The sequence below is a fragment of the Trifolium pratense genome, linkage group LG1 (assembly GCF_020283565.1).
Source record: "Trifolium pratense cultivar HEN17-A07 linkage group LG1, ARS_RC_1.1, whole genome shotgun sequence".
NCBI classification, from domain to species: Eukaryota; Viridiplantae; Streptophyta; class Magnoliopsida; order Fabales; family Fabaceae; genus Trifolium; species Trifolium pratense.
In genome coordinates this window covers 51,751,853-51,877,623 of record NC_060059.1, presented here as the reverse complement: position 1 = coordinate 51,877,623, position 125,771 = coordinate 51,751,853, and the positions used below count along the sequence as shown (strand labels likewise).

Sequence of the window (125,771 nt, the reverse complement as noted above, 5' to 3'; positions counted from 1 at the left end):
TCCAGATCTTAGTGGATCACACTTTTAACTAGACAACATCTGTCCACAGTATCTATGTTACGAAGATGGGACAAGTGATGACATATATAAATACTCCTTCCGGTCATTTTTATAGAGATAGTGAACTTTTTAGATTCATTCAATAATTAATGTATCTGGGTTAAAATATAGACCAAACACATCAAATTTGCAATGAATCTAAAAAGTGGATTGTCTCTTATAAAAAAGACTTGATGAAATAGTATATAACTCTACCAAAAAAAATAGTATATATGTGGGGTTCATGATATGGACCTCCTACGACATTAATTTGGAGATACTACTAGGTGGTATTCTCTTTAATTAATAGGGGCTAGGATTCCGTTCTACTATAATTTTATATTTTAAACTAATAAAATAACTTTTCATCTTTGAAAAGAAATGTGAGAGTAGAAAACGATTCTTTATCAATGTAAAGCTTTGACAATAATCCATCAATTGGTACAATAGGGGTAAGCTCAATGGAAGTGACGTACTTCAATTTTTTTTTTAAACAGTTACTATTAAATAATTATTAATATTATTTTAATTAACAATAATAAATTTTTTATTATTTTAAATTAAAAAAATTATTAATTAAAATGACACTAATGATATTTTAAAACTGTCTATTAGATAATTTGACCTAAATATTTTGAATTTTGATAATATGGAAAATGATAAACAGTGCCCCGAACACTGATTAAGCATATAAAAATAGAAATTCTGCATCGAAATGTGTACATTCAATATCTCAAAAGTATTTAATATGGAAAAGAAAGCTTACCCCTAATTATTTAATAATTGATATTTTTCATGCGTAAAAAAAATATCTTATATTTTTCATTGAATATTAACCCGTGCATTTGCACGGTTAAATTATACTAGTTAGTTATAAGTGTGTGAGAACATAGCTTGAGAATAGAGTAGACGGATTCAAATTTGATTTCTCTTTAGCTTATATACTAATATTTTTGTCTCCAACTTGATTAATAGAAGTTCCAAACTTATCTCACAAAATGAAGAAAGAAGAACATAGATAGAAAGAAAGATGCATGCTTATCTCCTAACAAGATATAGATGATCCCATAAACTCGTTATTTATTATACTAATAATTAATAACAGGGAAAACAAGATAAATTCAAGACAACTTCATCTTAAGCAAAAGAAGATACGCTTGTCTCCGAATTTTTTTCAAGGATAAAATGAGATTTTTATGAGTATAAAATCAACATGGACCGGAAGAGAAGCTATGAAAGACAATACTTGCGGCATGCCAATTTGTCCAAATACCTCAGGTGGCCTTCTTGCCGTATGTAAATTTTCAAATTGTAATATTAACTTATTACATGTATCAAAATTTTCACTACTGTTAGACTAATCTCTGTTGGGGTACCTTGAGACACACAAAGTTATTCCCTCCCAACTAAATATTTTCTTAAGATTCTATTGTTGGCGCAGCAAAAGCACAAGACTTGGTTCACCAAGCACAATCTGCAGGCTTAGCAGGCTCAGCAGGCACAGGCAAGCACAATGCAGGCAAGCTCATAGGCGTGGAAGGCTTGAGCTTGAGCACACACACAGTTTTGCAAAAACTGTGTTAATCAAGATGAAGTTGTTCTTGATGAGTTTTGGTGAAAGGAGATTATGAAAACTTAGGGAAAATTAGAAATTTTATTCATCCTTAATGGGCCAAAGAAAAGTATTTACAAATGAATACACACTAGTGTATTTATAGGGTTAGCTTGTACAACAAGTAAGCTTAACCACTAGGCCTAACTAACTACTAACTAACATAGTTAGTTTCTAACAAACTAACTAACTCAAGTTAGTTGTAACTAACTCTTATTCAACTACTAACTAACTAATTCAAGATGAATTACATTTTTAACACTCCTCCTTAATTCATACTTGAATTACAAGCAACCAAGCCTAAACTTCTCCTCAAAAACTCAAACCTGTCAAGTTTTACTGCTTTAGTAAAACCATCTGCAAGTTGTACCTCAGTTGGACAGTATTGCACCTCAATCATACCATTTGTCACTTGTTCTCTGATGAAGTGAAATCTTGTAGCAATGTGTTTGCTCCTGCCATGTGAGATTGGATTTTTAGCAAGACTTATAGCAGACTTGTTATCAATCCTAAGGATTAAAGGCTTCACTGGTTCACATTTGATCTATTTCATCACTGAGTTCAACCAAATTGCTTGACATGCTGCAAATGTGCCTGCTATATACTCAGCTTCACATGATGAGAGTGCAGTCACAACTTGTTTCTTTGTACACCAAGATATTGCAGCATTGTTGAACTTGAAAACATACCCTGATGTGCTCCTCCTATCAGTTATGTCTCCACACCAATCACTATCAGAATACCCTATCAAAGTACTCCCTGCACTGTTTGTACCAATAGGGAATAGCAAACCAAGTTCCAAAGTACCTTTAAGGTATCTGAGGATTCTCTTAGCAGCTATCATGTGAGGCTTCCTTGGATCATGCATAAACCTACTGATAACACTTACAACATAGCATATATCAGGCCTACTGTTACACACATACCTCAATGAGCCAACTATTTGCCTAAACACAGTTGGATCAACCTTCTCTTCATCTGAGCACTCATCAAATTTTGTATTTGTCTCTGATGGATTTGACAATGAATTGCAGCTTTCCATTTCAATTTTTTCAAGTAATTCACCAATGTACTTCTGCTGGTGCATTACTATACCATCTTCTCTTCTTATAAATTTCATTCCCAGAAAGAATGAAAGTTCACCAAGATCAGACATTTCAAATTCACTTTTGAGCTTATCTTTCACTTTTGCAATTTCTGCATTTTTACTTCCAGTTATGAGCAAATCATCAACATACAAGCAGATTATGACAATATCTTCATCTTTAGGGCAATGTACATATACACCAAACTCAGCTGCACATTTTTTGAACCCTATCTGAATCAGAAAGTCATCAATCCTCTTGTTCCATGCTCGAGGAGCCTGTTTTAAGCCATATAGTGCCTTATACAGCTTGTACACCATTGCTTCTTTCCCTTTTACTTCAAAACCTGAAGGCTGTGACACATATACCTCTAGATGGTACAGGCTCCATTTGTTCTTACAAGCCAATGCTACAACCAACCTTACAGTTTCAATTCTAGCAACTGGTGCAAACACCTCATTGTAGTCAATTCCATGCTTCTGTAAGAACCCTCTGGAAACTAACCTTGCTTTATGCTTTGAAATTGTGCCATCAGGGTTCAATTTCACTTTGAACACCCATTTCACATCAATTCTCTTTTTCTTGTCTGGCAAGGCAACTAGCTTCCAAGTCTGATTTTTCTCAATTGACTTAAGCTATTCTTCCATAGCCTTCTTCCACACATTGTTTTTCAAAGCATCTCTGTAATTCAATGGTTCAGAATCAGCTAGTAATGCAAAGTGAATGAGATCACCCTCATCATTCACTGCATTGTCTTGAGTAACTTCACAGTCATTCAATCTAGCTGGTACACGTTTGGTTCTCTGAGTTCTTACAATCATATGAATTCTATCATCATCATCACTTGAGAGATTCATATTACCATCACTTTCTGTACCTTGATTCCGAGTAATGTCAGTAGCTGGTTCACTTTCTTCACCTTCATCAGATTCATCACTTGAACTTGGATAGATGAATGTTGATTGTAATTCACTGCTATACACTGGTTCTTTCTCCCATTTCCATTTCTCTTCTTCATTCACAATTACATCTCTGCTGATGTGAACTTTCTGAGTAACTGGATTGTATAGCTTGTAGACACCAGTTGGATGATACCCTATAAGTATCATTATTTCACTTTTATCTTCAAGTTTGGTTCTTCTAGCATCTGGCACATGCTTATAACATAGTGAGCCAAATATCTTGAGATGTTTCACACTTGGTTTCCTCCCACACCAAGCTTCCTCTGGCACAACTTTCAGTCTCTTTGTTGGACATTTATTCAAGATGTAAGCTGCTGTGAGCACAGCCTCACCCCAGAACTTGTGTGGCAAATTCTTATGCTTAATCATGCTTCTTGCCATATCTAACAATGTTCTGTTCCTTCTTTCTGCTAGTCCATTGTGCTGTGGTGTATATGGAGCAGTAACTTCATGTGTGATGCCTTGATTAGTACAGAAGTTCTCAAATTCTCTTGAGGTATACTCTCCACCACCATCAGTTCTCAAGATCTTAATTTATTTTTCACTTTCCTTTTCAATTAAGACTTTAAACTTCTTAAACACTTCTAAAGCTTCACTCTTTAACTTCAAAGTGTATAACCAGATCATTCTACTTTATTCATCATCAAATGTAATGAAATACTTGCTTCCCCCTAATGAAGCAACTTCAAATGGACCACATATGTCACTTTGCAATTCCTCAATTTTCATAGTAGCTGTATCTTTCACATACTCTATAGCTATTACTACATTATCAAAGTTTGGAGTTAAGGATCTGAGCACTTTCTCTACTACCATTTCATCAGTGACAGTCTCTCCACAATTTTGCATTTGATGTACAAGTGCAAGTAGTTTTGAGAAGAAATCATATACTTTTTGATCCTCTTCCATCACCATAGACTCGTATTGCCTTCTAAACACCTGCAATTTCACCTTCTTAACCTTGGTACCACCATCATGGTAACCCTCAAGTATATCCCAAGCTTCTTTGGACTTAGTAGATTTTGAAATCTTTTCAAAATGTTGTGCATCACAATTCTGCTGGATATAGAACAAAGCCTTACAGTCTTTCTTCTTATTTTCTTTGTATGTGTTTCTCTGATCATTAGTTGGATTTGCTCCCAACTCATCGTATCCATTTAGAACCACCTCAAGACACTCTTGAGCTCCAAATAACGATTTCATCACTGCACTCCATCTGTCCCAATTCTTCCCATCAAGAATCAGAATGTTCGTACCAAAACCTTGAGTATTCATCTTGAATCTTCAAGACATCAATCTACACAGCTCACTTAGTGTTTCTCCAATTGATTCCTTCACAATTCACTCTTGTTTCCTGTGATTGAACCAGGCTCTTGATGCCAATTGTTGGCGCAGCAGAAGCACAAGACTTGGTTCACCAAGCACAAGCTGCAGGCTTAGCAGGCTTGGATAGCAGGCACAGGCAAGCACAATGCAGGCAAGCTCATAGGCGTGGAAGGCTTGAGCTTGAGCACACACACAGTTTTGCAAAAACTGTGTTAATCAAGATGAAGCTGTTCTTGATGAGTTTTGGTGAAAGGAGATTATGAAAACTTAGGGAAAATTAGAAATTTTATTCATCCTTAATGGGCCAAAGAAAAGTATTTACAAATGAATACACACTAGTGTATTTATAGGGTTAGCTTGTACAACAAGTAAGCTTAACCACTAGGCCTAACTAACTACTAACTAACATAGTTAGTTTCTAACAAACTAACTAACTCAAGTTAGTTGTAACTAACTCTTATTCAACTACTAACTAACTAATTCAAGATGAATTACATTTTTAACATCTATAACCTCGTATATCTAAATTTTATAATTTTTTATATGCGCACTTGTTAATATAAAAAATATTTAACAATAATATTTGTGATATGTAATGTCCGTGAAGGTGTATCTAAGTGATTAAGAATTGAGACGTTGAAGGAGTTTAAAAGGAGGTTCATAATTCGATTCTTGACTACTAACATATTCCCCTTCCCTCTTGAGAATGTACTAACAAATGTTACTCTCAGAATAAATTGGAGGCCTTATGGACCTACTATACTTTGATTATATTATCAACCTATACCTTAACTCTCTCTATAGTCAGTTATTTATCCCATTTCCCTTTTCATGCTGTTTCCTTTATTTCTTTCTTCATTTAGCTACTTAGTGGCTAATTAAATATTAACTATGTATGGTCACTTCATTTATAAAATGTAATTATTAGATAAGAAAAGTTTTTATATGATCAGCAAAAAGAATGTAAAACAATATAGGATGATGAAAAAGGTGGCAAATAATGTATTGTGCCGCAAAGGAGTTTTTTGCAAGTGAAAATTGACTTGGGCTCGCATTAAATTGAAAAAAAATTGGTCTCAAAAGTAACTCTAGACGGCTTAAGAAAATGAATCTCAAAGTAGAATCTTCATATAATTGAATTTCAATGGCTCTTAGAGGCAACTTATTAATGGGTTCTTTTATGCAAAATATATATATATATATATTTTAAGACATAAATGGCCGGCTACAAAAACAACCCAAACTTGAAGCGTGAAGGCATTTAGACTTGCATATAGTGTGATTATATTTTAGTTGTTGCATATAGTGTTATTACCATATACCAAAGGGCTAAGGATTGACTTGTGTGATTTATCCTAGCTAGATCTTTTGTTTAATTTTTACTTCCTCCATATCTTGTTTATAATTTTTTTTTGTTGATTTTTTCACCACCACCAGTATCCGACGCATTAGACCACCTAATCTAGTTCGGGGTTAGTTTTGACATCAAGTGGTTCTAGCCCCCTCCTGATCCCAAAGGGGATCTCCGCCATACAGTGTCTCAAATTTGTTTTTAAGACTTAATATATAGTCTAAAAACAGACTAATTTGAGAGATATCAATTTCACCGTCTACTAACAGATAACTCATTTAAAGTCAAAGTTTTACTTTGTATGAAGTATCTCAACATCAAAAGTGACACCAGGAGAATTCGAAACTGAAACCTTATGAAGAGTACACTTTGAGGTCTCAAATTTTCACCACCAAATTAGCCGGTGAGTTTTTTTTTTTTTTTGTTAAAATAAAAGAGGGTCTAATCCTCATGTGGATTTTTTTTCACCACCCATATCAACCCACCGATGAAATATTAGTTCTTTTTCTCTCTAATAATATATAAATTCACCTGATTACTTTGCTAACTATAATTTATAATAATTGTGTTTTAATAAATGAAATTCATTTTATTATTAATATCAACTCAACTTGATTATTTTTTTTAAATAGCGTACAACTCAAATAAAACACTTATAATAAAATACAGTAATATAATTTAAAATGCAACATGACTAGTTAATACTTATTACAAATATTTTGCCTTTTGGAAATTAATTAATTAATATAATTAACATTCTCCGTATGTAATGCAACTATGTCAATGTCGGGGTTTAAGTGCTAGTAACTAGTAATTGTGAAAACATGCATATGCATGAGTAATTAATTGATAACTTAAAAAGGTTAAACAGTAATTAGTTGTACTTTGATGAATGTTTGTTGTCTATATTTTGGTTGTCAAAATTGGAATAATTTTAATATATAGTACTAGTAATATATTGTAAAGTTTTAATAAAAACATGAAGGAAACTAAACATGATCGACAAGAAAGTCCACTAAACAAAGCTTCTTTTTGCTAGGAGTCACTAGTTAATTAGTTATTGCTAGTTAAACATCATTAATTTTTTTTCTTCGGTAGACTAGTGGCTAGAAATTTCATCTTTAAATGTGAATAAGTGGAATGCCTAAAATTCAAACTTCAACTGCTACAGAATATATGTGATATCTCTACCAACTGAGCTAAGCTCACGGAAACAAACAACATTATATCTAATGCAAAACTAAGCTAATGACAATGCATATAAAATTCAATTTTATAAAATAATTTATAATTTCTCCGTTTTACATATATAAATTGACTACATTTCTTTTTACTCTTTTCTGCTTGTTTTCATAAATTCTCTTCAATGACTTACACAAACACTTTACATATAGATTATGTGGAGTGTTCTCCTATATTTCTTGTTGAAATAATTTACATAGTACTTTTATTCAAATAAAAAACTTATACATAGTATTTATAATAGTATTGATTAATTAACATATTATATTATTTGTTCAAAAGTCACCTAAATTGGTTAAATCGTATGTAATTTATCAAGAGATGTGAACGGTTTAACTTTAAGTAATGAAATCAACTGTTCCATAATCACTTTGAAAGAAACTTGAGAATCTTGAATTACCAAAATCTTGAATACAATAATGAGATTATTCCTAATGCTAATGCTACACACCTCTCCTATAAGTTGATGGGGCAGAAAAATCAAGCACTCAGGACCACTTTCTTAAATCTTGAAAACTTACCACACGAAGAACACACTTCCACTTGCACTAGTGAGAATATTTAACAATTAAAATATAACAATAAAATCACCACTGATAGCTCGATAAATATTAAAATATTGATATATGCTTCGAATTAAAATCGCTTGTATTATGTTTAGGTTGAAATCCGACTATTTTTATGTTTCTATCAATTGAGCTAAATGATCAGAATGACATTTATGTTTCTTTTTTATTCCTCTAAATAAAAAGTTATAATATTTTAGTAAAAACAGAGTTAATTTGGAGAGCGAGCGTTAATTTGTAAAAAGAGAAAAATTGTTATTAAAGTGTTTTATTAAAGAAATATAAAAATGTTACCAAAAATATACAGACAAAAAATAAAAGAAATATATATATATATAGACATCATTTTGACACACAACTTGAGATTTAAAAGTTAATTTCTACTTTTATTGTGTCAAAAAAAAAAAGTTTCTGCTTTTACATTTATGAAAGCTTGAATTTGAGGTGAAATTAATAGTAATACAAATGGACAGAAACCATTATAATATTTGTTTATATAATCTCTTTCCCAGTATATTTTTACCCTCATTCTTGGTTTGAACATGGAGAAGAATTGGATCAAATTGAAAGAAAGGGGCAACAACAACAACAATAACAAAAAAAAACAAAATATTTACTTGTAGTAACTATTTTTTATTTCTCTTTCAACTAATCATTTTCTTTTATCCAAATAATTTACTTTAATTATCCATCTATCCATAAATACACTAAAGTCATGAAAGTCACAAAATTCAAAAACACCTCTATTGAGTAATGCCCGAGTCGCAGCATCAAGGTCTGAGCCGAATTGAGCAAAGTCGCCGGCCAATATGAGTGAGGACTTGCTCAGCTTTTATTTCTTCTTTTTAATATGTATAAAATTAAGTGAAATATTAATACATTATTAAAAAAAGAAAGTGACAAATTTTCAATTAGTTAGTTTTTTAGATGAAAAAATTTGAATTACTTAAATGTTAGAGTGGAATAGGGTAATGAGTGAGAGAGAATTTATAATTAAATAAAGGGTTATGCTAACCGGTGCCCCCGGGGCACTGGTTAAGGAAACCAAAAAAGGAAATTTTTAAATTGAAAATAATACTTTTTAGACTTTCGAGGCGTTGACTGCACAAAGTTCAATGTCATATTACTATATTTGTTTCCTTAAACAGTGCCCCGGGGGCACTGTTTAGCATTTTCCTTAAATAAAATAAATATAAATAAAGAATAGAGAAGAACATAATAATAGTACTTGGTATGAAGGGATTTGGCTTCTACTACTTCCATTACACTTGTAAGCTTTCTACTTCCTTCACATTCCTTCTCTTTCTCTTTCTCTTTCTTTCTTTTTGTGATATGTGTACTTTCTTGTTATTGCTTCATTTAGTACCGACATGACTCCAATCTATTTGGGTTTATATGTTTCTTTGTAGAAACCTATGATATGCTACACATTCTTCTCCTTTTCATTTTACCAATCATTTTGATATGTTAGTTTTTTTCTCTCATTTTCATTACTTCTTCTTCTTCTTCTTCTTCTTCTTCTTCTTCTTGGAACTAATAAAGGGTCTTGTCAATTCTATCATTCATTCATGAGCTTGACTTCACTACTCTTTTTGTTTATCTTGGAGTATAAATCTATTTTTGGTATCACGGTGAATATGTCAGAATTACGATGATTCACGTGATTTTACAGAAGTTACAGATCGTGTACGTAGCTTTTGAAATATCATGGTATATCATTGTGATTCTGACACATCCACCGTAATACCAAACATACACTAAATATTTTTACTTTTCTCATTTTACTTGTCTCTTTAGCTTCATTTTCATGTCTTCTATACTAAAATAAGTAATGGATGTTGAAGTTTTAGTTTTGATGCTTGTTTTCACTTTAGCTCTTTTTTCTTGATGTTGATATTGAAGAATGAATAAAAACTAAGGTGGTAGAACAATAGATATAGATATCAGTTATAAATGGGTAGAGAACAAGAACAAGTTTTTTTTAATGCATTTAAACAACTAAATTTGGACAACTTCTGCGACAACTTTTTATGTGGACACAATTTCAATATGTGGTTAGTTATATTCGGTAAATAGTTAATTGATATATCATGTGTCAAAACTCATTAATTAATTAATTAATTAATCATGACTTTCGACGTGATTAACCACAATTTTTTCAATCGTTCAATTACATGTAAATTTGAAGGAGCCACAATTTTTGATATATCTATATTTATTAACCATCTACTAAACTTAATTAACCCTTTAGTCCTCTTTGTTGGAAAGTTTGTTGTTTATAACTTTGAACTTAGTGTTATTTATTAACTTGTGTTGGTAACAAGTTTTTCTATCTTTTTTGCTTGAAGGAAGTAGTTAAATTTGGATAATTTTGGAAGCTAGAGATAGATATGGCTATGCAACCTGTTTACCTTAGAGAACATGAAGGTGTTGGACAATATTCTTCTGTGAATTCAGCTCCATGGTGGAGTAATGCCTTTGGATCACAATCTGTTTATGGAGGAGAGTCTTGTGGTCAAATGAAACCATTTTCATTGGAACTTTCCAACTACATAGATCAACTTGCTCCTACTAAGCACTTGGCAAGAGGTGTTGAACAATTGTTTGATAAAGGACATCATACAACTAATCAATTTACCATCTTTCCAGGTACTTACTAAGCTCAATATAATTTTTTATAGATGTCTATTTCTTTTCTTTTTTTTTTCACCACCAGTATCCGGCCCACTAGACCGCCTAATTTGATTTGTGGGTCAGTTAGGACATCAAATGGTTTCATCCCCTTCCCGATCACAGTTGCGGGGGATTGAACCGTGATCTTCCCTACCAAGTCTAGCATGATGGAAGTCTATGTTAGTTGCATAATTTAATACTCTTGTATTTGGTTTTGCATTGAAAAAATTTATTTTGAATGGATTGATTTTGTTAAGTAGATTTTGGAAATTAATGAGTTAAATGTAAAGTTATTTAAGTTTGGATATGTTCGTGTAAAATTTAGCTGAACAAAAAAATAAATTTAAGACTAAATATCATCTGTAGAAGCAAAAACTCCAAATTTTAGCTTCAAATCGGGATCAATTATGAGTCAAAATTATTTTTGAAGTCATAATCTATTCTACTTGAACACATTCATATATGTCAAAATCAATTCCTTTTTAAAATCCAAACATGTCAAAATCAATTCTACATCTCTAGAACCAATTTTGTCACATTCAAAGTGGAAATCAATCATACACTATTGAGTGGTTGAAATTATTGTGACAATTATGTAACTGATTGATATTAGAAATACTAGTCTTCATCCAATGTTTTGCCTTTAAAATTTGGGAGATCAATATCATGGAGCTGGTATACATTAAAGAAACATGTCATTGATATTATTTGCATGTCCTTGAATAATCGAAATTCTATATAAGTAAACAATCATTTTGGTCTTTGATTGTGTCAAACGCTAGTCGTTGAATGTATCAGAATTACAAAAAATCTTCAAATGTGTCTTTTCTTAATGAGTTTGTCCTCGAATATGTCTTTCATTGGTTAGTTTGGTCCTTGAATGTGTCTTCTGTTTGTCACACTCGGTGATATTTTTCGTAATTTCAATACATTCAAAGTCCTTGAAATTTTGCTACATTAGACATTTGAACTTTCCTATGTCTGACCATTCAGAAATTTCTCCTTTAGATGACTGTAAGATGTCTCTTGATGCACAAACTCATCAGGCAACCTTATCACTGCAATCATCATTTTCTGCTGAGCCGCATAATCGTTTCGAGCTAGGGTTTAACCAACCTATGGTAAGACTTCTCGCAAAACTATCCCTTCGATTTTTCGTATATTATTTGTGCTGAACATAAACTGATTATGTTTATTATCCTTTCCTTGCTATAGATATGTGCTAAATATCCATATATGGATCAGTTTTATGGGCTGTTCTCGACTTACGGACCTCAAATTTCGGTTTGTCTATACCTCAACTATATATTCTCTTAATCTTTATAAATCATATGAAATGTCTATAAATACTTGAATGGGAATTTGTTTTATTTGTGCACAGTGTATTTGCTTACATGAGAAAGCCAGAAATCTGTTTACAACTATATCTTGTTAGTATTCTTCTAAATCTTTCAAATGTAACCAAGTTGATTATGAAATTTGATGTTAATGAGTTTTAGGCTTTATGAATTAATTTCAAGACAAACAATGAAAGGATAAAATGAGAATAAAATTGAAACACAATAAACTTATAGCCTTAAAGTTTTTGGATATAATCAAGTTCTGCTTTTAGTTATATTTATTTATCTTTTGCAAATCTTTCACCAATATGTATCCGTATTCAATAAATTAGGGACGTATCATGCTTCCGCTTAGCATGACATCTGATGATGGACCGACTTATGTGAATGCTAAGCAGTACCATGGAATCATCAGGCGCCGGCAATCTCGTGCCAAAGCTGTGCTTCAGAATAAACTGATAAAGCGAAACAAGGTATGTGATTAAATGTTTTACATCCTTTGAAATAGTATTTTTTTCGTTTAAGCATTTTTATGATACCTATATTAAGGTTTTTGTATTTGTCTTTCAGCCATATATGCACGAATCTCGTCATCTACATGCAATGCGGAGGCCAAGAGGATGCGGTGGTCGCTTCTTGAACACAAAAATTTCTACTGATGGAAATGGAAAAACCGGGAGTGAGATGAAGAAAAAAACCGGGGGCGGCCTACAACTGCAGTCCAGTGCTTCACAGAGTTCTGAAGTCCTGCAATCTGAGGTTGGAACTTTGAATTCGTTGAAAGAGACAAATGGAGGCAGTCCAAATGTCTCGGGTTCGGAGGTGACTAGTATGTATTCACAGGGAGGTCTTGATAGCTTTGCTGTCAATCATATCAGATCTTCTGTCCACTCATTGGGAGACATGGTCGATACTGGACACGGTATCGTCATGCCAACAAAATGGTTTGCAACAGCTGTCACTGGCAGACAGCTGTTGCAACCTTAAAATTTAATACGGAAAGGAAACAAGTGGATTTGATGCAATGTGAAATTTTTTGCACCAAATCCATTCTTTCCGAGACTAGATGAAGAAGCTATGTCGCAGTTTCTTATGTTTACTGCGACAAATCTAGTTCCGGAAGACTACTTCTCCATCTGGTGCTCAGGCAACTCATTCTTGGCTTGTGTTTTGGCAACTCATCCTTGGCTTATCATATCATATATTTAGTAGTATTTTCTGTCTTTCTGCACAGACTCGCCGCGGCATTGCTAGACATGCTAATGGCTTGGTATCATGATGCAGTTAACTATGATGTGTCTGTTTGTGTTACAATAAGAACATGCATTCTAGGTTACATGTATGTGTGTGTGTTTAATCTTTGTCTACTAGTTGTGGTGTTTTGTAATGGATTTCTGACTTTATGGATCAATTAATGTATTGTACGTTGTAACTCTACTAAGAAATGTCTATTTTATTTCTCTCCGGCTGAGCTGATTTAGGTTTTTTACATGGAACATGTGCTCAACAATTTCCAAATACAAAACTAGGTGAACTTCTTAATAAACTATGAAGCACATACACAGACACGGACATTGGACACGACACGAACACTGACACGTCGATACCGACGATAATTTGGAGAAAAAAAAAACATAATTCATTTTAATCATAAGTAGGCATGACAATGGGACGGGGCGGGGACGAGTTTGGCCCTCCCCAAACTCATAAAGTTTGGGTTTCCCTAAACCCATCCCAAATTCGAGCGAGGATAAAAAATATAACCCCAAAGTCTAAACCCGTACCCAATGGGAATCAGGTATCCCCAACGGGTTTCGGTATCTCCGTTACGCTTATTTCCACACGAATTTAGATTGTATTTTAGTATTTTTTATTAAAAAAAAAGTTAATTGTCCAAAATTATTTTTAAATAAAGAAAAGAAATAGTAAAAATGGTCTGTTTAATACTCAAATTAAAAATAAAAAATAAACATATGAATATAATTTAAGAGATTGTTTAAACATTTCTAATTTAAAATAGGTGAAATCTAATTGTCAGTTTAAGCAAGACAGGATCGGGGTGGGTGATTATATTTTCAATATATTAATTTCTCTCATAAATAAAGGTATCTATTATTTATATATTTAGGAGTTTCTCTCTTATGGTCTTATTCCTATGTGGCACCATTTCCTTGATCCATGTCTTACGTGGCATTCTAATATTTCTCCAATTCCTATGTGGCTAACTATGAAGGCCTTTGCAATTTCTCTAATACATGATGATATCATTTTACTTAGAATCTTTGGCTAATTTGGAAATTCAATCATTTTTCAATTATTGTTTATAAATCGAATTTAATGCACCTATTAAAAATAATTTTAAAAGGAAATATTTTACTTGGTTGAGACTTTGGTGGTTTCTTTTATGAAAGGAAGATTGCCAACTGCATATAATAATTAGGTATAATTGTCAGCTGGATATAATAATTTTTATGGTCTTCAAATTCAATTAAAAAAATATTAAATCTTTATGGTCTCCAAATTATTCTCTCACAAAATTTTTTTCTAAATGGTCGTGTATCAAAATACTAAGGTCACATATATATATATATATATATATATATATATATATATATATATATATTTGTATTACGGTAAAAAAAAATATATTATATATTTTCATAATTTTATAATTATATAGAGTCACATAATATAATTAATATTTTATTATTATTTAAAAAAATTGGAATATGTGTGTTGTATTCATGTGCATTAATTTATTTAATTTATTTATAATATAATGGAATATGTCTTATTTACTAATTTACTAATTACTAATTTACTAATATATTTTTAAAATTAAAAATGGAATCAATATATTTGACTTTAATGAATTTAATTTCATATTAAAGACAAAATTACTCATTTGTCCATTTTTTTTTACTATATATATAACATTTGTCTGAACTCTAAAACTCACAATTTTTCAATCTTCATTATCTCTTATTCATCTCTCTCGATAATCACTATTTTTTCTGTATATTGTCACCTTTTTAAATTTCTTTATTTTTTCTTCTTTGTTCGATATTTCTTATATTTTTAATATATTGTTTGTTTTACCTTTTAGATTATTTTCTTTTGGTCATCTTTTTATTTATTAATCCTATTTATTTTCGTGACAGGGAAATAATTGAGAGGCGAGACGAAATGCATCACATTCTCACAAAATGGATTGAATTGAGAGCTCAGAGTCTGTTTTAACAACTGTAGTTTTATTTTTTTATAAAATCTTGCTTATAGCACTTTATCAATATCAATGATGTCTTGGATACAAGTTGGAATATCAATGATGTATTTACTTGATGAATCTATTAACAAATTAATCAAATGATGTATTTTTTCAATAGTATTAAGTTCATCATTATTGTATATTTTTCTATTGCAATTTTTATTTTATACTTCTTTTTTTAAAAAAAGAGGAGATCTTTATTTTTGTGAATCTATCTATTATTTATATGTTTAAGAGTTTTTTCTCAAGGAAACAAATCTGCGTGTCACTTTCTTATGATTTTAATTTTTATTAATCCAATGTGGCATCCTCTCATTCATCATAATCTATGTGCCAACAATTGAGAACATCTTTTCTATATGGCAGTTTAGAGAGCATCTTCAATAGAATTTATGTGCGGTACTCATATAAGGAATATTTTTTCTTTAGTGTTTTTCTGAATCAAAATTTAATGCTAATTTACAAATAATCATTCAAAATGAAACAATCGAATACGTTTTAATTTTTTTTAACAACATTACCAATTCTCTTTACAATCATTATGAATTCTTATTATTTATTTTTTTAGAAAAAAAACTCATTTCATATTATTAAGCACACTTGAAAGACACAAAATAAAATAAAAAAAATAACAACCGTCAATATAAACTTCAAATATATATTTTTTAGAGAAATAATGTTAACATATGATTATTATTAATACATGCATACAGGTTGCTTTCACCGTAAAATAAATAAACATTAAAAAAAAATTCAATTCCACAAATCAATCAAATGATTTCAACTAAATCAAATCAAGTAGTAATTCAAAATCATTAATACACAATCTCTCAATTAATGTGAATTCAAAATTTCAAATCATTTGTTACCAAAAAATAAATTCAAATCATTCCCCATTATCTATTATCTATATTATTATTATTATTATTATATTATTTGGGAGGGTTTGATAGAAGGATTCATGGCGTTCCCAAATGCATTTTTCTCCCATATTTTTTGCCATAAATGAATTAAATGCTTTATATGATTTTTCATTTTTTTTTTGCATTATTACAAAAGGAATTGTTTTTGAAGTGCTATATATAGCAAGCAATTATATAGTCATTATTTTTGTTGACCGAAAATCATAAATTTACTCTAATAATTATTTTTGTACCAATTTCGTCAAAAAAATATTATTTTTGTACCAAAGCAATTGTTTTTAATTTTTTTTTTTTTATGAAAGGAAGATTGCCAACTGCATATACTAATTAGGTATAATTGTCAGCTGGATATAATAATTTTTATGGTCTTCAAATTCAATTAAAAATATATTTATGACAAACAATTCTACTGTTCATTACTTTTAAATAAATAATATTAAAATCGGCCCATTTTGCTTCTCAAATGTGAAATTTTTTCACACGGGGACATGAGATAAAATACTCCTGAAGAAAACAAATGTCTAAAGGAGAGAGAGATGACGATTAAGAACAAGTATATTAACCGTTAGATTAGTTTTTGCATAATGACCTTTTTTTTATGAAAATAAAAGAACAAATATATGAACATGTGAGTTTGGAACGATGAGTGGAGTATCACTCTTCATTATGTCATTTCTCCTTAAAATCTCCAAAATTTGGATCTTTTATCATATTTAAATAAACTATTACATTAAATATAAAATTAATTTTACAAATAATTAAAAGAATCACAATATTAAAATTTTAATAATCCATATTTTTCATGTGTGAAAAAAAATGATCTATATTTTTCATAGAACATTAACCCGGGCGATAGCACGTGTAAGTTATACTAGTACAAGTAAAACAATAAGATTTCTTAATTGTTATGCTAAAGTTAAAAAAGACAAGAGAATAAAATCGGAGGGAGCAATATTATTCTACAATAATAAAATAAACATGTAACAAGATATATATAAGTGTTTGTTAATTTTTTAAAAAAAAAAAACTTAATTAGTTAAATGGTCCCTTAAAGAAATTTTAGGTTTCATAATGGTCTCTTAAAGAAAAAAAAAGTCTGAATTGGTCCCTTATTGATATCACGTTTGCCACATTGGTCCCTTCCGTTAATTTATTAACACCAAATATATTAGGTGAACCAACTTTACATGTGGTCCACCATAGATCTTAATAAATCATTTAATCTTAACCTTTGATTCTTTTGTCAAAATAGTAACCATTGGATTTTGTATGTCTACCACATCTAGCAATACACCATCAACAACTATTTTTTCTCTCCATTTCTTCATCTTCTTCAATGGACTCACCATGAACACACCAAGCTTTAATGGAGCTTTCACAAAAAAACTCAAATCGGCTTCAAAAATCACAAAAGAATACACAAATTTGCTTGATTTTTAGCACTGGTCATGAATCTATGCTTAGATTTCACAGTGGATGCTTATATTTTGAAAATCGAAACAACAACTTAAGAACATAAAAATGACCAAAACATGATTCAAGCAAACCCACGCAAAATTAACGATTGGAAAAGCTTCAGAACATGATATTGAACATAAATCAACCAATACTTACTTGGTTTAAGCTTTAGAAGAAAATTGAAGAGACAAATTGAAGAAGAAGGTGATGTTGAAAAATTGAGGAAAAAGATGAATTTTTGGGTTTGTTTAAAGGTTGATTGAAGATTTGAGTATATTTTTTATGATGTTTATGAAAAAGATGAAGAAAAATGGAGGAAGAAGATGAAGAAGAGAGGAGGAAGAAGATGAACAGTGTTTTTTTCCACCATTTAACGCTTTTTGTCAAAAACTAACTGAAAGGATCAAAATGACTAACGGAGATGTCTTTAAGGGACCAATCCGGACTTTTTTTTTTTAAGGGACCATTGTGAAACCTAAAATGTCTTTAAGGGACCATTTAACTAATTAAGCCAAAATAAAATTATATTTCTTGCCCATATTTGGCACGAATGTCCAAACTAATTTTTATTATTATAAAATTAATTAAAAATGACAAAACATAAAAAGTTATTTATTGACATACGTGAAAAGTCAACTAAAAAATTATCCAAAAACTTCTATATATAAAAAAAATGGAAAATATAAATGGCTAATTACTGTGTTTGAATTTTGGGAGTTAGCATATATCCATGGCTGCTGGTACTACCATTGCTTCCTTCTCCATGTACACAAAATTCGTTAACTTTTCCTTTTCTTCTTCTTCTTCTTCCATTCCACTCAACTTCCCACACACAAAAACCATTTCCCCAAAACCCCTCAACCTAAAACCCCAATTATTCAACAACCCTTTTCCTTTCTCACTCTACTCTCTTCATTGTCTTCCTCCAATTACCTTCCATGATTTCCTACTCACTCATAAAATAATAGAAGAATCTGAAGACGATGATGATGAAGAAGAAGAAGAAGAAGAAGAAGAAGAAGAAGAAGAAGACGACGAAGACGAAGAGCAACCTAGGAGACTCTTTGTTGGAAACTTGCCATTTTCATTGTCTTCTTTCCAATTGGCTGAACTCTTTGGAGAAGCTGGGACTGTTGTGTCTGTGGAGGTTTGGAAATTTCTTTGTTTTTTTCTCCCTTTTCAATTTTTATGATTTTTTTTTTGGTTAGGAAATAACCAAAGTAGTTATTGAAATTCTAGAGATGTATCAATTTAGTTCCTCAAATGGCGCATAACTCAGTTGGTAGGGACATCGTGTTATATACACAGGAGCTGGGGTCCAAACCCCGGACACTCCACTTATCCGCCTTTTAAGGGGGATTTCTAGCCCCTAGACTAGGAGATAAAAAAAAATTAGTTCCTCAAATTATGGATATTCCAAAATGGTCCCTGAAATTTCAAAATTTTAATCAAATTTATCACTCTATTGGTATTTGCTTGCAGGACTAGAATGACATTAAATTGTAATATTGCGATCGCGTAGTCATGTACTCGGTTGGTAGCTACTAAGGACATTAATGTGTGACTCTAGCCACTAGTACTAGAAAAAAAAATTGTAATATTGTATATGAATTTGAAACTAAGTGAATAATGTTAAGATTTCATTTGATGACAGTCCGGGTTCCGGACATAAGGACAGACTTGATTTAATTTTGCAATTCCAACGATCATTTTGATACAACCCTACAATTTCAAGTACCAACTTTGAGTATTGACTCTTGATAAATTTAAGATCTTTTTATGATGTTGTGGTGATCTTGTTTTGAATTGTGTTTTTTGCCTTTTTTGTTTGAATTTGAGTTGTGCAGGTTGTGTATGATGACATGACGAATAGAAGCAGAGGATTTGCATTTGTTACAATGGGGAGTGCGGAGGATGCTGAAGAAGCAATTCAAATGTTTGATGGCACTGTAAGTCTCAATTGCTTATTGGCCTGTTTGAATTGGCTTATTTGAGTTTATATACCAGCATAAGTTTTGTGAGACTGTTTGGGAGAACTTTTGCAAACAGCTTATGACAATTTTTATAAGTTCTCCAATATAGCTTATGAAAATAGCTCATAACATGTATAAAAATAGGTCCTGTAAGCTTATACATAAGAGTTTATGATGATAAGCGCTTGTGCTATAAGCTGCAAATAAGTTGTTTATCCAAATCCAAACATGTTAATTTTCATAATATGTATGATTCATTGGATAAAAACTGAAGAATACATATTTGAAAGGAGGGTTCATTTTCATTTTATAACCATCAACTAATATAATATATTGTACATAGTGAACACTGAACATAGAGCTGGATGCCATCTGAACAACAATCTGCACAATTACTTGAACTTGGTTTATAAATATTTGGTGATCAGGTTTTAATTAGTATTGTCTTATAATAACGCATATGAAGGTAATCTATTAATCTATTCTGTTATAGTTGAAGATGGAGGTGGACATAGAGACCAGAATGATAAGGACATGTTTGAATTGGCTTATTTAATCTTGACATAATTACTTGTGAGACTGTTTGAGAGAGCTTATTAATACAATTTATGACATGTCCACATGATAGGTTATGAGAATTGCTTATAGCTTATCGAAAAGCAGTTTGACTTTATTGCAAAAACACATATGATAAGCACTATGCTATATGTGCTTAATTAAGTTGTTTATCCAAAAAGGGTGATTAATCAAGGCTTAGTTGTAAATTAGTTAGAGCTAATTTCTTGTCATTATCTATATTTTTTATAGAAGAAATATCTTATCCAACTGGCTTTTTTATCCAAATTGTCAATTGCAATTCTATGGTTTACTGCACTGAACAAATAAGCATAGTTCAATTCTAAATTCTAATGGTAATGGATATGATGGTGAACAGGAAGTTGGAGGTAGGGCTATTAAGGTAAACTTCCCAAAAGTGCCCAAAGCAAGTGAAAGGGTACAAACGGGCTCAATCTATAGAGGTTATGTAGACAGCCCACACAAAATCTATGCTGGAAACCTTGGTTGGGATATGACTTCCCAGGATCTTAGAGAAGCCTTTGCTGAGCAGCCAGGCTTATTGAGTGCCAAGGTCATTTATGAAAGGAACAGTGGAAAGTCTCGCGGATTTGGATTTGTCTCTTTCGAAACTTCTGAAGATGTAGAGGGTGCTTTGAGTAATATGAACGGTGTGGTATGAACAATTTTTGCTGATTATTTGTTTTATAACTTTTGTTCATCTTTGGATATCTCAATCTAACTTTTGTTCATCTTGTGTTTTTCAGGAGGTTCATGGCCGGCCTTTACGACTGAATTTGGTTGTAGATAGTAAGAAGCCTTCATCTCCTCCGGCAATTGATCAAAATAAAGGAAATAATGTTGATAGCTTGGAAATGTTGTTTGGAATAAGTAAATGAGGTATATATATTATCTCCCCACCCCATCCTGAATAGGCTTCAATTTTCGTCCAAAGTGGTCTATAGTTGGCTGCACTGTAAAGCCAACTATAGACGATTCAATTTGGATTGTGCATCAAATATATGTAGATAGTCCTTTTGAAAACTAATAAATGCAGTAATCATATTTATTTATTTGGCTCTTCAAAGATATATGTGATGTACATTAGTCTTTGATTAAGCATCCACATCGATTTTTTTTCTTCAATAGTTTTGATGTCATCATAGTTCTTCAAAAACCAAATTGATGTCGCCCTATGTTGTTAATAGCACGCACTACTACGACATGGGGCTGCGAAGTGCTATTTAGAGAAGCGGTCATAGCGGTCGCGAAAAGTGGTTGAGTAGCGGCACGATAGCATTTTCATGCCAGCTATGTGCCCGCTATCGTGTTTTTGGGGGGAAATTTTCAGAAAACCTTAATTTTTTAAATTGTTTTAATTTGTTGAGGGTATTTTGCTATTTTTGCATCCTTTTGGTTGACCTAATATCTCTTAACCCACGTGTTTAGACAAATTTTTGGCCGCTTTTTTTTCTTACTTCTCTTTGAGTTTCCCATCGCTTCTTTGTTCCTTCGTCTTTGAGTGTTCTTTCTTCTTCTCTTTGAGTTCACCATTCTTCTCTATTCCCTGTTTTGTTTTCTCCTTCCTAATTTGTTCATGTGTTCTGTGTTCCTTCTCCTTCCTGTTTTAGTACATTTAGAACTTGATGGAATGTTATTTTGATTACAAATACATTTAGAACTTATTTTGCTGGTTGCTGTTCCAATTTCTGTCATTTCTACCCTGCCATATACCCCAAATCATCATCATCACCCGACTGAAAACGACCCATAAACCCAGTGCCCTAAGGTTTTGGGTGAAAGTGTGGTGTCAAAGTCACTTGTGTGGTTGCTCAATACTGAATGTGTCGATCCAATCCAGTGAGACTCCCATTGAACGGTCCAACACTTAGCACTCCATAGACCACCCCATTCTCCATCCATATGGTATTTTTCCACTCCAACCATAGATTGCATGACCATGTTGTAACCTGTTCGAACCGAGTACACGCCACTCTTCTAATGTTTCCATATCAGCTTGTCCTCATTGAGTGATGGAAGCAAGGGAGTATTAATAATTTCACAAAAACTGTGAAATTGATTATTCAGATATCTCCAAAAAGTTATCTCTGATCTCTCTCTCTACAAATCTTAAGCGCCGCCCTCACCGTCCATATCCAAACACCCATATTCTCCACCACTTATGAAACATGCATTGAGCTTAACAACACTTTTTCCTCTCTAAGTCTCAAATGGACTTTGTGTTGTGATTATCCTTGAACAAAAATTGTGCACTATGTGAAATATATGTATGTAAATGAGTCGGTAAAAGCCAACACTTAAATTAAGAGAAATCTCACACGATGGTTGAACCTTATGAGAAATAAATGTGTGATTCTATCAATATAAGCTTGTTCATGTGATCTAACTCATAAGTCTAGTAAAACAAAAGTGGAGGGGGGGTTGCTTGGCATCATAAGATGGGTAATAAAACTTGGTTTATGGTTAAGCTTATGAAAAGCTCAACAAAGAGTGAATGTTAATGGGAATTAAAAAGTCCGTGAAGTGGTTGTCGGAGGTGAGAAATAAAGAAATGTTAAGCCCTCTAACTTGGAATGTACATGAGAACTTCTAGTGCCTAAATTCTCATTCTTGCTTATAATCCGTGAAGTGTAGCCTAAGTAATTTTAACTTATCCTAATTCTTTCTATTTTATCTTAATTTCTTGGGGGAAAAGAAATAGTTCAAGCATGAGGGAGTTTGATAACACTAAAATATATCTATTATTTAGTAGTATTTTGCTTAAATTAATTATGTTTTTTAATAAGTTTATTATGCCTATTTACTTGTTTTAGTTGTTTTACAATTATAAGACTTAAAGTTTGCATAATGATGAAACTAGTGCATTTGATGCATTTTAAGGTGCCTTATTGATGAAGACTCCAATTATGATGGTTGAAACCTTTCCTTTATGAAGAGAAACTATGCATGAGCAGTTTAGTGTTGTGTTCTAGCATAGTTTCTTTATTTTGCTTCGAGTTGTAGCTGCTCATGGCCAAATGTGAGTAGTTCACCTCTATCTTAGAGTCATTGAGAGTAATCTATAGCATGGTCCCTTGATCATGACTTTTGTTGATTATGATTTCTAACAATGTGCATCGTAGTCAACATGAGTAAGATTTTATCTTAGGGCAAAAAGGCGAATGGCCGAAATGAAAAGTTGATGTATGTTTGGACCGTAGGCTATGACTAGGCATAATTTGTCAATTGTACGTCTAGGGGGTTCGAGAAATTCCAATGTGCTTAAGCAGAGCGTTCCATTAATCACCTCTAATCGAGGGTCTTTGTATCATGATTTTTCCATATCTTATATCATGTTTATGCAAATGATATTTCTATTGGTTACTCATTTTTGTATCTCTAGTTAATAGCTACCAACTGATCAACTATCCTCACAACACAAGGACAAATAATTATTAATAGTTATGTTACCATAATCATTTTAAGTTTTTAATTTTTCAAAGAATTAATAATTATGAGTAGATAAAGAATATCTCTGCATATATAGTTAGGAAACAATTGCACACGCCAACAAAACCATTTATTGTCTATATATTTAATTTAGAAAAAGAAACCATAGGGTCACTATTGTGATTTACAAAAGCAAATCAGACATACATTATTGCAGGACTAATTCAAATTATGCCTGGATCAATTCTAAATGCTCTTCCACAATCACAATAACACATAGGAAAGACAACATGCTGAAAACACAGGTTATGAAAGCACATAGTACCTATGCTGAAAACACAGACAACTATGCTCTTTCAAATAGAAAACACACACACAAACATATATCTCAAGCATCATCATGTCCTAAAATCGCTAAAAGCATTTTCTCATAGTCACCAGTGGTGTCCTTGACAATGGCTTGATCAAGAGGGACACTGTTCCTCCTTTGATACTCATCGGCTATTATTTTCAAATCAATCTCAGCTCTTGTTGCCACCACTCTTGTAAGAGCTCCTTCATCAGTTCCTCTCTTGTTGATAGCCAAACGGATTATTTTCGCAAAGTACTTCTCGGGACGAATCAAGCACTTGACAGTCGATCTTAGTAAAGCCAGGAACTCATCTTTTGGATCAGCTTTCAGGTCCTACAATATTTAACTCACCAGTTAATACAGTTACTTTAATCACTAATCTGTTTCCTTAAACATAAAAAGTGGGAGAACTGCTAGTCTGCTAACCTTGTTTATATCTTGTCCGAATGCATCCTTGTAGTGATTGAGAGTAGCGTTAATTTGTGCTTTGCTCCTTGTGGCTAAAATCCTGATGAGATCGTCGTCATTGTAAGCCTTGTTTGAAATCTTCTCGTGCAGTATTTTTGCCTCAGCTTTTGCTAGAGTCAAGTTCACTTCATCTCCCTCATATCGGTAAGAACTAACCAGAAGTAATAGGAGCTAGACAAACAAAAGAAAAGGTAATTTTGACTTTTTGAATGACAAATTTTAAACACACATATTAACTCAATTTATTCATTAACTAAATACAAAATAAAATACTAGTTCAAGATTTGATATATGCAACAATAGTCATGAATGTTTGTTTCACCTTATTATTCTAAGAAATTAGTACCTTACGGAAGTCTCCGGTTGTGTGATGAGCAACATCTTCCTCGAGAGACTTCTTATAAAGAGCATGATATGCCTTCTTTGCAGAAAACAATTGATCAGAAGATCTAGTAGAAGCTATTTCCACCAGAACCTGATTGCTTGATGTCCATTTTTTAGTTGCTTCGTTTGCCAAAAAAGCATCACGTTCAGCGGATTCAAGTGTCCAAAGATGAACCAGTCTCTGATGAGGAGAAAAATTGAAGTGAATATCAATTTCATACAACCAAAAAAGATACACATATTATTCCTGTTATAGGACAGTTTTATTGTAAGTTTTCATTAGAGATTTGGTTTTTCTTGCAATGGCAACTCCATAAGTAACATATCTCAGCCATTCAATCAAGATCAGATAACTCATATTTCGAATTGTATTTTAACTTCAATTTGATGAAATCAAGATACAAGTCATTTGATCTTTATCCAACAGTGACAACAGGGTTTTGCCACTGCCGAGAATTAGGATCTAACCATTGAATTATCTCATCTCCCTTAACGTAGAAAAAAATATACTATACAAGAAGAAAAACTCTATCCATTGACTGACCTCAAAATCACTGGTAAGCTCTTTTTCCAAGGCCTTAAGGAGATCTTCTCCATAAGTCTGAGAATACGTTTCTCTGATAACCTTCCTTTGATCAGCATTCCGATGACCCAAGATCGATATAATCAGTCCTTCATTAGTTCCCCAACCTACAATCAAAAATCAAAATTGAAAGTCAAATCACATCGAACCAAAAAAACATGTTATTGAACAAAACATCACACTCATCCTCAAACAAAAACATGAAAAACAGTACATCAACATGACGATTTTCAAAATTAACAAGGAAACATTGTATTGACAACAATCGCATAGGACAGTTATTCACAAATAGGTTTTCAAATCCCACATGTAATCTGAATCGGTGATCTATATAGATCTCTTTTTGGTGTGATCTATATGGATCATAGAGACTATTCAAAATTGATTGTGGAATGTGTAATCTGAATCGTGCATGTGAATTTAATGATTAAGATTATTTACTATGATGCAGCATGATAGAGAATCCAATGAATGGATCCGAATGGTTGCAAACATACACACACACAGATCGAAACACGAAATGACTTAGAAATGAAGTAAAAGAAAAATATGATAGCAGATAAAATGGTTAAGATTATTTGTTAGAAGAGGATGTATTATTGTGATGAATAACCTGAAAAGGCTTTGCGGAGCTGTTCACAGTCATCGGAGACGGGTGGAAGAGGATGAGGGACAGTCAGAGTCGACATTGTTATTATTATTGTTGTTATTCTCACTCACTCTCTTTGCTCTGTTTTATGATGTGAAAACCAAATCGGACAGCACAGCTAATAATCATTCACATGCCACGTTTTATGCAATGCAATAATGCATATACTCATTTTGTTGAGTCGCCACGTCACAATTTTATTTTATGTTATCCTGATTTCCCGGCCATTAAATTAAATAAAGGAAGCTTTGTGTAAAAATTAAAATAAAAATTTTGTCTTGTCCTGCATTATCCTCTTATGTTATGTTTTGTCTGGTCCTTACTTTCAATTTTTTTTTTGTTTACAATGAGTTGAGGATCGAAGTCATGATCTATAGGATATTATCCAAATCACTCATCATTAGATTAAACCTAATGGTTTTTCTTACTTTCACTTTTAGCAAACAGTTTTCTATGTAAGGATTAAAAGGAACATATGGTGCCAAGAAAAGTGTCGGCTAATTTCTCTCTCTGTGTTGCTCTTTCTTCATCCTCTTCCTCTTACTTCCTCTTTTTTTTCTACATTTTCTTTCTTTCTCTCATTTTGCATTAATTTTTTATTGATTTGATAGCAAACATATCTAAATTGAGTTCACTGAAACAACATAAATTGGGAAACAGGTTTCCTACTGTTACAGCAGGGTGTTGTAACTGCTCCGGGCCGTCTGATCTCTGATCGATGACTGAGATTATTTTGCTTTATAAATCTGTATTTTAAATCTGAACTGTCGGATCTCAAATCAACGATCATGATTGATTATCGTGTGAAACTGCGTCATTGTTTGACAGCAGCAAATCCAAGTCCCATAAAATGAGTTTACGTATGCAACACTCAATTAATTCAATACGTGAACTTTAACGGTGTATTTGGATTGACGATGTTTTGACTATTTCGAGGTAAAGTAATGTTTTGAGGAAATTCAAACTCTTTTGTCTAGATTTCCTTATTTGGATGATTAATTTGAATTTTTTTCAAAATAATGGAAACTTACCGGTGCAAGTGGCTGGTGCGATCAACCTTAAAACAAGATGGATGTAGTATAACACAAGAATCAAAATGCATGCAATCACTTAAAAACACATTACTTACTTAAAAACTCATTATATGGTTAGAAGTTAGAACACCTCAACCAAAAGATTTTTAGCTCATGACTTGTATTCTAATGGATGCCCCTCCCTGCACTTGCACTGAAAAAACATAGGATGCCCCTCCCTGCACTTGCACTGAAAAAACATAGGATGCCCCTGCACAAACAGCTGCACTTAATCCTTCAGTGGGGCACACACTCACACAAAAGAGTTTCAATAACTTTGGATGTTTTGAGATTTCAAAGGCACAACGACAAACAAAATGCATCATATTTTGAAAAATCCTATTTGAAGAAGACGTTAGCTGATCTGTTCTTCTTAATTATGAGAATCTTGTTAATGTTTTTTTTTTTTTGTTATTGCATGAGGACAAGCAACAATTTAAGTTTGGGGGTGTGATAACTCTATTTTATATAGAGTTATCTATAAAACTATGCTTAGATAATTGCTTGAAACCAAATGCAAAGTGAGTTAACAAGTAAGGTTAAAGTATGTATTTTTTGTCTAGGACTTAACACTTTGTCTCTATATTGGTATGTTTGATGTGTTTGTTCAGTGCATGTGCAGTTCATGCTCCGGCATCAGGTAAATCAGCAAGAAAAATTGTATTCAATGCACCAGCACTCGACGTGCCTGCACCAAGAACAACAAAATGCACATGCATCAGCTGAGGACAGACTCAAAATAACGGTGCTGCTACCGCAATTGCACCATCCTGCAGGTGTGTGCTTACAAGGCCGACACTAGAAGCAGTGAAGCACCTCAATTCCAAATGAGACAAATACAACTCAAGCTGACATCATAGCTAGTCATAGAGAAGGCCAACAACGAATGACCTTTTGATTAAGGTCATTTTATAAAATCTACATGGCATCTTCTTATTGGACAAAGCTTTTTCAATTGAGTGTAATCATCAAATTAGTTTCAACCACTTCTGAAAACTAAGAAACTTACAAGTGAAGATACGAAAAGGAAAATGAAATTGAAGGATTGAGGACGATTTCCAAAGTGAGAAAAAACATCTATTCTTTTAATACTTTTATAGAACAAGTTATTTCAGTTTTGTCTTAGATCCCATGATCCAGGCACAAACAATTAATTACTTTTAACGTATAAGGTAGAATTCATTTAAAGTGCAATGAAAGTTATGTAAAGTTATAATTTTAAGCTGTTATGAAGTATGGATCAAAATAGGGTAAATATTTAGATTTTGGTATTAATGTATGTTGCAGTTTCAACTAGCAGCATAAAAATAACGAGGAAGCCATGCATAATAACATAAAGTGCAGCCACTTATAATACACATAGTTTTTTTTTTTTTTGCAAAAGCAAAAGAGACTTTATTTGACAAGGCATAAGTCATCCTAAACTATGCATTCTACAGATTTATGTTCAACCTGTTACTATCATCAAACAAGCTATTTTTGCATACATATCAACAATCAGTGCCAAAAAGCCAAAGCAATACAAAACCAATACCCCCTAAAAAATGTCAAAGCCCCCTTGAGATTGGTGACACACGCATTGTAATGAAGGAACCAAATAATTATTACATGTAGCGGGATTTATATGTATAAATATGGAACTAGCCTGCGTGATGAAATAAAGGGCCAGGATGATGCAGCAGCCACAGCAGCAGAGGGGCTGCAGCTGAGGATCCAAATCACTTGCAAATTCAAACCTTAATTTCTCTCAAAATTTCAAATTCCAGATGGGTATGAAACAATCCGTTGTCAAAAATTCTGGAAAAGCTGCACAACGTGCAGAAGCATCATCAAGACAAGATGTTTCAACTTTTGAAGAAACTGAAAAAGAAACTTCTCACTTTTGGACCATGAACATGCTATTAGAGTGTGGATACAACTTAGCAAAGGCAAGCCAAGCATTTTTGGCAACTGTTCGTGAACCCAAGGATTTTATATTGAGCCAGTAGTCAGGGAGTTCTATGCTGGTATTCAAGATGCACAAGGAGGTAAATTGTTCCTCACTCTATAGTTAGAAATAGGAAAGTTTTCTTTGATCCCGAGAGGATTAATAGTCGGTACAAGCTAGTATGTGAGAGTGATGAATATGAAAAAGAAGTTGATAGTTTTGGGAAAAAGGTATCGAAGAAAGTGAAAAATAGAATTGCGAGCATCTTTGGCATAAGTTTTCACACATTGAGTTTAAATTGAAGAGTAGATACTTAATTCCAGAACAGGGATAAGTTTTCACAAATCCCAACCCAAAAATCCCCACCACCCCAAAAGTCACCAGAAAAAGAACCCTCCCTAGAAAAACAGATGCACCGGCGTCAAGTGCAGCTACATCCCAAAACAACCATCAATGCAAGTCACTAGTTGCATGAGCTCTGGTTTCACTATGACTCTTTTCTCTTTGAAAGTTGCAGATAAAGCACCGGGGGGAAATTTTTTTTGAAGCATCTCAGTTTCATAAAATTGAGCACCTTGTTTTCTACACATCTCAGTAATGAAACATGGATAGAATAGATATCCAAAATTCTTCCCCAAGCAAGTCATTATTTTCTTATGAATTGGGGATGAATACTGTTTTTCCAAAACTATCAACTTCTTTTTCATATTCATCACTCTCACATACTAGCTTGTACTGACTATTAATCCTCTCAGGATCAAAGAAAACTTTCCTATTTCTAACTATAAAGTGTGGAACAACTTTACCTCCTTGTGCATCTTGAATACCAGCGTAGAACTCCCTGACTACTTGCTCAATATAGAATCCCCTGGGTTGCACGAACAGTTGTCAATTCAGATTCTCCATTTTTGACAAAAATGCTGGGCTTTTCTTGCTAAGTTGTATGTTCATGGTCCAAAAGCGAGAAGTTTCTTCTTCAGTTTCTTCGAAAGTTGAAACATATGCCTTGATGATGCTTCTGCACGTTGTGCAGCTTTTCCAGAATTTTTTACGGCAGTTTGTTTCATAGCAATTTGGGAATGGTTGTTTTTGGGATGCAGCTGCACTTGACGTCGGTGCATCTGTTTCTTGCTGGGGAGGGTTTTCTAATAAGCAAGAAGAAGCCACACCTATTTTTTCATTCGTTGTTGGCCTTCTCTAATACAAGTTTGCATGTGGCCTATGTAGTCTATGACAAGCTAATGTCAGCTTGAGGTGTATTTGTCTCGTTTGGAATTGAGGTGCTTCTAGTGTTGGCCTTGTAAGCACATAGTGCAGCTGCACTGTTATTTTGAGTATGTCCTCAGCTGATGCAGGTGAATTTTGTTGTTCTTGGTGCCGGCACATCAAATGCGGCGCATCAAATTCTTGTGATGGTTGTTTTTCTAGGGAAGCTTTTTTTTCTGGTGACTTTTGGGGTGGTAGAGATTTCTGGGTTGGGATTTATTTTGGTTTCTTTCATAGTGGTGGTTTTATGGCCTGTTTGGAAGCTCTCTTCGTTAATTCCCTCATCAGATTCAGCTTCTTCATCATCCTCTTCTTCATCAAAATGCTTACTCTCTTTCTCTCTATTATTTTCATCATAATTATTGAATTATTGATTGGTTAATGTTGAGAATAATTCAAAGTTAGTTAAAATTTAGTTAGTTTGGTTGTTGCAAAAGTTGTTACTTGCTTTACAAGCAAAACATAATTGGTTAGTGTGTAGGTTAGTTAGTTGAGTTAACTGCTATGTTAATAAGTAACCATAGTTGGTTAATGCTAACTCATTGGTTTTGTGTATAAAAACTAGAGCTGTCAAAAAGGGCCGGGCTATCGGGCCGGCCCATTAGCCCTATCCTTTTACACGGGCCGGGCTTCATAAAAAGGGGGCCGGACCTTATCGGGTCAGGCTTTTCCATGGGCTGTCATGGGCCGGCCCACAGGCTTTTGGGCCGGCCCCTTAAAGAATTAAAAAAAATTTATAATATTTTTATTGTTATATTTTGGTCCTATTTTTATACATAAATTCATATATAATTTTTTAAAAATTATTTTTGTTATTTTATTGTTATTATTTGTGTTTTGTTCCTATCTATAATCTGTTTTATTCCTATTTTTAAGCAAATCATCTTTTTATATTTTTTTAAATTTTTTGTGCAATTACAATGAAGGATATAAAACTTGTAATATGGTTATTTTAAGTCTATCATCTTTTTATTGTATTTATTTTATATTTTTTCTATATTTTTGTTTTTACTTAAATTACAATGGATGAATGAAAGATATAAAACTTGGAATTTTTTTTGTAGTAATAATAATAATATGACAAAAAACTTATTGGATTAGAATGAGATTATTTGTTAGAGATTTGTTTGTTTGATGAGGATAAAGAGGAAGATATTGTTGTTTGAGAGATTATGTGAGAAAATATAGGGATACGAATTACCTTCAAGATTTAGTTGAGAAATATAACATAAATTTAGTAGAATATGTTTTTTTTTTTTAAAAAAATACTATGAAAATTAGTGGGCCGGTCCATCGGGCCATGCAGGCTTTTGCTTATCGGACCGGGCTAAGCGGGTCGGGCCATGAAGTTAACGGGCCGGGCTGGGCCGGCCCCTTTATTTGACCGGGCCCCTGCAGGCCGGGCCAGGCCGGCCCCTTTGACAGCTCTAATAAAAACCATACTACACCATTGTAAAGACTCATTTCCATTGATCATTAATAAAATTACCTCCTTTCTCTCATTCTCTCTCTCAATTTGTTCAATTACATTCATCCATTCATTGTTCTTAGTTCTAACAAACTGGTATCTAGAGCCTCAAGGTTCGTGGCATTAAAGAATTGATCAAGATTCACTGCAACTTGATCAAGTAACTCATGAAGAAGATGACAAGCCAACTAGAAACATTCAGCAACAGTTTTGGTGGGAAATTGCCAATTCTTGATGCAAATAATTGGGATCGATGGAACAAGAAAATGAAAGTGATATTTCGGTTCCAAGAAGTGCAAGATGTGGTTGAAACTACTATCACTAAATTAGCAGCAGATGCAACAGATGCTCAGTGGAATGCACATCGTGCATTGAAGAAGAAAGATTTCAAAGCAATGTTCTTCATTCATCAATGTGTTGATTTGGTGAATTTTCAGAAGATTGAGAATGCAACATTAGCTAAGGAATGTTGGGACATTCTTGATAAGGCATACTTAGGGAATGAGAAGCTGAAGCAGGTTCAATTACAAACATGGAAGAGGAAATTTGAACTGCTGTAGATGGAAAACAATGAAAGCATTGCAGATTACTTCAACAAGATCACAAACATCACAAATCAAATGAGGAGTTGTGGTGATACTTGTGACAATCAAACCATTGTTGGTAAGGTTATGAGAACTTTATCTCCTAAGTTTGATTATATCACTGTTGCAATTATGGAAACCAAAGATTTGTCAACATTGACATTGGATGAATTACAATGTACATTGGAATCTCATGAACAAAGAATCATGGAAAGAGAAAAAGATAGGGCCACTGATCAAGCATTGCAAGCACATGCAGTAAAGAAAGGCAATGGCAAATGGAAGGGGAAAGATAAGTCCAAGAAGTATAATAATTCACAAGATAACTCAAAGAAAAACAATGATCAAGCTGAATCTTCATCCCAAGGCACTGCATCAAATCAAGATAAGAAAGGGAAGTTCAATTTGAAGAGTATATAGTGCTATAACTGCCAGTAGTTTGGTCATTTTGCAAAAGATTGCAAAGGCAAAAAGGTACCAAGATACTTCAACAAGCAAGATTTTGATGCTCACATGGTGCAAGAAGACAGTGAATCAGAAATTGAGCCCAAGTTGCTAATGGCAACAAACACTGATGAAGAAAATCACGATGATGGGTGGTATCTTGACATAGACTGTAGCAACCACATGACTAGTCACAGAGAATGGCTGGTGAATTTCAATGATTCATCAAAAACAAAGATCAGATTTGCAGACAATAAAACTATACCAGCAAAAGGTGTAGGAGATGTGTTAATCAAAGGCAAGAAAGGGAATCAAGCACTCCTAACAGGTGTTCTTTATGTGGCAGCAATGAAGACCAACTTACTAAGCATGGGTTAATTGCTGGAGAAAGGGTTCATTATGCATATGGAGAACAATACTATGGAGGTATTTGATTCTCAAAAGAACACTATTTTGAGAGCTCCATTATCTCATAATAGAACATTTTAAGTTCAAATCTCTGCAAATCAATGTCTGGCTGGCATAAAGATTACAGATGAAGCATGGTTATGGCATATGAGGTATGGTCACTTGAATTTTAAAAGCTTGAGTTATTTGGAAAATAATGAATCAGTGACTAGATTACCTGCAATTAAGATTCCAAAAGATATATGTCAACATTGCTTGTTAGGAAAACAATCTAGAAAGTCATTTGTTAAGGAGATAGCTATGAGAGCTAAACAGATACTTGATGTTGTATACACTGATGTGTGTGGACTATTTGAGACAATGTCCTTAGGAGGAATCAAGTATTTTGTGTCATTCATTGATGAATTCAGTAGAATGATGTGGATTCAGTTAATGAAGAGCAAAGATGAAGTGCTTCAAAACTTTAAGTCATTCAAGTTAGAAGTTGAGAATCAGTCGGGTAAGAAGATTAAGGTGCTAAGGAGTGATGATGGAGGTGAATACACATCACATGCACTCAGTACATTTTGTGAAGTAAATGGCATTAAGCATGAAGTCACAGCACCTTACACACCTCAACACAATGGAATGGCAGAAAGGAGGAACAACTTGTTATGTTTTGAATAGATGTCCAACAAAGCAAATGAATAAGGTACCAGAAGCTATTTGGTCAGGACACACACCATCAGTGAAGCATCTTAGGGTATTTGGATGTCTTTGTCACATACACATATCAGCTCAAAAGAGGGAAAAACTTGATGACAAAAGTGAAATGATGATCATGATAGGATATCACACTGCAGGTGCCTATAAACTCTACAATCCAATCACAAAGAAAGTAACTAGTAGTAGAAATGTCACTTTTGAAGAAGATAAGATATGGGATTGGAATGGCAATACATCACAAGTTAAAAGGTATGTTCCATTTCAGTTACTTGATGAAGAAGAAACTGAAGAAGACACTATGCTAACACCTCCAACAACTGCAAATGAGCCAGTTGTACTAAGAAGATCAGAAAGATGAGGTATTCCAAACAGAAATTTGCAAGGGTATGAAACAATTTCAGATGACATGATCACACCAGATGGTGATATAGTGCATTTTGCATTATAGGTAGACACTGAGCCCTTGACATATCAACAAGCAGCAAAATATGAAGAATGGAGAGGAGCAATGGAGGAAGAAATAACCTCAATTGAAAAGAACAACACATGGAACTTGGTCCATCTGCCTACAAACAAGAGGCCTATAGCAGTCAAATGGATATACAAATTGAAATACCTACCTGATGGCACTATAGCAAAGTACAAAGCACGATTGGTTGCCAAAGGATTTTTACAGAAGCATGGTATTGATTTTACTGAAATCTTTGCACCTGTGGCAAAGATTGAAACTGTGAGACTAGTTGTTGCTATTGCAAATCACTTTGGCTGGGAATTTGTTCAATTGGATGTCAAGTCTGCATTTCTCAATGGCACACTAGAGGAGGAAGTATATATTGAACAACCTCAGGGTTTCATAGTTAAAGGAAAGGAAGATCATGTGTTGAAACTGAACAAAGCACTTATTGGCCTAAAACAAGCACCAAGAGCTTGGAACATGAGAATAGATGAGTTTCTTAGCAAAAATGGATACTCAAAGTGCACTGTTGAACATGGAATCTATGTCAAAGGTACATCACAGAATAGACTTTGTATAGTGTGTCTATATGTTGATGACTTACTGATAACTGGCAGTAGTAAAGATGAAGTTGATAAGCTGACAAGTTTGTTTAGCTCAGAGTTTGACATGACCAATTTAGGAGGTTTGAAATATTATCTTGGGCTGAAATTCATTAAGACAAGTGGTGGTATGCTGATACATCAGAGGAAGTATGCTTGAGATATACTAAAGAGATTCAACATGATGGATTGTAATTCAGCTAACACTCTACTTCAAATTTGAATGCTGATGATGAAGGCAAATCTGTGAATAGTACTCACTATAAGCAGATGGTAGGAAGCCTTAGATATGCTTGCAATTCAAGGCCAGATATATGTCATAGTGTAGGGATTGTTAGCAGATTTTATGCAATCACCTAAACTATCATATATGCAAACAGTGAAGAGAATCCCGAGATAGCTACAGGGCACAATTATCTATGGTGTTTTGTACTCCAAAACAAATGAGAATCAAAAGAAGTTTGTTGGCTATTGTGACTCTGACTGATCAGGTGATAGAGTTGAAAGAAGAAGCACAATGGGATACATCTTCATATTATTCAATTGTCCAATCTCATGGAGTTCAAAAAAGCAAAGTGTAGTTGCCTTATCCACATGTGAAGCAGAATACATTTTTGTCTGCAATGCTGCTTGTCAAGGAATCTGGTTGCTAGCATTACTGCAGTAAATGAAGATTGATATTGAACAAGAAGTAGAGCGAATGGTTGACAACAAATCAGCCATTAATCTGGCGAAAAACCCTGTAGCTCATGGAAGAAGCAAACATATAGAAACAAAGTTTCATTTTTTGAGAGATCAAGTTACAAATGAGAATATCAAAATGACTTACTGCAACACAGAAAATCAAATGGCAGATGTGCTCACTAAGCGATTGAAGATTGATAGATTCAAGGATTTAAGAAGAATGATGAATGTTCAAAGCCTTGAGATTTTGAATTAAAGGGGTGTGTTGAGAATAATTCAAAGTTAGGTAAAATTGAGTTAGTTTGGTTGATGCAAAAGCTGTTACTTGCTTTACAAGCAAAACAGAATTGGTTAGTGTGTAGGTTAGTTAGTTGAGTTAAATGCTATGTTAATAAGTAATCATAGTTGGTTAATGCTAACTCATTGGTTTTGAGTATAAAAATCATACTACACCATTGTAAAGACTCATTTCCATTGATCATTAATAAAATTATCCCCTTTCTCTCATTCTCTCTCTCTCTCTCTCTCTCAATTTGTTCAATTACATTCATCCATTCATTGTTCTTAGTTCTAACAGTTAATATATACTCCCTCCGTCCCAAATTATAAGGAAAAAAAACTCATTTTTTTGTCCCAAATTATAAGGGAAAAAATCATTTTCAAGAATGTTTTTTTCCTTATTTTCATAAATTTAAATGCAAATTGCATTTAATTTCTTCTCTCTCTCATTTTCTCAATAAACAACAACTAATAAAAGTTGTTTTTACATCTTCCTATGCAACTTATTCCAAGGAAAACCCACAAAAACATACTTCAAATTCTCATGTTTTACTTTTTCTTAATAAGTGTGATTTCTTTATTTTCTCTTATAATTTGGGACGGAGGGAGTATATATATATATATATATATATATATATATATATATATATATATATATATATATATATATATATATATATATATATATATATATATAGGGGGCTGCTAACTTAGACCCAGTTGGGTCTGCTAACTTAGACCCAGTTGGGTCTAAGTTAGCAAAGTGCACCTTTTCAGTTGGACCAAAATACTCATTCTTTTTAATTAATTAACCAAATTACCATCAATGGACGCGGATCCAGTGTCGCGCGCGTACCGCAGGACCATGGTTACAGGCCGTTGATTTCCATCAGACAGCCAAGATCTGATCACATCAAGACTGTCTGATCAATCAGACATCCCAGATCATCCGAATCCATCAGATTCCAGCGCGTGCACCACACTGGATTACACCCTGGAGAGAGAAGAATCTACTTTTTTAAAAGCAGGACACGTGTCGCTGTCTGATTGGCTGGGCGTGATTTTTTTCCATTTAATACTTTGAACTCAATTATTTCGTTGTAAATTAATTTTTTATTTTTTTTTTATACCAAAATTCATAATTTTTTTTCTCTACAAATAGAGACTTGGTTCGTTTGATTTGGACACAGAAAAAAAAACCCAATTTTTCACTACCTTAATCTCATTTTTCACTACCTTACATCAACTCACTGAAACCATTCTACCAGGAAAATGGTTTCAGAGTACAAATCTCTGAAACCATTCTACCAGCTAAATGGTTTCAGAAGCAAACACAATTAATAAATTACTCACTGAAACCATTCTACCAGTAAAATAGTTTCAGAGTACAACTATGTGCAACCATTCTACAAGCTAAATGGTTTCAGAAGCAAATAACTAATAATCAACTTACTGAAACCATTCTACCAGCAAAATGGTTTCAGATTACAACTCTCTGAAACCATTGTACCAGATAAATGGTTTCAGAAGTAAACACAATTAATAAATTACTCATTGAAACCATTCTACCAGTAAAATGGTTTCAGAATACAACTATGTGCAACCATTCTACCAGTAAAATGGTTTCAGAAGCAAACATTAGTTTTTAATTACAGTTTTATCTCATTTAATTAACTAAAAATAGTTTCAGGTCTCCAAAAATTTCATAAAATATACCAAAAGTTCCATAATATTATCTACTATTTTCCTGGTATAATGATTTCAGTGAGTTGGTTGAGTGGTGCGTGTTAAATTACAACACACAAATAACGTATTTAGTAGACAAAAAATGAGATTAAGGTAGTGAAAAATTGCATTTTTTTTTCGGTGTCCAAATCAAACGAACCAAGTCTCTATTTGTAGAAAAAAAAATTATGAATTTTGGTATAAAAAAATAAAAATAAAAAATTAATTTACAACGAAATAATTGAGTTCAAAGTATTAAATGAACAAAAATCACGTCCAGCCAACCATTGTGTGACACGTGTCCTACTTTTAAAAAGCAAATTTTTCTCTCTCCAGGGTGTAATCAAGTGTGGCGCACGTGCTGGAATCTGATGGATCAGGATGATCTGGGCTGTCGGATTGATCAGACAGTCTTGATGAGATCAGATCTTGGCTGTCTGATGGAAATCAACGGTCTTTAACCATGGTCCTTCGGTACGCGCGCGACACTGGATCCGCGTCTATTAATGGGTATTTTGGTTAATTAATTAAAAAGAATGGGTATTTTGGTCCAATTGAAAAGGTGCACCTTGCTAACTTAGACCTAACTAGGGTCTAAGTTAGAAAACCCCATATATATATATAGGAGGGTTATATTGACTCCAAGAGTAACTCTTTTGAGTTACTCCACATCCTAACCCTTTATTTTGTTTTAATCTAATGGACCAATATTAATCATCATTAGTAATCATGTGACCTCATGGTTCTTAACTATTCTCACAATATTTATGGATTCCATTTTATTTTATTTATTTCAATTTATAGTTTCCATTTATTACTTTATGTATATTCATTTTTTCCTAAAATATTAATACAAGAATCCAAAATTAATTATTGGTAAAAAAAAACAGAAAGAGAAAAAAAATCCCTCTGCGATTTTTTCTTTTGTATATATTTTTTCTAACAAAAAAAAAGAAGAGCAAATCGGTGCTGTTTTTTTCCACATTTTTTCCTTATTATTTTTTAAAAAAATCGGATATTTTCCTCTTCCAATTTACTTTGATCTTGATCTCTTGCATAAAAAAAAATTACTTTGATCTTACACTATGACGTATGGCAATCATGAATTTCTTTTGGTTTTATTGGTTGATAAATAAGAAGAAATGGTGAATGATTTTATGATAATCAATGAAAAAGAAAATAATGATTTATTTTTTTCGAAAAAAAAAGACTTTTTTTCTTGTTTACGATGACCGGGGATCGAACCCAGGACCTATAACGTACTACCCAAATCCATCATCAATAGACCAAACTTAGTGACTTTAAAAAATAAATAAAAAATACTTTTGATAGAATAAAAAGAAATGTAAATATAGAGAGTAATTAAAGGAATCCATAAATATTCTGAGAATAGTTAAGAAACATGAGGTCACATGAATAGTAATGATGATTAATAATGGTCCATTAAATTAAAACAAAATAAAGGGTTATGATGTGGAGTAACTCAAAAGAGTTACTCTTGGAGTCAATATAACCCTCCTATATATATACTCCCTCCGTCCTAAATTATAAGAGAAAATAAAGAAATCACACTTATTAAGAAAAAGTAAAACATGAGAATTTGAAGTATGTTTTTGTGGGTTTTCCTTTTATTTCAATTTATAGTTTCCATTTATTACTTTATGTATATTCATTTTTTCCTAAAATATTAATACAAGAATCCAAAATTAATTATTGGTAAAAAAAAAAACAGAAAGAGAAAAAAAATCCCTTTGCGATTTTTTCTTTTGTATATATTTTTTCTAACAAAAAAAAAGAAGAGCAAATCGGTGCTGTTTTTTTCCACATTTTTTCCTTATTATTTTTTAAAAAAATCGGATATTTTCCTCTTCCAATTTATATATATATATATATATATATATATATATATATATAATGGTGCGTGAGTTATAGGGTTGCATTAATCTAATTTTTAATTGATGTTATAGCATTGCTTGGTATTGTATAATACAATAACAAAGGAACCTGAGTAAAAATTAAGCAATGCAACTATATTTTTTTATTTATAATAATATAATACAAAAATTCAACTGAAAAATGAATAATAAGGTGCAATTTTTTTTGTACAATGGCATAAACGCGCAAAACAATTGAATTCCTCCCACACATAAACTAGGTAATTCATCCAACCATACATATAAATTTAATTAACATAATAAAAAAAGAATACCACCATGAACATCCAATCCAACTAGCCTTCTCCTCCAATTCACATGCCAAAATGGGATATAATTCTTGACTAAATTTTCCTCAAGGTAGATAAAGACCATGACCAAATTAAGGTTCTAGAAATCACCTAAACAAAATATCTCAACTCTCAATCTTCAAACATGTACCAAACCAACCAATATAATCGATTAAAGTATTTTTTTTTTTATAATGGCATAGTTGTCAAGGCAGCATGAAATTGACTTGACTAATATATAATGTAACCTTTGAACTAGTCATAGCCACCAAGATTATATTATTATAATATCCCATTTGAAAAGTCTCAAATTAATTTTTAAGGACAATAGGCAAAACTATGATCAAGATGATAATGAGAAGAATTATGATGGCAATACAAGTCCATTTTCTTGTACTCATTTGGTGCTTTCTAGCAACATGCAATTGTTGGACCCCACCTCTAACGTACGAATTAGCACGTGCCACATGGCTTTCAATATTATCTAATTGTTCACCTTGAGATTGAACCAAAACAGACATGTCCATAAACACTTGGTGAAGTTCCATTAGATTTCTCTCTATCTCTTTCACTGTGTCATGTCTCTCTTGAATTTCTTGGATTGTGTCCATGATGTTTGCTCTTCCTTGTTGCTGGATTGCTTTTTGTAAAAATGTTTCACTTTCCCCTATTACATTAAAAAATGCATAAAATTTTAATTTTAGTACTCAAAATTTCATACTGAATTTGATTAAGATTGGAAATTTGAAAGACATGAATGAATAAAAGATAAAAAAGACAATAAGTTGCGCCGTAAATTCTTTTTGGATCGCAAAATCAATCCTCCTGAAGATAACAACTTTTTAAGAAAACTTAATCTTCTTTTCTATTTTCATTTTAAAATCCTTCCACCTAAAGGTACTCTTTAAGAATTCATCATTAAAATTTAATAACTTTATGAATAATGAAACAAACAAACAAACAAACAAACAAAAGTTGATTATGGTATGAGCATTTAGAAATTAAAATTATATTGCTACAATAAAGTCATGTGAATTGATGATATATACATACCGGTTGAAATGAGGAGGTCAACGGTTTTGTCATCTGGATTCTCTCCGGTGACAGTATAGTATCTACGTTGTACGGTTTCTCTGTATTCAGAGGAAATTTGTTGTCTAAGATCATTAAAGCTATCCATGGAGTCTTTAAGTTTCTTTCTCAAACCACTCACCACGGAAGTTCTAGTCCGGTCCGAGGACGAACCTGGTCCAGCGCCAGGCAAGCTCCTACTAGCCTCGTTGGACTTGTCAAGTGCCTCGAGCCGGAGTTTAACAAGTTTAGCTTTCTTAAGAGCTAAAGCCACATCAGCATCCATTTTGGAGCGAATATCCTTCACAGATTTTGCGCTGTGAAGGGTCTTGCTCCTCTCATGTGAGGCTCGAAGGTTTTCATAGAGGCGATCCAGTTCCTTCAAATCCTCTTTAACTCCTTCAACTTCTTCAAAGAATTTGTCTAGCTGAACACCGCTTTCTGCGGTGGTCGGTGATGACATTTCAATCACATGGTGATGGTTGTCCGGTGAGACTTGATCCGAGCTGCGGAAACGGGAGAAAGAGCCGGAGAATAAATCATTCATCTTCTTGTTTTGTGCAGGAAAAGATCAGAGCAGAGAAGGGTTTGTTACTTTTTTCTAAAGTTGAATATATCTACCTTGAACTAGATTAGAAAATATGAATGAGTGTGTGTGTATTTATATTTATATGTTATGTAATGTAATGAGGATAATTATGGTTTGGGACTTTATATATAATGATGGTTGTTCTTTGAATGATATTGAGTTTGAAATTTTCTTTGAAAAATAATAATAAAAGGGTGGAAGTGGAAGTAGGGAGACTGGTTCAAATTGCAATAAGGTGCAACATGTGAAGTAAATTTGATTATTATAAAGGAATAGTGAGAAAAATATATTATATATTTGTTTGCAATATTGAATTTTGAGCACAAATGGCAAGTTTATAAGAATATTAATATTATTTTTGGCCTTTTTAAAAAATAAAAAATGTAGTCTAGATTGGTAGTAGCAGACAGGCAAAAGAGAGTAACTGGTCAAAGGAGGTTGGGAGAATAGAGCGTGTACAAATGGCTTCATGAGAAATTTCCTATCAAGAGTGGAAGTTAAAGGGAAGCAGCCTAAAAGGTAATTTCATGGTCAATGGAAAGGGCAATATAGGAATAAATTATTAAATAGAGGTTGGGAAGAAAATTGTTGCTTGCGTGAGAAAATGGTTTTTTTTTTTATCGTTTTGATAACACATGAACACTTTTATATTTTTAAGAAATAAATAAAGAGGATTTTTAGTCTTTAAGCCTCACATCACATGTGGTATGGTGTCTCATGTGGACAATTGACTCGAATATTTTGATTATGTTTGATATATTAACATGGAGTAGATTCTAAGAAATTACCAATATTTGTTGTATTGTTCCTAATTTTTGATTGTATGGAGTAGGTTCTCTAGAAGAACAATTCTAACATTTTATATCATCCAAAATTACATATCTAGAAAAATAAAAAACATAAGTCAGTTTATTAGAAATGCCGGTGGGTAAAAAGTAGCGTTCAAAGTAGGCATGGCAATAAAACTCATACCTGCGGGTACCCGCCCAAACCATACCCGCTTTGACGGGAAAATCCCGAGTTGACTGGGTTTGGGTTTTCCTCGATTTCAAAAGATGGGCTTGGGGCAAGTAATGGGTACATTGATACCCACCCCGAATCCGTCCCCGAACCCGCCCCGCTTATACTGAAAATTAGATTTCATCTCTTTTAAATTAGAAACGTTTAAACAATCTCTTAAATTATATTCATATATTTATTTTTTATTTTTAATTCGAGTATTAAACAAACTATTTTCTCTACTTTTTTTTCTTTATTTAAAAAAAATATTGTTGAGAGAAAATAATTTTGGACATTTAACTTTTTTTTAATAAAAAAATACTAAAATACAATCTAAATTCATGTGGAAAGAAGTGTAATGGGGATACCCGAAACCCGATGGGGATACCCGATCCCCGTTGAGTATGAATTTGGGTTATCATTTTTATCCCCGCTAGAATTTGGGATGGGTTTGGGGAAACCCGAACTTTATGGGTTTGGGTTTGGGGAGGGCAAAATCCGTCCCCGCCCCGCCCCATTGCCATGCCTAGTTCAAAGTCTACAAGTACTAGCTCAACTTGCAAAAATATCGAAATTGTTAGGCTAAACATCATAATCAGGGTTTGAACACCGGCTCCCTCACTTGTGTGTGTGAGTAAGTACTAGCTCAACTTGCAAAAATGTCGAAATTGTTAGGCTGAACATCATGATCAGGGTTCGAACACCGGCTCCCTCACTTGTGCGTGTGAGTTTATAATAGCTTTGTCATTTCGTTAATCTACTAAAAAAAATAGCATTCATTATTCTAATGAAACCTACTGTAGTTAGACTTATCTCTAGAACCAAAAGCCAAAAAATAAGAAAGATTGCAGCCCTCATAGAATAGAATACATCACTAATTTTATTATTGAATTAATAATACAGATATCAATATCCATGTAATACAAGAAGATTGGGTAAAAAAGATGTAATACAAGAAGACATATTAAGAAGTTAAATAATAATTTTAATATAAATACATTATTATCAATCAAAAAAATATAAATATAATACATTCATTTTACTTTTAATATGTGAATTATAACTTCAACCAATACAAGGACAAAGCTTAAATCTATCATTTTGACCATCATAAATCAATAGCAGCGCAGGATTAAACTGAGTCTGCAAATGCTGCAAATTCACAGGGTTTGCTTCAATACCATGAAGATGACCCTTTATATATAAGGCACTATATCATCATTCCCCTTGCTATGTTTTACATATTCTGCACTACTGATAACAATTAACAAACTACATAGATCATAGATGTCCATTGATATCTCTCATGGTATGTTAAGTTTATATGGTGTATCTTGTATATCCAAAAAAACTACTTATAAAATGTTGTAATTTTACCTCATAATTGAAGATACAGTTATGATAGTACAAAATTAACATATTCATCGCTTCGGAATAGTTGCAACATTGCGCTGCCTTAGTATCCTTACAAATTTGTAAAAGCAAAGAAGATGATTTATTAAGAGAATTGTACTAGGAAGTATTTCACAAAAATATCAGTCAGCAAGAAAAGCAACTGATCGAAAACTCAAAATTCAGACCAACATTATACTTACAGAAAAAGAATATGATACTCAAAATAATGATTCCAAAATTCCACCTCGACAGACCAATCAACCATTTCCTTTCCAAATTCAAGACCCACATTCATCATCCAACCTTTCCATGGATTGAAATAATAAAACTATTGGTCAATCCATGTTAGTCACGCCCTTCCCAGATCCTAAAAACATAATGAAACCAATATTTGTAACAGTTTATAGACAGATACTCTTAATCCCTAAGGTTAAGTAGGAGTTGGAGGAGGGGGAGGAGAAGGGTTTGTTTGCGCTGGAGCAGGCTGATTACCCCCACCGCCACCACTATGTTGCCACGGTTTCACAGTGAAGAGAACCACAAACAAGACGATGATCAGAAGTAGTATAATACAATAACAGGTCCATTTCCTTGTGTTTTTCTGGTGCTTCCTTGCAGTCTGTAACTGCTCAGTTCCAGTTTGCACAAACGAGCTCGCCCTTGCCACGTGGCTCTCAATATCATCCAACTGCTCACCTTGAAGTTGTACCAATACTGTCATGTCAAGGAACACTTGGTGCAACGCCAGTAGACTCTTCTCCAACTCTTTGACAGCATCATGCCTCTCTTGAATCTCATTGATTGTGTCAATAATTCTTCCCCTGCCTTGTTCTTGAATGGCTTTCTGAAGAAAGGTCTCACTCTCGCCTGCAAGAAAGTGAAACTCACATCAAATCAGATCAAGAAAATTGTTGAACCTTAACTTGATTAAAACTCAAAATCACTAGGAACGTATACTTCACCAACCGGTCCAACCCAACAAATAACAAGCTATCTTTAAAGGTGATTGACTTAACATACTAAAATTTTGAAAGACCTTGTTTTTAGTGTCAAGTCTACATGTATCATGCCACCTGAGGCTGATCAAGGGTTGTCGGAGGGTAGGAGGAAAAATGATTGTCTAAACTAAGAGTCAATGAGGATTTCATGCATTAATGCAGTCAGGAGTTCGACACTCTTTTAGTGTTAAATCCACATGTCCCACCCAGGCCGCTGGTGGCTGTTTAAGACTAATGGAGGTAGGACAAAACAAATTCTCTGCAAGCAGCATTCACGCAATCAGCAACTCGATACTATCTGATAGATAGGACAACACAGACTTCGAGATAGCTTTTAAATATTTTTAAATTTGACACCATGCTTGAAATCTGAAACCACGTCTAGATCAATCAAACAGTGTTTAAAATCGACCGCGTGAATTCAAGGAATCTCTAATTACATGGAATCCAAATCCACCTAGAAAACTCTCTCCAAGAGATTTATTCTTACAACAACCATACTAATAACCTCACACTAAGGAGAATCATATACAAATTCTCTTCACTTGCCTATCAATACACTAATTCTCCACCAATTCAATCAAGTCCTATACCTCTTCCAATCCAATAATTGATAGCAAATTTGATTCATGATCATCTCCAATAATAAATACACTATAATTTGAAGCACCAATGCGCAACTCCAAAGTGTCTAATCACTGGTCAGGAGGATCGAACTCAGAACTCATGACCATTTGTTAAGTTTTATGAACTCATTATTTTGTATGTCAATTCAATGCTAGATAGATATTAAGGTATTCATATAATAATGATAAACATAATTTAAAATCTGATTACCAATTTTCCACATGAAATTATTATGATAAACATGTTTTAAAATAAATTAAGAGATGTAAACATTATTATTACCAGTGGAAATCAACAGATCAAGCGTCTTATCATCAGGATTCTCGCCGGTAACGGTAAAATAACGGCGTTGAACAGTCTCTCTATACTCCGAAGAAATAAGTTCACGGAGACGGTTAAAAGTCTCCATAGAATCCTTAAGCTTCTTTTTCAAACCGTTGACCACAGAACTTCTCGTCCGGTCCGAAGACGAACCCGGTCCACACCCTGGCAAATTCCGGTTCGCAGCATTAGATCGTTCCAACGCTTCCAATTTCAGTTTCACCATCTTCGCTTTTTTCAAAGCCACCGAAACTTCGTCGTCCATACGAGAACGCAATTCCTTAACTCCCTTAGCATCGTGAACCGTTTTGCTCTGTTCATGACTCTTTTCGAGTCTATGTGAAATTACTTCAAGCTCTTTTAGATCGTCTTTTACACCTTCTACGTCGTCGAAAAATTTGTCCAGGTTTACTCTACCTCCGGTGGCTCCGCCACCGTCTGTCATCTCAATCACATGGTGGCGATCCGGTGAGACTTCTTCGCTATGGAAGCGAGAAAATGAACCGGTGAATAAATTGTTCATTATTATTTTTTCTTGTTTTTTGTGAGATTCAGTTCAGAAGAGAAGACGAAGTAGTAGTGAGAAGAAAGACTACGAAGTCAATGAATTGTTTAAAATGAAACCGTGGGTAATATTAGCGCGTGCGCGTGCGCGTGCGCGTGGCGTGTGTTTGGTTGAAAGAAGAAATTTCGTATGGGAAAGACAGATAAGTTGAAACTGTTAAACGACGGACGGAACCGCGTTTGATGGGAGTGATTAATGGTTTCATTGATTTGTACTAATACTATGAACCATATTTTCTTACTTTTTTGCTTAAACGTAAAGGGAACTTTCCAAACACGGGCTTAGTTAATTAATACGGCTTAGGGAAAAACCACTTTTAAGGTAAGATTAGCATTTCACACGTTTATCTAAATATATGTCTAATTAGGGACCTAATTAAGTGGACCTGGATTCCGTGCAGTCACTTTTTTGGTGCAGTCATGCATTCAAGCCATCTACAGCCGTCTGATCAAGATCAGACGGTTATGATTTAAAAACTTATTTATTGACTGCATTTGTTTAAGCCGTCCGATTACGATCGGACGGCTATAAAACGACTGCATAGAAAAGTGACTGCACCAGATCCAATTCCTAATTAAGTAGGTATCATCTATAGAGGTCGATAGTATGATGTTTTGTTTATGTCTGTTCCGTTGAATAAGTGTAAGATTTGAATTTGTTTAATATTTTTGGATATATTTTTTGAGTGGGTAATTTATGTTTTTTGAGATATCTGCGTATATTTACATGGATAGTAATTTTTGGCTGAAATTATTGCATACGTCACATGATATATTTTGTCTCAAAGACAGTATCCAACCTCATTAGATGAGAAAGGGATGCATGAGGAGTATCCAAATGCTTTGGCAATCGGATTGATCGTGTACATCATAATATGTACTAGACCAGATGTACTATATGGCATGATATGTCATTAGATCACCATCAAGGATATCCATGGATATATTAAAAGGACTAAGGATGGCTTCTTGATTGGATCTGAAAAGGATCATTGTAAATGAGTTACAATGATACTGATTTTCCAAACCGAAGAACAGTATACCCAGATTATAGTTTGGAATAAACTTTATGCTCGAATGTCAACTCTGTAAGCTTACAAGCTTCAGAAAATATATGATTTGAATCATTTGTCTCATAAGATGAGGCAGAAAATTGTTTTCCTTACGTTGCAGATTTCCTTTACCTCATTAAAGATGTTAACGGTTCAATCTTGTAAGCAAGGAAAAACTAGATCTCACCAACGATTCAAATATAAGTTTTGACACTTTATTTCCTTTTGATAGAAGATCAAAAGTGTAAATTGGAAGATGTGTCGGGTACCAACATAGGAAAAAGTTCATTCTCCACTACTCCAATAGATGCTTGATGATCACACTAGTCCAATAGATGTTGAGTTAATATCTGATTGGCTTTAGTGCTAGTGGGAGATTGTTGGAGTAAGCCCTAAAAGCCAATCTATTTTGATAGAATCTTGGCAAAATTACCTCAAGGGTCATTTATCTTATTTATTTGTAACACTTTGGTCCTTTAACTTTTATTTGTAACATATAGGTCATTTATCTTGTATATTTGTAACATTTCGGTCATTTTTTTTCATTTTTTATTAAAAAAATACTGATGTGGCTTGCCACATCAGGTAATTCTTTTTTTTTTTGACAAAAAGATAATTCTATTTTTTTCAAAATCTATTTTTATTAAAAAAATTAAGAAATTAAAAAAAATGAAGATCTTCATCATCTCCATCATGTTCTTTTGAATCTTCATCTCTAATTTCCAAAGCATTTCCTTTCCTCTCCATTTAATATAGATCTATGTGTTATGTTCTTCTAAACTAAAAAATCTCCAAATTATCATTAAACCTATAAATGATTTGTCAACTAATTTGGGATTTTTAAGAAAAAAAAAGTTTGTGTTATGAATAATAATATGTAATGAATGTCCATTATTGTGTAGGTTTTCTTGTCCCCTAAATGTGTCCTATAAATAGGACCCCTTTGTTACAATGTAATACACACCTTGAAGAGAATATACAAACTCTAATCTTTCTCTCTTCTCTCCTTCATCTCTATTCTTCTATATTCATAGTTATGTTTGGATTAGTTTTATAACACATTATCAGCACGATAGTCTCTCCCCTTTCAAGAAAGGTATAGCATCAAAGGGAAGTGACAATTTTATTTTATGTATGATTTTTTTATTCTATTTTTTCAGATCATTTTTTTTTCTTCTCGTTTTTTTTATTGATTCATAAACATTACGAATCCTAAAGATTCATAGTGTGATAAATTTTAAAATATGAATCCTGAAGATTCATGGTGTGATAAATTTTAAAATATGAATCCTGAAAACTAATTTGTACTAGTTATTTTCATCTTCAGATGTATGGACTGCTGGTCCAATAACCTTTTGCTTTGCAAAGCTAGTTTAATATTGAATCAATCGCATCTACCTATTTAGTCAATAATTTCATTTTCTATAATCTTTAATAGACTTTGATCTATGATCCTCATTGTCATTTATCATATATATAGCGCTTTACTATGTGCAAAAAATATTGTCATTTCTTACAAAATAAGTATTTGAAGAATATTTTAGAGTTCGAGTAAATGATGAAGAACTAATTGGTCATGAAGTACCACATTTTAGTTCAATTGGGGACAAATACATTATGGACCTATTATTTGTTGTCAATATATCATCAAGTATATATTTTGTTATTTTAGATATGCAGGTAATTTGTTTAATCCTCGTAAAAGTATAGATCACAAACAAACTATATGTTCACATGATGAAGTACAATTACTCATGGAGATCTATGAAACAAACAACAATAACAATATCATGAAACAAAATGACGAGGAAAGTTGAGCACCATAGAAGATAAATCAAGAATGTGATTTGGTTGAAGTGTGTGATTCATCAGATACAAGAATTTGTGAGTTTTCTTCTAAAGGGTTCTTGCAACGATTCAACATGAAAATAATGTCGCACAAACTACATATTTGGAGAAGATTATATGATAAAGAAGATAAGACGTGTCTTTCTACAAAGTCAGCTTCATGTAAAACTTTTGAGCAACTATGACAACTACATAAGATTATTTGATTTTCTTCGTCTCATATATAATTGTCTTTATGAGGGGGAGACATAAATATATATGTTCTGCACTCTTTTTCCCTTCACCGTGGTTTTGTCCCACTGGGTTTTCCTGGTAAGGTTTTTAACGAGGCAGTTCACATATAAAGGATGATATGTACTCTTTTTCCTTCACTAGGATTTTTTTTTCCTAATGGTTATTTCTCTAGTAAGGTTTTAACGAGGCATATCCTTGATGGACATTCAAGGGGGAGTGTTATGAATAATAATATGTAATGAATGTCCATTATTGTGTAGGTTTTCTTGTCCCCTAAATGTGTCCTATAAATAGGACCCCTTTGTTACAATGTAATACACACCTTGAAGAGAATATACAAACTCTAATCTTTCTCTCTTCTCTCCTTCATCTCTATTCTTCTATATTCATAGTTATGTTTGGATTAGTTTTATAACAGTTTGGAAATTAATTCCATAAATTTTCAAAAGGAAACAGAGCAACCCTTGCTCAATCATCTTGCTTCTACATGTATATCATAGCACTTCCGGATCCAAATGCCCTAAAAAATACTAATGTTTGAAGTCAATTTCCAATCTTAACAATTTTTAGGGTTAATGATATATTTAGGGAAGAATATGAAGATTTGAAGATATGAAGAGATTGATGAAGATGATAAAGATCTTCATCTTTTTCTAAAATTTTTTATTTTTTTAATAAAAATATTTTTAAAAAATAAAATTATCTGATGTGACAAACCACATCAACATTTTTTTAATAAAAAATGAGAAAAATGACTGAAATGTTACAAATATACAAGATAAAGGATTTATTTTTTTTGAAGAAACTAAAATGAGATATATTAACATAAACAGCCTCCCCAGCACAAGACGTACCGAGGAAGACTATACCAGTTTACAAAAAGTCAATAAGATACAAATCAAAATCAAATCATACAAGGCCCAAACACAACAATGGATTAGACCACCAGCTATGGTAGTTTGAAGTTAACGTGATACTCGTCGTCTTCAACCACCGAAATGAGAAAAGCTTGATCTTATCCAACAAAAGATGAGGTGTGCCTGTTGAGCCTTTGAACAAACGATGATTTCTCTCTGTCCATATCACCCAAACACAAGTAAGCCAAATAAGCTGCAAATAAATAAGATAAAGGATTTATATGTTACAAATAAAAGATAAATGACCAAAGTGTTACAAATAAATAAGATAAAGGACTACTAGTGTAATTTTGCTTAGAATGTTCTTTTGTATCATATGACTTTGATTTATATATTTAATATGAATAATGCTAACAACACACTCTTTAACAAACACACTCCAACACAATCTCTTTTATTAGCTGAAATTCACATTGGTCCCATAAAAAAATGTGGACCCATATAACTTTTATGGGACCCATATAAATTTTAATTAATCAATAGAAGAGAGTGTGTTTGTTAAAGAGTGTGTTGCTAGCACTCCTCATTTAATATATATAATAAGACATTTCTTTATTATGTTTGTTTCAAACTAATAAAGTCCCTAGAATAGCTAGTCTAATTAATGGAACATTAAGTGTGACTCAATAGTGAGACTCCATTAAACATAAGAACATTATTCTTAAAGTATCCATAGTCAAGTTTTACTGTGATGTGGGATAACAATAAAACATAGAGATTATTATGTGAGTTGACTGATAACCTTATCTCACGAGTCATGGATATGAGATATCAAGTTTTCACATAGATATAAATATTAGGAGTAATATTTATATTGGATTGACCCGCCATGAGAATACTACATAATATGTTATGAAAAATGTCATAAGTTATTCTCATAGTGATAATGGTGAATACCACCCTTCGACCTGAAACCACTATAGACCTTAGATGTGGAGTAGAGTGCTTAGTTGTCGGTCAAACATTTTTCGTAACAGAATGACTATAAAGTCGGTTGATGGGTACTCCATAAATCATGCTGAGGGACATGAGTGACCTAGATGGAATTTGCCCCTCCTACATAATAGGAGCAATATCTGTAGGCCTTTTGATGGAATTTGACTGATAAAATGCGTGGCCACACCGAACTAAGTCAATATGAGATATTGAGCTTATTCGTTGGTCAATATATTATGGGATCAAGAAATAAGATATTGAACCATACAAGGGTGACACCATCTATGTCTTGTGTTCAATATAGATATAAGGGCAAAGGGATAATTATACACATGATCGTTATCACGGAAAACATTCTCGTCACTTGGGTAGCAGTTGCTAGATACCGCTCACTATTTATAATATTAAATATGTGATTTAATATTATTGTCAACGTTACGAGAACCTATAGGGTCACACACAAAGGATAGATAGATGAGAGAAATAAATAAGTAAGACTTATTTATAAAATAATAAGTAGGACTTATTAGTAATTAAATAATTAAGTATGGCTTATTATTTAATTTATGAAAATAGAGAAATGGGTCTACCGTAAGGTACGGTGCAATGCTTGGCTTGATGATCACACAAGTGGTTCTATAAATAGAACCCTTGTGATGAAGTTTTGTAAGCTTAACCTAATTCACAAAGTGAAACCTAGCCGCCGCTCTCTAAACTCTATTCTCTCTGAATCTCTGGTGGAATTGGCTAGCACCGGTCATTGGAGAAGTTTTGTTCGTGTGGATTGAGTAGATGCATCGCTACTTTGCTTTGCTCGTGATCAGAAACAGTTTCTACCTCAAAGGTTCGGCACTTCAAGAGGTAAACACATGAACTTGTGGTTTTGTGTTCTTTGATTTGTGATTAATGGTTTAATCAAGATCCGTTCATCGGGATTGTTTCGCTAAGAGGATAATTTTTTTTGAAAAGCCCTTCTTAAATCCTAACAAGTACTTAACTTAATATATGTAATTGTCACTTGTTTTCTTATTTTGAGTAATTTGAATGTTAATTTTTATCATTATCGATTATAGTTATTGATCTTACCTGATCAGAGAAGACGACCGCGCCAACGTTGTTTCGTTGATACCCTCGGTGCAACGGAGGGGGGTTATGTACCTGCAGACACTCCGACGCTCAAGTCAGTTAAGTATAGAGTGAAGGTTTTATGTGCTAGAATATACGTACCTTATGGATGGTAGTAAGCTATGTATATATAGACCCCAGCGCTGGGCCAAGGCCGTTGATGACATTAATGGCCATCAAGTGGCTGCCAGAAAACGGTTGGAAAGCCATGATGAGCAGTTAATGCTCATCATTTCGGTGAGCGTCCGTTACATTGCGTTCGAGCATTGTGACCGTTGGTGTGTAAGTGTCCTTTGCGGGTTGTTCCTCAATTGGGTCCGTGCTCGACGATCCAAGGAGTTTCCTCTACGATTGGGCAATTTGGGCTAAAGGCCCAGTCCAGAACAGTTATGTTTATATATTTTGCATTTATATATTTAATTTTTAAATAACGTATTCCGAACATATCGTATCGATAATTTTAAATTTTTTTCCGTATTGCCGCATCGGTGTCATATCGTATAGGCGCAAGTCATTTGAGCTAACACTTGTGTCACAACTCTATTTTATATTCAAAATTAAAAGAAATGAAACAACACCATTTATGAAAATAAACAAATCCCACTAATTGAAGCAACACACATTTGCACTACAGTATTCTCAACACGTTGCAATTCACACTACCGAAGTGCATACTCACTCACTAACACGTTTTGCTATGTTCCACTCTCCTCTACTATAAATGCTTCACTGCCTTTTCCGCCCTAACAACTTTCATTCCCATCATCACACACCCAACTTTCTCCTCTCCATCCCTAAAATCACCGCTTCCCTCATGTCCGACCGCCCTAACTACCAACGCGGAGGTCACAGCGGAACCTCCTCATCTCCCAACCGCGGTGGAGGCCGAGGCCGCGGCCGAGGCCGAGGCGGTGGAGGACGCGGTGAACAAAGATGGTGGGATCCTGTTTGGCGTGCTGAGCGTCTTAGACAACAACAAGCAGAGGTACATTTCAAATAAATTATTTCAAGGTTTTGAATTGCATTGTTGATAATTAGGGTTTAATTTTTGTGAGTTACAGAAGGAGGTGCTTGATGAGAATGAATGGTGGGATAAGTTAGGGAAGATGAAAAGTGGAGAGGAACAGGAGATGGTTATAAAGCGTAACTTCAGTATTGGAGATCAACAAACCCTAGCTGATATGGCTTATCAACATCAACTTTATTTGTATGTTCATTTTCCTAGGAATTCAATTGAAACCATTTTTTAATTCTATATTTCTTTGCATAAAAAAAATTGTATATTTGCAAATTTATGTGTTCATCATGAATTATTTCTTTATGAGAAAATTAACCAATAGTTATTTAATTGAAATCATCATAATCTTAATGATATACTTGCACATGCATAATAAAAAATTCTTCCTTGTTTGAGAAGACTATACAGGAAATAAACTTGGTTTGGGTTTACTACTTAAGAGCTTTAATTAGTATGGCTCGGTTGTTTTTCACTTCTTTTGTGTGCATGTTGTCAATATGATGGCAGTATTAGGTTAGCATCTAGAACGGACATCCAACTGTATTGTCCAGCATAACTTTCTGAGTTCTTGGCAGCAATTGAATTTGTGAAAATAAAAATCATTTTCTGTCATTGCATACAATACACACTCGGCATTTATTGATTCTACTTGCGAATATCTAAAGCTTAATCTGATATATATTTTTTTGATTTTGTCTAAAATCTTTGATTATTCATTGCCTGATTTTTACTTGCGCAAAGAAAGCCATGCATATAATAAGGGGAAGACTCTTGTTGTTAGCAAGGTTCCTTTGCCTGATTACCGTGCAGACCTTGATGAGCGTCATGGATCAACCCAGAAGGAGGTGGAGTATACCTACTCTATTTCAATGTCCGATTACCAATTTGTTGTTGGAAGTTTGCTTATATACTAAGTTCGGTTTTCTGCAGATTAAAATGTCCACAGACATAGAGAGGAAAGTAGGAAATCTTTTAAATAGCTCACAGTCAACGGGGACAGCAGCTGCCAGTTTGCCTTCTGTTTCAACTGATCAGGGACATAAACAATCAGTGACTACTATAAAATCTGATTCTTTACAGAAGACTGATACTTCAAAGGAGAACCTCAGTGTTGCACTCAAGGAAAGACAGAAACTGTTGCAGGTATTGAAGCATTTAGTAGAAAATTTGACCAAAAATCTAGTATCTTTTGTTTGCATATACTGTACCATTTATTTGACTGTTTTATGCTGTGTTTTACACTTACATTTGGATTGGAAATGTGCAGGCAAGTGATAGTTCGAAGGAAATGAAATCATTTAGGGAGAAGCTTCCCGCATTTAAGATGAAGTCTGAGTTTCTGAAAGCTGTTCGAGAAAATCAGGTGTGTCACATAGTTTATTGACTTGAAATTATATCTGTATATCTCCATAGAAATTTAGAAGAGGCCAGACTTTGTTGCTTGATATTTAAGTGGAATACATTGTTAATATGAGCACACGCTGTTTGAATATACTTTGATGCTTTGCTCATGTTCATTCTATGGTTCTAGTTGTAGTTTCCATTTTAGAACAAAGTAAAATTTGGCTGGTATTATTGCAGGTATTGGTAGTTTCGGGAGAGACAGGCTGTGGCAAAACAACACAACTGCCACAATTCATTCTGGAAGAAGAAATATCACATTTGCGTGGGGCTGACTGCAACATAATTTGTACTCAGCCTCGTCGTGTATCGGCAATTTCTGTTGCAGCTCGTATATCTGCTGAAAGGGGTGAAACTCTTGGCAAAACTGTTGGATACCACATCCGTCTTGAAGCAAAACGTTCTGCAGAAACACGCCTTCTTTTCTGCACCACTGGTGTATTACTTCGGCAGCTGGTAATATTAGATATTCCTAAAACTGAATATCCTGTTTTTAAGATTTCAATTCCACAACTTAAGCTTTTGGGAGAGTTAGTGATCAACATGGTATTTGAGGTGGAGCCTCTATAATCAACTATTCATTAAATCTTTTCTTGCCATATCCATTGATATAAATGAAAGTTGAATTTCAGTATAAGGTAGGATAGACACTTGCATTGTCCCATAAGAATCTTGTGTCGGGGTCATTTTAGATATAAAAATAGATCACGAGCTTTTACTTAATAACTTCACATAGCTGATTAACATTTTTTTCCCTGCAGATTGTGGTAGTGGTGCTTGTATAGATACAAATTATAATAGAAAATAAAATTCATACAGTGAGGAGGGGGTGAATTAGTTAAGTATTTAAATGATTAGTGTTACTAAATATCTATTTTAAATTTGAATAGGTCCAAGATCCAGAGTTGACTGGTGTTAGTCATTTGCTGGTGGATGAAATTCATGAAAGAGGTATGAATGAAGACTTCCTAATTATAATTTTACGTGACCTTCTTCCTCGGCGTCCAGATTTGCGCCTCATTCTAATGAGTGCAACAATCAATGCTGATTTGTTCTCCAAATACTTTGCAAATGCCCCAACAATGCACATACCGGTATTGCATTACTTTTAAATTTCATGTTATTGAGTTTTTATTTTATTTTATTTCAATGCACATAGAATTCCTTTATTTTATTTGGACATATGTGCCAGGGATTTACTTTCCCTGTGGCGGAGCACTTCCTAGAAGATGTATTGGAGAAAACTAGATATAGCATCAAGTCAGAGTGTGACAATTTTGAGGGGAATTCAAGGAGAAAAAGGAAACAACAAGATTCTAAGAAGGATCCTGTGACTGAAATGTTTGAGGCATGTGTACTTTATATATCAATCCATGTATTGACAGTCTTCGTGATTTAAAAGATACTTTGAACTATGAACTCTTTTATATTCACCATGCCCCTTGGATGGAATTAGGGCTTAATAAAATTATTTACTCCGCTAATTTTGTTTCTTGGGTCAAGTTGAATGTTGTATTCCATAGCATATGTGATATTTTTTTTGGCGTAAACCAGGCATCCTCTGCGCAACTGCATAACATATGTGATATTTGTCTTATCAATGTCATGCTATATATTTTTTTTTCAACGTTTTGCATTCAGTTAATGGTAGTTGCTTAGTCAATATGCTGTTACTGTTGTGATCAAAAGATTTGTTCTTTTAAAGATCCTTTTCATTGTCATTGAAAGGAAATTAGCAATTATCCTTGAGTCACGCTCTTTTTATTAACATTATTTGAAGGGTAATTTTGATAACAAAAAAGTGATTTTGGTGGAGTGGTGAAATTTTGACTGATGCTCTTTCTGTCACGTGATTTTTGGTGTATGATTTGTTTGTTGTGTTTGTTTGACAGTTCTTTTGGTGAAGTGTGGTTGGTTGGAGATTTATGGAGTTAAATGCCTTCATATAATATGCTTCTCTTTATTTCTAATCAGTATCAGTCTTCTAGTAACATTTAATAACATATTTAATCTTTAAAAAACCAAAACATGATGAAAACTTGTTTAGATTTAATGTTCTAACTTCTAACCTTTGGGGCTAAAAAATTGCTAGTCCTTTTTTTTTTTTTTTTTTTTTTCCAATTTGGATATGCTTTACATTTTATTTCTTGAGAGTTTCTGTTTTTGTGCTCTGCCTACTAATGTTACTAATGAGCTCATCCCATGTCATAATTTGTTATAGAAGTCGCTTGCCATCATTGCTATATATTTAAATATATAATATAATATAATGCTTGAATGAATAATGCTTGCACATCTCCTTCTTCTTGCAGGACCTTGATGTAGATACTCACTACAAAAATTACAGCTTGGGTGTTAGAAAGTCTCTTGAAGCTTGGTCAGGCTCAGAAATTGATTTGGGTCTGGTATGTATGTACACCATTTCCTAATTTTGCACATGCCAGATGAATCTGTATTTTATGAATTAGAGGTACCGGCTGTTGGGCAAGTCTCTTAGCTCTGTGGGTAGTTATCCGGTTAAGGCGCATCAGAAGTTTGATTATTTTGTCTACAGCTAGTGCAGAAGCTTTTGTTGAAACCAAATATTTGTGAGAAATTTAGAGCATTCTGTACTCAAAGCTCATTTTATTTAAATAATGAGTGCATTGAGTATAGGAGTTGTTAACCATGAACTGCTTATAGAACTAATTAATAGATACTGTTAAAGTTATGGGCTTGTTTGGTTGTCGTGATAAAATAAAGATATATAGAATAAGATAGTTGGATAAGAGTAGGAAAGGATGAGTCTCAGTAGATCTTATCCTATCCAAAATTTGATGGGTATCAAATAATCACTACAGTATTATGTTACTCCCTTCATCCCTATGTGTACTCGCTTGACCAAATTACAGGAATTAAGAAAATTGATAGTAGTATTAAATTTATTAACAATTGGCTATGTTTTTCAAAGTTTCTCTTCAAGAGAGAATTAGTTTATGTTCTTATCATAGTATTTATTGTAAGCTGCAGAAAAAGATATAACATATATTCTTCAAATTGTAAGGAAATTAATTTGAAAATGTCAAAGGGTCTTATAGAAAGGCACAAAGAAAAAGCAAAAGAGGATGGTCCTATATTTAGGGGCAAGGAAATTATATATTTGATGTGGATATGCTAATAAAACAGATATTCTTCAAATTCTCTAAACAAACTACAGTAGTTTAATATTATAATTTGTTGTGCTAGATATATGCTAATGAATCTAGATTAGCATTCTAACAGTTCGACTTTCCTCTTTATCAATGAATTGGGCATTCTATGTTCTCGGTTGCAATTGTTATTTCATTTCTTACTATCTTCCTTACACGTGCGGCCCTATGCTTAATAATTGAAGTTTTCTAAGTTTGTTGAATCAGTTTTAAGAGTGACTGTTTCGTTTTGATTACTATGATGTTTCAGGTAGAAGCGACAATTGAATATATATGTCGGAATGAAGGTGGTGGAGCTATTCTTGTATTTCTTAATGGATGGGATGAAATATCTAAGCTACTTGAGAAACTTGAAGGAAATAACTTACTTGGAAACCGTAGCAAGTTCCTAATCCTACCAATACATGGTTCAATGCCTACCATTGACCAATGTGAAATATTTGACCGCCCTCCCCCTAACAAAAGGCAAGCATGTTTCTTTTTCTCATTTTGCTCTATAAGCAGATTTTTGTTGTGATAATATGCTTGGAAATGTTTGTGAGGAATTTGTGTAATCATTGCTTTGGCATATAGGTAAATGTGACTGAGAATGATATATAATAATTTGGAACCTAAACAAACATGCTGGACCTTAAAGGGGAACATGTGAATGTAAACTAGCCAGGCAAATTTACTTGACTATATTGCTTTGATAGTAATAATTTGGAAGAAGGTTGCAATATTTTCAGCTTTACATGACTTGAATTTGTCACCTCTTCATCACACAGTAACAATTCCAAGTTCCAACCATTGCAACAAGGTTCTTGTTCGTTTGACGGGTATATCCCAATATTCTTAGCCTAAACAATTGGGAAACCGGACTTCTAGTTTTAATACATTGTCGATGCAATTGACTAGATGCTTTATGATATACATTAGATGTTTAAGTAAAGATGGTGTTTTGCTTGCATATTTATTTGAGTTCGGTATCAAGTTTAGCATCTCCGTTATTTTGCCATTGCAGGAAAATTGTGCTAGCGACAAATATTGCTGAGAGTAGCATCACCATAGATGATGTTGTGTATGTCATAGACTGTGGTAAAGCAAAGGAAACCAGCTATGATGCTCTAAATAAGCTTGCCTGCTTGTTGCCGTCATGGATTTCAAAGGCTTCAGCACGTCAGGTACTGAAGTCGTGGAACATAACTTTTTAACAGCATAAGGCTTATTGCTCTCATTTAACATGTGACTCTTCGGAGGCTGAGCTTGCAATGTATCTGATTCTTGTAGTTGCTGAATGATTAAATGTTGTCTCTGAGACTTTACTCCCCCTCCCCACCAAATCCTAATATAAAAGGCAAGAACAGAATATGAACATGTTACATGCTATGTTTGCTTTTACTAAACCGGAGTATTTTTCAGAGACGTGGTCGTGCTGGTCGAGTACAACCTGGAGTTTGTTATAGATTGTATCCAAAATTGATTCACGATGCTATGCTGGAGTATCAGTTACCTGAAATTCTCCGAACACCTTTGCAAGAGCTGTGCTTGCACATTAAAAGCTTGCAGCTGGGAACTGTGGCATCATTTTTAGGAAAGGCACTTCAGCCTCCAGATCCTCTTGCTGTTCAAAATGCTATAGAACTTCTAAAGACAATTGGGGCATTAGATGACATGGAGGAGCTTACTCCACTGGGTATATTGTGCTAAACATGCTTGTCTCCTCGAGCTATTTAGTCTTAAGCTGTCCATGTTATCTGAGTTAATTTGTTCTTTACAGGTCGGCATCTTTGTACTGTACCTTTGGACCCAAATATAGGGAAGATGCTTCTCATGGGCTCTATCTTTCAGTGCCTCAGTCCTGCCTTAACTATTGCTGCTGCTCTTGCTTACCGCAACCCATTTGTCCTACCTATAAACAGAAAAGAGGAAGCTGATGCTGCAAAAAGATCTTTTGCTGGTGACTCTTGCAGGTTGGTCATTGATATTGTTCGAGAAAATGTTCCCTTCTGAATTTTCATTCAAATTTTACTGCAATAATCGCGCTTGTGCCTGCATAATGATAAGTATATTTTTTGGTTCAGTGATCATATTGCCCTTCTTAAAGCTTTTGAAGGATGGAAGGAAGCAAAAAGTAAGGGGAGTGAAAAGGAATTCTGTTGGGAAAACTTCCTGTCCCCAGTGACCTTGCGGTTGATCGATAATATGAGAACACAATTTCTCAATTTATTATCTGACATTGGATTTGTTGACAAGTCGAGGGGTGTCCATGTAAGCCCTTGTCCCATTTGTTTTTTCTTTTAAATTTCTAACTGAAGCATTTTTTCCAATCTTCTCTCGCAATTTAGTTTGTCATTCTTGAACGAACTTTGGATAATTTTCTTTCCAATTTACCGATTATATTAGTTTGGGTACTTCGCTCATTTTATGTTTACCTCTGAAAATAGACAACTAAAGCTTATGGCTAAATTCTTAACAAGGGCGTGAATTTTATCAATCTTGATATCAGTATATCTCTGCAGGCTTACAACCAGTACAGTCATGATTTGGAGATGGTTTGTGCAATTCTTTGTGCTGGGCTGTACCCTAATGTTGTGCAGTGCAAAAGAAGAGGAAAACGGACAGCATTCTACACTAAAGAAGTTGGGAAGGTTGACATCCATCCCTCTTCTGTTAATGCTAGGATTCATCTCTTCCCTCTGCCCTACTTGGTATATAGCGAAAAAGTTAAAACAGCCGGTATCTATATTAGAGATTCTACAAACATTTCAGATTATGCGCTACTTCTATTTGGTGGTAATCTCGACCCTAGCAAAAATGGTGAGGGCATTGAGATGCTTGGAGGTTACCTTCATTTCTCTGCTTCCAAGAGTGTCATTGAGTTGATAAAGGTAAAATTTCCCTCAATCATTTACCAACCAAATCTCTGATTCTTTTCCTTTATAACGTGTTTCTGAGCCATGCTTTACACAAAACAATCTTGTGGTAACTCGATATGCAGAAATTACGTGGGGAGCTTGACAAGCTTCTAAACAGAAAAATTGAAGAACCGGGTTTTGACATTTCTGGTGAAGGAAATGGTGTTGTTGCTGCTGCTGTTGAATTGCTTCATAATCAAGTCATGCGATAATTTTCTTCAAAAAAAACGTGACGCGATAATTTCTTTTTTCAGGGCTGACAGTTCTGTGTGCTCCCATTCATTAGCTAGCTATTATCATTAAGTTTTGACGATTTTGATAGTAGATTTTATGTGCAATGTTTATTTTTCTTTAGTTAAAAAGGACATACAATACTCGACAAGGGAAAGAGGAAGGACATAATTTTCTGTTACATATCAGATTCCTCTGACAAAGGAAGCTTATGTTCTATTTGATTGTTCTATTTTACTAGATTATGCTTTTTGATAGACTGCCCCAGATATTTTTATAGTCTTGTAGAAGTTAAATTAAGATGCTCTGATTTTAATTCATATTTAACTTCTTGCGCTCAAGTTACTTAATAGGGTTTCATTTTGCTTTTATATTTTAATTTTTCAGCTCTTTTTTCTTATGAACTTTATTTTATTTATTTATTTCTGTGAAGCATACGTAGTTCTTGTAAAAATATCAGTGAAATATATATTTTTGTAATTTATGTAGCTTGTGTACGACTTGTTGCATGATAAAACCTTTTGGAGCTAAACCTTGCGAGGTTGGAATTGGAGCGTTGGAGGGGACCGACGATGGGAAGAGGGTATCAATATAAGCTTGAGGTGGAGGTAGATGTTAGAGTAATACAGAGGTAGTACAATATAATTATGACGGGATTTAGAGAATCATCACGTTGAGTTTTAAGCAATCACAAGTAATATTAAGTACAACGTCTTAACCACAATAACCTCCCTTAAGGTCTCTTTAAATGATATGCACACCCCCTCTATAGGATGGTTAAAGTGCAATGTAGATGCATCATTTTTTGTCGGTGCAGGTAGGATCGTGATGGGTGTTTGTTTTCGTAATAATTTTGGTGAGTTTATGGCTGGAATTACGCAGTGGCAGCAACTGACTTTATCAATAGAGGAGGATGAAGCATGGACATTATTGCAAGCTATGAATGAAGCTAAGAGTAGAGGCTTTGAAAGCGTCCAATTTGAAAGCGACTCTCAAGTGTTGGTTGATGCTATTCGTACCAAACGACGAGGCAATTCCGAATTTCTTTCAATCGTTAATGAAATTATTCTTGATATGTTATCATGTGTGAACTTTGAAGTTAAGTTTGTTAGGAGACAAGTGAATTCGGTTGCTCACATTTTAGCTAGGGCGGCCAATTCTTGGACTAGTTTCCATAGATTTGAGATTATTCCATCATGTATTGAACTTTTGATAATTAATGAAATGCAGTAAGTTTGTTTGGTTAAAAAAAAAAAATAGAACAATCAAATAATATTATTTTCCAAAATTATAATATATTTCCAAAATTACCCAATATAATTTTGGATTGATCTATAAATTACCCAATATAATTTTGGATTGATCTATGTTCTATTAGGTCGACCTAGAGAACAATCAATCCAAAATTATAATATAGTTTTAAAAAATAGAAGAACAAGACCTTTTCGTAAAAGGTAAAAGAAATTGAGTGAATATTACTCATTTCCTACCTACATATATCAACTATAAAAAGATTGGACCGTCCTAAGTGAATAACTCAAGACTTATTTATATCACATTAAAATTTTAAATGAATACCAGAAAATTTAAATTTTAATCCTTAATTTTTGAAATTTATATAAAAACAGGACATTCTTTATAAAAATGTCAATCCTTTTTCTATCATAGAGCACATCAATAAACCATATTATATTTTAACATAGGAAGTCTTATAATATTAAACCTTAGAATATCATAAGTATCAAACAAGTCATGCATCAAATTTGCAGACACTTATTTCACAATAAGTAGTTATTTAAAGGAAACAAATAAAAGTCACAACTCTCAAACAAACATGTCTAGAAAATAATAGTTGTTTCATGCATAACCAAACAACCCTTCTTTAAGTTTTTATTAGAAGTTTGTAAAGAAGGGAAATGGCATGAATGGAAGCACTTAAGATGGTGGTGGAATTGTTTTCGGCAAAAACATTACTTGTTTTTCCGAGAGATAACTATAACACGAAACCAAAAGCTTCACAAGCCGCGATGAAGGTTGATTCTGAGCACTTGCCAACATGTCCAAAGCTCGGGTTACTGCATGATAGCGTTCTGGTATAACACAAACATAAGCCATACCAACATGATCTGACAGAATTTTCTCAACAATAAATGTTGCAACCTGTAGTGATATACAAATTTTATTAGGTAACTTTTATATTTTCTACACTCATCACAAAACTGTAAATCTGTGTCAAACACGTAAGCCCTATTTATAGCATAGGCGCTTATGAATAAGCTATTTCTATAACACATGATAAAATAAAGTCAAACTTTTTCCATATAATCTATAAATTGTTTACATAAGATTAAGCTATCCTGACGAGCTAATGGAATTAAGTTAAATCAACTTATCTACATGTTATAAGCTGTTTTTATAAATTCTCTCGAAGAGTGTCACAACTCACAAGTATTTATACCAGTTGATAAGTTCAAATAAGACAATCAACGCATACCCTTAGTTCCAAGTATCAACCAATGTATTTGAACACGCAATACAATAACCACAGAATGCAGTTAGAAACTCAAATCATGTGATAGGAATATCGACCGTAGTAAATATGAATGTAGATTCCATGCAGTTGCAGCCGGTCAGACAACATAGATTACAAGAAGATTTTTTATTAAAACTAAAAAGCTGAGTTTGAAATCTACACTGTCTTATCATAACCCAACGACCAGTGATATAGATGACTGCGTGAATGTATGATACTTTCGGTTGCAGGGAATCCAAATTCTATAAAAACCAACCTATTATGCCACTTCAAAATGATTTTGTTGAAACTTTAAAGTGTATTTTTTACTAAAATCGTTATGATGACTCACTGTGATTATGCTATTTTCACCGCGAATCCAAACATTTATATAGGAGATCCATAATCTTGTCCACTAACTACTACTAACTTTTTCCGTCCCATAACAAACTAACCAATAACTACTAACATTTGCCTATATATAAAAATCTTAATAGTAAACAAGCTTAGAATTAATGTAAAGGATTTCAACTTCTTCAACCTAAAGATAACATAAAATTACACGAGACGAGATATATTGGAATAAAGAAGATAGATTTCATATGCAATATTATTAATCAAACATAACCAAAAAAAGTGTGGACCAAAGAAAAAGAAGGAAATAGAAATCATATTGTAGCAAATAAGAATGGAAAAACTTACTGTTTTTGACAGTTCTTTGCCAACTTCAATACTTTGGAGGCACAGCGGCATGACTTCACTTGCCAGAAGGAAACCTATGGCTTCTCTGGTCTTAACCTGCAAATATCATTTCAATTGGTGTATCAAAACGAAGGATGAGGGTGCAGCCTACTTTGTTGTCTGATGTCTAAATGTTCTTCGACTTATAAAAAAATAGGGGAAGATCATGATAAGAAAAACACTTTATGAGTACTATTCTGGCATGCAACAAGAACATCATACAGACAAATTGTTAACAACTTTAAAGAAAATAATTTCACAAAGTGCACACACAAGCATGTCATTTATGTAAGTTTTTTTTTTTTTTTTTTTGAGATATCGTGATTGTGTTCATATATGCGGAAGACTTGATCTTCACAAGAAGTGTTCCCAAATATGTTTGGAGAGTGCAAAAAAAGAAATGATCAAGAATTTCAAGATGATTGATATTGAATTGATGTAATGCTAGGTATTTTCATATATGATTTTTTTTTGTCAGGATAGAAATTTCATCCTTTAAGTGGATAAATGAGATGTCCGGGGTTCGAACCCCGACCCGTACATATAAATGTGATGTCCTTTACCAACTGAGTTAAACTTATGAGGCTTAATGTATGATTTTTTATGGAGATATTTTTGTCACGCTATTTTTTTATTCAAACATATTCTCTTTCAAACACAAATTTCAACATGAAAAATATTTGCATAGTAATCAAGTGTATCAAATACCTTCACTGTTGCAGCAATGACGCCAAGACTAGCAAGTCTCAAATCCTCATACGGTGCCGAATTGTTTGTTGTGCGAAGATAGGGATACAAATATATAGGAATGTTAGCTGCAAATAAGAAAATTTAAATGTGAATTATAAAAGAGACTAATACATTTTTTCTTCAAATGTGGACTTTAATGAGCAAAAACATGTTAATATAATGCCAAAGAATTTACCCTGTATTTATTATCACCAATAAAATAAGAAATTTAGAGTAATTAAGATGGATAAGAAACTTGACATTACCTTTCAGAAATGATATCTTTGTCTCAGGGTGGGATGCCACACACTTTAACAAAAACATGAGAAAGAAATGTTAGAGGTGTTAATCAACAAAGAATATATAATGTTTGTGTGTGAACACTTTTAACAAGCAAAATTTTCATTGCATATGACCATATAGTTACACTCACATAATTTTTTATTATTTATATATATATATATATATATATATATATATATATATATATATAAGAATAATTCTTTAATAAGATAGAAAATCTGTCGGGACAAATTCATCTCACCTGAAGTAGGGCAAGTACATTGCATACTCGAGCTGATTGTTGTGGAGTAAGATCTGGAGTTGAAATTGCAGGATATATTGAAATTATTTCCTTGTAAAATAAAAATAAAAATGTCAATTCATGGTTAATGTAGGACAACTTATAAGCATTTAAGAAAAATCATGAAAAATGGCATTTTTTAAGGTACTTTTAGTCAATTTAGAGTGGACTATAACTATTTAAAACAACTTCTAAATAAAATTGTACCATAACATTTTAATTCTAAGTGACCCTCATCAACATAATACCACTTTTGTGGATTTGAATATGGTGTTGTTCAAGATACAAACTATTTTTAATCACAGTCATTAGTTTGAGATTTGACGGTTCAAATTACACATCAGCTATAACATAGTTCAAGGATCTCAACCATTGATCTAAATCATATGGCTAACCGCATTAATTGTGTGACGCAATTACTACGTCAAATCCAATTCCCACCTTAATTGGAATGGTGAAAATAAAAGAAAAATAACAAAACAGTGGAAGAAATTTACAAGAATGACTAGTGCAAAGAAAGTCAACAAGTAAATAATATATAATTAAAACTATTAGCGTACCTGTAAAAATGTTGCAATAATACCAAAAGAATTCCACAATACTGGCGCGAGTTCTTGAAATAAATCTGTCATCTGAAAAAAAAAAAATCCAAAAAAAAAAAAATAGAAATTCATATGTTAACACTAGTGTACGAGTAATCATTGCCAAGTACTACCAAGATTATAACATAAAATTTCTAAAATCAAAGGAAAACTTTATGCACATTAGTAATCAAAGTTTTCTTAGATATAGATTTGATACAATCAACAACATTGCAATCAATGATATCTATCATTGTATGATTTGTCAAAGTCACATTGTTAATGCATTGATTTATCAAGACTTAGGCTTGCAAACTATATGGATGAAATGAATTATTGATGAAATCTAAAATTATATGATATGTTATCGTAACCCACAAAAATAAAGGGTTTATGAATTTTTATTGAATACCTTTAATTTTAATGGATCTCAAAAACATATCAAATGATGTTAAATTTCCTTAAAAATGAACACGAATGATCTATATGATATAAGTTTTCGATCTAACGGTGAATTTTGGAAAAAAATTATTCTTTTTTATTAAAACCCTAATTAAGTTTTTATTTTTCTCACAATACACAAAAAATTTAGCTTTTTGATTGAACTGATATTCAGATCTCATCCTAATTCTTACGAAATACCAAAAGATAATATTAAAATTGGAACCAAATATTGTTGTATTGAGTCTGATAAAAGGGTTTAAATGGGGCTCGTCTCAGAACATTGATACGGGCTTACATTTAATCAATATAATGTTTGACAACTATTCGAGAAGTTGGATGTGATACGATCTTACTTGTGGGTTTAATGAAAGATGTCAAGCATATAAAAAAACCGAAAGAAGGATTGATACGAACCTTGGAGAGCACAGTAAGAGCATTTTCTCGTAGATCGGGATTGCTCAATTCAATTACAAGACTTTTTGCGTACATCATCCTGGTGGAATCAGTGCTGGAGGAACATACACTGGAATTCGATTCATCTTTCTTCATAGAGGGTGATTGAGGGGGGAGATTCGCCATTGATGGGTGGGATTGATATGATAATTGCTCGAATTTATCTTGGATTTAGGTTTTATTTATCGACGCAATGTTGTAATAATGTAAGTGACAAAATGGTAAGCGAGCAAGTGTGCCAATATGGAATGAAAATCCAACACGTGTTTCGTCTGCCAGTTGGACTACCTAGTCACTATACATTATAATAACAAGAGGACGCCTATGTAGTCTCACGAAAAGAAATTTGAAATTTATGAAACCAACATTGGAAATTGTAGCGACCATGGTTTATTGTTAATTTTTTTAATATTTAGGCTTAAAAGAAAATTGAAATTCAAGAAACTAGCGTTGGAAATTATAGCGACCTTGACATTATTGTTAAATTTTTTATATTTAGGATTAAATTTAATTTTGGTCCTTGACTGCTGATGAATATTTTGCAAGTGCACAAAATTATCGCAAGTAGTAAAAATTATCGATCCTCAGGGATTTCTATAATTCAAACGCAAATTGAATACATACTTAAACACATGGGAATTTGTTTGGTTCAAAGTTGATCATAAACTTTTAAATTGACTTAGGATTAAAATCAATGGAAGAAAAACGATTGATCCTTTTGCTTCATCTAATTACTACTTCTCTTGGTAATTTCATGTATGATTACAAATTACTCAATTTAGTTTCACGATTTGATTAAATCTCAAGTGATTATGTCCAATGTCTTGGTAATATAATCCTCTCCCTTGATCATCGATTCCTAATGTCTTATGTAATCTATGATCAATTGAGGATTACAAACTTTAATCTATTAAATCTCAATTAACAATCCGAAATGTCTTAAGTGAAAGTTAATTGATCAATTATTCCTAGATCGATGATTCACTCCTATCGTCATAGTAAAACAAATCATTGAAATCATCATATAAGTAGCTAATTCATATAAAGCTTTAAGCATAAGGAATAATCAAAGAAAATAACTTCGTAATTCATTGATCATAACATATGATAATCACATGGTTCAAGAGAAATAATAATCAGAATCTCCTAAGGACCAATCATGAGAATTTAGTTACACATAGTATAAAGAGACATGACAATCAAAGGAATGAAAGAAAGCATGATTACAAGATGATCTTGATGTGTTTCCACACTTCAATCCTTGCCTCCAAGCTCCTAGATCTCCAAATTTTCTTCAAAATGATGTTTCCAATGTCAATTTTTCGATCCACAATTTCATATCTACTCTTCCTTTTATAGCTGAGGCCAATAAATGAGATTTTCGCCCCAGGCACAGAAACCTACGCCCAGGCACAAAAACTCACGCCTAGGCGTGAAAACAACAGACTGGCTTGATTTATGATGAAAATTACGCACCAGGCATCAAAATTCCGCCCCAGGCGTGAAATCAGTATTTTTTCTTCTTTTTTTACCAAGCTTCAACTACTTTCTTCCTTTGCAAATATTCTCAAACTAGTGCATTATTCCTCCATGAAAACAAGTCAAATTTATTCTAAAAACGCTTGTAATCGGTCTTTATTTCGATGTAATGACGCATGTCATCAACTGCGGTCTGGAAAGTGGACCAGTTTATCGTTGAATAATAATTCACACTCTAAGTGTCTAGAATGAGTTCGTATCAAGATAGATTGTGCCAAGGCGACTAGTTTCGTTTAGGAATTAAATAGTTTGTTTTCGCTTTGGTTTTTAAAAGAGTTTCGAGACAGAAACATATAATATAAGATAAAGATATCAATGAAGGAGAAAACTAGGTTAAGTACTTTCAAATCCCTCATCTACTCCTGTTTGGTAATTTGGTGTTATAATTCTTATTATCCCTTTTGTTAGCCAGCGGATTAATTTCTATTAGATAATATGTGCTCTCGTATTCTAGTATTATCCTATTGCAAGTGAAGACGCTATTTGTTAATCATGGTAAGAAAACTCTTGCTAATTTCACGTTTTACCTGTTTTAACAAGTTCTCAACGTTTATCTTACTCCAATTAAATAACTGTATACATGCAGAATTTAACATAGGTGCAACTCTTAATCCTAATAACCCCTAGTCACGTACTAGTCCCCGTGAGCTTAGCTCAGTTGGTAGGTTCGAACCCGGGACACTCTACTTATTCAACTTTAAGGTGAATTTTTAGCCACTAGACTACTTAACATAAAAAAAAAGAAAAGAGTTAGTACCATTATCATGTGTCATTCTAATTTTCATTCAACTTTCTCTCCCTCAAAATTCTTCCTTCGCGCTAATTAAAAAAATATAAGGTGGTAATTTTTATAAACATTATGCACACACTGTTTGATTTTAGGGTGCGTAACTTCGACAGAAACAAAAGATAAAAATAATTCAAATTATATTGTTAAAATAAATAATTAAACAAAAAAATATCACATCACATTTTAAAAGTAATTTAAACAAAATATGAAATTAAAAAGCAATTAGCTCAAAAAGAGTCAATTATTTCCCTCTTCATCATCACTAGAAAGAGCGACCTCTAGTTAGGTTCACCGCGAGAAAAACTAGCAATTTTAAGAATATCAACTATATATTAAATAAATCTCATTGATCTCTATGAATATCCCACATTTTTGTTGCACTTTCATTATAAGTGTTAATATTTCTCTTTCTTGAGAGAAGACGAAGATTGGTATGAATAAAAAATAGATTTTCATTTCTTTTTTAATTTAGTATATTCTTTTTCAATGAATGAGTGAATAAGGGCCTGTTTGGCTTAACTTTTTTTAGGTGTAGAAGTTCTTTTAATCATAAAACTAGAAATAATAGCTTTTTAACTAAAAAATTGTTTGGTAAATCTTAATTTTTTTTATAAAATAAATATTAAAAGTTGTTGTTTTTTATTATAATAGGGTTAAAAAATATATTTGATAATATATTATTATTTTTTCTAAAATATATAAACTATTTTTTTACTATAACTTTTAGAAATTGCTGTTTGGCCTAGCTTGTTACTTTTAAGTAAAAAGAAGAGGAAAAAAAGTTAGGCAAAACGAGCCCTAATTCTGGCGACTACTTTGTTATTGTTTTTTGGCAAATGCTAAATAGTGTCCCAGTGACACTAGTTAAGAATTCAAATGTAGAAAGTTTATCTTGAGTATTGTATAGTCAACACATGAAAAGTCTAAATTTTAATTTTTTTCAATGCATAACTTCTCTTTTATTTTCTCTTGTAATTCCTTAACTAGTGTCCGGGACACTACTTAGCAAGACAGACGTTGTTTTTTAACAATAGTTTCTACTTATATATTATAAATAAAATAAAAAATATAAATCTGTTTTTGTTGGAGATGTACCTCGCGTGTAACCATAGCAAGAAACAAAACAAAAAACTAGGTACCACGTCGGTGTGTGTATCTGAGAAGTACCGTGCACGAACGGCTGTCTGTCTAAAGTGGAGTACCAATGCAACATAGCCAGAGTGCCAACGACCAAACACCGAATTGCCCAACTCTCATCGCTGAATGCTTCCATTTCATGGAGTTAAGACCTCGTAATTACATAACTGAGAATCAATCTCACGCGCTTCCTCGTCTACGCGCCGATGCTCTTCCTCTTTCTCCTCCACCTCAACCGCTCGCACAGGTCTACTCATTTCTCCTTGTAGCATCACGATAATGTTTATTCAGTTCACAGATTCGTTATTTGATTTTGTTGAGTTAGGTTTTTTGATAGTTCTATCGGTCTAAAATAATCAAATACCTAAGAAATGTTTATTCAATGTTCTCGTGCCGAGTGATTTGAGCATAGTAAACAAATTCTGTAAAATCTGAGGTAATTTTGATAAATGTTCATAAAATTGTAATTATAAACTGCAAACTTTATAGACATTGCACTTGTGAGTTGTGACAAACTGACAATCTTCAATTATCTGTTGATATTCTCTGTTTAGGTTAAAGTTGTTGTGGATGGTGGAAATGTTGATTTCTTTGATCCACTGAGAGGAGGAATTGACAATGATGCAAAGGCTACCCCTCTGGAACCCGAAAGCTTGAGTGAAGTTTCCGGTGATCAGCCAACGAAGGAGTGGACCTCTTTCAGGAGAATACTAATGCAGAGGTTTCCTGTCTCGAAAATGGTTTCACTTTCTTCAGTAAGTTTCACTGTATTTCCTTTGTCTGGTTCATATAAACTTTTAAAAAGTTGCTACATATGTGGCAGTTTCTGAGGATGGCAAAGGGTAAATGTAGTATTTGTCATGCAAGGGAAGCATATTTTGTAATGATAATATAAACACTTCATATTTTTTTTTTTTTTTGAAGAAACTAAATTAGCCCATCCAAATTGGCACCAGAGAGAATCGAACCTCAGACCTCAAAAGGAGCACACTCCCAGGTCCCAAGCCAATACCAATGCACCAACCCAAGTGGGTTATAAACACTTCATATTGAATTTGAACATTCCTAATTGCCAGCAGTTAGATTGACATATGAATTTTGGTCCTGCCAGTGAGTTAGGGTCAACTGTCGTGGATTTGTCTTAGAATTGGGAGTTGAGCCTAACTCAACTTTACAGTACTGGCTTGTAAGGCGAGGATTGCCTCTATTTACAAACCCATGTTTAGGTCATCTCACAATCCGAGTTGAGACTCTTAACAATTTGGATAAGACCTCCTGCAAGGGACATTCTTTCTTTCAATGTCTTTGTTGGGGCTAGATATTTTTCCCTTACACAAGTATAGAAGCTGTCTGATACTGTTCATTGGTTTCTATGTGAAAAAACTGTTTTTTTTTTTTGGTCAAGTAGCCTAGAGGCTCGAAATTCCACCCTTAAGAAGGATAAGTGGGATGACCGAGGTTCGAACCCCGGCCCCCTGCATATATAATGCAATGTCCTACCAACTGAGCTAAGCTCACAGACCTATGTGAGAAAACTGTTTAATTGGCTGCATTAATGGATATTATCAAATATTTTTAAGAGGTTTGCCTATCATTAGTAGACTTGCAAATGCTGTGAGTACGTGTTGTGCAAAAAGTGAAGCCTGACCAAAATCACTTAAATTCTTATTAAGTTTATGTAACTCCTTAGAGGTATTTTTGAATTTCATATTTCTAAATTTACTCTTCAGCTCTTTGTCTGAAACATGGTATATGCTAGGTAACACTTACCTTATAACTAGACTAGCTGTTTACCTGATTGATACTCTGTTAGAAAATTTTACAAATTTCGAAATATTATTACGAAGGGTAAGATATAGCTGTTGTTAGTTACTATAAATATATGGTGAATGAATTACCTTTGATATTCTTGTAGACTAGATCTTAACGTAAGCATCAGTAAATAATCCGTTAATCCGTTGTATTCTAAAACCAGTTTTGATCCTTTATCTATAATCCTTCAGTTTCTTCATTATCTAATTATATATTTTTCAAATTACATATGCCTGATGTTTTAATGAGAAGTGGAAAATGTATGCCAAATTGCCAATATCTTTTACATTGGTTTTTAATATTTTGTTTTTTATTTATCATCATTTAGTTATGTGACGTCCCAATTTTCAGCACACGACAAATCTTCAACAAGTATGCACTTGGAGGAACTAGATGATCCGCAGAAGTTTGCAGACGAGGGTGTGAAGGTGATTACTTGGCAAGAGTATGTTTCTCGACTACATGAGCTCAAAGATGAAATTACCCGTTCTTGGCTTCGTGATGGCCGCGTGACATCCTTAAAGTTATTATAAAGGTGACCTTTGATGTATTTAATCATTTATTTTGCAAATTAGTTGTAAAAGTTGATTCACTCTTTTTTGAAACCGCAAAGAAAGATAACATGTTTGTTTTCTTCTTGTTATTTTATGTATGATGCACATTTAATTGATTAACTCGAAGGTTCTAGTAGGTTGCCCGCTATTTGATCCTTTTATATGGTATTTTACTTTTTTTTAGATACACTAGTAGAAGTTAGGATATGAAAATATGAGATGCTTCTTTTACTGTTAATAAGTGTTGGATCCGTCTTACATCGTCTACGGATATGACATAAATATTGGGGTAAATAGTGTCATACCCCCTGCAAAATAGGCGAGTTTTGCGTTACCCCCTGCAAAATATTTTTTTGAGATTACCCCCCTGCAATGTCAAGATTCCTTGCGTTACCCCCCTGCTCAACAAGTGGGCATATGACATGGACGAATCTTGACGTGGCATGACACGTGGAAATTAATTAATTTTTAATTTCCAACTCAGTAATTATTTATTTTTTAATTAAAAAAAAATGAAAAAAACTTTTTTTTTTAAAGAAACTTTTTTTTTTTAAAAAAACTTTTTTTTAAAGAAACCTTTTTTTAAAGAAATTTTTTTATTTAAAGAAACTTTTTTTTTTCGTTCCGTACATATGCAGCGATTGTTCTTCGTTTTCAATTTCAATTTGGGGGTTAGGGCAAAACGATTGTTCTTGCGTTACTATGTGATTGCAGTTTTTTTTTTTTGGTTACTCTATTATTATTAGTTGTTATTATTATTATTATTATTATTATTATTATTATTATTATTAGTTTTTTGGTTACTATTATTATTATTAGTTTTTTTTTCATCTTCGTTTTTTTTTTGGTTACTCTATTATTAGTTATTATATATATATAAGAATTTTTTTATATATATATAATAACAACTTTTAGTAAAAAAAAAAAACTTTCTTTTAAGTAAGTTCATAAAAATATAACAACTTTTAAGTTTTTTTTTCATTTTTTTAATTAAAAACCCACATTAATTAATGAGTTGGCAATTAAAAATAAATAAAAAATAAATTAATTTCCATGTGTCATGCCACGTCAAGATTCTTCCATGTCATATGCCCACTTGTTGAGCCAGGGGGGTAACGCAAAGAATCTTGACATTGCAGGGGGTAATCTCAAAAAAATATTTTGCAGGGGGTAACGCAAAACTCGCCTATTTTGCAGGGGGTATAACACTATTTACCCTAAATATTGCTTATAAATAAGACAGGATTCTTAACCATACCTGCCGGTTTTGTGAAGTTAGTCTCTGACCCAATTTCTAAGACTGTGTTAGAGCTTGTGCTAAAATAAACTCCGTTGTTGGGCAGCCGTGTTTGTCCTTGCTCTTGGCCCAGGGAGTTTGTTTGATAAGTCTCACGCCTAGAGATATGACTTAAGTAGTGTCTGTCATCCTTTGGTCAAGTTCCTGGTCAATTGAAATCAAGTCCCAAAGGTTTGACTCGTATAAACCCATTTTATGAATAAATTCATGAAGTAAAATAAAACTCATTATAATACTGAATGTATAAAATTATGGTCCATAGACATTGAACGGTATGCTAACTTTTATATGTTTATATGTATATTAGAATTTTTTTTCTTCATTTTCTTTAATATACCTCAGTGTACCTGTAGCCTAAAGTTTACCAAATTCGTTGTACATTGTTTTTGGTTGTATAATATAGGATACGGACAATATTTATTTCAGTGTCTATTATTGCAACATATTTACAGGTATGCTAATAGTTTTAATTATATATTATTTACTTGTTGACTTTCTTTGCACTAGTCATTCTTGTAAACTTCTTCCACTGCTTCGTTATTTCTCTTTTATTTTCACCATTCCAATTAAACTAGGAATTGGATTTGACGCAGTAACTGCGTCACACAATTACTGCGGTTAGCCATATGATTTAGATCAATGGTTGAGATCCTTGAATTGTGTTATAGCTAATGTGTAATTTGAACCGTCAAATCTCAAACTAACGACCGTGATTAAAAATAGCTTGTATCTTGAACAACACCAGATCCAAATCCACAAAAGTGGCATTATGTTGATGAGGGACACTTAGAATTAAAATGTTACGGTACAATTTTATTTAGAAGTTGTTTTAAATAGTTATAGTCCACTCTAAATTGACTCAAAGTACCTTAAAAAAATGCTATTTTTCATGATTTTTCTTAAATGCTTATAAGTTGTCCTACATTAACCATGAAATGACATTTTTATTTTACAGGAAATAATTTCAATATATCTTGTACTTTCAACTCCAGATCTTACTCCACAACAATCAGCTCGAGTATGCAATGTACTTGCCCTATTTCAGGTGAGTTGAATTTGTCTTGACAGATTTTCTATCTTGGTAGAAGTGTCCAACATTTCTTTCTCATGTTTTTGTTAAAGTGTGTGGCATCCCACCCTGATACAAAGATATCATTTCTGAAAGGTAAAGTCAAGTTTCTTATCCATCTTAATTACTTAGAATTTCTTATTTTATTTGTGATAGTAAATACAAGGTGAATTCTTTGGCATTATATTATCATGGTTTTTGCACATTAAAATCCACATTTGAAGAAAAAATATATTAGTCTTTTTTATAGTTCACATTTACATTTTCTTATTTGCAGCTAACATGCTTTATATATTTGTATCCCTATCTTCGCACAACAAACAATTCAGCACATTAAAATTTTAATTATATAATAACAGAAAATTTAAATTTTAATCCAGTACTTCTTTTTTGACGGAAATTTTAATTCAGTACGTTAAAAACTTAAATTTTGAAATTTATATAAAAACAGGACATTCTTTATAAAAATATCAACCCTTTTCTATCACTGAGCACATCAATAAACCATATCATATGTTAACATAGGAAATCTTATAATATCAAACCATAGAATATCATATGTTTCAAACAAGTCTTGCATCAAGTTTGCAAACACTTATTTCACAGTAAGTACTTATTTAAAGGAAACAAATAAAAGTCACAACTCAATACCAAAAAAAAAAAAAAAGTCACAACTCTCAAACAAACATGTCTAGAAGATAATAGTTGTTTCATGCATAACCAACCAACCCTTCTTTAAGTTTTTATCAGAAGTTTATAAAGAAGGGAAATGACATGAATGGAAGCACTTAAGATGGTGGTGAAATTGTTTTCGGCATAAACATTACTTTTTTTCCGAGAGATGAGTATAACACGAAACCAACAGCTTCACAAGCCGCGATGAAGGTTGATTCTGAGCACTTGCCAACATGTCCAAAGCTCGGGTTACTGCATGATAGCGTTCTGGTATAACACAAACATAAGCCATACCAACATGATCTGACAGAATTTTCTCAACAATAAAAGTTGCAACCTGTAGTGATAAACCAATTTTATTAGGAGATATAATAATTTTTTTTTTTTTTTACGGAAACAGGAGATATAATAATAAGTAATTAAAAATAATATTTTCTACACTCATCACAAAACTGTAAATTTGTGTCAAACAATTAAGCCCTATTTATAGCATAGGCGCTTATGAATAAGTTATTTCTATAACCCAGGATAAAATAAAGTTAAACTTTTTCAGTATAATCTATAAATTGTTTTCATAAGATTAGGCTATCCTGAAGAGCTAATGGAATTAAGCTAAAATCAACTTATGATTCTGCTATTTTCACCGTGAATCCACAAACATTTATAGGAGATAAGTTCTCTCAACATATCATAAGCTGTTTTTATAAGTTCTCTCAAAGAGTGTCACAACTCAGAAGTATTTATACCGGTAGATAAGTTCAAATAAGACAATTAACGCATACCCTTAGTTCAAAGTATCACAGAATGCAGTTAGAAACTCAAATCTTGTGATAGGAATATCGACCCTAATAAAAATGAATGCAGATTCCATGCAGTTGCAGTGTTGCTGGTTCCTGCTTTCGAGCAGCCGGTCGGACAGTATAGATTTCTAGAAGATTTTTTATTAGGATTAAAAAACTGAGTTTGAAATCTACATTGTCCGATCATAACCCAACGACCAGTGATATATATGACTGCATGAATGTAGAATACTTTCGGTTGCAGGGAATCTAAGTTCTATAAAAACCAACCTATTATGCCACTTCAAAATGATTTTGTTGAAACTTCAAAGTATATATTTTACTAAAATCGTTATGATGGCTCACTGTGATTCTGCTATTTTCACTGTGAATCCACAAACATTTATAGGAGACTGATAGAAACTTGAATTGTGAAGTGGGCCTTGATTATGATTCTAAGCCCAACGTAAGTGTGAGGAAGGAAAGAATGATGAGGTGGCAAGTAAAGCATGTGCAGAAGATGTGAGCATGTGTAATCATGTGCATGAGGAGGGCGTGATATTAGTAATAGTAACTATATAAAGAGTAGCAAGAGAAAAGAATAACTTAGCCTAGTTTTCGGTTAGAATTATGGGATCACCATCTTGGTGATTTGGGAAGCTTTTTAGCTTTTTGGGGCTGATAGCTACTGCTATCAGTTTCATTAATAAAAATTGCTATTTCCCTTTTTCATATCCATTTTCTCTACTTTTGTGATCTGAACCCTATCAGAGACCCATAGTCCAGTCCACTGACTAATACTAACATTTTTCTCCCATAACAAACTAACCAATAACTACTAGCATAGCATTTGCCTATAAAAATCTTAATAGTAAACAAGCTAGAGATAACAGAAAATGACACGAGACGAAATATATTGGAATAAAGAAGATAGATTTCATATGCAATATTATTAATCAAACATACACAAAAAAGTGTGGACCAAAGAAAAAGAAGGAAATAGAAATTATATTGTAAAAAATAAGAATCGAAAAACTTACAGTTTTTGACAGTTCTATGCCAACTTCAAAACTTTGTAGGCACAGCGGCATGACTTCACTTGCCAGAAGGAAACCTATGGCTTCTCTGGTCTTAACCTGCGTATATCATGTCAATTGGTGTATCAAAATGTAGGTTCTTCTTGGAGAAAACGAGACTTGAGAAACCGATAAAAACAACTATAAGGAATCACAACATGAAGATTCATTAAAACAAGCAATATATATATATATATATATATATTGAAGAATTCAAGTAAAAGATAAAATAAACTTTCTAATCCACTAAAATTGGATGAAGATGAGCAAAGAAATTACAAATGCAACATCTACTGAGATTTGGGAGATGCTTTAAATCAATTTAAAACGAAAATACAAAGTAAATAAGGTATGTCTCGAAAATTTAAGAGGTGAAATTAGTTTTACTATAAGACTCTAGAGGACAAAGGGTAACCTTTAATTTGGACTATAAAGTGAAATGACAGGAAGATCATGATAAAGAGATATAGATAAAGGATATGACCAAATTTTTGTATTTTACTTTTCCGTTACTTAAGTAGCGGACGTTATAAAAATGACAAATTTTTGTAAATGTCATCCACTACTTCCGCTATTTAAGTAGCGGGCATTATAAGGGTAAGGTGTTTTTTGGAGTGTCCGCTACATAAGTTGCGGACGGGGTATTTTGGAAAATTTGTAGGGTGCGCGAGAAAATAAGTAGGGTGACAAAAGTAAATCTCTTAAAATATCTCCATATATGCATTTTTATGGCAATATTTTTGTCACACTGTTTTTTTATTTAAACATATTCTCTTTCCAACACAAATTTCAACATAAAAAATATACACATAGTAATCAAGTGTATCAAATACAGCAATGACTCCAAGACTAGCAAGTCTCAAATCCTCATATGGTGCTGAATTGTTTGTAGTGCGAAGATAAGGATACAAATATATAGGCATGTTAGCTGCAAATAAGAAAAGTTAAATGTGAATTAGGAAAAAGACTAATACATTTTTTTCTTCAAATGTGGATTTTAATAAGCAAAAACTACGATAATATAATATCAAATAATTCAGCCTGTATTTATTATCACCAGTACAATAAAAAATTTAGAGTAATTAAGATGGATAAGAAACTTGACATTACCTTTCAGAAATGATATCTTTGTCTCAGGGTGGGATGCCAGACACTTTAACAAAAACATGAGAAAGAAATGTTAGAGGTGTTAATCAACAAAGAATGTATAATGTCTGTGTGTGGACACTTTTAACAAGATAGAAAATCTATCAGGACAAACTCATCTCACCTGAAGTAGGGCAAGAACATTGCATACTCGAGCTGATTGTTGTGGAGTAAGATCTGGAGTTGAAAGTACAGGATAAATTGCAATTATTTCCTATAAAAAAATGTCATTTCATGGTTATTGTAGGACAACTCATAAGCATTTAAGAAAAATCATGAAAAATAGTATTTTTTTTAAGGTACTTTGAGTCAATTTAGAGTGGAATATAACTATTTAAAACAACTTCTAAATAAAATTGTACCATAACATTTTAATTCTAACTATCTCTCATCAACATAATGCAACTTTTGGGGACCTAGATCTGCTATTGTTCAAGATACATGCAATTTTTAATTACAGCAGTTAATTTGAGATTAGACGGTTTACATTATAAATTAGTTATAACAAAGTTTAAGGATCTTAGTCATTGATCTAAATCGAACGGCTAACCACAATAATTGTGCGACGTAGTTACTGCGTCAAGTCCAATTGTCACTTTTGTTGGAATGGTGAAAATAAAAGAAAAATAATGAAATAATGGAAGAAGTTTACAAGAATGACTTTTTTTTACACAAGTTTACAAGAATGACTAGTGCAAAGAAAGTAAATAATGTATAATTAAAGCTATTATTGTACCTGTAAAAATGTTGCAATAATACCAAAAGAATTCCACAATAATAGTGCGAGTTCTTGAAATAAATCTGTCATCTGAAATATAAAAAACCAAGAAAAATGGGAATTCACATGTTAACACTAATGTACGAGTCAGCATTGCCAAGTACTAACAAGATTATAGTTTAAAAATAAAATAAAAAAAAAAAAAAAGATTATAATTTATAACATGAAATTTGTAAAATCAAAGAAAAACTTTAAGCACAATAGTACGTAATCAAAGTTTTCTTAGATATAGATTTGATGCAATCAATAACATTGTAATCAATGATATCTATTGTATGATTTGTCAAAGTCACATTGTTAATGCATTGATTATATCTAATGACTTAGGCTTGCAAACTATATGGATGAAATGAATTATTGATTTTAATGAATTATTGATGAAATCACAAAAATTAAGGGTTTATGAATTTTTATTGAACACCCTTAATTTTAACGGATCTCAAAAACATATCAAATGATGTTGGATTTTCTTAAGAATGAACATGAATGATCTATAAGATATAAGCTTTCAATCCAACGGTGAATTTTGTAAAAAAAATTATTCATTAAAACGTTATTGAGCAGTGTAACATCACTCAAATGTCACATGTATAATATGATACCTATATAAAACCCTAATTAAGTTTTTATTTTTCTCACCATACACAAAATATTTAGCTTTTTGATTGAAATGTAATTCAGATCTCATCCTAATTCTTACAAAATACCAAAATATAATATTAAAATTGGAACCAAATATTGTTGTATTAAGCCTAATAAAAGGGTTTAAATGGGGCTAGTCTCAAAATATTGATGACAACTATTCGAGAAGTTGGATGTGATACGATCTTACTTGTGGGTTTAATGAAAGATGTCAAACATCAAACACATAAAAAAAATGAAAGATGGATTGATACGAACCTTGGAGAGCACAGTAAGAGCATTTTCTCGTAAATCGGGATTGTTCAGTTCAATTACAAGACGTTTTGCGTACATCATCCTGGTGGAATCAGTGTTGGAAGAACTTACACTGGAATTTGATTCATCTTTCTTCATAGAGGGTGATTGAGGGGGGAGATTCGCCATTGATGGGTGGGATTGATATGATAATTGCTCAAATTTATCTTGGATTTAGGTTTTATTTATCTACACAATGATGTAATAATGTAAGTGACAAAATGGTGAGCGAGAAAGTGTGCCGATATGGAATGAAAATCCAACACGTGTTCCGCATGCCAGTTGTAGTCACTATGCACTATAATAACAAGAGGACGCCTATGTAGTCTCACGAAAAGAAATTTGAAATTTAAGAAACCAGTATTGGAAATTGTAGCGACCCTGGTTTATTGTTAATTTTTTTTTAATATTTAGGCTTAAAAGAAAGTTGAAATTCAAGAAATTAGCATTGGAAATTGTAGCGACCATGGCATTATTGTTAATTTTTTTATATTTAGGCTTAAATTCAATATTGGTCCCCTTATTAAAATTATTTTTATTATGTTTTGGTCTCCATTATTCTTTGAAGTGAATTTTATGATGTGACAAATGTCTTGCGGATACAACAATTACATATGTCATTATTCTTTATGGAGTGGTGATATTCATAATCGGAAGGTTTGCATGGTTGCTTGGGATTCTATTTGCACTTCTTTTGATATTGGCGGGTTAGGGCTCAAATCTTGGAAACAACTCAATAATTCTGTAATTTTACATCTTACTCAGTATTTTATTTCAAGCATTGGCCATTGGGCTGTTTATACCGCACTCGCTTTTTGTGGTGTGGTATCCCCATCGATTATTATATGCAAAGGGTGATGTCATGAGCAGTTGTCTTTTCAAATGTAGTCTCGAGCGGAGGAACTTAAATTAGAGGTTATAACTACGCCTATTAGTAATCGTTACGGTTATTTTCACAGCAATTGAAATGGGAAGGGACTTGAAAGGACAATACAACAAGACACATATTTAATTCGAAAATAGTACAGAAGTTATGAAAGTACATTCGAGTAAAGGGATAAATTCGGAAGTTGTTATACTACGATATTGACATCTAGTACGAATTTTATTGCTACCCTAACTAGATAATGCTTCGAAAAAACATCCTTGAAGCAAATCTCGAACATTGTTCCAGATTTTTGCAATGGCATGTGTCTTGTTACCAACAACATTGAAGTTGAGGAGAAATTGAACTATTTCCTCAAAAGGATGGAAGAAGTTAAGCAAGAATTAACTAATCCCCGAAAATGTTCCTCTATACCCCGTCCCCATTCCCCCGCTTTAGGGAGTATTCTTCTTTCATCCCCATCTACGCGGAGATCCATCAACTTTTTTTAAAAAAAGTATCAAATTTCTATTATTTTCAATCAAACTAGTTATACGAAAATAGTAAAGTTTAATTATAAAACAAATAAAAAAAACTTAAAAGATTAATGTGAGTTTTGTGACAGTAATAAACATCATATATAAACAAATGTATACCCATATTTGTGAAATCATAATTAAAAATTATTTATAAAGTACTTAAATATACATTTATTAATGTTATTTTATTAAAGTATTCAGGGACGAAGTCTCCGCGGGGCGGAGGGTAAAATCTGGTCCCCATCTCCAAACCTCTCTCGCGGGGACTTTCTCCTCCATCCTTATTCCCACGGGAAAAAATTCTCCATCTCCGGGTCCCAAACGGGACAATTCCTGCGGGGATCCCCATTTGCGGACGAAATTGACATCCCTAAAAGCAAAATCATGTATACGAGGAAATGTGACCCTAAGAAGTGGCTACTGTAGCTTAAGTACTCACCATATACTTATGCTTCTCAACAATGTATCAAGCTGAAAAAACTCATACTAATCGAGATTAAGTTTGGTGATCGGACGAATTTACACGGATTTTTGAGTCTATGGGTGACAAATAATGAGTAAAAACGATTAAACACCGTGTTCGATTTTGAAAAATTACACATGTCCTTAACTGAACCCGGCCGAGGTTGTAAGATCACAAGTCTTTTTTGTCTAAAATAAGCAAATACCTAAGAATCGTTTATTCAATGTTCTTGAGCATAGTAAACAAATTATGTAAAATCTGAGGTCATTTTGATAAATGTTCATAAAATTGTAATTATAAACTGCAAACTTTATAGACATTGCACTTGTGAGTTGTGACACACTGACAATCTTCAATTATCTGTTGATATTCTCTGTTTAGGTTAAAGTTGTTGTGGATGGTGGAAATGCTGATTTCTTTGACCACACTGAGAGGAGGAATTGACAATGATGCAAAGGCTACCCCTCCGGATCCCGAAAGCTTGAGTGAAGTTTCCAGTGATCAGCCAATGAAGGAGTGGACCTCTTTCAGGAGACTACTAATGCAGAGGTTTCCTGTCTCGAAAATGGTTTCACTTTCTTCAGTAAGTTTCACTGTATTTCCTTTTTCTGGTTCGTATTAAATTTTAAAGAAGGTGCTACATATATCATGGCAGTATCTGAGGTTAAATGTAGTATGTACCATGCAAGGGAAACATATTTTGTAATGATAATATAGACACTTCATATTGAATTTGAACATTCTTAATTGACAGCCGTTAGATTGACATATGAATTTCGACCCTGCCAGTGAGTTAGGGTCAACCGCCGTGGATGTCTTAGAATTAGGAGTTGAGCCTAACTCAACTTTACAAAACTGCCTTGTAAGGTGAGGATTGCCTCTACTTATAATTTATAAACCCATGTTCAGGCTATGTCACATCCAACGTGAGGCTCTTAACAATTTGGATAAACCTCCTGCAAGGGACATTCTTTCTTTCGATATCTTTGTTGGGGCTGGATATTTTTCTGTTACACAAGTATAGAGCTTTCTGATATTGTTCATTGGTTTCTATGTGAGAAAAACACTGTTTAATTGGCTGCATTGATGGATATTATCAAATATTTTTAAGGAAGAGTTTTACCTATCATTAGTAGACTTGCAAATGCTGTGACTGTGAGTAAGTGATGTGCAAAATGTAAAGCCTGACCAAAATCACTTCAATTCTTATTAAGTTTATGTAGCTCCTTAGAGGTATTTTTGAATTTCATATTTCTAAATTTACTCTTCAGCTCTTTGTCTGAAACATGGTAGTATATGGTAGGTAAAACTTCCCTTATACCTAGCTGTTTACCTGGTGCTCTGTTGGAAAATTTTACAATTTTTGAAATATTATTACGAAGGGTAAGATTTAGCTGTTGTTAGTTACTAACTTACTATAAATATTAGTTGAATGAATTGCCTTTGCTATTCTTATAGACTAGATCGTAACGTAAGCATCAGTAAATAATCCGTTAATCTGTTGTATTCTAAATCCAGTTTTGATCCTTTATCTATAATCCTTCAGTTTCTTCATTATCTAATTATTTATTTTTCAAATTACAGATGCCTGATGTTTTAATGAGAAGTGGAAAATGTATGCCAAATTGCCAATATCTTTTACATTGGTTTTTAATGTTTTGTCTTTTATTTATCATCATTTAGTTATGTGACGTCCCAATTTTCAGCACACGACAAATCTTCAACAAGTATACACTTGGAGGAACTAGATGATCCGCAGACTACATGAGCTCAAAGATGAAATTACCCGTTATTGGCTTGGTGATGACCGCGTGACATCCTTAAAGTTATCTATAAAGGTGACCTTTGATGTATTTAATCATTTATTTTGCAAATTAGTTGTAAAAGTTAATTCATTCTTTTTTGAAACCCCAAAGAAAGATAACATGTTTGTTTTCTTCTAGTTGTTCCTTCTAGCTAGAATATATTTTATGTATGATGCTCATTTAATTGATTAACTCGAAGGTTTTATCTAGTAGGTTGTCCGCTATTTGATGCTTTTATATGGTATTTTACTTTTTTTTAGATACTCTAGTAGAAGTTAGGATATGAAAATACGAGATGCTTCTTTTACTGTTAATAAGTGTTGGATCCGTCTTACATCGTCTACGGATATGACATAAATAGTGCTTATAAATAAGGCTTAGGGATTCTTAACCATACATGCCGGTTTTGTGAAGTTGAATTAATCTCTGAGCCCAATTTCTAAGACTGTGTTAGAGCTTGTGCTAAAATAAACTCCGTTGTTGGGCAGCCGTGTTTGTCCTTGCTCTAGGCCCAGGGGGTTTGTTTGTTAAGTCTCACCGCCTAGAGATATGACTTAAGTAGTGTCTGTCATACTTAAGTCAAGTTCCTGGTCAATTGAAATCAAGTCCCAAAGGGTTTACTCATATAAACCCATTTTATAAATAAATTCATGAAGTAAAATAAAACTCATTATTAAAGTTAAATTATACACGTTTTGGTGGCTAAAGGCCAATAATGTTCATCTTGGCACAAACTACCACTTGTGGTGGTCGAGCCCGTTTGTATGTTTGGGCATTGCCCAAACTTTTGATTCAATGTACTATTTAGAACTGTAAAATTCTGCGGTTTTGTCTGGCACATCTTGTGCTAGGCAAGCTCTCTTTTGATGCTAATATATTCCATTTTTGCTTGTTCAAAAAAAAAAAAAAAAAACTCGTTATAATACTGAATGTATAAAATTATGGTCCATAGACATTGAACAGTATGCCAACTTTATATGTTTATATGTATATTAGAATTTTTTTTCTTCATTTTCTTTAATATACCTCAGTGTACCCGTAGCCTAAAGTTTAAAAAATTCGTTGTACCTTGTTTTTGGTTGTAGAATATAAGATACGGACAATATTTATTTCAGTGTCTATTATTGCAACATTTTTACAGGTACGCTAATTGTTTTAATTATATACTCCTTCCGGTCCTTTTTATAAGGAACACTTAGGGCAAAAAATTTGGTCATTTTTATAAGAAACTTTGACAAATTTTCAAATGTTTTAAATATTCAATTTCACTTATACCCTTATTTATTATGAGAGAGAATTTAAAAATAAGTAAATTAGTTGAATAAAGAGTAATTAAATAAGGGTATATATGGAATAAATTTAAATTTATAAGAGTATTAAATGAAAATAATTATCTGTGTGATTTTTTCAAATTGTTCCTTATAAAAAGAACCGGAGGGAGTATTATTTACTTGTTGACTTTCTTTGCACTAGTCATTCTTGTAAACTTCTTCCACTGTTTCGTTATTTTTCTTTTATTTTCACCATTCCAATTAAAGTGGTAATTGGATTTGACGCAGTAACTGCGTCACATAATTACTGCAGTTAGCCATATGATTTAGATCAATGGTTGATCCTTGAACTGTGTTATAGCTGATGTATAATTTGAGCCGTCAAATCTCAAACCAACGACTGTGATTAAAATAGCTTGTATCTTGAACAACACCAGATCGAAATCCACAAAAGTGGCATTATGTTGATGACGGACACTTAGAATTAAAATGTTATGGTACAATTTTATTTAGAAGTTGTTTTAAATAGTTATAGTCCACTCTAAATTGACTCGAAGTACCTAAAAAAATGCAATTTTTCATGATTTTTCTTAAATGCTTATAAGTTGTCCTACATTAACCATGAAATGACATTTTTATTTTTATTTTACAGGAAATATTTTCGACATATCCTGTACTTTCAACTCCAGATCTTACTCCACAACAATCAGCTGGAGTATGCAATGTACTTGTCGTACTTCAGGTGAGATGAATTTGTCCTAATAGATTTTCTATCTTGTTAAAAGTGTCCATACACAAATATTATAAGTGTCCACACACAAAATATATATATATGAAAAATATAAAAATTAACACCTCTAAAATTTCTTTCTACTGTTTTTTGTTAAAGTGTGTGGCATCCCACCCTGATACAAAGATATCATTTCTGAAAGGTAAAGTCAAGTTTCTTATCCATCTTAATTACTCAGAATTTCTTATTTATTAGTGATGATAAATACAAGGTGAATTCTTTGGCATTATATTATCATGGTTTTTGCACATTAAAATCCATATTTGAAGAAAAAATATATTAGTTTTTTTATAATTCACATTTACATTTTCTTATTTGCAGCTAACATGCCTATATATTTGTATCCCTATCTTCGCACAACAAACAATTCGGCACATTAAAATTTTAATTATTTAGTAACAGAAAATTTAAATTTTAATCCAATACTGCTTTAAAAACTTAACTTTTGAATAAACCATATCATATCTTAACATAGGAAATCTTATAATATCAAACCATAGAATATCATATGTATCACAATAAGTACTTATTTAAAGGAAACAAATAAAAGTCACAACTCTCAAACAAACATGTCTAGAAGATAACCAACCAACCCTTCTTTAAGATATTATTAGAAGTTTATAAAGAAGGGAAATGGCATGAATGGAAGCACTTAAGATGGTGGTGGAATTGTTTTCGGCAAAAACATTACTTGTTTTTCCGAGAGATAAGTATAACACGAAACCAACAGCTTCACAAGCCTCGATGAAGGTTGATTCTGAGCTTTTGCCAACATGTCCAAAGCTCCGATTACTGCATGATAGCGTTCTGGTATAACACAAACATAAGCCATACCAACGTGATCTGACAGAATTTTCTCAACAATAAAAGTTGCTACCTGTAGTGATAAACAAATTTTATTAAGTAACTTTTATATTTTCTACACTCATCACAAAACTGTAAATTTGTCAAACAATTAAGCCCTATTTATAGCATAGGTGCTCTTATGAATAAGCTATTTCTATAACAGAGGATAAAATAAAGTCAAACTTTTTCCGTATAATCGATAAATTGTTTTCATAAGATTAAGCTATCCTGAAGAGCTAATGGAATTAAGCTAAAATCAACTTATGTACATGTCATAAGCTGTTTTTATAATTTCTCTAAAAGAGTGTCACAACTCAGAAGTATTTATACCGATAGATAAGTCCAAATATGGCAATCAACGCATACCACAGAATGCAGTTAGAAACTCAAATCTTGTGATAGGAATATCGACCCTAGTAAAAATGAATGCAGATTCCATGCAGTTGCAGCCTTGCAGTTCCTGCTTTCGAGCTGCCAGTCGGGCAATATAGATTTCAAGATTTTTGATTAAAACTAAAAAACTGATTTTGAAATCTACATTGTCCGATCATAACCCAATGACCAGTGATATAGATGACTGCGTGAATGCAACATTCTTTTGGTTGCGGGGAATCCAAATTCTATAAAAATCAAACCTATTATGCCACTTCAAAATAATTTTGTTGAAACTTCAAAGTATATTTTTTACTAAAATCGTCATGTTGACTCATTGTGATTCCACTATTTTCACCGCAAATCCAAACATTTATAGGAGATCCATAGTGCTGTTCACTGACTGCTACTAACATTTTCTATCCCATAACAAACTAACCAATAACTACTAACATTTGCCTATAAAAATCTTAATAGTAAACAAGCTTAGACTTACTGTAAAGGATTTCATATTCTTCAACTTAGAGATACGAAATATATTGGAATAAAGAAGATAGATTTCATACCCAAAACAAAGTGTGGAGCAAAGAAAAAGAAGGAAATAGAAATTATATTGTAAAAAATAAGAATCGAAAAACTTACAGTTTTTGACAGTTCTCTGCCAACATCAATACTTTGGAGGCACAGCGGCATGACTTCACTTGCCAGAAGGAAATCTATGGCTTCTCTGGTCTTAACCTGCAAATATCATGTCAATTGGTTTTTCTTGGAGGAAACGAGATTTGAGAAATCATTAAAAACAACTATAAGGAATCACAGCATGAAGATTCATTAAAACAAACAAAAATATATATATTTTGAACAATTCAAGAAAAAGAGAAAATAAGCTTCCTAATCCACTAAAATTTGATGAAGAACGAAAAAAATTACAAAAGCAACATCTCTTTCAAATGAAAATACAAAGTAAATAAGGCATGTCTCGAAAATTTAAGAGGTGGAATTAGTTTTACTATAAGACTCTAAAGGACAAAGGGTGACTTTTAATTTGGGCTATAAGGTGAAATGATAGGAAGATCATGATAAAGAGATATAGATAAAGGATGGGGGGAAGCCTGATTTGTCGTCTGATGTCTAGATACTCTTCGACTTATAAAAAATATAGGAAGATCATGATAAGAAAAGCACTTTATGAGTTCTATTCCGGCAAACAACAAGAACATCGTACAGACAAATTGTTAACAACTTTAAAGAAAATAATTTCACAAAGTGTACACACGAGCTCCTGTCAACTTAGTTGAACTCACGGGACCGAAGACTTATCTGTACCAGAAGTGTTCCAAGTATGTTTGGAGAGTGCAAGAAAGAAATGATCAAGAATTTCAACATGATTGATATTGAATTGATGGCTATTTATGTTAATGGCATATTAAGTTATTTCCATATATGATTTTTTATGGCAATATTTTTGTCACACTATTTTTATATTTATTTAAACATATTTTCTTTCCAACACAAATTTCAACATAAAAATTATTCACATAGTAATCAAGTCAAGTGTATCAAATACCTTCACGGTTGCAGCAATGACTCCAAGACTAGCAAGTCTCAAATCCTCATATGGTGCCGAATTGTTTGTTGTGCGAAGATAGGGATACAAATATATAGGCATGTTAGCTGCAAATATGAAAAGTTAAATGTGAATTATGAAAAAGACTAATACGTATTTTTTTTTTCAAATGTGGATTTTAATGAGAAAAAACCATGATAATATAATGCCAAAGAATTCACCTTGTATTTATTATCACTAATAAAATAAGAAATTTATCGTAATTAAGATGGATAAGAAACTTGACATTACCTTTCAGAAATGATATCTTTGTATCATAGTGGGATGCCACACACTTTAACAAACACATGAGAAAGAAATGTTAGAGGTGTTAATTTTTATATTTTCCAATATATATATATATATATATATATATATATATATATATATATATATATATATATATATATATAAGTAAAACAACAAAGAAGAATGTATAATGTTTGTGTGTGACACTTTTATCAAGCTAAAAAATCTAGTCAAGATAAATTCATCTCACCTGAAGTAGGGCAAGAACATTGCATACTCGAGCTGATTGTTGTGGAGTAAGATCTGGAGTTGAAATTACAGGATATATTGAAGTTATTTCCTATAAAAAAGAAAAATGTTATTTCATGGTTAATTTAGTGGTTAATTTAGGACAGTTTATAAGCATTTAAGAAAAATCATGAAAAATAGTATTTTTTTTTTAAGGTACTTTGAGTTTTTTTTTTTTTTGTTGTTGATATTGAACTCACACACATAAAGTGGAGTGACCGGGATTCGAACCCCAGTCCTTGACGTCCGACACTAGCAATTTCGGCATTTCTGTCATTTGAGCTAGGATTTGTGGACGCTTTGAGTCAATTTAGAGTGGACTATAACTATTTAAAACAACTTCTAGATAAAATTGTACCATAATATTTTAATTCTAAGTGTCTCATCAACATAATGTCACTTTTGTGGACTTAGATCTGCTATTGTTCAAGATACATGCTGTTTTTAATCATAGTCGTTGATTTGAGATTGGACGGTTCAAATTACATATCAGCTATAACACATTTAAAGGATCTCAACTGTTGATCTAAATCGTACGGCTAACCGCGATAATCGTGTGACGCAGTTACTGCGCCAAATCGAATTCCCACTTTAAATGGAATGGTGAAAATAAAAGAAAAATAACGAACTGAGGAAGAAGTTTACAAGAATGACTAGTGCAAAGAAAGTCAACAAGTAAATAATACTGTATATTGTTAAAACTATTAGCGTACCTGTAAAAATGTTGCAATAATACCAAAAGAATTCCACAATACTGACGCGAGTTCTTGAAATAAATCTGTCATCTGCAATATAAAATAACAAAAAAAAAAATATAGAAATTCATTTGTTAACACTAGTGTACGAGTAATCATTGCCAAGTACTAACAACATTGTAACATGAAATTTCTAAAATCAAAGAAAACCTTTAATTAAGCACAATAGTAATCAAAGTTTTCTTAGATATAGATTTGATGCAATCAATAACATTGCAATCAATGATATCTATTGTATGATTTGTCAAAGTCACATTGTTAATGCATTGATTATATCTAATGACAGGCTTGCAAACTATATGGATGAAATGAATTATTAATTTTAATGAATTATTGATAAAATCTAAAATTATTTGATATGTTATTGTAACCGGCAAAGATTAAGAGTTTATGAATTTTTATTGAACACCCTTAATTTTAACGGATCTCAAAAACATATCAAATGATGTTGATTTTCTTAAAAATGAACATGAACGATCTATATGATATAAGTTTTCAATCCAATGATGAATTTTGTAAAAAAAAACATATTCGTTAAAGCGTTATTGAGCGGTGTAACATCACCCAAATATTACACATGTATAATTTGATCCCAATATAAAACCCTAATTAAGTTTTTATTTTTCTCACAATACACAAAAAATTTAGCTTTTTGAGTGAATTGTATTCAGATCTCATCCTAATTCTTACGAAATACCAAAAGATAATATTAAAATTGGAACCAAATATTGTTGTATCGAGTCTAATAAAATGGGGCTACTCTCAGACCATTGATAGAGCTTACATTTAATATAATGTTTGACAACTATTCGAGAAGTTGGCTATGATACGATCTTACTTGTGGGTTTAATGAAAGATGTCAAACATCAAACATATATAAAAAATAAAAATAAAAAATCGAAAGATGGATTGATACGAACCTTGGAAAGCACAGTAAGAGCATTTTCTCGTAGATCGGGATTGTTCAGTTCAATTACAAGACGTTTTGCGTACATCATCCTGGTGGAATTAATGCTGGAGGAACTGGAATTCGATTTATCTTTCTTCATAGAGGGTGATTGAGGGGGGAGATTCGCCATTGATGGGTGGTATTGATATGATAATTACTCGGATTTATCTTGGATTTGAGTTTTATTTCTCTACGCAATGATGTAACAATGTAAGTGACAAAATGGTGAGCGAGCAAGTGTGTCAATATGGAATGAAAATCCAACACGTGTTCCGCATGCCAGTTGGACTACCTAGTCACTATACACTATAATAACAAGATGATGCCTATGCCTATGTAGTCTCACGAAAATAAATTTGAAAATTAAGAAACCAACATTGGAAATTGTAGAGACGGTTAATTTTTATTTTTTTTAATATTTAGGCTTAAAAGAAAGTTGAAATTCAAGCAACTAGCGTTGGAAATTGTAGTGACCATGACATTGCTCTTAATTTTTTTTTAATATTTAGGCTTAAATTCAATTATGGTCCCTTATTAAATTTATTTTTATTATGTTCTGGTCTCCCATTTTAAAAACAGTTTTTTGGTTTTGTATTTCAATTTTGTTTTACTTTTGTTCCTCCACCCTTATTTGAAGTGAATTTTATGATGTGACAAATGTCTCGTTGATACAACAACTACATATGTCATTATTCTTTATGGAGAGGTGATATTCATAATCGGAAGGTTTGTATGGTTGCTTGGAATTCTATTTGCACTTCTTTTGGCGGGTTAGGCCTCAAATCCTCGAAACAACTCAATAATTCTTTAATTTTACATATTACTCATAATTTTATTTCAAGCAATGGCCATTGGGCTGTTTTTACTGCTCTCGCTCTTTGTGGTGTTATATCCCCAGCGATTATTATGTGCAAAGAGTGACGTCTTGAGGAATTGTATTTTCAAATGTAGTCTCGAGTGCAGGAACCTAAATTATAGGTTATAACTACGCCTATTAGTAATTGTTACTGTTATTTTCACAGCAATTGAAATGAGAAGGGACTTGAAAGGACAATACAACAAGACACATATTTAATTAAAAAATAGTACAGAAGTTATGAAAGTACATTCGAGTAAAGGGATAAATTCAAAAGTTGTTATACTAAGATATTGACATCTAATACTAATTTTATTACTACCCTAAGTAGATAATGCTTCGAAAAAACATCCTTGAAGCAAATCTCGAACATTGTTCCAGATTTTTGCAATGTCACGTGTCTTGTTAACAACAATATCGAAGTTGAGGATAAATTGAACTATTTCCTCAAAAGTAAGGAAGAAGTTAAGCAAAAATTAACTAATCCCGCTTTGGGGAGTATTCTTTCATCATCCACATCTCCGCGGAGATCCATCAACTTTAAAAAAAATTATCAAATTTCTATTATTTTCAATCATAAAACAATAAAGTTTAATTATAATAAATTTTATCAAATTTATATTATTTTCATCATCAACATCTCCGCGAAAATAATAAAGTTTAATTATAAAAAAATAAAAAATAAATAAAGATGATGTTGAAAGTATTTTTTTTTTCTTAAAAGATATCATTTTTTGTGTTTATCTTATATTTTTTTTCTAAATAATAGTTTTTTTTTGTATTTATCTTATATTATTTTTTTAATTTTTTTTAGTGAAATCTTTTATATTATAAGCTTGTATACACAAGCAAACCCTAAATCCTAATTTGTTTTCTCTCGAACCAGCAACTCTTCGGTTGCAAGGCAATATTTTCAACCACTATGGCAAGTATGTCAATTGTGATTAAAATTATGTGTAATAATTGATAAGCACCATCAATTTTAAAAGTATATCATCTCAAAATTATTGTTGACTATATTATTCATCACAAAATATTTTTATGTCTTTCCTGATCAATGATTTTTTTTCTACCGGATCATAAATTTAGAGAATAATTATCATGTGAGATTTAAAAAGTTATTATCACGTGTGATTTGGAAAGTTATATATATTCTCATACTACAACACCTTCAACAATATTGAAATCTATTAAAAAAAAAAAACATCTTTCACATTTCAATGTCTCATGTAACCTTGCTTATATCACTTTTTAAATTATTTATTATGCAGTTTATTAAATTGTAGTTTTTTAAAATTGGAAAAAGAATTTTGTCAAAAAAAAAATAATGGAAAAAGAATTGATATTTTTTATAAATACCCTTTATTTTTAAGTTAATGTATCCAAACATAAATCAATTATGTTTAACTCACTTTTAACCAAAATCAAATCTATCAAACTCAATTCTGCTAAATCAATTTTTTTTGCAATACAACCAAACACAACCATAGTCATATCACTAATCACATTAATTATTTTGATTTTAACATTGCAGATTTAATATTAACCGATGATCAATTGTTACAATATGCACTAACAGATATTGAGATGATGCTACGTAGTTGTGGGAAGAGTTTAAAAGATTATCCTCCAATGCCTAGAGCAGACACATCATTAGTTCCTGATATGCAAAATAGTTTAATACACGACGAATTGAATTATAACAAACAATCATTAGCTGAGGAACATGTTAGATTGATATCAACTATGACTTCAGAGCAACGTAAAATATATGACACAATCATGACAAGAGTTAAGGAAAACAAACCTGGTGTGTTTTTTTTTTATGGTTATGGCGGTACAGAGAAGACATTTATCTGGAGGGCCATGTCAGCCGCATTACGCTCAAAATGTGAGATAACTTTAATAGTTGCCTCAAGTGGGATTGCTGCATTTCTTATACCTGGCGGTAGAACAACACATTCAAGGTTTTGTATTCCTCTAAATGTTGACGAGTTTTCAACATGTACCATAGTTCCTAAAAGCCCTTTGGCGCAATTATTACAAAAAGCAAAGCTCATTATATGGGATGAAGCACCAATGATGCACAAACACTGTTTCGAAGCTGTTGATCGAACTTTAAAAGATATTATCAAGTCTGTTGATGAAAAAAATAAACACATTCCCTTCGATGGAAAAGTTGTTGTTTTTGGCAGAGATTTTAGACAAATTCTACCAGTAATATCCAAAGGTACAATGCTAGAAGTTGTTCATGCTACTATTAATTCTTCGGTTCTTTGGAATTTTTGTGAAGCTTTAATATTAAGTAAAAACCTGAGACTTCTCGGTGGTGCTTCGAATGCAGATGTTGAACAAAGAAAAATGTTTTCTGAATGAGTTTTGAGTGTTGGCGATGGAGAAATTGGAGATGACAACGACGATGATTTAGAACTTGACATTCCATCAGATTTATTGATTCCAAATTTAGGTGATCCTCTTGCTTCTATCGTTGAAAGCATATATCCCCAACTATTACAAAACATGAACGATATAGCGTATTTCCAAAATAGAGCTATACTAGCTCCTAAAAATTCAATAGTCGACACAATAAATGATTATATGTTGGATTTAATTCCTGATGAAGAAAAAACATATTTGAGTTATGATACTCCACTCACACAAATGTAGACGGTCAAACAGTGGATGATGTTCATACTCCCAAATTTTTTAACACGATTTTTACGTCGGACTTCCAAATCACAAGTTGAGACTTAAAGTTGGAGTTCTAGTTATGCTATTAAGGAATTTAAATAAAAAATTAGGATTATGCAATGGAACAAAACTTATTATTACGAGATTGGGAAAACGTGCTCTTGAAGGAAAATTTATTTCAGGAAGTAATATTGGTGATCAGGTTTTCATACCTAGATTTTCTCTGACACCATCTGACGTGAGAATTTCTTTTAAATTTCAACGGAGACAATTTTCTATAATGATTTCTTTTGCGATGACTATTAATAAGAGTCAGGAACAATCTTTAAAGCATGTTGGGATATATCTTCCGTCGCCAATGTTTTCACATGGTCAGTTGTATGTTGCAATTTCAAGGGTTACTTCTAGAAAATGATTAAAAATATTGATCATCGATAATGACGGTGAAGATACGACTAAGACTTCGAATATTTTTTCAAAATTATTGTTGAACTATCGTTTAATGTTACTCAACTTTTTTCATGTTACATTATTGAAATTATCATATTTTATTTAATCATTATATATCTTACAGTTAGTAGTTATATTAAATATATAAAACTTGTAACATAATTTCGGAATTTTCATGTCGATCGATTTTAATATTAGTAATAGATTCCCACACCGAAAAATCACAGTGCCAACGAGCAAACACCGAATTCTCCAGCTCTGATCGCTGAATGCTTCCATTTCATGGAGTTCAGACTTCGCAATTACATAACTGAGAATCAATCTCACGCGCTTCCTCGTCTACGCGCCGATGCTCATCCTCTTTCTCCGCCACCTCAACCGCTCGCACAGGTCCTACTCATTTCTTCTCGTAATTAGATAATGTTTATTCAGTTCACAGATTCGTTATTTGATTTCGTTGAGTTAGGATTTTAGATACTTCTATCGGTCTAAAATAAGCAAATACCTAAGAATCGTTTATTCAATGTTCTTGAGCATAGTAAACAAATTATGTAAAATCTGAGGTCATTTTGATAAATGTTCATAAAATTGTAATTATAAACTGCAAACTTTATAGACATTGTACTTGTGAGTTGTGACACACTGACAATCTTCAATTATCTGTTGATATTCTCTGTTTAGGTTAACGTTGTTGTGGATGGTGGAAATGCTGATTTCTTTGACCCACTGAGAGGAGGAATTGACAATGATGCAAAGGCTACCCCTCGGGATCCCGAAAGCTTGAGTGAAGTTTCCAGTGATCAGCCAATGAAGGAGTGGACCTCTTTCAGGAGACTACTAATGCAGAGGTTTCCTGTCTCGAAAATGGTTTCACTTTCTTCAGTAAGTTTCACTGTATTTCCTTTTTCTGGATCATATTAAATTTTAAAGAAGGTGCTACATATATCATGGCAGTATCTGAGGTTAAATGTAGTATGTATCATGCAAGGGAAGCATATTTTGTAATGATAATATAGACACTTCATATTGAATTTGAACATTCTTAATTGACAGCCGTTAGATTGCCATATGAATTTCGACCCTGCCTGTGAGTTAGGGTCAACCGCGGTGGATTTGTCTTAGAATTGGGAGTTGAGCCTAACTCAACTTTACAAAACTGCCTTGTAAGGTGAGGATTGCCTCTACTTATAATTTATAAACCCATGTTCAGGCTATGCCACATCCGACGTGAGGCTCTTAACAATTTGGATAAACCTCCTGCAAGGGACATTCTTTCTTTCGATATCTTTGTTGGGGCTGGATATTTTTCTGTTTCACAAGTATAGAGCTTTCTGATATTGTTCATTGGTTTCTATGTGAGAAAAACACTGTTTAATTGGGTGCATTGATTGATATTATCAAATATTTTTAAGGAAGAGTTTTACCTATCATTAGTAGACTTGCAAATGCTGTGACTGTGAGTAAGTGATGTGCAAAATGTAAAGCCTGACCAAAATCAATTAAATTCTTATTAAGTTTATGTAGCTCCTTAGAGGTATTTTTGAATTTCATATTTCTAAATTTACTCTTCAGCTCTTTGTCTGAAACATGCTAGTATATGGTAGGTAAAACCTCCCTTATACCTAGCTGTTTACCTGGTGGTCTGTTGGAAAATTTTACAATTTTTGAAATATTATTACGAAGGGTAAGATTTAGCTGTTGTTAGTTAGTTACTAACCTACTATAAATATTAGTTGAATGAATTACCTTTGCTATGTGTTTGTTTCAAGGTTAGGAATAATATTCCTGGGAATATATGGGTTGGAATAAATATACCCATGTTTGTTACAAGGTTGACATGAAATTATTCCTGGATATGAAGTTTCCTTGGAATAAAATAACTTCCAATAACTTCTCTTATTCCCATGATTTTATTCCCAAGGAAATGGGTGGGAAAGAAAAGTTCCCATGAAAATGTGCCTATAGAAGAGTTTCTCTACATTTTAAATAACTTCCAATAACTTCTCTTTTACCCACTTTTATCAGTAATTCTTAGGAATGTAGTTAATATGAACCAAACATGTTTTTTTTAAAATACCTGGGAATAAAGTTCCCATTATTATTTCCTGGGAATATGATTCCTGGGAGTAAAATTAACAACCTTGAAACAAACGCCCCCTTATAGACTAGATCGTAACGTAAGCATCAGTAAATAATCCGTTAATCTGTTGTATTCTAAAACCAGTTTTGATCCTTTATCTATAATCCTTCAGTTTCTTCATTATCTAATTATTTATTTTTCAAATTACAGATGCCTGATGTTTTAATGAGAAGTGGAAAATGTATGCCAAATTGCCAATATCTTTTACATTGGTTTTTAATGTTTTGTCTTTTATTTATCATCATTTAGTTATGTGACGTCCCAATTTTCAGCACACGACAAATCTTCAACAAGTATGCACTTGGAGGAACTAGATGATCCCCAGAAGTTTGCAGACGAGGGTGTGAAGGTGATTACTTGGCAGGAGTATGTTTCTCGACTACATGAGCTCAAAGATGAAATTACCCGTTCTTGGCTTGGTGATGACCGCGTGACATCCTTAAAGTTATCTATAAAGGTGACCGTTGATGTATTTAATCATTTATTTTGCAAATTAGTTGTAAAAGTTAATTCACTCTTTTTTGAAACCGCAAAGAAAGATAACATGTTTGTTTTCTTCTAGTTGTTCCATTTAGCTAGAATATATTTTATGTATGATGCCCATTTAATTGATTAACTCGAAGGTTTTATCTAGTAAGTTGCCCGCTATTTGATCCTTTTATATGGTATTTTACTTTTTTTTAGATACTCTAATAGAAGTTAGGATATGAAAATATGAGATGCTTCTTTTACTGTTAATAAGTGTTGGATCCGTCTTACATCGTCTACGGATATGACATAAATAGTGCTTATAAATAAGGCTTAGGGATTCTTAACCATACATGCCAGTTTTGAGAAGTTGAATTAGTCTCTGAGCCCAATTTCTAAGACTGTGTTAGAGCTTGTGCTAAAACAAACTCCGTTGTTGGGCAGCCGTGTTTGTCCTTGCTCTAGGCCCAGGGGGTTTGTTTGATAAGTCTCACACCGCCTAGAGGTATGACTTAAGTAGTGTCTGTCATCCTTTGGTCAAGTTCCTGGTCAATTGAAATCAAGTCCCAAAGGTTTGACTCATATAAACCCATTTTATGAATAAATTCATGAAGTAAAATAAAACTCATTATAATACTGAATGTATAAAATTATGGTCCATAGACATTGAACAGTATGCTAACTTTTATATGTTTATATGTATATTAGAATATCTTTCCTTCATTTTCTTTAATATACCTCAGTGTACCTGTAGCCTAAAGTTTACAAAATTCGTTGTACCTTGTTTTTGGTTGTATAATATAGGATACGGACAATATTTATTTCAGTGTCTATTCAACATGATCTTGTTTTTCTGTACTTCATATATATGCATTCTACTTGGTCTACATATATATGTATTCTACTTGGTTGCCCTTATCTATAAATCCTAGGTTAGAGATCCTTCCTTGTGTAACCTGTTCAGGTTGAGATAGTTCTTGTTGCTTGTTTATATGTTTCCGCACTTGGTTTCCCATTTTTCAGATAATATAGGGATTGAAGAGCCCTTGTAAACTGATATGACATTTTTATATTTTCTTTTCCTGTGCTTTAGTCACATTCAGTAATATTTTTGATTTACAGAGTGCAGATCTTGTTTAACATTTTTTTTTACAATATTTTAATTAAGGAAAATGCTAAACAGTGCCCCCGGGGCACTAGTTAAGGATACAAATATAGAAATTTTATCTCGTAAATTGTGCATTCAATATTTTAATGATGTGAAAAGTTATTCTCTCTCATCATTAACTTTATCATTTGTTTCCTTTTTTAGTATGCTTAACTAGTGCCCCAGGGGCACTGTTTAGCATGACCCTTTAATTAAATAGAAGTGGCTTTCCAGTTGACTAACTCATATTCTACTAACTTGAGAGATTGAATGATATGATGATTTCTTTGTTTCTGACCTCAATTGTGTTGCTAATGGTTGACTATTCACATCTGAAAATGATTATTTATTTGCAGGTTACTAAGCTTATGGTGGACACGTCAGTATCCGAGTTTTATCCCACTCTATTTGTCCTTGTCACAGATATCATGGACATGCTTGGGGACCTGGTTTGGAAACGCATAAAGCAGAAAGCAGAGTTTACTGAAAATGGAGCTTCACTCTGCAACTTGGCAGGTACTTTGTCAATTATATGGCTTGTCTGCAGCATCCTTATAATTTTTTAACTTAACATTTTTGTATGCTTATGTTTTGGAGACTTGGTATTTTGTCTTTTATCATATTAAAGCATGTTAATTTGTTCAAACTATCCGCTGTTCTGAACTGGGATTTGTGGTTCCTAGTTTTTAATTAACTAGTTTAAAGATCCGTGCATTCACACGGGTCATTGACTTTAATTCGATATTTTTTTTGGTATAATTCGATTTTTAAGTTTATCATATATTAATGTAGAAAATTTATTTAGAATAAAATATATAAATTTGTTATAAAATATTTTTAAATTAAATATAAGTGAAACTATTGTATTATTTTTTGTAAAACTTATTTATCCAATTTTTTATGTTTAAGAGACAAATAATGGTCCCGTATAAATTTTTTTATTGAATATTAGAAATTTTATTAGGAATATCTAGGGTAATTTAGTAAATTTGATAGTAATTAATTTTATTTTATTATTATTATTAGTTAGTAGTAAACTTGGTAGTAATATTATTTATTTTATTTTATTTTTGATGAAAAATATTGTTTATGTTTTTTTTTTTAAAAATATAGTTATTGTTTATTTTTTTTATAAGAAATATAATTATTGTTTATGTTTCTATTTCTATATTCCTATTTTTATGTATTCAGCTTATTTTTTCTATATTCTTTCCATAATTTATTTTTATTGACTAAACTCTCTATAATCTTTTTATTGTTTTTTTTATAAGAGGGACTTTTATTGTTTTTTTGTTCCTATTTTTATGCATAGATTCATATATAATATTTTTTTTGTACTCATCTTATTCTTTCTATATTTTTTGGTATATTTTTTATTTATTTATCTTATATTTTTATTTAGTGAAATTACAATGAAGGATATAAAACTGGCAACGTGGTTAAAAACAATAAGGATAAATTAGTAACTTTGGTGATAATCGATTTTAATATATTAGTAATTAGTAATAGATAATGCATATCCAGAGTACATTTCTAGGACGAACTGTTCGGGAGAACCCGAGTTCGATTCCTGGTGAGAACAATTTTTGGCTAGGCTTTACTTACCTCGTGGCTGAACTCTGGATTATCGGGCCCCTTTCCTGGGAACCAGAGGGTTAATACAAAAAAAAAAGAGTACATTTCTAATATATACTAGTCATTGATAAAAATGTGGAAGTTCACAAATACCAGGACATTTGGTAAATATAGTTCATTTTTTCTTTACAAAATTATGTTAATAAGATAATAAAACAATTGTGAATTTTGACCCAAAAAAAATTGTGAATTATTTAATATAACATGATGATAACATAACACCTAATAAATACATAAAGTAATAAACAATAACAAAATCATGTGATTGTACATCTTATACTTGGAATTCTGGTTTATTGGCTAGTGCTATTCTTGGATAGTCAGGTTCCCGGTTCAATTGCTCTGAATTTCTTTATTTAAGTGTACACACACCCAGCTATGTTTCAGCGGGTTCAATAAGACTGATATAAGAGTGTAAGACTGATGCCAACATAGTGCTTAGCCAAACCAACCAGAACCAAATTAGTAATACTAATGTTGTCAAATAGCGGCTATAGCGTAGCGGAATTTGAACAAACCGCCATTGTTCCTCAATACGCTATTTAGTACAAAATGTTGTCAAATAGTGGCTACAGCGACGCTATAGCCCTGTAGCATAGCGAAATTTGAACAAACCCTTATCTTCCACGATCCACGGTCGACGACATCAAGTAATATTCGTTTGGGCCATGTCGATTATTATTATTTTCGAAATATTATGATTTATGGAGAGCTTCTTTTGATAAAATTTGTGTAGTAGTTATTTGTTTGTTGTTTTTAAAATTCCACTGCTTACTAAAAATAGAATTCTCAAAGGTACTTGGGTACATAAATGGCATCAATATGATAAAAAATTGCAGCAGTTTCTTTTTATTAATACAAAAATATGAAAATGTGTATGTAGTTGAAAATGCAGATGAAATAGAGTATGTATATTTGTATATGATTATGTTAAAAACTAAAATAAAATTGATCTATGTGACTGTTCCCCCTCTCCCATGTCCCTATAGTTATTATGGTTAGCAAGTATTTTGAGGGTAGGGACTATTAAAAAAAAGGATATACCAAAAATACAAATGCATTGGTATCAGATTCAAATGTTATTAGGATAAGCTGCCATTGTTGGATATCCATGCATCATAGAGAAGTGCACATATGATATATGATTTGTGGAAATACAGTTTAGGATATTTCTTATTTGGGATGGATTAACCAATTGAAAATATGTCCTAACTTCGATAAAGGCCCACGCTATCTCAAACAAAAAAAAAATCACCAAATATGTTTCCATCTGTATCACATTGAGACTACTATATACGCCATATAAGCTGATGATATGCAGGAGATAATTGGTCTTGGTTTAAATGTTGCGCTTTTTTCTTAAATATTTTATTTGATTTGCGTAGAAAACTTTGAAGCAAGTGATATCTGTGCCGATGCGAAAGAAACTTGCTATAATTGGTTCAGCAAAATTGGTGCTGTGCAAGATCTTCTTCCACGCATGTGAATTCCTTATCCCTCCCTTCCTCCTTCTATTTAATTTATTTGTTCTAAGCTTTTTATGATGAAGATAAGTTTCTTCTGTTTATGTTGGTTTGAGACTTTATGATGCCATGTTCGCCTCTATTTTCTTCATATATTCACAATTAGAATTCCTATCAACGCAGTTTTAATAGACTGATCATTGCTATGCTCATACAAAAATCATAGCCATCTACATTTCTGCAATCTTAAAGCTAAACCCAAACTCAATAAATAGCCACTCTTCTTTGCTGGTGATGCACAGCTTTGTTATATATATAAAAAATTGTGGGTGAGTGCTAACTCCTTATGCTTTTGGGATAATCTGGTTCTTGATATGGTAGCAAAGCCTCTTTGACGTTTGACTATTGCTCTATTGTTTACATGTGTTACAAGTCTCATATTTTTTTGAAGAGGATTACAAGTCTCATATTAGATGAGATATGCCCTAAAAAAAGTGTTTATAAGTGGTGGACATCCCTCGTCTTACAACTAACTCTAAAAAAGTGTTTATAAGTGGGAGACATCCCTCACCTTAAAATGATGAGTTATGCCCAATCCAAATTCTAAGATGGTATTAAAGCCTGTCTAAGAAGGTAAGCTTGCAGGAACTAGAGCCTGAAGTAGGGGGAAGTGTAGCCAAATTGACACAGTAAAGTTTTGGATGTTGGAGGTGGGAGAGAAAAAGGAATATATGGAGAGTGGAATAATAGAATGATGTAGGAAAGAGTTTGAAAGGAGTCTCTGGTATGGTAGAGCAAAGAAGGGGTCTCAGTCTCTTGGTATATTCATTGTAATTATTTTTTTATTTTATAAAATATTTATTTTAATCTGCAAGGAGCTTTGCATCCAACCCATTTTACATTGCACCATTGATGCATTCGTCCATCACTCTGTTTCATCAAGCTTACTTCCATAAATTTGTTTAGTAGCTTACAGCGAGTTGTTTCCTAACATATCCATTACTGCATCTGCATCAAGTAGCTTAAGCTTTTGTGATCAATTTTTGGATTTTAGTTAGAAATTGGACCTCTGTGGTGAATAGTTGTAAAATATGTGAATTTTGATGATAAAAAAAGGTTGGGTTGGCTATATTTTGTAGGAGATTTTTGGGCAGTGTTATAGGACTGTTATTTGCAGATATGTACTTTGTTGTGGAGTATCGTTTTCTTATATGAAATTGTACCATAGTTACTTGGAAAATTGGTACTTACTGAATGGCATGTGTTTATTGTTTATATGAAATTGTACCATAGTTACTTGGAGCTGGCAATATTGCCTTGCTGGCGTTTTCTGCTCGACCGGCCTACCGACAGTCTCCAACGCTTGGTGATGATGACAAGAGGATTAGGAGATCCAGTGGCATCGGCATATTGCCGTCTATATATGGCTCACTGTGCTCAGAAGCTTCCATCACATGACATAGGTAGTTTAGTTTATATTGTATGTCAATTCTTAGGATGTATAAAACACGTGAACCAGATGGACCCTTTTAATTGTGAAAATAAGATCTGTATGTATCCAGAGATTTTTTGGTCTGGCCTTGCATATATAATATTCAAAATGCACTAGCTCCCTAGCAAACTGCAATCCAATACGTCATATGAGATGTTACATTATATGCTCTTTGTTGTCAATACACAAATACTTTGGTTTTGAAGTGTTTATTTTTCTTCCCTAAATTACCAAATTTTATTGGCCATTGAGAATGTGATACATCTGCTGGTAAATACTTTATTTTATTAACTATTTCAGATTAAGGAGAATCTACAAATCTGGATTATTTCTCTATACTCTTCTGTGTTAAATTTTGTGCTCTTGTTTGTATTATGTGCCCTATAGTTGTGCTTGGTTGCCTATGAACGCTTCAGTGACTCTTTGATTTCTATTTTGTGCTCTTGTTTGTTTTGATTTACTGGAAACAATGAAAAGAAGGTTTAGTTGTTTTCGTTGTTTTATTATGTACAAATCCTTATAATCAAATAACTCAGTGAAAACAAGTGGTATTTTTATAACTAAAAGTGAAAACACTAAATGCATATAGAAAAATTGGAAACAGAAATGAAACACGCCCTAATTTTCTATTGGATCCCTTTTTCTCAATGGAATGCAAAGGTCACCAACATTACTCATTCTGTATTTCGGTACTTTAATGTATCTGTTGTGCAACTGGAACAGGCTATCTTGTTACATGTGTGAATGATCTCAGAGTTATTGTGACACAAATCTTAGCTGCCAATGAAAGTACTGTTGGAAATTTCAAAAATAACAAAAAAATGCAAATCAGTCTGATGGAACCAACCATTGAGTATATTATGAAGTGTCTATTTAGTGGGTTATCTCAGGTATGTGATTAAGTTAATTTTAATGTATTTTGGACAATATGACGTGTTCCTAGTCCCATACAACTTTGTTATATGAAGTATATAACTGCAATTTATTGGTTGGTATGGTTGATCTCTCATTTTAAATTTTGCTAATGCTACTCAAGAGAAAATGCTGGTTAAAACTTTGTCAAATGTGTATATAGCTACATGTTTGGGGTTCTTATCATTATTATAATGGAAAATTAAGTCCTGTGTCTTAATTTTCAATAAGAATTATTGCTTATCTTTCTGGACTGCGAGAAATGATGCTGTTTTTAACTCTAGAGTGTGGAGGGTTGAAGAGGTGGTGGAGCAGATTAAGCTTTTGTCTTGAAAGTGGTTCATAGGCCGAATGGCGACGGGTCCGTGTTTACTGTATGAATGGAATTGGTGTCCGTTGGAGTGTATGCAGCGTTAATCTCTACTTGCTGTTGAGTGACTTGTAGTCCTCCTTTGCCATTACCTCCTTTGTGTTTTTTCCTGCGTTCTGCTCCTTTGTTATAGGCCTTTTGTTTGGCTGGTTTTCTGTGCTTGCTGTTTATGTTCCTAGCAGTTTTGTTTTTTATGCACTTGTATTTTCCCAGCTTTTGCTGTTTGCCCCTTAACATTCCTCATGTTTTGGTGAGCTTAATAATATCATTTTTTGCTGCTCAAAAAAAATTATTGCTTATCTTTTAAATATATTTAACAAGACAAAAAGTTTGAAAAAAAAAAGAAAAAGAAAAAATAAATATCTGATTCAACTGATTACTAAATTTGACCTGCTTTTCTCCCCTCTTTATCCTCTGTATTATACTGATCTAAGTATCTTTACTACTCTCAAGAGACGTGTAAATGAAGTTTTATCAGAGCTTGGATTGATGAAGAATCAACAAAACTTAGGGACTGTTTCATGTGTTTCGATCGTTCTTCATCATTTACTGAAGGAAATCCCTATTGAAGTAATCAGTTCAAATGTTGTGCATATCCTTCATCTCATAGAGTTTAACAAGGATAATTCCTTTGATCAGGTTTGCATTTGCAATTTCTATCATGCCTTAAATACTTCTAGTACACATTATGAAAATATTTACTATACTAGTCTCTAGCTACCTTCTTTGTGTCTGTTTTTCCGATATGGTTTTTTAATGTTCTTTTCGGGAATACAGCACCTTAATTACAGATTGCTTGGGTTCAGGCTGTATGAAAGGAAATGCCCGGTTGACATTGTCAATGCTGTGTTAGATAAAGTTATGCAGGTATTTAGATATTTCTAGTCTATCTCGACTTACATCATTACTTTCTTTACAATTGGATACATTCTTTGTAGATCTCTATCTTTTTATTTATCTACACCATTGGGGCAATGACATATTTTCTTTAGTTGTTTCCTCTAGTGGTGGGCAAGCATGGTGTCAGGGGGATGTAAAAAAGGAAAAAAAGAAAGAGGAAGTACATATCAATGATAGGAAATCCCCTTACAATGGCAAAATAAAAATATACTATATGATAACAAAAATAAAAAGAGAGAAAAATAACACAGAATTATCTCAGAAATTTAAAAATAAGAATGAAAAATACGGTCTTTAATCTTTTTGTATGTCCAATGAAGATAACTGTTCAAATAAACCAGTAACTTTTTCCTGAAAATTAATTAGTGAAATGAAAAATAAAAAGCATGTATTGACTGTTGGTTGGGCCGTACTAAGTTGTGTTTATGCATGTATAGACTGTAGGTTGAGCCTGTTAAGAGTCCTAAACCGATGAGATAAGGCCGGAAAATGAGTTTATAAAGAGTGGCACCCCTCACCTTATAAGTCGGTTTTGTAAGGTTGAGTTAGGACTTTTCCAAAATCTAATATGGTATCGGAGCTTATCCCAGGTCCATTGGGTCACCTGATATCAAGTCACCGCTATTGGGCCACTTCGGTCATGTGGTAGATGTCCAACACTAGGCGTGAGGGATTGTGTTAAGAGTCTCACATTGGATGAGATAAGGCCCGAAGATGTGTTTATAAGTGAGGGCTGTCCTCACCTTATAAGCCGGTTTTGTAAGGTCGAGTTTGGCCCAAACCAAATTCTAATAGAGCCATATTAAGCTGTCTCTATTTCTCCTCTCTATTTTCTGTTTGTGCACCTCATTACTACATATAGACTGGTAAAGGCAATTTTCTATACTAGTAATTAACATCCCTTTCCCAACTGTTGTAAATTGGTGAATTTGGTTAGATGTTGTATATGGAACCATATTATTAAGGGAAGTTTGATGAATTGAGGAAGTGTTGACCCCTAAAATTAAGTGTCATAATTGGGGGTTGATTCTATTTCTAGGTGATAACTGCAAAAGCAATCATATAATCTTTTGGCTAGTATACTATTAATATAAACCTTGACTAATTAAATCTTAACTTGTTTATAATAATTACTCAAAACTCCCTGATTTTGAATTTTAACATACCAGAGGCCACTCTTATTTGATACCAAGAGGGGATCTATGTGTAAGAACACCTAAACTCAGGGCAGAGCTAAGTTGTTTACTTTCCATAATTAATGAATGAGTTCAGATTTGATCATATGGTTGTAATTTCAACTTTTGCAATTGTTTTTGCATTTTAGTGATTTTATTTTGGGCTTCATTTCTAAGCATGTTTTTAACAGACTGTCATTTTTCCTGCTGGTATTTGTTATATTCTCTAATATTTCTGCAATTTCAGGTTATTTCCCTGTACATGAATCTTGATGAGTTCCTGAGTGTTGTAGATGCTTATGCTGATCTTATACTTCAAAATCACATGGTATGTTTAGTGAGTGGGTGCAATCAGACTGCTGTTGCTCCTATAAATTTTGAAAAGAATTTTTTTTTTTGCCATTTTTATCTTTATTTGTTGAGTGCACTACTATCTTATCCATTTTACAGGGATAAGATTATTGAGGCTGTTATGCATTTGTAACTACAATCCCGCATAGTGGCGCAGAGTGGCCCACCCCAACAATCAACGAAAGTTAAGTTGAAGTACAAAAATACAAAAAAAAAAAAAGAAGAAGAGAAACAATAGCAAAACTGGTGTAAAAATAAACATAACAACAACTAGGAAATAGAGAGGAGGAAAAAGAAGAGAAAGAAACAGAGAGGAGGATAAACAAAAAACAGATTAGGAAAAATAAAAAGAATAGAAGGAAAGTAGGAGACAACAATGAAGGAAACTGGAAACAAAGGAAAGGAGAAAACAAGAATCTGGTGGCTTTTGGAAGCTGGACAGTGGCGCGTGGCTGCTGAACGGTGGAGTGCGGCTTCTGGAAAGCGGTGCACTGCTGGCTCGCAGAAAAGGGAAGAGAAATGTTCTCAGCAAACGCAGAGGAGAGAAGACTAGTGTTTTGTCTAGTCTTCAATACCGCGGAAGATAATGCCGCGAAGAACACGCTCCACCACGCGACATACACAATCTCTTCTGTGGTTGCTGCACCCTTAATCTGCCCTGCCTCGCCTCGCCTTTGCAGTCGTGGACAGCTGCCACTCTGGCACGATCGCAGCGCTACCTGTGGCTATTAACTACCTAGATTTGTAGTAATCACCTTTTTATTTATTTTTGTGGCTGATAAAATAGTATTTTCTTTTGAACTTATAATGCCATTGGTTATCCTTGAAAAGCAGTGACGAGCAGGTAATAATGTCACTATGGATTCGAGTTTGTGTCTGCTTGAGACATTGATTTTATGGTGCAGTTTTGATTAATTTAGACAACCTCAATATGATTCCCGTTCTACACTACACATTTTTCTTTTGTTTTTTTTCAAAGAGAGAGAGAGGGGGAGTTATGCAGTTTGAACTCTACCTCAATATTAAAATCTTTGCCAGAGACTACAGCCTTGTTTGATTCGTGTTTTTAAAAACTGTTTAGTTTTCAAAAACTAAAGGGAAAACTCAAAAAAAGTGTTTGGTTAATTGTTTTTACGGATTGTTTTGGAACTCTACCTCAATATTACAATCTTTGTCAGAGACTACGACCTTGTTTGATTCGTTTTTCTTTTGACTCGTAATGAATGATAGTAGAAGAGAAAACCAAATTATCTTGCATTATATTCCTTTTGACTCGTAATGACTTCTGTTTAGCAAAAGGGAATATCAGTAATATAAGTGTGGAGCAAGGAGAGATTTGAAACTAATTATGGGTGATTAATATAAGTCTCAACTTAGCAATTTCAACCTCCATTCCTACATGTAATGTAACACACTAACACCCTTTTAACTAATTCACACAGATTAAGGAAGTTGGTTAATTTAGGTTGATACATTAAATTTGTTAATAATTTATGTCACTATTCCAATGTTACCCTTATAATTATTGAGACTCATCATCTCAATCCTCTGCCTAATAAAGTTTCCACTAGTCGGTTTGTATTGGGACTCATCTCCCGCCTATTTTCTGCAATCCTTGAAAGGCAGAGATGACAAAGTAATTAAGGGTATTTTAGTAAAAATAATGATTAATGCAAGAGAGAATGTGGAGGGGATTTTATAAAAAGGGACAGAAATATTTCTAAAGGCTCCTATTGCGGCTTTATAGGGACGTAGGTAGTAGCACTATATCACTAATATATGTTTTACAAAGCCAATTCTTGGTTTTTGTGAAATTAATCATCCAGATGTTCACAGCACTGTAAATAAATCCATAAAATATTTGAGATTTATCTGCTCTTGATGAATTTATTGTTATCCAGTTTAGAAGCTTATCAAACTACCTGTCACTCTCAAATAACTTATGGGAAAAATGTCCAAAACTTTCTTTTGTAATATTTCCTCGAAATACTTTCATTTATGCCAGGATAATCATTTGGACATCATTTTGAGAGGCATTTCAGAGCGTGCTTCGAATGGAGGAGTTACAGTAAATGAAATGTCAAGCTTGCAATCTCTCTTGGTGAAGATTCTGTCTCATTTTGAGTGTCTGGAAGATGTGTTTTGTCTGGTATATTCCTCTAATATAATTTTGCACACTATCATCTTTCCGTCTTTTTTGTTATTCATAAACTTCAAAACATGACCTGTAAATGCTATTTGGTGATTTACTGTTGTTATCATTTTGTAGAATCATTTTCCTGAAATCTTAGATGTAATGCATGGGAAATCACAGGATGTTGTCTTTTTGCACATCCTTAATATGGCGACGAGGTACTATTTATCACAAACATTTTGTTTTACTTTCCTTCCACTCATTATGGGCACTCACATGTATCACTTGATTTTCTAGTTCATACACGATACACATTCTTTAAGCGTTTGAGGAAAAATAAATTTCAACATTTTTCTTTTGGTGGCCACTTTCTAGTACATGTATAATACACATATTCTAAGAAACTATGTATTATTATCTGTTGAGCAGGAATGGTCCTATTAGGGATCCTACAAGCATACAGTTGCTTTCTGAAATTTCTCAGACTCTACATGATAATATGGAATTTATGAATGTAAAGGATGATGATAGCCAAGTGGCACGTTCGGTATCTCGCTTTGTGCACATGGTAACGTTTTACTTTGCTAACATTCTTTGGATGTTATAAGGTTTTTTCCATGATTATTGTTTGTTGAGAATTTCTGCTAATTGCTAGGTAGATTATGGAACAGAGATGGAACGCCATTTAGCATTTCTGGTTGATTGTCGAGCAACTTTTGGCAGATTCAATGAGCTTAAGGTTTGTCCTTGTTTCGTTGCAGTTGATGTATGATAAAGTATATTTTCCATAAAATATTACAAATGGCATCTGAATTTCATATTATTCAACAACTAGCACATGTACCTGTGTGTGATGCACGGGTAAGCTATAGGTAGAGTAATTCTTATTTAGGAGCCATTCTGTTCCTAGTGTAACCAAACACTGGAATAGGAATGGTAATTCCATTCCAACCGACTATGTCTTTCCATTTTTTACATACCCAAGGTTCTCTTGTTCCTATAACCAAAGTTCTCTTGTTCCTACCCACTCCAATTTCATTCCAATTCCTTGAAAACAATTCTGTGTACAAAACATGCTCTTATAAGTATAAAATCTAAAGGTCAAATATTGTTTGTAGAGTTTCGGAAGAAAGAAGTAATGTATGGAGACACTTTGTTTGCAAATAGCCTGGTAAAATATATTGTGATATATAAGCATGCTTTCTTGCAGGAAACTCTTGTCCACTCCAGCAATTCTTTAGCAATTCAATCTTTGAAATGTGCTAAGAAAGATCTGAGTTTTTTCAAGTCCTGTGTCACATTTAGCGAAGTCACAATACCTTCTATCTCTGGTCAGAGACAATTTGATCTTTTCCTAGAGACTGCAGAGGTTGGTATGAGGGCTTTTGGCACATTAAAGTTGTATTTACTTTTGTTACATTTATTCATGATTTATAGTTTGGATTTTCAGGTTGCATTCTTAGGGGGCTTGGTTTCTCATGTAGATGGCTTGATTAGTTCAGGAATTGACTGTTTGCATGACAGAGTTGATGGTAAGTTTATATGTAAAACATGTAAAGTAGCACCGAATCATTCTGGAAGTACTAAGAACTATTATTTGAAAATGAATGCTATTCATTTGTTACACGTCGCATGTCTGTGGGAATTTATTCGATGCTAAAGTCTTATATTCTGTTATCAAACAGTGGTGCTCAAAAGGTTTTAACTTTTAAGAACAGCATCACAACTAAAACTTGTTTATGTTGCCCAAACTACGAATTGTTCTTTTTTTTTTTTTTTTCTGTCTCAAGGTGGAGCAGAAAACTCAATAACTTGGGTAGCATAACTTTCTTGTATTCCCTAGGTATTTTCTCTAATGATTTGAAAGGCGCTGCATCCAAACCTATTTATATGAACTTAATAAATCTTTTCAAAATACCTATCAAGTTATTAGGAATATAAGCATCAATGTATTATGTTGCAATTCAGTTCATGCATTTGGACCTTGGGTCATTGGTGACCAGAACTCGATACCCACTGTGTTGTGAGTTTTGGTTCAGCGCTTCCGAAATTCCAGCGACTGCCTTCTGTTTTTGGCCCTGCCTTCCTCCAAGACATCTCTGATTTTCAAACCCACATTCAAGAGCTTCAATCCGTGCTTCCATCCTTCGTATCCATGAAACAATCTGAAGATCTTCTTGTTCAAAAAAACAATCCGAAGATCTTGTGCTATTATGACAGTTGATAGAACTGGTCAGAAAACTACTTTAAAATAACTTTTGAATTCCACTTATTATATTAAATAAAGAGGAGTTCTAGGAACACTCTTTTCAACACTCACTAATTGGTTGAAATCAGTGTGGGTTCCTCACTTTGGAAATAGGTCCCGCATAAAGTGGTGCGACCCACATGATTTTCACCCAATTAGAGAGTGAGTATTAGAGAGTCTTGAAAAGAGAGTGTTGCTGGCACTCCTAATTAAATAAATTCTGTCGACAGTCTTGCAACGGAGAGATGGAGAAGAGAAGTGTAAATGCTAATTACTATAGGAGCTGGAGAGCCTAATCTCTCCCAACCAACCGATAACAAAATAACCGATCCCTTAACCCTTCTCCTAACCTCCCTTCCCTTTTATAATCGTAGAACTGCTGCCCTGGTTCCACTTGTATTTATGGGCTTCCTCCTAAATTTTATCTTTATAGTAGGAGGTCTATTGCTAATAGATTCCAACTATTCTTTTCCGACAGGTGTTTTTATTTAGTGTCATTCTCTCCTATCCTATCTTTTCTTTTAGCTGCTTGTATCGGCATATTTGTTTCAGTGCTGTGATTAAAGTGACTGGCTGTGCCACCATGGCTTTCTCTCTATTAGAATGTTTATTGTAGTAATCTAGATTGCATTCTTTGCATCCAAAAATAGTTGACTGTCGTTTTACTCGTTTTTGTAGGCTTTCGAACTCCAGCTGATGTTGAAGGACTAGTTTCGTCTATTAGAAAACTGTGTGGCTTCTTAATTATGGTCCCAGGTTAATATTATTTCAACTTTTCACATTGTTGGTTTTCATTGAAACATAAAAACCTCCTTTTTAAGTGAGGTCTCCCTACTGTAATTGGTAATATAAAGATCTGTGTATGGTATTGAGATCTATAGCCCCTTCTCATATCTATGTGTACTTACATTGATTTTCTTGAACTTCTTTGAAGGTAATATTAGTCTACCAGTCACCTATTTCCCAAATAACTTAATTACATTGATCAGCTCCCAATCATGGTCAGTTTTCTTTTGAATATATCGATAATTTGAACATATTCTCTCCTTTTCCTTTCCAGATCTTGTTTGATGAATGAATTGGAAATCCCCTGCAGGTTTGACCCAAAAATGAGAACACAGATTTTTTCTGCTATCCTATTATTATTGACAACTTTGTCACAAAAGATTCTGCCATATCATGCAAATGCACAGGTATAGCCTCGCCTTGCCTTATTTTCTATTTGTAAACTATGATTAAAAGCAACTTTTAAAATATGATTACATCATGGACAAACAAATGTTGATTTTCATAACGAGTATTGAGAAAAGTCATGTCGGTTTCTTGTGCTCCGAACTTCGTAATAATGGGTATAATGTATTTGGGTTGTTGAAGTTACAGGGTTTTAGATAATGAATGCGGGATGAAAAAGAACAAACAACATTGGCCTGTTTATTATACAAAAAAAACCAACCATTAATTCTTATTTCTACTAAATAGTATGCTGGAGTCTTAATCCTACTAAATACGGAGGAAAATATTGAATTGTAAAGAATTATGGAAAGAAATCCTAGGATATAATCTAAATATTCTAAATTACTCTAAGTTTGTGTTCAGATTTGAAGTGCCTTCATTTACAAAATTTATTGTATGTAGTTTGTATTATTTATGTATCATAATTTCCAGAGGATGCATTTTTTTCCCTTTCCAGATACCAGGCAATGACATGTTATACTATGGGGATTCATCATACAAGAAAGAACTTGTTTCTTTGTCTAAAGTTGTTCTTGACAACCTACTTTGTGCCATCCAACAAGAAACTTCCCAGGTATCTTTAGTGTGGTTAGTTAACATTGTTTGAGTTATTTGACAAATTTTAATTTGTACCGATTAATATGCTAAATTGAAGGTTGCTCGAGGAAGTATGGCACTTGAAGCTTGCAATTGCGTTGCATCATCTTTCCTGGTAAGATGCCATATAATGTTTGAATTCAGCTTTCTGTTTAATACTTGTAATCAATCTATTTATTAGTAAAATGCGAAAGAATAGTTCGCTATGTAATCATCACACGGCTCTGTAATCTATTTATTAGTGATGTGGGAAAATTTTAAAATTAGTGTACTCTAGTACCTAGTGTGTAATTTTGGTGTGAATTGTTACAATTAAGACTCTTTACTCCAAACTTTCAAATTATCGTTTTCTATTCAAAATGTCCACACACATTGATCTGTGCCATAATGTAGCGGGATATGCAACATTTCCTTGATGGGAATTATTCATTCTTTTGTAGCATAATCCAGCTAGTATTCTGTTGATCAATCCAAGTTAAAGTCCTGGTACTTTGTTGTTGTTACAAATTCAAAATAAACCATAAAATGTTGACCCACGGCGTTTCTTTTTGGCAGCTAAGCAATGAATTATCCTCTATTTGCCATACATTGATCGGAACTGCCAAGTCATGTTTGAGTGCCCAAGACCGATGCCTCCAGTCAACTATTCAACTCGTAAACAAGCAATTGCCAACTTTTGCAGGGGTCGAGGTGTCTAATTCTGTATGATTTTTATTTGTCTGGTCACTACATTGTATGGAACTAATTAGTTTGAGTCTTGTCTTTCCCTCTTTATTTATTAAGGGGAGGGTTCATTAGTTTCATGTTTACTATTTACCAAAACTTCATCATTGTCGTTAGTTTGGGTTTTGACTCGTTATTGTTCACGAATTCTAGAGACTAATAAATCTATGACAGCCTGACAGGTAACATGTCAGACCTAGGGTTTAATTACTTTGATAATTTAAACAGGTCATACTTTGCAAAGTCTAACTTGTCTTAGTCTATTCTCGCCCTTAGAGCTGCCCTTGGATTTGTTTAATTACTACAAAATAAGCTTTCAAATGTGGTTTCAAGTTAAGTTAGAATTTGAAAAAGGAATGGCTAGATCTTCATAAATTAAAACTTATTTTACATTAACTTGTAAACTTTTTTTTTTGGTAGATGGAGGTTTTTTTATTCAACGTTTTCTGGAGTTGAGACACCTAATGGTACACATTACCACCCTTATAACTTTGTTAATTGATTGAAGTTAACTGAAGGATTAAATTGAACAATATTTTATTAAGGCAAATGAGTGATTTCAAAATATTGATAAAATAAATAGTGAGGGATATATGTGTGGCTCCCTGGCGTCTTGCCAGCTTTTCAAAAACTTCTCACTTGTGTCTAATAGTTTTCTAAGGTTTTGTAATTTGATGTATTAGCAAATAGACCTTATTAGTTATTTTTTACCATTAACAAAATATTTGACATTTGATATTTTGATCCAACAAAAACAACCAAATCTTTGAGATATAACAATCCCAAGATTTGTCATTGTACATAGGTCTTTGCGACGAGAATGGATTTTCTCTATTAGAAAAAGAAATTGAGAAAATAATGTTACATCTAGACCATTGGATCAAAACCATGTGATAATATTAATATTTTAATTAGAAAAAAAGTTGGTCAATAGTTAAGATGTAATAAATTGAGGAAAATTGAGGGTGTGTTTGTTTCAAGGATTTTAAAAATATTCCTGAGAATCTTAGAATGGGAATAAAAATTCCCGTGTTTGTTACAATGGAACCACAAATGGAGTCAGTTTTTTTTGGAAAAACATTAGGTTACCCCCACTAGACCCACGATATCACTTCCACATGCACATATAACTGTACTCGCCCTTTATCATTTTCTCAAAATATATATTGCAAATAAAATATATTTATTATTTTTAAAAATTTAATAGAAAAAATTCCAAGGAATTAATTGTGTTATCCAAACACTTTTACGGGAAGTTTATTCCATGGAAAGTTATACCCGGGAAAGTTATTCCATGGATTAGTTTTTGATAGCTTGAAATAAACGCCCCCCCTGAGGAAAAAAATTGAGAGAATCCTTTCTTCTTTATGACATAGCTAATTGAATTTCAAAAAAAGAAAAAAATATGACATAGCTAATTAGAGATTTCTATTTCATAAAGATAAACGAAAAAAATTAATTAAACGGTAGGACAACAAACAAGTTTCGTTTGGCTCTGACGGGCCATTAAATTCCTATGGGTTTTCTATCTTGCACATGTTAAGAAGTTCAAAATAGTAAAATTATATTGGAACTTGTGTATTTTATATTAAATATATAACTTTTTAATAAATAATTTGTGTATGTTAAACAAACTCATTCTTTATGTTAAATAATTTTTTAATAAATAACTTGTGTATGTTAAACAAACTCATTCTTTTTATCAAAATTGACTTGCGCAGTTACTAATTCATTTTTTATAAACATGACTAGACTACGTTTTTTTTTTATTTATAAAAACTTGGCAAGGAATAAATAAGTATAAAACAAATGCCTAAAGTGGCAATAGTCAGTGGCGGCTTGCACACATGTGCAAGGTTTGCGATGGCATCGGGCCTCAAAATTTTGAGAGTCTCAGCTCAAAATTTTGAGATCCTATAATATTACTTATATATTATTTATACTTATAAAATATCATATGAGTATTAATAGATTAGTTTATAAAATATCATATGAGTATTAATAGATTAGTTATCTATACTCGTAAATATAATTTTAGGTCATTTTAATTTTTCCATAAAATTTAAACTTAGATTAGAAGGTTGTTTTTTGACATTATATATAAAGATAATTATTTGGTATTTCTTATCCCATTTGATTTTATGCAATTGGTTTAATATTGATAATATATATGTTTACAAGAATAAAAATGATTTTTTTATATTATACGCAATTTAAATCGACAATTTTTTTAAAAAAAATTAAATTAAATTTTTTATATTAAGGGACCACTTTTATATTTTACACGGGGCCTCGTAAAATCTGGAGGCTCCTGGCAATAGTTAAGTGATATGATTTGATTGAGCAACTAACGTTTATATATAGTTAAGTGACATGAATTATAGTTATATATAATAAATCAAAATTTTAATTAGAATTGGACGTTACCAAGACTAAGCAACTAGACGTTTTAAAAGAAATACAATAAACCAAACCTTCAATAATAAAACGCAAAGAAATAGAGGCATAATTACAAACAAGCACGTCAAAGAAATCGATAGATCTCCTAACAACCAATGAATATTTATCCTTAATCACAAAAAAAAATGATAACAAAGAAACGATAAGAATAATAATGCATGTTTCTCACCGTCTAAACGAATGCTATATCAATGTAAAACCAAGAATAAAAGCCTAAAACACCACCAAATCCCAATTAAATAATCCATCCAAAATCTATAATACTAAAAAATAAAAAATAATCTATAATATATGATTATTCACCTAATCTAACCCACTCTTTTCCATCCTTTCTTTTAGTATTAGTATCCCGTGGGAAAATCACACTTTCCATAGCCTGCAAGACAAATTCACATTACACAATTAAACTCTTCACTAATGCAAAAATTTTAATTACACAAAAAAACAAGTATTAATATTAATATTGTCCAAGAAAAAAATTGCAAAGACTTACTAGGAGGTTGAGTAACAACATAAGCAGCACCACCAAAATCGCACGTGCCAGTGCCACGTGACATCTTCTGATAATAACTATTGAACGCATACGAAGCATGTGCCTCCAATGTATTCGGATTATAACACGTGGCACCCGGTTGAATTGGACTACAATCAGCCCCACCTTCCCCACACGCATAATCAAGCGCGTGTTGTAACTTCTCCTCCGAATAACCACCATTTGCCACACACCACGTCTTCCCACTATTCCCCGCTGATGACACATCACCACCACTCACTGGAACTTGACTCCTCCCTGTTCCTGCCGCCACCGGAGCCACCGCAGAAGACGATGTATTAACCTCCGACACCGTCAACGAAATATCATAAACTTTTTTCTCATTAGGAAAAAATAATCCATAATTTCTCTCCGATGTTGGACCCGTTTTTTGATTCTCGTTAAAAAGAGCAAACAAGAAAACATTAAGTGGGTCTTTAGGTTTTAAAGGCGTCCCATTTCCACTCAAAACTCTTTTAACTAAATTTCCATTATACGACGCCGCATTATCTTCACCGGCTCCAATCTCATTACTATCACCTAACGAAGGCCAACCCGTTTCCGAAACGGTTATTTTAATATCGTTGTATTGTAATGCTGACATGGCAGCATTAACCGCGTCAACTTGCGCGTCAAAAAGATTATCATATTTTAACCCATTACCCGAATCAACAACACCAGGGTTTTGTTTAAATAGTGCATAGTCTAAAGAAATTGTGTCTGAGTTAGCGGCGTACGCGAAAAAAGGGTACGCGTTAACCATTAAGTAAGACTCAGTTTGTTGGAGAAATTTTAACATGGGTTTAATAACCGGTTCGATTAGTTCGGTTTTGAATGAACCGGATGAGGTAGGATAAGAAGATTGTAAAGCGGAGAGTGCAATTGGGGAAGAAATTTTAATAGTTTTGTCGAGATTATTTTTGACAAGTGAAGCATGAACATTTTTCATGGCGGGTACGAGGTAGTTTGTGGTGTTGTTTGGATCAACGAAAACTTCGTTACCAACAGCAATGGCTTCTATTTGAGTTGCGGGGTAATAGCTTAAGATATTGGTTTGAATCCATGTGTCGGTATATGATTGGTCGGCTGCTGCTGCAGAGAGAAGCTCGTTTGGCATGGCGACGATAACCTTGATGCCGGAGTTTTTTAAAGCGGTTAGAACCGTGGCTTCGGTGTCGTAGAGCTTAACACGGTTGATACCTTGTGTTTTTAACAGCTCAACAACCTTTGATGGTGTTGGTAAGTCATTTGCTATTCTGCCGTAGTTGATACCGACCGATCCTGCAGCTTCTGAAAAAACACACACATGTACAAAAATAACATGTTTTAAGTTTTGATAATTAAAGAACAATTATTTTTTTACGTTAATTAAAGAACAAAATAAAAAGAGAGAGTTTGAAGGAGATGTATGTAATTACCTGAAGATGAAGAGAGTGAGAGGAGGAAGAAAAAGAAGAATGAAAATGCAAGAGAAGAAGACATGTTTCTAAGCATGCAGTTTTTTTTTTTTTCTTTGTTTGTGGGTATTGTGGTGTATTTATAGAGTGGGTGGTGAACCTTGTGGTGGGATGGTTAAAGAAAAAAAGAGTATGCATTTTTCACGCAAGGGTGTGGTGGGACTCACTTTGGACACCCACTCTTATTGTTTCAGTTAGAATAGATGATAATTAGGTTAGAAAATTACATGATCTTATTTTTTGTTTTTGTAATAATTTAAGTTTACATCGAATTTAGCATTCTTATTTACATCGGTATTTTAATTGGAAAGAGAAAGTATGAAAAAAATATAAATTTATTGGTAGATTAAAATTATGGTATAATAGAAAGATAAGGTGTAAAAAAATACTTTTTTTTTTAATTTAGTGTTACTATTCTAAACGGACATTTAAAAAGAAACGATGAAGTATATATTATTTGAACTAATATAAATATTTCAAAATTTTATTCCAAAAGAAAATAAAAACTTTCAAAATTTTGTAAAAGATATTAACTAACATTTGAGATTGAGAATATCATAGGAAAATTGTGTTTTGTCTAGGGAAGTGGTTAAATCTTTGTTGGATTTCTTGTAAAAAAAAAAAAAAAAACTTTGTTGGATTTCTTTGTTATATGCACGGAAAGAAAATTGTCAATTTTTTCGGGACAAGTCTTATTTGAATATGTACTAATATATCTATTAAGGTGAATAATTTTAATAAATTTATAAATTATGTTTGTTAATTTTTTTAATATTAGTACTATTTTTAGACCTCTCAATAATATATTAGTACGTATTCAAATAAAATATAGTGCTTACGGGAAAAAAATTACACGTAGAAACAATGAAAACGATAAAATAACCAAAGATTTGAAAGGAGGAAGTAATTAAGTATCTTAGGTCACCTATCATGGCTGAATACGTGTGAACCGTTTTGTTATGTCGACTAAAAGGGACGCGTTATTATTAATAATAATTACTCCTGCTGAAACGGGAAGAGGTTGTGTTTTGTTTGTTGTTGTTGCTGCTTGTCTATATCTAACTACATTCATCTAATGCTTATTGACTTAAGAATGAAACAATGATGGATGGTTGTGGTTGTGGTTGTGGTTGTGGTTGTGGATAACTCATAATGGGGCTGTTTCAATCCAATTATTTTGCTCAAATATGAACGTTGGACTTTGTCTCTCATGCTTGATTTGATGTTCTTGGCTTTTTCTCTTCGGCTAGGTCTTTTAAAATTAAGAATATATTATCTGAATTAGAATTTATTTTGTTATTGTGAAATATTTTAGACTTCCTCTGAATTAGAATATATTACCTTATACTTATTATCTCAAATTTCTTACCACTAGACCAAATAAAGTGGCTTATAGTTTCTCTGATTTTAATTATAAGAAAAAATTGGTTTTCTAGAGCAATTGAATGAATAAAGCATGTATTTATATTAATCAAGGTAATTAAAACCGGATCGGGGTGAAACTGATCGCCTTAAAATAATTTATACAGCGGGTAGATTGTATAAGCTTGACTTAGGAGATTAATTACCAATGATACCAATAAGTCTGATTTTGGATAAGGTTAAGCTTTTTGTTGGAGATGGTAATTTCAATTTATATAGGCTAATATCAGATTTTCTTAACATTCCTATCTATGATGATTTTGGTAATCGTAGGTTTGATGTTAGTCTGCCTCCTATTGGTGAGCTCACAAGGGTCATATTCAACATAGTTTTAATTGATGTCTTTGATCGTGAGTTTACTAAAAGGTTCCTTGGAATTAAAATTTATAGATTAGTGAATGAAGTCTTTATTTCGACTAGAGAGTTACATTCGGTGTGGATGCTTTATATAAGCTATTGAATGATCTCCAACTGGTTGGAACGATCCATTCTATTGGTCCTCACGATGATTGCCATATCATTTATAACCGGAGTGTGGTTCTTGTGGACAATACTGGTAAGATAGTAGTTCTATAAGAGTACGGTAATTGTAAAACCTTTCTACTTACCAGCTATTCCATAATTGAATGAGCCCGTACCGTAATGAGTGAAGGTTATTCTAAGATAAGATCCAGAGGCGAGGCCAAGAGTTCCGACTATCGAATCAAACGCGAGCTCTATTGTATCTACGCTATTGCCCGATCATAACTCTACTGTATGAGATTAGTTATCCGTCTCCCCTACCCTGTTAGAGCAGTCTGGTCTTTAACAACACAACCTGAAAGGAAGTCATTCATAATAGGAAGTTTCTAGCCGTCTTGATGAGGGCAAGACTCAAATACGGAATAAGGAAATGGCACAGCTGAGTGCTAGAATCTTAGTCGATGGAAATTAGATTGCTCTAGAAAATCAGTTTTGTTGATTAATATAAATTAAAACTTTCCATCCATTTCCTCAATGTAAATCAACTATAAATTAAAACTTCCATCCATTTCTTCAATTGAGAAAACATAAACAATTTTATTTTCTCTCTCAATCTATCTACAATCATTCTTTAATATAACGATTAGATACATGGTGTGGGGATTCAATTGTAGATAGATAGCGTTCAATTTAGGAATTGTGTCTATAAATTGAGCTGAGTAGTTTCTGAGCATAAATATTGAAGGCTTTTCATGCTTTTGTAAAATCCTTAGAGATCAAGTAGGAAGCCGTGCTTCATGATAGGAAGGTTCTTGTAAGGGAGTAGCAAAGAAGGATCGCACTACAAGATAAGAGGTTTTTTGTAATAATAAAAGTCGCTAGAAAATGTATAAAGTTATTGCTAAGAGTTTTACCTCACCGAAGAAAAAGTTGTTGTTGATTGTTGCGGTATAGTTGTAGTTAGTAATGTTTGCCAATGATAATATTTGCTACCAGTGTCGGATCCAATCCATGACCCTAGACGAGGGTGTGCAAATTTTAAATTGATTTTTTTTTTTACTTCATTAATAATTTTCATAATACACATGTATGAATTAGGAAATTAGTATTCAAATATGAATAAAAAAATAAAAAAAGATAATTTTTGTAGAAAAGAGACAAAATGATATTTTTAGTCCTTAATTTCAAAGAATCATTTATATTCTTTTTTTTAATGTCATTTTTGTTCTTTTTGGCCCTTCATCCATGTTTGTATATGATTTTTCTAATTTCAAATTATGATTTTCTTTTGCAGCATAAGCATAAGATATATTTATGATTGAAAGCCAAGAGAAAATTATAAATTTAAAGCTTGAAATTCATTTTTCTTTTTGATAATTGAAGCTTGAAACAAAAATTAATTAATGATTCAAATATATAATTTTGTCTAAAATCAGTACACTAATATTTTGATGATAGCAATACATATATATTAATGGCGTGACTTTTTCATTAAAAAATAATAACTTTTTCAACTTTTAATCTTTCATTTGATTGAATTGTCCAATAGCACACTTACTACAAACAAAAGTTAGGCGAGTCAGGCTCACTACACATGTTACACATAACTCAAATTAATTGTTGTTTACTATGATCTAAAAAAAAAAGTAGCCAACACAGTACTCTATCTTCTTCTCTGTTTCTTTCACATTCCACTCTTGTTCTTCCCAAGGCTCAACTGCTTGATTTTACACTATTTTTGTTTCTTTAGTTTTTAATTTATGTGGCAGAAACACTAAATCATGGGCGCAAAACAAAATTTGCAGGGTGTGCAAAGAACAAAAATATAAGATTGCATGTGCAAATTTTAGAAGTTCAGGGCGTAGAAGTTATCATTTCTTCGATTCTCGAAACTTGAACCAGTTGAGGCGTAGAAGTTATCACTTCTTTGATTCTTGTAAGTTGAAACGGTTGAGGCGTAGAAGATATCACTTCTTTGATTCTTGAAACTTTAACAGGTTCGGATATAGAAGCATTCTCACAAGTTTTTCTCTTACAAAAATAATTTATTTTATGATTTATTTTTGTATTCGTCATCTTTATTTTTCTGTTTTGCAAGAAATCAATCAACTGCAAGAGACTGCATTTATATCATTTATATCGTATCTTCTTTATGATATTGATATCGTATCTTCTTTATTCCTTTTTCTAGTTGGTGTTTAGATCCGTTGTCGTGTATCCATAACTTTTGAGTTATTTGTCCTTTGTTGTAAGGGTTTAAGTACCCATTATTTTATAATATAATATCATTTGCTTATAAAAAAAAAACAATTAATCATTCACATCCGTTAAGCTTGGTCCATATTTTTTTTTATCAAAGTTGTCATTGCCATTGACCACTTTCTAGTTATTTATTTTTAAATATTTAAGTCGTATATACCAAGTACGACTTTATCTTTTTCATTTTTTTTTTACAAACTATGAATTCAATAAAAGGACATAAACATTGCACGCATTAATAATTTTTAAGACTTACAAACTATATTTTATTAGAGTTAGAAATTATATTTAAACATTAACTCTTTATATTATTTCTTTTATGTTCCTCGTTGCGACATAAACCACTTTTTTTTTTGTACAACTACATCCATCTCGTTATGTATTATAGATATATTCGATCTACCATTGTTATGTCTTGTTGGATACTAACATAAACAACATAAAATTAAAAACAAACAAACACATTTCATCGTAAGAATGATAGTTTGAATTTGATACAGAGGAAAACCTGCAACATAAAAAGACCGTCATAATAATGTGAATCAAGTGAAGCATCACACCGAGTTTTATAATTAATGGAGTCTTCAAGACCCGTGACATGTATAAAAACTTTACACTGACAATGTATACAAATTAAGCTCTTATTTTAAAATTTATATAAGTTAAGAAGGAGAGTTGAGTGAATATGGCTTAGAGAATTTGGGATAGAATGATGCTTGGTTTATGGAAAAAGAGGGATAGATTAATAGCCAATGCATGCAAAGCTTGTGATGTCAATTTTACTCAAGGAAATAGAGGAATCTACATTTTGCAAATGGCCATTAGTGAATAGATGAATATGTGAGACCGGTTAGAATAGCATATAACATGATTGGAACACCATATATTTATTTGGCACAAATTTTTATTAGTGATAAAAAATATCATCTCTCCGGTCAATTATAAATTTTTTATCAGTAATAACTTGTTATAGTTATTCTAAAACTTTTGTTAGCGATCAAAATTGTCATCTCCCCGTGAATAATAATTTTTTATAAACAATAACTTGTAATAGTGATTTTAAAAGTTTTATTAGCGATCAAAATTGTCATCTACCCGTGAATAATAATTTTTTATTTTCTTGTTTAATCAAATCTTGCTCATGTATACATAGAAATCTTCTTGTTCATAAAAATAGTCTCAATTCAATTTTTTACAAACCACTCATATATTTCATGTTCATCAAAAGAAGCTAAAAAAAATGACAAACAAAACACTTGCACTATGAAACTCAAACTCATAGGTTTCCATCTCGGAAAGTATGCATGACTCTCTTTTCATTGATTTCATGCTAATCCAATATGTTCAAAAAATAGCGAAGAATTCTTTTTTCTCGTCAATGGTTTCAAGCTGTAACAAATATACAAATTTATTAGTATTAACAAAAATAAAGCCACAATATTGTACTCAAAGTTAAAATAAAGCCATAATATATTAGCATATGATAGTTAAAAAAATTGTTAAGACTTGATATACGATTTTATTTATAAAAATGTTAATATTAATACGTATCCTAAAGGGACATATTATATAGCAACATTTTTTTTCAAAATTGTGTAATTAACTTTTTAAAAATGGACTTTTTATATTGTTTAATGCAAATTCATATCCAATAAGTAGAGACTATTCGCATAACAAACACATCATAATGATTAATATTACTTTAATTTATATAATAATTATAATATTTTATTTGATTAAAATATATGTTAAAAAATTTAAAAATAGACAGCAGCTGCAGAAGCAGCGCTGCCCCCTCCGCCAATTTCAGTTTCTTGTTTTTTTTTATAATTATTAATAATCATAAATAATTAACAGATTAAAGAGAAAAAAAAGGGAAAAAACAAGAACAACAATAGTAAGCATAAAAATAAATAAAATCTGGTACAGTAAGCATAAAAAAAAAAAATAGGAAGCAACACTAAAAAATAGCAACAAATGTCCTATATTTTTGCACCAAGCATCAAATTAAATTCTGCTACATAAATAATTAGCTACAAAACATGAAATAGCAGTAAAAAAAATAAAAACAGCAACAGATTCAATGAATAAAAACATTAACCTGCAAGACAGCAAAACAGCAAACATGCATAAAAAAACTGGCCCAGCAAGGGTAGAAAAATAGCAAGCAGCGCTGCAAAATCTGGCACAAGAAGCACTGCAAAACAACATAAAAAATAGAAACAAACAGGATGATTTTTTTTTTTTTACTA

The 125,771-nt window shown here is 32.6% G+C and overlaps 11 protein-coding genes across 21 annotated transcripts; 5 read left to right on the top strand and 6 right to left on the bottom strand.

The window, feature by feature from the left end:
* The first annotated feature begins 9,366 nt into the window (after positions 1 to 9,366).
* Positions 9,367 to 13,657, top strand: LOC123902956 (nuclear transcription factor Y subunit A-10-like). 5 transcript variants are annotated; one of them, XM_045952799.1, is made up of 6 exons: positions 9,367 to 9,453; positions 10,532 to 10,832; positions 11,865 to 11,977; positions 12,072 to 12,140; positions 12,529 to 12,669; positions 12,767 to 13,657. In XM_045952799.1, the coding sequence occupies exons 2-6, from the start codon at positions 10,574 to 10,576 to the stop codon at positions 13,181 to 13,183; spliced, it is 999 nt and encodes a 332-aa protein (XP_045808755.1). In that variant the 5' UTR covers positions 9,367 to 9,453; positions 10,532 to 10,573; the 3' UTR covers positions 13,184 to 13,657. The 5 variants fall into 5 exon arrangements, with proteins under 5 accessions (XP_045808755.1, XP_045808750.1, XP_045808754.1 ...); XM_045952794.1 differs by having other exon boundaries at positions 11,850 to 11,977; positions 12,767 to 13,329; XM_045952798.1 differs by lacking the exon at positions 9,367 to 9,453 and adding an exon at positions 9,478 to 9,649 and having other exon boundaries at positions 10,539 to 10,832; positions 11,850 to 11,977; positions 12,767 to 13,329.
* A 4,880-nt stretch (positions 13,658 to 18,537) lies between these two features.
* On the top strand, positions 18,538 to 21,519 carry LOC123904902 (RNA-binding protein CP33, chloroplastic-like). The gene is made up of 4 exons (XM_045954509.1): positions 18,538 to 18,992; positions 19,693 to 19,794; positions 20,753 to 21,049; positions 21,141 to 21,519. Exons 1-4 carry the CDS (start codon positions 18,576 to 18,578, stop codon positions 21,270 to 21,272), a joined length of 948 nt encoding a protein of 315 aa, XP_045810465.1. The 5' UTR covers positions 18,538 to 18,575; the 3' UTR covers positions 21,273 to 21,519.
* Positions 21,520 to 23,931: 2,412 nt separating this feature from the next.
* LOC123904896 (annexin Gh1-like) lies at positions 23,932 to 26,401 on the bottom strand. The gene is made up of 5 exons (XM_045954504.1): positions 26,224 to 26,401; positions 25,572 to 25,717; positions 24,990 to 25,208; positions 24,602 to 24,814; positions 23,932 to 24,508 (listed from the first exon to the last, which is right to left on the bottom strand). The coding sequence occupies exons 1-5, from the start codon at positions 26,297 to 26,299 to the stop codon at positions 24,212 to 24,214; spliced, it is 951 nt and encodes a 316-aa protein (XP_045810460.1). The 5' UTR covers positions 26,300 to 26,401; the 3' UTR covers positions 23,932 to 24,211.
* Positions 26,402 to 32,553: 6,152 nt separating this feature from the next.
* On the top strand, positions 32,554 to 33,399 carry LOC123896127. Its single transcript, XM_045946560.1, has 2 exons — positions 32,554 to 32,989; positions 33,035 to 33,399. Exons 1-2 carry the CDS (start codon positions 32,554 to 32,556, stop codon positions 33,397 to 33,399), a joined length of 801 nt encoding a protein of 266 aa, XP_045802516.1.
* A 6,494-nt stretch (positions 33,400 to 39,893) lies between these two features.
* On the bottom strand, positions 39,894 to 42,228 carry LOC123914195 (syntaxin-121-like). The gene is made up of 2 exons (XM_045965238.1): positions 41,156 to 42,228; positions 39,894 to 40,769 (listed from the first exon to the last, which is right to left on the bottom strand). Exons 1-2 carry the CDS (start codon positions 41,718 to 41,720, stop codon positions 40,414 to 40,416), a joined length of 921 nt encoding a protein of 306 aa, XP_045821194.1. The 5' UTR covers positions 41,721 to 42,228; the 3' UTR covers positions 39,894 to 40,413.
* A 1,872-nt stretch (positions 42,229 to 44,100) lies between these two features.
* Positions 44,101 to 46,990, bottom strand: LOC123914259 (syntaxin-121-like). The gene is made up of 2 exons (XM_045965353.1): positions 46,064 to 46,990; positions 44,101 to 45,023 (listed from the first exon to the last, which is right to left on the bottom strand). The coding sequence occupies exons 1-2, from the start codon at positions 46,623 to 46,625 to the stop codon at positions 44,587 to 44,589; spliced, it is 999 nt and encodes a 332-aa protein (XP_045821309.1). The 5' UTR covers positions 46,626 to 46,990; the 3' UTR covers positions 44,101 to 44,586.
* A 6,361-nt stretch (positions 46,991 to 53,351) lies between these two features.
* Positions 53,352 to 61,833, top strand: LOC123881537 (DExH-box ATP-dependent RNA helicase DExH1). 2 transcript variants are annotated; one of them, XM_045930248.1, is made up of 16 exons: positions 53,352 to 53,763; positions 53,840 to 53,985; positions 54,542 to 54,641; positions 54,727 to 54,939; positions 55,064 to 55,159; positions 55,378 to 55,653; positions 56,088 to 56,291; positions 56,390 to 56,545; positions 57,510 to 57,602; positions 58,636 to 58,850; positions 59,389 to 59,548; positions 59,787 to 60,060; positions 60,145 to 60,337; positions 60,449 to 60,635; positions 60,887 to 61,255; positions 61,366 to 61,833. In XM_045930248.1, the coding sequence occupies exons 1-16, from the start codon at positions 53,500 to 53,502 to the stop codon at positions 61,492 to 61,494; spliced, it is 3,075 nt and encodes a 1,024-aa protein (XP_045786204.1). In that variant the 5' UTR covers positions 53,352 to 53,499; the 3' UTR covers positions 61,495 to 61,833. The 2 variants fall into 2 exon arrangements, with proteins under 2 accessions (XP_045786204.1, XP_045786212.1); XM_045930256.1 differs by lacking the exon at positions 53,352 to 53,763 and having other exon boundaries at positions 53,847 to 53,985; positions 54,538 to 54,641.
* A 1,468-nt stretch (positions 61,834 to 63,301) lies between these two features.
* LOC123881552 (CCR4-NOT transcription complex subunit 9-like) lies at positions 63,302 to 67,682 on the bottom strand. The gene is made up of 7 exons (XM_045930266.1): positions 67,518 to 67,682; positions 66,639 to 66,710; positions 66,040 to 66,129; positions 65,762 to 65,804; positions 65,475 to 65,581; positions 64,728 to 64,823; positions 63,302 to 63,673 (listed from the first exon to the last, which is right to left on the bottom strand). Exons 1-7 carry the CDS (start codon positions 67,680 to 67,682, stop codon positions 63,449 to 63,451), a joined length of 798 nt encoding a protein of 265 aa, XP_045786222.1. The 3' UTR covers positions 63,302 to 63,448.
* Positions 67,683 to 70,982: 3,300 nt separating this feature from the next.
* Positions 70,983 to 115,220, top strand: LOC123921729 (VPS35 endosomal protein-sorting factor-like). Of its 6 annotated transcripts, XM_045974400.1 has the most exons (26): positions 83,456 to 83,594; positions 84,596 to 84,626; positions 84,718 to 84,849; positions 86,740 to 87,019; positions 96,621 to 96,821; positions 98,230 to 98,260; positions 98,352 to 98,536; positions 100,051 to 100,210; positions 102,715 to 102,811; positions 104,086 to 104,255; positions 105,008 to 105,174; positions 106,020 to 106,205; positions 106,344 to 106,433; positions 107,889 to 107,969; positions 109,998 to 110,141; positions 110,262 to 110,344; positions 110,556 to 110,694; positions 110,782 to 110,865; positions 111,337 to 111,495; positions 111,577 to 111,658; positions 113,053 to 113,130; positions 113,309 to 113,375; positions 113,471 to 113,567; positions 114,065 to 114,181; positions 114,263 to 114,319; positions 114,760 to 115,220. In XM_045974400.1, the coding sequence occupies exons 5-26, from the start codon at positions 96,747 to 96,749 to the stop codon at positions 114,910 to 114,912; spliced, it is 2,502 nt and encodes an 833-aa protein (XP_045830356.1). In that variant the 5' UTR covers positions 83,456 to 83,594; positions 84,596 to 84,626; positions 84,718 to 84,849; positions 86,740 to 87,019; positions 96,621 to 96,746; the 3' UTR covers positions 114,913 to 115,220. The 6 variants fall into 6 exon arrangements, with proteins under 6 accessions (XP_045830340.1, XP_045830356.1, XP_045830364.1 ...); XM_045974408.1 differs by lacking the exon at positions 84,596 to 84,626; XM_045974384.1 differs by lacking the exons at positions 84,596 to 84,626; positions 84,718 to 84,849; positions 86,740 to 87,019 and adding an exon at positions 70,983 to 71,269 and having other exon boundaries at positions 83,393 to 83,594.
* LOC123921780 (CCR4-NOT transcription complex subunit 9-like) lies at positions 87,459 to 92,072 on the bottom strand. Its single transcript, XM_045974459.1, has 7 exons — positions 91,914 to 92,072; positions 90,952 to 91,023; positions 90,201 to 90,290; positions 89,954 to 89,996; positions 89,663 to 89,769; positions 88,738 to 88,833; positions 87,459 to 87,754 (listed from the first exon to the last, which is right to left on the bottom strand). The coding sequence occupies exons 1-7, from the start codon at positions 92,070 to 92,072 to the stop codon at positions 87,530 to 87,532; spliced, it is 792 nt and encodes a 263-aa protein (XP_045830415.1). The 3' UTR covers positions 87,459 to 87,529.
* A 2,231-nt stretch (positions 115,221 to 117,451) lies between the features above and the next one.
* LOC123921766 (glucan endo-1,3-beta-glucosidase 12-like) lies at positions 117,452 to 119,460 on the bottom strand. The gene is made up of 3 exons (XM_045974439.1): positions 119,338 to 119,460; positions 117,881 to 119,209; positions 117,452 to 117,763 (listed from the first exon to the last, which is right to left on the bottom strand). Exons 1-3 carry the CDS (start codon positions 119,411 to 119,413, stop codon positions 117,729 to 117,731), a joined length of 1,440 nt encoding a protein of 479 aa, XP_045830395.1. The 5' UTR covers positions 119,414 to 119,460; the 3' UTR covers positions 117,452 to 117,728.
* Positions 119,461 to 125,771: the final 6,311 nt, after the last annotated feature.

What these genes read in the sequence shown, in the direction of transcription:
- LOC123902956 (XM_045952794.1), top strand. Translation starts at nt 10,574, where the DNA reads ATGGCTATGCAACCTGTTTACCTTAGAGAACATGAAGGTGTTGGACAA. An exon ending in CTTACGGACCTCAAATTTCG is followed by an intron (nt 12,141 to 12,528) that starts GTTTGTCTATAC and finishes TCAATAAATTAG; the next exon opens with GGACGTATCATGCTTCCGCT. An exon ending in AACTGATAAAGCGAAACAAG is followed by an intron (nt 12,670 to 12,766) that starts GTATGTGATTAA and finishes TTTGTCTTTCAG; the next exon opens with CCATATATGCACGAATCTCG.
- LOC123904902 (XM_045954509.1), top strand. Translation starts at nt 18,576, where the DNA reads ATGGCTGCTGGTACTACCATTGCTTCCTTCTCCATGTACACAAAATTC. An exon ending in TTCAAATGTTTGATGGCACT is followed by an intron (nt 19,795 to 20,752) that starts GTAAGTCTCAAT and finishes GATGGTGAACAG; the next exon opens with GAAGTTGGAGGTAGGGCTAT. An exon ending in TGAGTAATATGAACGGTGTG is followed by an intron (nt 21,050 to 21,140) that starts GTATGAACAATT and finishes TGTGTTTTTCAG; the next exon opens with GAGGTTCATGGCCGGCCTTT.
- LOC123904896 (XM_045954504.1), bottom strand. Translation starts at nt 26,299, where the DNA reads ATGTCGACTCTGACTGTCCCTCATCCTCTTCCACCCGTCTCCGATGAC. An exon ending in AGCTTACCAGTGATTTTGAG is followed by an intron (nt 25,209 to 25,571) that starts GTCAGTCAATGG and finishes TCTCCTCATCAG; the next exon opens with AGACTGGTTCATCTTTGGAC. An exon ending in CAACCGGAGACTTCCGTAAG is followed by an intron (nt 24,815 to 24,989) that starts GTACTAATTTCT and finishes TTGTTTGTCTAG; the next exon opens with CTCCTATTACTTCTGGTTAG.
- LOC123896127 (XM_045946560.1), top strand. Translation starts at nt 32,554, where the DNA reads ATGGAAAACAATGAAAGCATTGCAGATTACTTCAACAAGATCACAAAC. An exon ending in AGGGAAGTTCAATTTGAAGA is followed by an intron (nt 32,990 to 33,034) that starts GTATATAGTGCT and finishes ATTTTGCAAAAG; the next exon opens with ATTGCAAAGGCAAAAAGGTA.
- LOC123914195 (XM_045965238.1), bottom strand. Translation starts at nt 41,720, where the DNA reads ATGAATGATTTATTCTCCGGCTCTTTCTCCCGTTTCCGCAGCTCGGAT. An exon ending in TGACCTCCTCATTTCAACCG is followed by an intron (nt 40,770 to 41,155) that starts GTATGTATATAT and finishes TTAATGTAATAG; the next exon opens with GGGAAAGTGAAACATTTTTA.
- LOC123914259 (XM_045965353.1), bottom strand. Translation starts at nt 46,625, where the DNA reads ATGAACAATTTATTCACCGGTTCATTTTCTCGCTTCCATAGCGAAGAA. An exon ending in TGATCTGTTGATTTCCACTG is followed by an intron (nt 45,024 to 46,063) that starts GTAATAATAATG and finishes ACTTTCTTGCAG; the next exon opens with GCGAGAGTGAGACCTTTCTT.
- LOC123881537 (XM_045930248.1), top strand. Translation starts at nt 53,500, where the DNA reads ATGCTTCACTGCCTTTTCCGCCCTAACAACTTTCATTCCCATCATCAC. An exon ending in CCCCAACAATGCACATACCG is followed by an intron (nt 56,292 to 56,389) that starts GTATTGCATTAC and finishes CATATGTGCCAG; the next exon opens with GGATTTACTTTCCCTGTGGC. An exon ending in CGCCCTCCCCCTAACAAAAG is followed by an intron (nt 58,851 to 59,388) that starts GCAAGCATGTTT and finishes TTGCCATTGCAG; the next exon opens with GAAAATTGTGCTAGCGACAA.
- LOC123881552 (XM_045930266.1), bottom strand. Translation starts at nt 67,682, where the DNA reads ATGGCGAATCTCCCCCCTCAATCACCCTCTATGAAGAAAGATGAATCG. An exon ending in CTCTTACTGTGCTCTCCAAG is followed by an intron (nt 66,711 to 67,517) that starts GTTCGTATCAAT and finishes TTTTTTTTTCAG; the next exon opens with ATGACAGATTTATTTCAAGA. An exon ending in AAAGATATCATTTCTGAAAG is followed by an intron (nt 65,582 to 65,761) that starts GTAATGTCAAGT and finishes TCTTATTTGCAG; the next exon opens with CTAACATTCCTATATATTTG.
- LOC123921729 (XM_045974384.1), top strand. Translation starts at nt 71,229, where the DNA reads ATGCTCTTCCTCTTTCTCCTCCACCTCAACCGCTCGCACAG. An exon ending in TATTTAGTGGGTTATCTCAG is followed by an intron (nt 105,175 to 106,019) that starts GTATGTGATTAA and finishes ACTACTCTCAAG; the next exon opens with AGACGTGTAAATGAAGTTTT. An exon ending in TTATACTTCAAAATCACATG is followed by an intron (nt 107,970 to 109,997) that starts GTATGTTTAGTG and finishes CATTTATGCCAG; the next exon opens with GATAATCATTTGGACATCAT.
- LOC123921780 (XM_045974459.1), bottom strand. Translation starts at nt 92,072, where the DNA reads ATGGCGAATCTCCCCCCTCAATCACCCTCTATGAAGAAAGATAAATCG. An exon ending in TTATTGCAACATTTTTACAG is followed by an intron (nt 90,291 to 90,951) that starts GTACGCTAATAG and finishes TCTTTTTTATAG; the next exon opens with GAAATAACTTCAATATATCC. An exon ending in GCAGAGAACTGTCAAAAACT is followed by an intron (nt 87,755 to 88,737) that starts GTAAGTTTTTCG and finishes TTATCACTACAG; the next exon opens with GTAGCAACTTTTATTGTTGA.
- LOC123921766 (XM_045974439.1), bottom strand. Translation starts at nt 119,413, where the DNA reads ATGCTTAGAAACATGTCTTCTTCTCTTGCATTTTCATTCTTCTTTTTC. An exon ending in CTCACTCTCTTCATCTTCAG is followed by an intron (nt 119,210 to 119,337) that starts GTAATTACATAC and finishes GTGTTTTTTCAG; the next exon opens with AAGCTGCAGGATCGGTCGGT. An exon ending in TGTTGTTACTCAACCTCCTA is followed by an intron (nt 117,764 to 117,880) that starts GTAAGTCTTTGC and finishes TTTGTCTTGCAG; the next exon opens with GCTATGGAAAGTGTGATTTT.